Source organism: Cydia splendana, chromosome 17 (assembly GCF_910591565.1).
Source record: "Cydia splendana chromosome 17, ilCydSple1.2, whole genome shotgun sequence".
Lineage (NCBI taxonomy): Eukaryota > Metazoa > Arthropoda > Insecta > Lepidoptera > Tortricidae > Cydia > Cydia splendana.
Genome location: NC_085976.1, coordinates 13,562,625 through 13,706,803, shown reverse-complemented (window position 1 = coordinate 13,706,803; position 144,179 = coordinate 13,562,625). Strand labels below are relative to the sequence as shown.

Sequence of the window (144,179 nt, the reverse complement as noted above, 5' to 3'; positions counted from 1 at the left end):
GACCATACAGAAGTGTGACGTTTAAAAACAAGGCACTTTTAAATAGACTCGTTGATTGGAGTTCAGACACGTGATTAAAATATTCTACTAACTTTGTTATTAATGAGTGTTTAAATTGGATCATCAAAAGAACGTGTATAATATTATATAGCATGTGTGTGACCTTGTGAGTTGAGACACAAATATTGATTTTGCTTCCAAACTTTACTTAGTGTGTCACTTAACCAAATTAATGTGATTGAAATGTGTATCAACATTATTCAATATCGCAGATACTAATATGGGCCGGACACTATGATGAATAATGTCATTACTTTAATGACATTTTTAGTGATAGTGTAGGGATTGGCATGTAGGAATGACGGCATGTAATGAAGTTTATTTAAATATCTTCCTTCAATAAGGAGTTATGTCAATGTAATGACACTAGAAATGACATTACTACTGACAGTGCATTTATTAGAATGATGGAATCAGAAATGATAGAAAGAATGACGCAAGATAATGAAGTTATTGAACTATTTTGATATTTTTTGAAGTAATGACAAAATAATGACATTATACTGATAGTGAGTGGAGCGCATAAGAACCGAAGCACTATGTTACAATGGTGGATAAAAGAGAAGGCTGGCATAGCAGTGAAACACTCTTTTATCCTAAAACATATTTGTATCATTTTAATTTTATTTAGGATCTAATCCAAAAAGTTTATCTTTAAAATAAGACACCCAAAAAAAAACAATGATGGTTACGTGACACGTTACAGGGGCTTCAATAACCTATATTAAGATAAAAAATCATTACACAAAAAGATTTTTTTTTAACGCAAAACATTTATTTAACGCCGCATCATCGAACATAAAGAAAACGAAGATATTGGACGATAAAATAGGATCTCCACTCAGCACAATGCCGCCGCAATCCGTGACGCTGGTTTTCAGTGGGGACCTGACTTAAAACTATTTAAAGGCCAGCCAACGAATGCCCAAAAAAAGAGAGGATAATGCTTGGAACCCAATTTTTGACTTCGTAACTTTGTTTGGACTAGTAAGGAGGTGAACATATCAAAAGTCCCCGGCTGTAGTCCTTGTGTCCAACAATTTTGTTCCAAGCATTTCACTCTATACCATACCTTCTTGTTGCTTGGCCTAAAATATTAGATATTTAGTGGAGACACATTAGACGATGCCCAAAAGTTTTGATTTAGGTTACTGTTTCTATATCGTTCTACTGTGACGCTGCCAGTGGGTTGCCTATTCCTTAATTACGGGCATGAGCCCTAATATGGCTTGCGAAGCCGAACGTTGCCTTACACACGAGCGAGCCTTTAATGACCCAACCGCCGCAAGAGGGTAGTCAATGTTTTTAGAGTAAGTGTGGATAAAGCCTAATAGGCCACTGACGAGCCTTCCAAATGGATGCCGTTACAATGGATACATCCAAATGGACGCCATCCTAATATTAAACATTGTACATTTTTGACATTCACGGACCGATTTTGGATTGCAGCCACTCTATTAGGAACTGTTGGAAGGCTCGTTAGTGGCCACCTTTACTCTAAACAGAAGCGTCTGGAATTTAGATATTTTAACAAGTTTTATATTTAGTTATAGTTTTGACTAGTGACTAAGCAAAAACATAAAAATATTTTTATTTTCTCGGCCGTTTTGTCCAACTGCAGCGGTAGCACAGTCGCATTTTTATCGCTAACAAGTATGTAAGTGCGAAAGTGACGGACATAGTGACAGGTGATAAAAATGGAACCATGCTGCGCCCGCAGAAAGCATTTATGCTATGATAGGACTGTGTTGCTAGAGTTAGACCAAGAAAAGTCTGCAGCGATTTTGATAGCCCACGCGGTGCAAGTGTTATTTATACGTCATTATTTCATAGAAGTTTGACGTTTAAAATAACACTTGCACTGCGTGGGCTATCAAAATCTCTGCAGACTTTTCATAGTAAAACTCTATTTACGTTTGTTGTTGTTATGGAAGCCTGCCTGAAAATGGAATGCCTTTATGAAAAAAGTACATAAGCAATCATAATAGACAAAAAAGTTTTTTCTCAAACATGCAATGAAATATTGATGTTATGTTGGCTGCGAAGTATGACGTTTCAGGTGCGGCTAGGACAAAAGGTCGTTAATGGAATTTCATACACATCTTGCAGGCCTAGGCCGGCAAAGTCCTCTTTTTTAATTTTCATTTCACAGATATTTGTGACACAGCATCGTGGCATTCACCCATAAAAAAAAACCAGAGGCAGTATTTGCTTTATGGTTCGTAATGACACTCTGCCACTACGCCTATAAAAAAAAAACAAAAAACAATGTTTGCTATAATTTGCAGTTTTATTTGTATAAAATCAACATGAACTTAATAAATAATACATTCAATAATTTTATAATTTTAAATTATAAATTTAACTACACAAATAAAAACATTTAAAATATTTCATCTAAACGTTAGCGGTAAAAAGGTCTACTCAAACACGCGTAGTTATATTTTTTAAATTGTTATGGAGGTAAAGTTGAAAAATATTCATTCTGTTTTATTGGATTTATGGTGTGTTGTTGATTTTTTGACTTTAATATGAGTTCCGACGAAATAATGAAATTAATATTAATTGTAATCGTAGGTGTTGGAATTGGCAGCGTAAGCAGAATTGATTTTAATAACTTGCTGCCTCTGCCGCCAAGTCAAAGACGAAGTATGTATATGGTTGCTTATGGCAATTTTATTATTTGAGAAACTAAGAAAAATGGCTTACAGTTTATTAGAAACAGTTTTGTGGCATATTTTAAATGAATGTAACTACAAACTCGTCAACACTGAAAATTATACTTATTTACTCCATGCATAAAGCAACGATGTATGTGAAACATGATATCAACATGAAAGACTATGTAAACTTATGTGACGAAAACGACAGTCAGACGGATACAAGGCGAAAAAATCAAAGATACATGAAAATATACGGGTAGTAAAAATACACGACTCGTGTAAAACATACGCGTGATAATGATATAGGTACGTGTTGGTTATATTTTGGGTGTAGTTTACTTTTAGTTTTTTCTATAAATAAAACTTGGGTTTCGTGGATTTTTTATTTTATTTATTTCATTGCATGTTTGAGAAAAGCACTATACATACCTCGGCGGGAAATGGGGTTGCCCGCGCTCAGACCTATCCGGCCTCGCTTCGCTCGGCCGTCTATATGTCTTCGGCCGGCAACCCCTTTCGTCCCGGCCTCTGTAGTAATGTACTATTACTTGCTATAGAGATAGACATATTTATTGATGATCACTCACAAAAAAGGAGAACGCAAGAGGACGCTGTTATAGAAAAATAACCGCTTAAATTTCCTGTTACCGTTTATAATAAAATATAATATTTTATTGATAGTATTTTCTGGTTTCCTTATCCTACCCTTTTATTTTGTCTAGGGGGTTTATTTATTTAGTCGTATGACATTAATACAATTCATGATCGCTTTACAAATTTACAAATTAATATCTAGTTTCTTCACCCAATGGCCTGCGTTTTCGCTTAGCTTAAGTAAGTCCAGAGGATCGTTTTGTCTGGGGGGTGGAGTGGGGTAATATACTTCGCTGCGACCTACACGATCCCGAAGACACCTGTCCGATCGCTCTTAACCAATTGAGCTACCGAAGCTCATCAAACGCATGCGAATCTTTCCATTCCTTTCTTTGCTTTTTTCTTCTCTTTCTCTTTTCCTTCGGTTTTTTCCGTGTTACGAAAGATCGCAAGTTTGACTCTTGCCCGAAGCAGTTTTTTTTCCTTGTTATAAAAATATTATCGATAGTAGCCAATCCAATAATAATGTAGTAGGTGTTGATCCACTGCCCTTTACGGCACGGTCACGTCCTCGGACACCTCGCTGTTTACAGACCTGATTGCGCCGCCGGCTTGATCAACACCACTGTAATGGAATAGTCTTCTAAGATGTTCCATTCGCTTGCCGATAACACTCGATACGAGTACGATCAGGGGGCCTACTTGGCTAGTCACTTGGCAGTTTGTAGATAACATCGAACGAAACTTAAATCTAACCCGACACAATTTTACTATTCGATTGGCGATGTGGCGGATTTGCCCTAAGGCCAAGTAGGCCCGGGCCTAGGACGGCAAGATATTAGGTGCGGCAAATTGTGACAATAAATTCGCTGATGATAAAAATAAATAGCTCAAAATGTAGTCAATATGATAGGTGCTGAGAAAGGGGCGGCAAAGACTGCAAATCCGCCACTGATTATAAACTACACGCTGCAAGCTGAGAGAGGAAAACGAATGAAGTGATTCTATTGGTTCTTAACAAACACATCCCTCGCAACACAGCCTCGCACATCTCTGGTCAATACGCAGCTATAAAGCTAGCCCACAACGACCGTATTTCGAGGCCTGCGGAAGCAGGAAAGTGAGTATTATGTTACAAATATAAACAAGCTTTAATATTTTATTACACACCTATCTAAAACTAGACGGGCCCGCAGCTCCGCTCGCGTAAATGAAATAAAGAGTTTTTGTCTTATGTTTAGTTAAATACCGACATTATTATGTATCCCTGCCAGGGTTTATAACTGTGATAAGGATTTCTTATTTGTCAAGTAGGTAGCCGTTATTTGGATAACTTAATTCGAAAATTTCTTATAACGTACGTAGGTATTTATTTAAAACTTGTTTTAACATAAAATTATTACTTATTGTTGTAAGCCTAGTTGCAAAAACGTTCATTAGATTACTTATTTTCCGCTTTAAGCCACGAATATGGACGACCACCACCCATAAATCGCCTTTTCATACAAACGTAGGTAGTCCCCATTTCCCTTTCTGGATCTTAACATTACTACGGCTAAGGTGACGCAACGATCCAAAGGACTCACCTGGCCTCCGATACCAGATCACGTCATGTTTCTTGCGATCTTGCGACAGCTCTCGCCATCGGGCGTCTCCCATTTTGTTGTCCCAAGTACGCTCGTCTCCCATTCTATAACTTTGTATTTTTGGCTCATCTCGGCAGCCCTTTCCCTGGACGAATGACAATGTTTGCCGAGCCATGAAAATCAATCTGAATAATAATAACTCATAAAGAAATTTAAAACAATAAAATACAAATTATTAACACGATAATCATACGATAATATTAATTTGATTCATATGTCATACATGGCATAATTCACTCGTATGGGCTATGGACTAAGGTTGAGGTTGGCAGCACTTTTTATTTTACTTCGTGTAAAAAAACTCAGAAATACCTGTATACCAACATGACAAACATAATTTAGTTTACTTTAACTTACGGATTATTTGGTCTAATCTGTAGCACCGCCAAACGAAAGCAACCGAGAGTTCCCGAGAAATGGTCGAAGTCGTAAAATGAAGATTGTTATGAAAATTTCTTTTCCTTATTGTAAATTAAATACGCATCGAAAGCGATAGTTTTTATATTCTAGTTTTATTCTCATATGTAGATAATAGATTTAAACAGTTTTTTCTTATCATACGTGCGTTGTATTCGAGATACGTGTCAAAAACTTTTTTAGAAATTTGTAAGGCGCCATCTCTCTTCTTCGCTCGTTTTTTATTCCGTTCTGGTTTTTCAATTTTATATATATGATGATGATGATTCCTTATATTTCAGCCCTAACAACCGACCAAAATCTCTTACGTCTGGTAACCGTAGCAACCACCACATCTACTGTATTATATTTCAAATTATATCATCTTGTTTACGGCGGCGCGCCGTCTTAGAAAGTTCATCGAGAGATTTTTCTCGAGGTCCGTATTGAGTTACAAAAACAAAATTAAGTTTGCTAAGTCGGGAAATGCGGTGGGGAAGTTATGGCATCCTAATTCGATTTCTTTTTTGTGATAAACAATGGTGGGTGTATAAGATTATGTAGATAAAATCATTCACAAAGGTCTGCTTTTAGTCAGCCATGACAGTAGGTCGCTATTAGCTACGAAACTGGCGGTAACGGGTTCGCAACTTGTATTTGTGTCGTGAGCGTTTATATATATTTTTAGAGTATTCAGGTTTCTACTTATCTAAGCTTAAAATATCTGTGATAAATATATCATAGACAAAATTATCGCTTTATTAAATAAACATTTTAAGACTGTGCCTGTACCTAACATCAGTGTTTAATATTGTCCCCACAATTCAATCAATTTATCCTAAAGCTTTATGTTTGTAGGTATACCCAATTCTTATGTTGGCTTATTCAATAGTATCCAATGGGGTCCCTTTGTTTCCCATAAAGTTTTAAGTCATAATGTATTGTTTGTCATATTATCGTTAGTCATAAAACTGAAACCGTTAACTTTTCAGGATTTTCGTAAGGTTATTCTGTAGATAGATTAGGTTAGGTTAGGTTTGTTTTATGGCAATCCTGAAAAGTTACGAGTTTCTGAGAAAAACCTATTATGACTAACGAAAATTCGGACAAACAATACATTATGACTTAAAACTATTTTGGAGACAATAGAGATCCGTATCCAATCCATGGCTTGGATGCCAGCCCTTTAAGCCAAATCTCATAGAACAAAACTAGAGAAACGGGCAAACTATAATGACGCCATCTGTGTAATGCAAACCTTTGACAGTTACCAACCCCATTGGGGTACAGACGAATCGAATTGAAATATAAATTGATAATAGTTAGACACAGATTTCAACTTCACTCAACATTGTAACTTCATTGCTTACATATTAGAACAGCTACACAATATGAACTTAGTGCTTAATCGACGTACGTTATTGCGCTAAATGCAATGTTCCGGGCACTAAGTTGCTTAAACTTCTAACTATATACTGAAACAGAATATGAAACTTGCCATTACATTTCCATGAATACCTACACGTTCTGAGACTGCCGATTAGAGAAACTTCGTCTGCCTGGTTAGCTGTTAAGAGGATAGTTTATAGCCAATTTTCCATGTAAATTTAAAAGTTTAGTGTCAGGTCAGTCAAGACAATTGCAACTATGAGGCATATTTATGACCCATGCAACAAAAAACATACACACTGACACCGTCTCACCTTCACGGTACCACAAAGAAAGCGGGTGCCACTACCGAAGCTGCCGAGACCCACGAAAGGCGGAAATACGGCGGTCTCGACGCCAATCACAACTTTGTTCCTTTCGGTGTCGAGACCCTCGGTCTGTGGGGCCCAACAGGGGGGGTAAACAGGCTCTGAGCTCCCTCAGAGCCTGTTTACCGATTTGGCCAAACGGCTGGTTGAGGTCACTGGGGACAAAAGAGCTGGCAGCTTCCTCGCTCAATGAATAAGCGTTGCGATTCAGCGAGGAAATGCTGCCAGCATCCTTGGCACTATGCCCCACGGGCCCTCTTTAGATTGATATATATTTCTATATTTTTTTGTATTAGTTTTAGTTTTGTAGGTAGTTTTAATTTTAGGTTACTTTTTATTACTTAAATGTCACATTTTTAAATAAATGATTGGTTTAATTTAATGAAAAAACATACAAGAATACAAGCTAGAGCCACTTGTATTCATGGCACACTTTCACCGATCATAAAAGAGAGTTCACCCATGGTATAAGTGGCTCTAGCTCTTATTGTACTTATTGTATTTTAGAGTACTTGTATTTGCTTTGAAAGACTGAAAGGATATTGAAACGCTTTCAGTCTTTTTCTACGGATTAAATGGTTTAAACTTACAGCTGTTCTTTTTTACTGGAAGGTAGCTAATTTCAATTCAAATATCTCAACAAATTAGTATATCCACTATCGTCTTAAGGCTTGCAAATTGCACTGTAGGTTTCACTTTATTAGCTCACACGGGTTTATTTCCTGGCTAAGATTTTTGGCTAAGTTTACTCGTGAATTATAATTAGCAAGCAGTGTTAGTGCCACGCTCGCCAGTTTAATGGTGCGTTTAAGTTTTGGGTTTATTTCTAAGGTTTGAAATTAACATGGCATAAGGTGCTGTTTGGATTCAGACTACACCAGTAGGGCTAAGATGGTCGGTTCTTTGTTATGTGTCACCATGCCTGTCACGTTCTAACACATATGTAAGTGCGAAAGTGACGCATGGCATGACAGGTGATAAAAATGCAACCATGATAACGCTGCAGGCTATGATTATTTTATTTATAAGACGATCGTCAATTTCGTGTCAAAACCAGAAATGTTGAATTAGAATCTACGAGTAAATAGTACGTTTTATAAATATTAGGTAAAATGAAGTATCTGGTTTTCAGAGCAGACGGTAGGTAATAATTCTATTCTCCAGTGGAATTGACCTATCCGCACCCACCGTGCCGGGCTAACTACTAATGGCAGAATTAAACTAACGCTCGGTTAGTGCTAATTGCATTGTTTGCTGAAGCTCATTTGGCTTGATATGGACATGAGAGACAATTACAGCGCAAGTTACATATCGTTTCACTAAAGCAGGGGCCCGTTTCTCAAAAGCTCGTAACTTGTAATACAAGCGGATGTCACTTTTTGACTACTTTTGTTAGAAAGGGACTTACACTTTGTATTACAAGTTACAAGCTTTTGAGAAACGGGCCCAGGTGTAAGTAAATTAAACAAGTAGGTAGGTAAATACTACGGTGGTACGCGCTGAAATGCCTTAGCCTACAGGTAAACCTCCAAAGTTTTTTTTAAAGAATTTGGCGGCAGTGTAAGCTGAATGAGCAACATGTCACTGAATTATTAAACAGAATGACCCTTCTTAAGGCAACTTCAGTTCGTGTCTGTTCTAGTTAGGTATTCTAGTGGTAATAGGTAACGAAAAGTTTTCTTTCAGTACCTGTTTACCTTGAAGGATGAATCCTGGTTTATTTAAGTATGAGTGAGTGGATGTTTTTGTTACAGTTTAGTCATTTTCCTTAACACATTCACTGCCAGCAACCCGCCAGGTGGGTTCTCCATTTGTAGGCACTGTTCGATACATACGGGTTTTCCCGTGTTATTGGCTATACGCTCGTAGTGCGTAGCTCGCGCTGGCACTGATTGTGTTAGAGTCAAAACAGATTATTGACGACATTGACGTAACACTCTTTTGTGCACGTGTGCTGTTTATTTATTTGATTTTATGGCCAAACAATAGATTCGAACCGCTTAAAAATATTAGTACTAATAACTAGTGTCCGCTTACTTGTTCAAGTGCGGTCGGCGAGATTGGCAGAGAGCGACTGTGGAGCCCCAAACCTGCCCATGCAGACCACGCGCCTAGCCTACAAAGCAGGAGGTCCCAGGTTCAAATCCTAATAAGTACATTATTGATTATGGGCATTATTTGTGTTTTTATCATAAATATTTTTTTCTGAGTTATTGATGTTTAGGTACTATGTATGCATTTATATAATATCTATCAATCACAACACAAGCTTTATTGGGCTTACTACAACAGTCCTACAGGACTAGGTTGATTTGTGTAACATTGTTCCATAATATTTTTTATCAACTTTTATGCACTAATAACTGACGTACTGTTTCTTCGTTTCCATTGATTCTAGAATTGGCGATTAATGAATTTAAGCATTACCAGTAGTTGCGGCAAAGCGTCGTTGATAATGATCCCAAAGTCATTAGCGTTTAGTTCAAGGTTAATGAATTATCCGCTTCGCCGCTGGTTAGGTTTTGTGTGTTGAGTTTACTAAGCCAGGTAAGTAAAGACAGGTCTGCGCGAGAACCGTGGGATAGTCGGGACACCACTACCACGCGATACACCTCCATCGTTACCGGCCTTTATAACCTATACCGGTCTGTATCAGCCCAAAAAATTACCCAAGGTGCTAAGGCTTCAACCAGTAGAGTTTTTGAAAAACTTAACTCTTTTACCTAAACTTAACTCTGTAATCTTGAGGCCGAATTCATCGACGCGAAACCTGATTAAACAACTTTCGCTTAATAGAAAAAAAAAACAAATAATTAGTCTAAAACATACTTTTAAATATGAGTAATTACTCATTCTACAGAAGTAATTTTTGCAAGAAAATTACTTGTAGAATGAGTAATTTTATTTTAAATCGAATTCACCGAGTACTTTTTTTATCAAAACTAAATAAAAATAATGATTCCATAACAAATCCAAGTGTACACTTTGTGCAGTAAGCTGCGTTCGGAGGACCTGAACTCACGGCTCCTTTAAGGCTTAACAACGTATCCATTTCCACATCTCAATTCTGTATTAACCTAGTAACTTATTTTTAATTGTTTGTTGCGTGTCTTTTTCGCACATTTTTAAAGAAATCCGTGTCACTTACGTGGTCAACAAAAGCCACGACAATAAACCGTATAAAAAAAAACCCGCTGATAATTCAATAAAGGCTTGTTACATTTTCAGGGAAAAGTCACGGTTACATGGAATCTGCGGTCTTTGTGAGAGAATTCCCGTTAATTTTGCGGCTTTTCTAGGGCTGCCACATACTAAAGTACTCTTTAAGTCTCGCGCCCGCGAGATTCCTGTAAATTGTTTTGAATTCGTGGCGTTGCTGTGTAGAATAAAAGGGGTGGTAATGGCTTTTTAATACGTGTTGTCTGGGAGGCGGTCGGGGAGGGATTTATTCGTTGGATTGAGGGCAGATGACAGCCCTAAAGTGGGCATAAACGGAGGGAAAGCGGCAAATCTCCGGCGCACCGCAATTCGTCCGCTCCACGTAGACCATTTCGTGGGCTCACGAGCAATTGTGTCTGGTTTTTATGATTCAATGCTATTGTTCGTTAGAATTTTTCAAAACCCTGGTACGGAGCCAAATGTAGGTTTCAGCTGAATATAAAACGCATTAACACTGCTGCGATTTAAATGTTAATCACTGGGAGCGTTAATGTGGCAATGTTTTCTGCATTTACTAAAGCGACGATTAATATTGTTGTTGTGTCGCCAAAATTGTTCTAATTTGGTACGCAACGTTATACAACTGTTTATATTTAGGCAAAAACATTGAGGTAGGGCACAAAGAACTCTGAAATTACTGTTTGAAAACCTAACATTGTTCACACTTTGTGTTATAAATTAAGTATAACAATTCATTACTCTCATTGCAAAGACAATGCCTGCCTATGGTCAGCTAAGAGTTGCTGTTTGTATGTTTAGTAATTAGTTTTAGGTTTTGTGTAAGTATTGTTTAAAAATATTTATCTGTCAGATTACTGTACTAGAAAAACCACAAAGTAAAAATATAAATAGGTACGCACTATATTTTAATATACCTATATTCTTTATCTGTTCGCCAATTTTCTGAGAGCTTGTGGCGGAATATTAATTTAATAAACTGTTACTGATACCTATTTACTGTGGCATAACTGATGTGGATATTGAAGGAAAACGCAGATGCCTTTTACGTATTTTGGACGGATTGAAGATGGATAATTGTATTGATATTTAATTTTACCTACCTTAAAGAGAATATAAACATAGGTAGTGCAGACGACTGTGTAATTAATGACAAGCATGATTAAAAATACGACGATTATGAGGAGAACAGAACCCACCAATAACAAAAAAGTCTGGGAAATAGATAAGTACCTAACTGTGACATACTTATTACGTGTATTAGATGGCTAACTATTATGAGTAGATATTTCGACAATAATTCAAACAAAAATCGTCTATCTACATTTTGAGTTAAAATAAAGGCGTAAATAATCCGAAATGCAAAAATCGTGTAAATTTTCGAATGGAAACTGTCAAATTTTAAAATAACAGCAATGTCGTCGCATATTTATTACTCTTAATCTCGCTCGGAGATTTACGGGTATATTTACGTAAGCCTAAGGCACGCCATTCATCCATAAAGTTCAGGCAGATACATGAAGCTTACAAAAACGTTGGATGTTGTAAGAAAAACGAAAATACCAGGCTATGGATAAAAATGCAATGTTTAAAAATTGCAAAATGCTGACGAGAAGATCTCAGTATTTTTTCTGCACGTTTAATTTCCAATCGTTCTGACGGATAGTATCGATATTGATGCCACTTGAAACAAAATTAATGCCAATGTATGATGTTATTATCATATGAAACATATTACATAACATTGAGTAGGTAAAAGTGTAATGTTGTGTACCTGCTGGTGAGTAAGGTTGCCAGCAAGGCTCGGAAGCGGTTTTTCCTTCATACAAAAAATACCGGTATTATTACGTTCTTTGGTTTATTATTTAATTTTTAATAGGACAATCTAATAATACGAAGTTGTTACCTATACCTACATGATTCAGTCCTACGTAAAGAGCATAAAATAATTAAAAGTATTGGGTTATTTTGGGATTTAAAAATAACCGGTTCCGAGCCCTGGTTGCCACAGTTCAACAAGGGTGCGGGGTGTTAGGGTCGTCAACTTGCATCTAAAACCTCAGGGGCCCGTTTCTCAAAAGCTTGTAACTTGTACCTAATACAAGCGGATGTCACATTTGACAGCTTTTGTTAGAAAGGGACTTCCACTTGTATTACAATTAAGTGTAGTAAAATTTTGCAAGATTATACTTTATTGTATGGAATTGACGTATCACCGTACCCCTGCTTTTTGAAAAATAGGATATTAACATCACTAGGATAATTATTATCCAGTAACGCGCACCTCGTGATATTTAAATAAGGGATCAAATTGGCATGAATGTGTAAGTTCGAATCATCCTCCCGTGCAACCTCCAGTGATCTTATAAGCTTCTTGGACCGAAACATTGCTCAGTCGTAAAACGCGATGACGAGGCTGATAAATTTACTTTACGGAACGCTTCTTGTACGGATAGTGCGCACAATTTATTTGCATCGATTCGAGAACAAGGTTGGTGGAATAAAATCAGCGGGAATAGTCGCGAGAGGGTTCAAGAATAAATCAAATCATTGTTTCTAGTAGAGGAGAATTTAAATAAGAACTATTCCCGATTACCCGAATCGATGGAATGAATAATATTAATATATAAGTATAATTTGTGTGTTGTCATAACATAATGTATTTGTGTGCGAATGTCATATGTACTAATAATATTATAATTGCTAAATAGTTTTCGATAGTTAATATTATGTGATTGTATTAAAACTTCATCAAATCAGAAGCTTGTAAAATTTCAGAATCTACTCTATTAACTATTACGCGTATTAAATCATTACCTACGATAATACGCCAGTTTTCCATGAAAATATTATTAAACGTTTATTTCTGTATAACCTTGGAACCACTTAAAACAGCCGACCCGTGAAGAACCCTCTACTTGTTGATCGAGCGCTTTCGAGAAAAGTGCCTCTATCGTCTTCTATGAAAAAATAGGCCGGGCTAATGGGGATTCATATAATATATGCACATTTTTTTTTCTTGTGCAATATGAAAAAAGTAAATTTGTTGGATAATTAATGAGGTGAAAGCTAACAATTTCAACCAGACTGTAACTCTGTTTTGGCGCGACGTTTTACATACGTAACAAAATATATAAACTTAAGCTTGAATGAAATGTTAGTAGGTACTTACTAAAACATCACGCCAAAACAGAGCCACCACAGTCTAGTTGTTTTATAATTTTATAAAATATCTAGAGACATGTCTAATATTGACGCGTGAGATCCTTTCGTTCGATGCTGCTGTATTTATTTCTTGACGACTGCATTCTTATGTCAAAGTTATTATACCAAACAACCCTATTTTGAAACTATGTCAAGTAAATATTATTATGGTACCTAACAACCTTGGAAGGCTTGTAACCAACTAAACTATCAAATGATCCATTAGGATATTAGGTCGCGTAACTAAATTAGAGCGGTATAGTAGATTATTTAATAAACTGGCTAGTTACTTTGATAATATTATTACTTTATCGTAATTAGGAGAAACTTTGCTTTTAGCTTAACCCCGGGTTAGTGGGATGGGGCAAGTGGGCCTAGCGGTTTAACCGGTTAACCCCGGGTTAGTGGGCTGGCGCTTAGTAAGTGATCTAAGGTGGTGGTACTGGTGCTCGACGCGGTCCCAGTACATGGTCATCTTGAAACTTAAGTCATTGTCAATAGAGGTGACAGCAGGGTGTCATCTATTGGGAATTAGCATGTCAAGCACTAGTACCACCACCTTATGTATTCGTATTATGAAATAGAGGCTACTTTATTTAATGATGGCGTATTACGTTATTTTGTATAAAGCTAAAACGGCTCCACATTTCCAGTTATTTATAATTCAAAAGCGCGCAATGAGGAATGTCTTATAAAGAATACCTTACAAAAGCAAGTACAAAACGTACATTTAAGTAGAAAGAATGCGAATGAACGCAGTAAATTAGAAAGGGGAAAACTGTTCCCGTAGTCTTTCATTTTTCATACCCATTAGAACACGGTAAATGTTCTGGAAGGGATTTTTTCAGAAATTACATTATATTTGATCAGCCCATTTTCTTGGAGTTTTCCCGCATTTGTTAAAGGTAAACCTTTATTTCCTTGTTTATACAGGGAGCAAACGTTATGGCGGTTATAACTTAGACTGACGATTCTTTAGAATATCTCGGCTTCTATGAAATAATGGGATGAATGTGAAACGAAATTATGACGTATATAAATAACACTTGCACTGCGTGTGCTATCAAAATCGCTGCAGACTTGGACCATTAATGGAGTGTACAAATATACGAAATATCATTTGATATTTACCAGTCGCTTTTCGGTGAAGGAAAACATCGTGAGGAAACCGAACTAATCCCAACAAGACCTAGTTTCACCTCTGGGTTGGAAGGTCAGATGGCAGTCGCTTTCGTAAAATTAGTGCCTACGCCAATTCTCGGGATTAGTTGCCAAGCGGACCCCAAGCTTCCATGAGCCGTGAAAAAAAAGGCGGGATAACACGAGGAGGATGATGAGTCCGTCTTACTAACTTTGCAACGACTTTAGCAGCACAAAGTGAGGAGGTGTCATTATACTCATTATGAACGTCGAACTTTCGTAGAAATTTTACCTTGCCACACTTCGTCCTTCCAAATGCCATGAAGAATCAGCTTTTTACGACTCCAGTGCAAATGCTTCCCATATACGCATTACAAAATTTAAATAACAACAACGACACAACAACACCAACCAACCAAACCAACCAACCAACCAACAACCAACCAGCCAACCAACCAACCAACCAACCAACCGACCAACCAACAACCAGTTATTAACAGTTGTTAATAAGAACTGTTATAAACAAGATTACTGTTGTTATTTAAAATTTTTTATAGTTATAACTTATGTGTTTGTATGGGTATTTACAGTCTGCGGGAACTGTTAACTACATCACCTAATTCGGAGTTCCAAAACTACGAATCACATTAACTGGGTCAAAATTGCCTCCCAAGATTTGACCTAAATAAACACACAAGGTAACTACACAAACGAAGTTAAACAAGAGTTTGTAATTAAATATTAACCTGGAACCGAAGGTAACTTTAAAAAGAATTTCGTAGCGAATTCAGACGGTCGAAAAAGGATTTTTAAAGGTCGCTTAGGCGATTCGTCAGTGTGACAGACCCCCAATTTATTCTGATCGACGGGGAATATTTGACTTTCATAACTTGGACGCGATTTTGAGTTAATGTTTAAAATAAAGTAGGTATGATAATGGAACCTCGACAATACGAATCTATGGAATCATGTCTAAGGAATCATTTTGTTTTGTGGCATTTTTCACAAGTTTTCATCGTATTGATTATGATTTTATATTAGTTACATCCAGATATTGAGGTATAAATAATTACACTTTCTTAATAGAAATTATTTATTTATTTAATCTGTCTTGCACACACAGGAAATACACATTGTACATAAGGCGAACTTAATGCCATAAGGCATTCTCTACCAGTCTACATTTAGGCAAAGCAGATAAGTTGTAGGCGGTGCAAAAAAATGTGGTATACGTGATTCAATTAGGTACTTTTACGAACATAATAATATCATTAGAAATACACAAACATAGACATAAGTACATAGATAACTAGTAAATAATATTGATACAAATACATATACATTACATACTTACATTATTATGGTAATATACTCGTAGGTATCAGATGATTATTACAGTACCGGTTAATTATGTAGATAAATAAGTACTATTTTTAGTAGAGGTAAGAAAAGGGGGGAGAGTAAATAGTTATGAATAGATCATAAAATAATGTATACTATGTATATCGTTCGTTTATTCAAATAATGCCCACTTGCACCATCCTACTAACCCTGGGTTAAGCGGTTAAACCGTTAATCTAGTGTCAAATTGTACTGGTAACCATGGTAACTCCAGGTTTAACCCGTTAACCCCGGATCAGTGGAATGGTGCAAGTGGGCCTACGCACATCAATACAGAAATAAAAATACAACAATACAATAAAAACTTAACACTAGCTTAAGTCATAAAGTCCCCTCCCCCCCTCCCGAGTTGTCCCTGGCGTGGTGCAAACGTACCATGAAACCCATCACAGTAGCCGCGTTACCACGTTGAATGGCGATGGACAACCTTTGCACCAGGTGAAGAGTGAACACATAAATGAAAAGGATTTCGTTTTATCGAGGTTCCGTTAATATGAATGCCATCCATCATGCGATTTGAGCGGACTCCGACCCCTCGAGAGCTACTCTCGAATCTCGGGAGTAACAATGTTACGATTTTCCGATAGATTTCTATTTTAACCGAAATCGCTACAGTAGCAGTGATGTTCGCAGCTGATTGGATTTTGTAGATAAATGAGATAGTTTCGAAAATCCACTTGGCAACAATTTGGAAACATAATAAAAACACTAAAATTAAAACCTTATCAATAAAAATTTTTACCTAAATCGTAGTCGCTCGGTAGGGTGGCTCAGGCTGGCCGCATTACCCCGATGGATAGCAATACTGATCCGCTGGGCAAAATATTGGCCAGTCCTCTGGTCACCAAAAGACTCTATGAGGCGTTTGACAGCTTGTCAACATGGTTACCGTAAAGCCACCCAACCCAACTCACACACTACTCAGTCCAGTGATAGGTACTATTATAGCTTCCTAAGGCCCAGCCATATAAATGGAAAATATACTTGGTCAAGCAAGCAAACCTTGTCAGTAGCAAAAGGCGGCAAATTTGAAAAATAGCGGGTTAGAAACACTGTGTTCGAATAATTCCAAACTCGCGTGTCATCCGTGTTTTATCTGTGGAATGTGGATCGTGAATGACAGCCATCTTGTTTGTTTACATTTTGAATCGTTGCTATTTCAACAGAAATTTCTGCTAAATACCAATATATGAAATAAGATTGTGCATGAATTTAAGCAAAGTCAAGATGCCTACAATGTACAATCATGCTCGTTGATCGAAAATATTTGTAAAATTTGAGGTTATGATAATTACATGTTTTGGTTCGATGTACATTGCTGCTTTTCTTAGCGCAATACTGCTCTTTGAGTGTTGCCCTACTTCACATTGCTGTACATTGCTACTGACATACTTTTCTTGAGAGACTAAATATACCAATGTTATTTTTATTTTTACTTGTGTCAGATTTTTTTTTTCTTTTATTAAACATATTTTTCCATAGACAAAGATAGGTATGCATGTAAATGTCATACCTATACGAAGATATTCGAGTTAATTTTGAACCATACTTGGGAGCTTTTTTTAAGCTCAAACGCCTTTATATTATATACTTACATGGCAAACAATCGTACAATCAACTCGGTGATTAGACCCCAACGCAAGCTAAGAGCGCTTGTAAGAACTATCTTCTTCATCCAGACAGTCATAATTTGTGCTATAAATAGTGATGTCGTCGAATCATGGTCCATCAAAGTGGTTTTTGGGTGGGTTTGGTTAGATAAAAAAAAATGTTTTATCGTATTTATATTACTTAAATATTACATTTTTAAATATAATTCAATATTGTGCTAATTCTTCATAAAAAATACTACTTACAAATATTGTACGTGACAGTTAATCATATTACAAAAAAAATACTGTGGTAGAGACCATCATTCAACGCGCCAAAGCATAAACAATAAATTTAAGAGCAAGTATTATTAGAAATTAATCAATAGACGCGATTTATACAGCTAAATTACTCGTAAATGAAGGCCCTAAGGAGCTTCTCATTTTGTGGTAACTGGATCGTCAAACGTTACTAGCGCTTAAGAACTTAGTTACCGGAATAGTGTACCAATTTGCTTTGTCTTTGTATTCCTTTGTTTATAAATTGTATCAAATTATAATCATAACGGATTTGTTAATTAAAATAGGTTACCTAAAATTCAAGTTTAAAAAAGTCTACAATAAAATTCTTGCATGCTCAATATTTTCATTATCGAAATCCAGACAACATTTTTCACTGAATCGCTCCAAATATGGAGCGTTGCTAAACCCGCCCGGCAAAGTTTCAAATCCAAGTGGCTGCAAAGAGCGAACATTTTTTGGTATTTCATAAAAATTGCTCTCCACAATTGCCCGTTCAGATTCGCAAGTTCAAATGCGTCCTAAGTAGTTCATACTATCCCTATTCTCTAGGGAATAGAGTTCAAATTGTAACCATTTACTTATATGCAAGTTTAGTTCGAGTGAGCTCATGTTTACTCCGAGTTGGACAAGTGCAACGACTCCAAAACTATCGCACACACAAAAAGGGAGTATCTGACTATGACAGCAGCAAATCATATGGTGTTAAGGTTCTGTTTAGCGTGGCAGAACAGCGTACTGCAAGTCGCTAGTCGCACGAGCGGGTCCAAAGCCGGTTCAAACAATTCTGAGCTAAAAGCACTTTGTGATATTTGCATTTACACTACCTAAGACGCTGAAATGTCAGCGGTTATGAAATCAGTTTCTATTTTAGGTGTAAGTAAGTACATAGTTTTCGTTGCGACGTTGCTTTGAGATAATGGTGAACTGCTAAGTGTGGCTACCACCAGTTTGGCACTGACATAAACGCTAGCGTGTACGTAACTTACTTTCTATGCATCTCGCCCGTACTAACATATTCGTGCGAGCGAGATGTATAGAAAGTAAATTACGTAGACGTTAGCGTCAGTGACTTATGGTACGGGTATAGTCGTGTGAGGCACGAAATCTGTGAATTTTTCACAACTTTAGCCATAACGTTTACTTAGCCGTATAGCCAGTCAAACAACTTTGTCAGTAGAAAAGGCGCGAAATTCAAAATTCTATGGGACGATAATCCTTCGCGCGTACATTTTTTAAATTTGCCGCATCTTTCTGACGGAAATGGCTTGACAGACTATAATCACACTACAGTTACACACAAAGGAATTCCGTCAAATTATTCATCATTGCTCATTGTATTGTTCACTGACTGTAAGCTTACATAATTTAGGATACCTCAGGGAAATACTGAAGACAACAATGCCGCATGAATCCGCAATATGCATGCAAATTGCATGCATGCGTTGTAGCCGTACGTAACGTGATTGAGGTATACGGCATGTTTCCTAATTGACTACGGACTAAATTAGCGGATCACAATGCAACTGTTGTAAATCTTAGTAATGACTGACGAAACTCTCGTAAAGCATGACTCAGTGTAAGGCCTGAGTGGACGCTCGAAGCGGAGCGTTCGGCGGGGCGTGCAGCGTGGCGTCGGGCTCACAAGTGATTTGAGCAGCGTGCACGAAGGCCGCTCCTATTATATACGTTTGCATTTGTTTAACATGCACGCCGCTCTGTTGGTAGTACCGATTGGACCGATGTTCCAATGGTCGCAAGTACAAGTCTTCGGAGCTGGTGATTTTTTTCATTTTTCCTTTACTGTAAAAAAAATGTAGTGTCGCTCGCAGACACATTAGCTTGATAAACATTTGTGTAGAAAATTTGCATGTAAACAAAATGATTGGGTACCTAAGTATTTAATTGGTCAATCGCATTTAATTATCACTGTTTCCGGTTCGAGAAAACAGGGCTTAGGGTGGTGTTCCATCTGTACAATATATTGGTCCAATGTGTATTTGCCTCTCACATTTTGCTTAATGAGAGAGCGAGACGCAATGCACATTGGACCAATCATTGGACAGGTGGAATACCACCCTTACATAAACACGCCCAAAGCTCATCATTATTTTCAGTTGCCTTTTATTTGAAGTGTGATAGCTTTGTAACATTAAATAATTAATCATACTTCAACTCGTAATATACAGTATGTATCAGAACGAACGGCAAAGAAAGAGACCCATTAATGTTAAGGTCATACTGAGCAACTTTTACTATGGGACCAACCCCGAAATCGCGAAAAAAAATTGAGTCTCCCATAGAAAATTTCAACATCAGACCAGCAAAATGTATGAAAGATCCAATTTTTTTTCCGCGTTTTCGGGGTTGGTCCCATAGTAAAAGTTGCTCAGTATGACCTAATCATTAATGGGTCTCTTTCTTTGCCTTTCTTTCTGATACATACTGTATAAAGAACGTCCAAATGATGATTGCGGGAATGAGGAAACTGAGGAAAGTTGGAAATTTTCGGGAAACTCGTTAAGATCTAAATTGTGATGCTCGTTCAAGATGGATTCGGGGCGTTTAACGAATATTACTCACTTTAAATTGTTCGCAAAGTAAATAATAATAAAATTATTGTCTACACAATTTTTCTGGTTCGGGCATTTTTTGCTGGTGCTAAGTTAATTGCTTTTTTTATTAAGATTTCCATGCTTATAACTTTATGAGACATCTTTAAAGCCTACCTCGAAAAACTTCAGGGTACTCGCGTATTTATATGTTTCGGAAAAATCATAACAACGGCAGTTTAAAAATTTTTATGACACTTGCACATTTGATGTTGCTCATCTTTTTCTAATATAATGCCAAATATTTCCTGGCTTGAAAAAATTGTGTTTCTCTACCAAAGTTTGTAAATTTGCGTCTGAACAAAATTGAGACCATTGAAATAATGACCCTAAACCCAACCGGACTTATAAATATTTTCAAAGAGGTAAGTCGGCCCTAAAAAATGTTTATCGTGTTTAATCCTATTGTTTGAGTTCTCGGTAATCTTTACATATCCGCTGAGCTCGGACCATGGACGTAGATTACATAATATAAAGTAGATATAACACTTAAAGAAAAACTGTATCAAATGGAATTTTTAATACTCGAACGTACACTAACATCTAAGTAATGTCATTTAGTTATGGTGCATTTCAATCGTACTTGTTTGTACATGTATTGGCACCAGCGAGACGTATGGTAAATAATTGACATCATTCAGAATATTCAGATATCATTCTCATGTCAGTGTTCGTTCGAATTGGCCTGTGTTACATTAATTCATAATATTTGTGACGTTTTCAACTAAAATGTACCACATTGTCGGTTGTCGATATGGTTGATTTCAAATTGAAGCTTTATGGAAATAGCGTCTTACTGACAGCCGACAATAAGTACCCTTTTGGTTGAAAACAGCACATTTCACGTTTTTCGACAGTCTCATTCATGCTATACTGAGGGCCTACCACCAACACCGAGCTTCGCAAATTGCGGGCATCTTTCTCTTTTACTCTAATTTAAGGCGTAATTAGAGTGACAGAGAAAAATGTCTACAATTTCGGTGTTCGCAGCCCTCTGTAATTAAAGAATCTATGGCTCAGGACAGTCGCTATTTCTCGTTAAAAATGCTGCTTAAACAATTGGTTTTTCGAAACGCTATAAGCTCTAAGCTTGGGATTTCACACTTTTGCAGAAGCTTTTAGTATTTCAAAATCTGAAATTTAATTAAGTGTCAGAACTTTGCGTAATGATGTAAAGTTTTGCGTTGAAACTGTTTAAGTTTTTCAGATTATTCATTTTGTATTCTTGAATTTTAATGGAATATACAAAGAGTTTCTGAGGTTTTCCATCTTAAAATACGTAGAGTTAAGAATGACTCACGTTAGACCGGGCCGTGTCCGGGCCCTGCTTCCGGCGCTTACTTTTCTATGGTATGACAGGCGATCACGTGATTGCTTTCCATAGTAGCTCTGGGTCGGATACGGCACGGTCTAACGTAAGTCATGCTTAACTCTACGTATTTTAAGATAGAAAACCTCAGAAACTCTTTGTATATTCCATTAAAATTCAAGAATAGTCTGCAGCGATTTTGATTGCATACGCAAAGCAACTGTTATTTATACGTCATAAATTTCATAGAAGTTTGACGTTTAAAATAACACTGGCACTGCGTGTGCTGTCAAAATCGTTGCAGACTTTTCTTGGTCTAACTCTACTAACCTTCTAGATTAAAAAAAAATATGTACCTAATCTAATATTAACTGCGCTGTGGTGTATATTATTACAGTATTAACACATTCACTAGTCCGTAGCGGATAACATCCGAAAACCCTTATGTAGCAAAAATCACATATGAACAGAGAACCCGACACGGTAACATTACTTACCTAGTTACTCACTGATGGACAGTGTTGCTCCTTAGTCGCTCCACAAAAGTTAATGGATACATTTTCACATACATCAATGAGACTAGAAAGTGTACCCACTTACTATATAAATTTGCCAAATCTCTAAGGTACCGTCACATACCTATTTATAACTTGCCTACCAGTGCCTACTAGGCATACGTTCGACCCTAATCCAATCTGATAGTAATTGATGAAAGGGCTGTAGCCGAATCACTTGGGAATAGCCCTTTTGGTTACTATTCACTGATGAAATTAGAACATTGCCTTATGTTTTCAGTATTCAGGGCTGAAATGGATCAGAATAAAGACTTTATAACTTTATATTCTTGCCGAAAATAATTATAAAGGCATGTTTATGCCTTCTATGTAAGTAATTCTTAAAAGCAAGGTACCTATATGATTTAACCTTTTGGACGCCAATGACCGATATATCCGCACCGCAGGTTCAACGCCAAAGACCGATTAATCGGTCATAGACCACAGAGCAACATAGACCTACGTGCATTAAAGATCAATTTCAGTTTTGACACTACGGTGACGTGGCGTCCGCGTGACAGCTTTTGTGTTTGACACGGCGTCGAAAATATTAAATCTCAGCAAAATGTAACCACATCGTTAGAGTTAGACCAAGAAAAGACTGCAGCAATTTTGATAGGTAGCCCACGCAGTGCAAGTGTTATTTATACGTCATAATTTTATAGAAATTTGACGTTTAAAATAACACTTGCACTGCGTAGGCTATCAAATTCGCTGCAAACTTTTCTTGGTCTAACTCTAATTATCATAGTGTTCACGAAAGAGACTAGTTTTCCCATACAATTTAGACACAAGGAACATATATGATGATGATGATGAGGATGATATTCCGCTCCCATACAAGTTTGGCCCAACACTCGCTAAACATGGGTGGTATATTGTTAGGCTCCAAACATGAAATGAAAGTCCCGATAGTTATTAGAAATTCACGGGCACTTCACAGAACATTATAAAAGCGGAATTTCTCTACGATTTTGAGGTTAGGAATTCTGCCTAGTATCGGGCCATGTTAAATATAATTATGCCTTATTACAAGGAAATAAGGTGCCGTAAATAGTGTAAACATATCGATGATATTGGGCGTTTAAAGTCTGTCAAGGAACAAAAATCGAATGAGTTGGTATTAGGTTAATACATTTTTTAATAATATACTTAATACGACTTCCTTAACACATTCAACACCAAGAACCCGACTGTCGGGTACACTGTTCGTAGCGACTACGCGCTACATACGACGAAACCGTGGCTACGCGCTACGAGCGTAACCCGTAGCACTTAGTGGTATTGAATGTGTTAAATGAATAAGACATAGCATGCGAACCGGAATAGACTATAACAACTAGAGCTGTTTTATAGTAAAAATAGTTATAGCATCAAAAGTAAAACCAATCACATAAGTAAACATATTTACTTCAATTCCAGAGAGAGAAGAAATACAGTAACAATCACAGGATTGTTATAATGAATTCGATAAGTAACTCATTCCAATAAAGAATTTTTCAAAAACCAATGTTTGCCTAAAAGGCACTTAATAATGAACTTAATTTATTTCAAAGAAGTTAGAATTCCTATTTTGTAGGTTTATTATTATTATTATCGAGAGCCTATAATGTCCCACTGCTGGGCATAGGCCTCCCCCCACTTTTTCCAGTCTTCCCGATCCTGTGCAGTCTCTGGCCATTCCCTTAAAAATCTTATAGGTTTATCATATAGGTAATTTATAAAATAAAGTTAGATATATATTTTTCCCATTATTTTAATGAATTTTTAAGTTTTAACCTATTTTCGTGTTATTCATATTCATAGTATTCATACCCTGTTATCAAATAAGGTTTTATTAAAAAAGTTAATCAATTTTAAAGAAGTAAAAAACGACTTCATTGGGGAAAACCGGTGAAAGCTAATTGTAAATTGGTGCTCTTCTAGATTTCATAAAATACTATCAGATAAATATTTACTTAATAATTAATATGAAAACACAATCCATAGCGACTCTATTCGTTCCATATTCGTTCACTATTCACTTTTGACGTAAGTCATTTGGGTATGTTACAATTTAAGTAATTGGAATAAAAAGCTTTTACTGTATCGCAGTTCTTTTTGCAATTTTGATACTTAGTGCTTAAAACAGTATGTCGTTAGTGGTATGAATGTTTTTCTTTGAAGTGATCGTTATTAGCATCAACAGGAACATCGTAGAAGAGTATCTTGCTGCTATACTTTTTTGTTTGGCTCTGGACGTCCATTTATGAAATGTCATTGATTCTATGTAATGGCGTGGGATATGTTTATTTGGTTTAATTACTCTTTAACTTATTTTCTTTACTAAGAAGTGTCCGTTGGAATCTAATATATGTATGAGATTGTAAGAAATATGATTAAATTTATCGTATATATAGCATGATTATCGAATCGTAGGCCAAATTCGGCATTATCCTTTGAGTTTAGTAATTATTTTCCGTAAGCCAAAAAATATATGGTTTCTGTTGAAATACCTAAAGCAAGATTTTGTAGTGATTAGGACTAATCCGATCCCCACAGACATTCAGAGCTGAAATTTGCCGCGCTGGATTTACTGCCCGATTCGAACTTTAAGATACGTCAATTAATAGATCTAGAAACGATATGGATTAGATATGCCAGTGTCAAAAGTGACGTTTTTGTTTGAAGAAACGTCACATTTGACACTGGCATATCCATATCGTTTCTAGATCTATTAATTGAGGTATCTTAAAGTTCGAACCGAGCCGTGTCGTACTTAGTGTCGACAGCATTACCAACTTTGAAATGTTTTTCTTTGAGCCCACTTGCTCGTAATGTGGAACTTATTTTACCGCTTTTAGGCATGTAACCGTAATCTAGCTTTATTCACTATAATTAACAAACTTGTGCGGTAATATTATAATTATCGAACTAGTGCGGTAAATGTACTTTTACTAACTGTTTTAACAATTAAAATTCGATTAATACTTACATAAGATTTGTTTTTTTTCTCGCAAGTTTGTTGAAAACCGTCGTATCCACTCACATGATTGATATTTTTTAGTGACCTCTATTATTATGTGAAAATAAGGGTGACAGCTTGCAACTACAGTTGCATAAAGCATGTGAGTGGGTATGAAACTTGTGTGCTTTGGTCATTACATAAGTACATCGGCTTTTTTATTGCGCGCTCGCTTCCAGCTCGAGCCAGCGGGGAGACACTCCTGACTTCAGTCGTACTCGGCTCCGTTCGGCTCAGCATTGCTCCGAGCAATTATTAGGGTTGGCACCACTTGTCTTCCTTTTGCGTGCACGACCACAGATAAGATAATCACTTGAATTTTGACAACCCTAAATTGCCGAAAGGGATAGTGCCATATATTAGAAAGGGATAGCATTATTCGACCCTGAACCGCTGTCAAACTTCGGGTTTGTAGGAAGTGTCCTTTCTGTACGGTAGTACTATTATTTCTTCTGTGCTCGAGCGCACAATATCGCCTCGGGCCCACTCATTAACAGTCCGCCGGACAGTATCGGCCTGTCAGTTAGAACAAAATTTTAACAGTTCCGAACAACTGACAGGCCGATACCGTCAGCGGACTGTTAATCAGTGGGCCCCTTAACGTAGCACATTTGTATCATAATGTACTACTTAACAATTCCAGGCGCCCGATTTAGATATAACAACAACTTGTTATTGTTACGGTTTTGGCTTTTGATCTTAGCAGGATTTTATTGGACGTACATAAAATAACCGTTAGGTACCTACGCTTCATTCCAATTATGTTATACTTACAAACACCAAAACCCAAGTCTTAACACGTTCCAAGCTTCCGCGTTCCTAGAAGTCCGGTATCGGTTAACCCTTGCCGTAATTTCATTAGACCAGTTTCCTTACTTTGATCCCGTCGTTGGCACGCAGAACGCGTCACGCACATTACTTAACATTCAACACCTAACTACGCCCTTGGGACGTCAAGTCGTGAATTTACGTCAAACGTTACGTCCGAATTTACGGTGACGTTGCGCGTTGATTGAGGATTGTTGGGCAATAGAAGTTTATTGGAAAATAGGTGGTTGAATCTCATGTCACCAATATATGCCTGTCAAATATCAAAAGTGTGATTAACTTGATTTATTAACGTCTCGAATCTATATAATTATTAATTAATTAGAATTCAATACTTACTGTGCGATCCTGCTTTCCGGCATTCGAGAGGTTTAGTGTCATTGGAAGGATTTAATTAAGAAATATACCTAACGTAATTGCATAAATTATTTGCTTTTGTAGTAGTATAATGCAAGATATAATCACTCACCTATCAGGAGATAGGTACCTGAATACAGTTTTTTCGTATTTTCCCGTTCGCTCACTTTATATTTTAGTACTTTGGAGCAACCGAGGCGCTATGAAGCTCAAAAGTAGTCACGTTTTTTCATTTGTAGTCTAGATAGGTACCTCTTTCGCACTAATGAAATTTTCATACCTATACGTGGCTTCCATTTTAGACATCATTTCTTTCATGTCATTCTAGATCTGTGGTTTGAATACAGGTATGTGGTTTCTATACTCTGGCAAGCCTACTTGTCCGTAACGGATAACTTAAAGTGGTCATACTTGTATCATGAATTTGTTGGGGTAAGGTACCTGCGCCAAAGAAGGCCCGGTTCGCTTACCTTCTTTTAAAATTTTATACTTTTATAAGTGTGAATGCATTCAAATTTTGCATCCATGTTCGGTAGTACCATAGACAAAACTGCAAGTTCATATTTAACATAAGAAAATAAAAATACCGATTTGCCTTCTTTGACGCAGGTACCATATAGGCTGGCTGAGGCTATTTGACGCAGGTACCAAGACAAGGCGGTCTAACGTCTCCCTTGCTATTTAATGTTAGTTAACGCTCTGATCGGTGAGCTAAGCGGCGCCCATGTCGGCTGCTCTATTGACGGCGTGTTCATAAACAATATAAGCTACGCAGACGATATGGTGCTGCTGGCGCCATCGATCAGTGCCTTAAGGAAACTTTAATTGAATGATTTTTAAAGCGGGCAGAAATATTCCTGAGGAAATTCCTTCAGTCGGGCTAGATGGGAAAGAAATCACGAGCGTGTATCATTTTAAGTATCTCGGTCACATTGTCACCGATGACCTAAGAGATGACATGGATATGAAGAGAGAGCGGAGAGCTTTGGCGGTTCGTGGGAATATGCTGTGGCACGCAGGTTCGCTCGCTGTACAGACAAGGTTAAAATAACGCTTTTTAAAGCCTACAGTCAGACATTCTACACGAGCAGCCTGTGGGTTAGATACACCCAGCGTTCCGCAAATGCTCTCCGAGTGCAATATAATAATACCTTCAGAATGCTGTTGGGGCTGTCCCGGTTGTGCAGCGCCTCTATGATGTTTGCAGAGGCGCGCACCGACGGGTTCCATGCTATCTTGCGTGAGCGTTCAGCGTCCTTAATGCAACGAGCGAGAAGCAGTCCCAACGGCTTTCTGAAAGTATTATCCGATAGATACGACTGTCGAATATGGAGGCATCTGGTGGTTCTGACTGGGCGACCTGTATGTTCTGCAGTTCCTCTTTAGTGTAGGTAAATTAGTGATAATTTTAATACTAACACTAGTTATTAGGTACGTAGCTTAAGACAAACTAACAAATTCTATGGATTGTTAATATGATCTGAAATAAATGGTTATTTCATTTAATTTAATTAATTTAATAGGTATGACGAGTTAAATATTTTGACATAACTGATGAGTTCCAAAAGTGACGAAATACGAAAAGACTGTATTCAAGGAAAATGGTCCCCTAATCCGCAAGCCACACCGCAATGCGTCCGCGAGTGCCATTACTGTTGATGTGGCGTTATATTACGCAAACGACGTTAACAATGATTTGTGCTGTGGCGCGTGGTTTACGATTGCTAAGATTACAGGCCTGAATCACTACAGCCGATGACTTGTCTGTGTTGTCGCAATTTGTGTAATTACGCGATCGATTGTCTTACTTTTAGCCGAATGGCAAGAAAGGGGTTTCCAAAGTTTTGTAGCAAAGTCGATGGTATCTGTGGTTAAGTGGTATTTGTAGATCGATTACCTTCAATATGTAATTTGATAATGTACCACTTAATATACCTATAAATATAACAATTGGCACAAAAGTAATTGAAATTACAGGGCGCCTACGCCTAACCAAGTGCCAAATAGTGAAATGAACAGTATGATTACGTTACTTTTCACTGGTATCTGTCATCCCAATTTTCACTTTTCGATTGGCATTGGTCGATATTGGCTGCGGTCCCTGCGGGTATAAGTGACAATTGTTTACAGAAAACGCCAACAGAGCTGTAAATAATGCGTGGAAATCATAATAAATCATCTATCATAATGAATCATTATCCATTGTCACTTGTTGTATGGCGTTTGTTGATATTTTATTATCGTCGTCTTGGGCCTTTGGTCTAAATTATTAGCGGCAGTGTCCAGTCTGGCATTGGTACTCTACTACTGGTAACTGGCATTTATGTCTATGAAAACGTTATGAATAGGTATCAATATCTATACGGATACGGATCCGGTGTCTGACCTGACGTATTGTTCAACTGTGAAAGCGAGAGGCGATGCGAACAAGGCCAGGCGTGGCTCACTCCGCGATTTCGTCGCTTTGCTACAGGTAGCTAAAAGTACATCCGTTCGGCTCCAATTTTGGGGAAAGTTTGGCTTATGGAGCCGCACGTGGCGCTGTCGCCACCTAGCGGCCATATCTGTGCTGATAATAGTAACAGACGCGTTTTGTTAGAGAGTGAGTCTTCTGTACCTAGTACTATTATTTATTCTGTGACAAGGCAAGGAAGTTACTTCGTTAAGGGTGCGTTTCGACCTGAGATGTGCGAGGATGCGTTGCAAGGGATGTGTTTGTAGGTGCAATATAATTTCTTCATTTATCTCGCTCAGAGTCCAGTGATCCTATTGGTTCTTAAAAACACACTCGCACATCTCTGGTCGAAACGCACCTTATATTTCGTTTTTTTAGCATTAGAAAAAGACTACACGATCTTGACGTGTCTTTTAATTGAAAAAGGCTTTTTAAAATCAGTAATTATTACTTATGAAAGCAAACTGTAAATAATCGTATATGATTCATAATTGTTACATATTTGCCGTGACTTATTTAAAAAAAAAACGAAACTATAAGATTCCAAGAGAAACTAAGCTTTTTTGACGTGATAACGTCTTATAAATCGATGAATACCGGTAGCATGCACGAAAAAGTGTCACGTTGTGGACGGATCTCCATGGTAACATTGTGGACAGATCTCCATGGTAACGTTACGGCAATTTTTCATCAATGTTTTCTTATGACGTTATCACCCAAAATTATCGTCCGTAAACCGACTTTACAGACAACCATTTTTTTTTTGTTTATTTGAGTGGTAAATGCGACTCAGAGCTTAGGCTTCTCTAGATCCAAATCACTCTTTCCTAAAACCTCTCGCGTCGGTATTTAATTTTAATGCGACATTTTCCTAACAACGTCCTTGGCTCAAAATCCCTTGCGGCAAAACTCGTTATTAAAGTCGACATACATACGCATCCTGGTTGAAAATGATTATGTTGTAATTCTAATTATGTTCGTAGCTTCGCGTAATGCAATAAGGGTCCCGGACAAAAGCGCAATCACAAAGGACGAGTTAAATAATGACGAAAATTTTTGACATAATTTTAATTACTTAAAGGCTAATTTGTGACATTTGCGAGCGGGAAAATTGCCTTTTCAGGATTTTTTCAGGGATATACGTTAATTAGATGGCATCTATGTTTCAATCGGTAAAGTAGAAAAGTAGGACGTTTTACTGTAAATTAGTTTTCAAACGATTCATGATTTTAAAATATAACGATGATGGCCCAATGGAACCTGTGTGTTACTTGAATAAGCCAAGACAGAATTTGTTATTTTTTAAATTTGCTGTCGCTCTTTATTTTGCAAAAGCAACAAAGAAATAAAGAACCAAACGTTGACGGCGATCTAGGCCAAATTTTTTATCTGTAGGTTTTTTTTGTACTTAAATAGGGTAATTCGCCAGTAACTGGCCACCTGTTAGTAACTGGCCACCCTAAACTAAAAATGAATATAAGCAGAAGTCATTTTAGTATAAGGATTTATTGAAGGCTGGCCAGTTATCGAAACCTTATTCTAAAATGAATTCTGTTTATAGGTGAATATAATACATTTTTAGTTTAGGGTGGTCAGTTACTGGCAAATTACCCTAGTAAGTTTTATTTTGCATAACATATCTAGTAAATAGACATGAATATTTGTACAGTCACGAAGGTGACACGTAGGTGACTGTACAAATATTCCTAATTTTAGAATCATAAGTCCCATCTCTGAACCCAACTTAGTATTAGTAGTGCCATAAAAGAGTACCTACTACTTGCATATTTTTGCATAAGTGCGAGACAACATGGTTGCAAGTAAAGTGACTTAGATTTGATAGCATTTACCAACGCATCAGTATTGCAGAAGTATGAAGACAGAAAATATTCTCCATGAAGGACATAAACCTACATACAGAAAATTTTCTGCTTTCAATGCCATTTTATGGGAATTTATGGACACATGACGGCTGCCATGCGCCTTATAAAAATCTTTATGACACATAAAACTGTTTTATTTACAAAATATTTACAACGGCACTTAACCAATACATAAAGAATGTTATTACATTTAAGTAATAATATATAGATTAATGAACAATCATTCCCTTTGTAAACATTAATTACGTATTTGAAAAACAATTTCTTAACACTGATCTAGATTTATGTTGATAAACAACTTAAAAAAGTTATTTATTTTATTTACATTTACACTTAACTTACATTCTTTACAATGTGAGTTTTTAAGGAAAAAGCGTAGGGAAATTTCAGAATAATGTAGAATCATTTATTTTCCTTTGGCCATTGTTTGAATCAGTGTTCAGATACTTCGTGGATAATTAAATGAGTTTTATAAAATATTTTTCCTTTGAGCAAATACATTGTAAAATTTATGAATTAACCAATGGCGAAATATAATTTGACAATATGACGAGGAATCATTCGATCTGAAATAAATCCAACAGATTTTTTTTGTGAAATAATTCTACAAATATTTCTGGACTATTTCTATTGTACTTGTTTATTCAATTATACAATATTATCTTTATAGCACTGTAAAAAATGAAATAAGAGGAAATATTCCTGGGCAGCTTTTATTTATTTAATTCAAACAAATGAAAAGACCTGTGTGTAAGTTCAATGAAGCGAAATAATTTGATTTGATACAATAATGTGACTGATGAAAACGTTATTTTATTCATTCTTTTCACATCGAGAAATGAAAGCAATGACAGCGCACGTCGTAAAAAATAATGTCCATTGCGTGGTAATTGTCAGCTATACAATGTGATATACATTAGGTACACAATGCTTTTGAAATTAACGATTTGGAAGCATAGATAAAATATAGGTACAATTAAGTCATTATTCGATAAATGGGTAAACAAAAACATGGTATCTGTCAGCAAAACCATTTTGCTTTACAACTTGATGCTTCTGTGCAATCAAAATGAAATCTACCTTAGGTTCATCAGGCTTGAGACGATCTTGCGCATTGAGGATGACTCATGTTAGACCGGGCCGTTCCCGGGCCGGAGCTTCCGGAGCTTACTTTTCTATGACATGACAGGTGATCACGTGAAGCTCCTGCCTGGACACGGCCCGGTCTAACGTGAGTCATCCTTTAGGGAATAGGGACAAGTAATATTACCTAAGTATACAATTTTGTATCTTCGTAATTACGAAATCTAACCTACGAATTTAACCAGTTTTCCCTTATTAGATGTTAAAAAGGAGTTTCTATTTTACGGGAACTCAGCTGTACATAGTAACAATACTATAAGTAGTCTACTGAAACCTACTTGATACTTACAGTAATTCGTTTCTTTAATATCAGTTTCTCGTAATTACTAGGATTTTAAAAAGCAGAACGGTTCTAGATAGCTGGTCATCTTACAACGCATTTTCTAGGGAAATTGTATAGGAAAACTACTTTTAAGAATATAACAAATGTTTTTAGGTTATCATATAGTGTTGTGATGTTAAAGGTGTTGGTGTTAAATGCGAATAATAGGAGAAAGATGGGATAATGTGGGAGAAGCTCTGTGGCGTGACTTTGCATGGCCGCTGGTCGCTCGCCGCTCACCACGTGAACTACCACCGAAGCTGAATCTGTTGACAAAAATACTCGATTTAAAAAGAAATTATAAAACATATCTGTTCGAAGAAATATTGTTAGATGGATTTTTCTAGATTAACCGTCATAGTTTGTCAAAAGTAAGAAAGAAAATCGTAATTATAAACTCTCCGCTATTTTACAGTTACACTGAAGCTACAGTGTAGGCTCGGTACGACGCGTCAACGTAGGTAATGTTTAAGCGTTACCGGATTGACTATTTCTCGAATGCGTTCGATAACAATTTGAGTTTGACTAATAACAAATAAAATACTTGTAATATAGTTGTTTGCAAATACTGTAAAATATCTGGCCAACCAATGAGTCATGGTTGAGTAAAAACGTTTTATAAAGACCGAACACAGGTTGATTTTTAATATTTTCTTATTTGACTTTCTAATGTCAATCGACTATCGAGTGAAATGTATACCACGTGTATCTACATACCTCGTATTCGTAGGTAAGTATTTTTTAACAAACTTGAGGGGGTAATTCTCTATATTCATCAGAAACTCTTATTAAGATTCTAACCAGCCATATTACGTATAGGTTGTTTAAATACGATTACACAAAGTACCACCAATCTGCTTAGACATATTTCGTTCACAAAGTAGTGGTTTTTATTTTCTAACACCGTAAAACAGGGTGAGTAGGTTTCGCGGGGAGAGGTGGGTTATGAATGAGGAGGGAAGGTTTGAGAGGGGGGTGAGAAGGGATTTTAAGGCTACTGTTCAAAAATAATGTATTCCAATTTAAAATGGAGCTATAGTAATACGCATAATAAAAAAAAATCGATCCAACAATCTTCCAAAATCACCTTTGTATGAAAACCCTTCTCACCCCAAATACGAGGCACTACGAGGTGAGGTAGGTTTTCCTCTTTATCGTCAAAGTTATGAAATGGAAATACCCAAAATAAAATAAAAACTAAAATACAAACGTCCGGGCCACTTATTATATACACCATTCAGTTTTCATATGTAAAAATAAAATGTTATCAAGGTTTGAATTTCAGTTTTGACCCTACTCACCCCATTTTAAGTACGGTAGTGGTTTTTATTTTCTAATACCCAGGATAACCTTGATCACTAACACAAAAACCTTTATTATCGAGGATCTTTTGAGGTCACAGGGTCTCGTAAAGTAATACTAATGTTTCCAGTGATCAACAAAAGATAACTGTTCAGGGAAACCCGAACTTACGGCTCAAGTAATACAATAAAATCGGTCGTGTGGAAAACCATCGCGTTCGCGGTAAGTTTTGGTAGGTTCGGTAAAATAAAACGGTGCGCAGTAATATAACGATTTACTCTAAGAATAAATTAAATTACTTTCTATGAAAATATTTCGGTTCGGTTATTTATTTCGGTCGGTATTATACTCTGTATCTTTAGGTATTTAAATGAAAGTAAACAAACAATTTGTAAATTTTCGGGTAGTTATAACATTTATTGGTTAACCAACCAAATACAAAACCGCCTGGATTAGTCACTGAACGACCTGACTTCAACCTACATTATTTGATCATGTAATGTTTTCATCTACCCTCAACTGGCTTAAGGAGCCATTTGAGGGTAGAATTTGTTTACTTTTATTTAAATACCTAAAGATACCGACTATAGGTATGTGTATTTACGTGGTGATTTATTAAACAAATAGGTAGGTATATAAGGATCGCTACAAAATCTCGTGCCATTATAGGACGACTCACGGCACGATTTGGGAAATGAGTTAGAGATTCACTACCATTGCCCCGGCTGAATATTGGAGCGGCGTTAATAATAGCGTAAGCGCCAGCCGCCATAAGGTACCTTTTGCCGTGGAACGTCACATATCTTTACTATGATATGAAATCATATCTAGTAAATATCTAATTCATTTCCCGAATCGCGCCGTCACGCTAGATAAACCATCACGTGATCAATGATCACTCATCAATGTCATCATATAATAGAAACCGAAATGTCAGACGCCTCGGCCCGGGCTCGGACCAGGTCTAGCGTGAGCAATCCCTTAATATTTGATCTTAGACAATCAGTATTCAGATTTTGGTTCAATCAATGTCAACAAGAAGATATAAATTCACTAAATAAAATATTCCTTATTAAAAACATAATGCTTTAAATGGACTTACCTACTTGTACAAATGCTCCTAATAAGTTATGCTCTGTTGAATATTGGTACATTCAAGATTTTACGTATTCAAAGTAAAAAAAAAACTTGAAAGCAATTATTTGGAACTGAATCCAACTGGCTAATATATTTAACAGATTTTAATCTTATTTCATTATCAAATAACTAAGAATCAACCCTTGTACAATGCCTCAAGGGCCTATTTTAGATTTAAGCTAGATTTCGTTTAGTAGTACCACTGTATATATATTGTATGTAAATAAATGTTTTCAATTATAGTTACCAGAATCAACCCTAGTTGAGATTGTCCATTGTCCTGATGTGAACATGTTATTTGATTCTTTGTAAACTACCCTAACTATACGGTACAAAACACATTGAGAAACGGTCTTGATCGAAACTTCTTCTAACAAATCGAAAAAGTATGATGCGACATCTTTGCTTATAAAAAAATAGTCAATTCAAACATTTAAGGACCGGGAAGGGACTCGACGGGGCGCGTAAAAGACAAATGGTTTTCCCGCAATTATGGACAGAGATTAGTGAAGGGCTCAAAAGAAAAATATCTTGCAGCTGAAATAGCGACCTCTCTTTTATAAACAAATGAAGCACGGCCGGTGTTTCTCACGAAATATATAAAGACTAGCGACCCGCTCGGCTTCGCACGGGTAAACATAAACAAATTATACATTTGAACCTTCCTCAAGAATCACTCTATTGATAAGTGAAAACCGCATGAAAATCCGTTCAGTAGTTTATGAGTTTATCGCGAACATACAAACACACAAACAGATAGACGAGGCGGGAGATTTTGTTTTAGAAGATGTAGTGATGATGCAAAAACAGTGACAGTAATTACTCGAGAGAACAACACAACAACAACCAACAACGTTTTTTGAGGCCTAGGCAATAGCGGCGCAGGGAGAAATACCAAAAGCGGAAATCTTTGTAACACATTCACACTTCTATGAGATATTGCATAAGCCACGGCATTTGGCGTACTCTTTTAAATATTATATAAACACTTTGCACATAGACAATACTGATTTATAACTCAAATTTAACAAACAACGAACTTAAGGGGCCAACAGATCAGTTCGCCGGACGATATCAGCCTGTCAGTTGTTCGGAACTGTCACCTTTTGCGTTTAACTGACAGGCTGATGTCGTCCGGCGAGCTATTAATCAGTGGGGCCCCTTTAGAATCTGTCAGTCAGTCATGTGGACCGTTTTTTGTAGCCAAAAACTATAAGAGCTTCGTTTATATATTTTTTCCGTCGTTGGTTACAAACGTTAACGCTTGCGCTCCGCAACGTCCGCGTGTTCCCAGCCTTAATCCACTTTTAGGGAAAATTCACTGTCACCGTTTGGTAGAATTCATATTCTTTTGTACCTATTTTTATTAGGGCACCCACGCGCGGTGGATTTGCTATTGCTTTTATTGGATTAATCTCACTTGACCGACTTAAGCTTTTGTCGGAAACATTTTGGGATTATTTCTCTCTGATAATAAATACTAATATATACCGGCAGTTTCCTGTAAATAAGATTTTTTAACAAGTACATAATAGACGTTGTATTTTTCAGAAACAAGTTAAACTGATATTTTTTCATATTAAAAATGTATTTGGGAGTCTAGTTGGTGGAAAAAGTCTCTGCTTCTATAATTAGAGGATTTTTAATAATGAAAAATATCAGTATCAGTGTGGAAAATACCGTCTACAAGCTCTATTGGTCCTTTACCAATACCAACCACCATACCAATAGAGCTTGTAGACGGTATTTCCACATTAATAATTCTTCAATTCTACTCGTAACGTGTTATTATGAACAATACTTTAATTGTCTGTAATAAACGCAAAAGCCAATTGATATAGTTATACCTCCATGTGAAATATTCAATCAAAAAGTTAATACACCATTCCATTCCTCCACAAATATAACATTGAATTTCCGTAATCGTAGGGTCGCATTATGTCTTTACCATGTCGCCCGATAAGTTAAGTAATTAAGCAACTTTCTCTTTCCCTCTGTGAATAGGGGACCTTTCCCATTTATACTTTATTACCACTATTTGGCGTTTCAGATGTTTTTATAACCTCGTCCAAATTATATGACGCACGCCTACGGCAGAAATGAATCGTCTTTTCTGGGAGTAGGTACAGTCAAGTGTAAAAATATGGGTGTAGACAACTTACTCCAAAATATGTCCCATAGTTCTTAATTCGCTGACATAAGAGCTATAGGATGGGTACCTATTTTTGAGATGATTTGTGCACCCATATTTTTACTCTTGACTGTACAGGCGTCCATTCTTTATAAGGTAAACTAGGTACATACTTATATTTATGAGGTCGCGCTCTAGTGTAGGTATATTTACATAAATATTTTGGAATTTATTACATTGAAGCCTTAATTTTCTATTTCTACATATACAATATATTTGATTTGACTTTGATTTGAGACTAGCCGTAAACGAGAGCTGATCACGAACTATGAATGGACTTGTTATCAATCGTTTTTTTTTATTTTTTCCTTTCTAATAAATATTGACTAGACTTAGAATTAATATAATTTTGGGGTAACAGAGTTCTGCGTTTATTATTGTACTCTTGTTGAAATAACCTACAGTTGTAACTGTGCTATGGTAATAAATGCAAAGCTGAAAACCCAGAGGGGAGATTAACGCAAAAAGTTAACGCTTCGCATTCAAATTGTTACAGAAAAATGCTGACTCACAGTACCCGGAAATCTCGAAATCCGGGGCAAATTACGACCAAGTGCAGGCCGTATATTCCCATTTCCTCGACGAGCTTGGGTGAATCGAGCCCTCATGTCAACCAGCATAAACCAAAACAAAAGAAACTGTTTGTTCAGCAACTTAATAAGGGTGTTGGTTTGCAATACCAGAGAATATACCACTTTTCTGTTCGGCCTCTTCACGCCAAATTTTAGGAAAGTTTTGGTCCTAGTAGAAAATTACCGGCTGGGCACGCGCTACGCAGCCAACGTGCCAAAATTTTTATTTTTCAAATTCCAACTCACGTTTTTAGGGTTCCGTACCCAAAGGGTAAAACGGGACCCTATTACTAAGACTCCGCTGTCCGTCCGCCTGTCACCAGTCTGTATCTCACGAACCGTGATAGCTAGACAGTTGAAATTTTCACAGATGATGTATTTCTGTTGCCGCTATGACAACAAATACTAAAAAGTACGGAACCCTCGGTGGGCGAGTCCGACTCGCACTTGTCCGGTTTTTTCTATTTCATTTCATTAATACAATTTTAGTAGCTTCAGTAGACAAAATAACTATGCTGATACGAGTACAAAAATCAAGACTGAATTCAGTGTAGTATGCCTTAACAAACCTTCGAGCAACACGGAAGGGAGGCGGCATTCGCACTATTTCCCCTCTGCCTAGGTACAAGATCAACTGATCTAGGGCGGGTAATAAAACTAGTTGCGCTCGGATTTCTCACTAGACCGAGTCCAGACGCGCGCGTGAACGCAGCAGCAGAAAAAATGCCTAATTGCTCGGTTTTATGTCGTAAAAAGAGGTCGGGGACATCAAATTTACAAAAAGAAGGTGTTACAGTATTTCACATGTAATATTTTTTTACATATCATACGTTTAATCGAACGAGCGAGCGAAGCGAACGAAGTTTTTACATTCGACTTGGGACACGCGGCTGGCTAGGGGCACGTCCCGGCATTTCCATGTTTTTAAGCTGAACTATCAGATGATAGTTTGATACTCAAGAACTTAAGTAAATTTGTTCTAATTTAAATTAAATTGGGTAAACGTGTAGTCGAGGGCATTAAATTTTAGTCATTAAATTATGAGAAGGCTCGATCAAGGGGTTATTGAGCTAGAAGAGCTTAGAAGGCTAAAAAGCTATTTGTGAGGGGTCTTGCTATTCTGGTCATCTTTTTGCAAGAAAGTATGTTCGAGTTTGGTATCAAATGAAAGTGCTCGGCTTGCACTTTTATAATATCGTTTTTAAATTTACCATTTAGAAATAATTAGCAAGAAAAAAATAAACATAATATAGGTATTTGACATTTGACAGGAAATATTTCGGCTTACCACAGATACAGTATCAAATGAGGGCTCCACAGACCTTGTAATATGTATATCCACGCGATTTTTGATCCATTGCCGCCTATAGTGGGACATAAAATAGTAGAAATAAAATAAAATGGAACTGTAAAATTTCCATACTATAGTCGGTCAAACAAGTTTGTCAGTATAAAAAGGCGCGATATTCAAATTTTCTATGGGACGATAACCCTTCGTGCCTACATTTTTTAGCCGCTTTTTTCTACTGACGGAAATGGCTTGACAGACTATAAATTGTTGCCATGTGTAAGCATTTTACGTCAAAAATGTGACAGCTACGTAGAAAGTGGCGCCCTCATTTATTAACCGACTTCCAAATCTCAAAAGGAGGAGATTCGATTGTGATTTTTTTTTATATTTGTTACTCCATATCTCCGTCATTACTGGACCGATTTTGAAAATTATTTTTTTGATTGTATGCATACAGATTGGTCCCGTTTTTGTAAAAACCCAGTTCTGATGATGGGATCCATGAGGAATCGAGGGAACTCCTCAAATCTTAAAGGCATATATATAGTGATTTATGTGTTTTATCAACAAATCAAGGACATACATTCAAAAAAGTGACATTTGATGAAGTGGAACTGCTGATGATGATCAGAACGGAACTTTTCAACGACGCATAGATCACGTTTGGCGATTTGTCCTCTTCGTTATGTTTGTTAAGCAAGTTAAGTTTTTAAGCCACATTTTTCTCAAGCTCGAGGTCTGATGATGGTATCCATGAGGAATTGAGGGAACTCCTCAAATCTTAAAGGCATGCGTATAGAGATTTGTGTATTTTCATCAGAAAATCAAGAATTTACATTAAAAACTGTCGCATTTGATGAAGTGGAACTACTGATGATGATCAGAACAGAACTCTTCAATGACTACATGTTTGGCGATTTCGAATTTCGATTTTGACGGAGCTGGCCCTGGAGCCAGACCTGACCCGGATCCGGGCTCTTATCTGGACCTGAACCCGGACCTGGATCCGGACTTGGACCTGGACCAAGACCTAGACCTGGATCTCGACCTGGACCTGGTCCTGGACCCGGAACTGAACCCGGACCCGGACTCGGACCCGGACTCGGACCTTGACCCGGAAAACCACTGATACCTAAGCTATATAAACCACTATTATTACCTCCCATAAAATGTCGGTATAAAGTATAATGATGCCAAACTTACTAGCCCCTCCCGCTCAAACCCCCGTACACCGCACCGCACGCGCCGTTAAGTGGGTTAGGTTAGGTTTGAACTGCGATCCTCACAGAACCGAAAAAAAGTGGGTTAGGTTAGGTTAGAACTGCGAGCCTTACAGAAATGAAATGCTACTAGAAAAGTGGTTTTGGTTAGGTTCGAACTGCAATCCTCACAGAACCGAACTGCTATCAGAGAAGTGGGTTCGTGAGGCTAAAACTGCGACCCTTACAGAAACGAAATGCTACCTACTAAGAAAAGTGGGTGGTTTTACCTCCTTTTCTACATAGTGCACCATCTTAGATGTACAATAATCTTTCACCGGCCCCCATAGAAGTCGGTTTTTTTTTCTTGTAAATTATTTTCTACTATTTTATGTCGAACTATAGGAGTAAGTAGGTGCAACAAAGTCAATCGCTGTATATAATTTTTGGCAAACCGCGAGTTCTCAGTGCGGGGCGAACTACTAGTTACATTTAAACACAATTTTTATATTTTAGTCTCATGTAATTGTTGGATTTATTGATTTTGCTCGCCCAGTACAAATTGCGGATCGGTCGAGCGACAAATCCGACTTCTCATCTCTCAGAATACAATAAAATTCTTTGACGTAAATGTGTTAGTGTGCGTGTTGTGACTCGTCCGTATACAAAAAGAGATCGAGGTTTGCAAGATTTGTCATTTTCTATGTATTTGTGTCGTCATTACAGATTGGATTTTGTATGTAAATGTGTGAGAAGTGTGACTGTGTGCACCTTTCCCCCCGCAAAAAATGGCAGAAAGATTTGTACGGTAAGATATCGCTTGGGCCCCTCCCTTCCGATGTGTCGGAAGCCGGTGTTGCTCGAAGTAACAAACAGAATAACAATCGATGATTTAAGAACGTTCTTTTACTGGTAAACCTAAAACATTTGCATTTCTGGAGCTAAGCAATTGAAATAACACTCGAGAAAGTCGATGAAAATGTTTTATACTGGGTTAATTTTACGATTACGAGCGGAATTATTAAGTACCAAGATTCCGTTTTATCTTTATTAACTGCTATTACAACAGTCCAATTACGTTTGAAGTATTTAACAATTATTAATAATGATTTTTAATTACTAGGGAGGAACGGAAATGTTTTGCTTAGGCAATCGAATTTATGTTAAGATTAAACGATATTTTCATTTGAGCAAAAGGTTGTGTTGTGAGGTCTCTGAACTCCCGAATATTATCTAAAGAGGGCATGCTGGATTTAAATTTCAACTCCAACGAAACTTACGAGTTTTAAAATATTTGAAAGGTTAAGGTATTATAAAACTGAAAGGCTTTTACAGAATAGCTAAAAGCAAAATGGCTGGATTTAAATTAATTTTAATTTAAAAACGTTTAAGCAATGGGCATTCAAAACCCTATAAAAATGAATTAATTTTAGTAAGTACTAGTTCTGAAAGTTAATTTTACAGTTTTCGAGCAAGATATTGGTGTGTTAGGGATATATGCTGCATATTGCAGCAAGGAGGTGACACAAACTGCTCGGGAACGTGGCCATTTGGAAACAGTATTTTTTTATACAAGGGGGTAAAGTTGTTGTTTAACACCTTGTGCTGATATTGATAACCGAACAAGCAAAAGCTTCCAAATTTCAAAATTTTAACAGAAGCGTAGTGGTTCGAAAAGTGGAATGTTGCAAGGGTTTCAAGACACAATATTCTAACAGATGGCGTTAAGATTTCCTACATCACGCTTACGGAGTTCTGAAATTCAGTTGCAATTACATACGTGGTGAAGGTCACTACAAAATGTCGCTAGGTAGATATGAAAGTACTAACCAGAGCTGCTAGGAGCGCAAGTGTAGTTGCAACCTGCTGGTGCTCATTCGTTATTCCGTCTGTGTTACACACTGATGCCTTTAGTGAAAGTCTCTAGAAAGGCCGCTAGGTAGACATGAAAGTACTAACCAGAGCTGCTCGGAGCGCAGTGTAGTTCCCGGAGTCTCTAGGCGCGGCGCGCGCGATTAGCAGCCTGCTGGTGCGCTTTAGTTGTTCCGTCTACACACTGATGCTCTTGGTGAAAGTTGCCAGAAAAATCCCTAGGTAGGCATGAAAGTACTAACCAGAGCTGCTTGGAGCGCAAGTGTATATAGTTCCCGGAGTCTATAGGCGCGGCGCGCGCGATTAGCAGCCTGCTGGTGCGCATTAGTTGTTCAGTCTATTACACACTGATGCCTTTTAATGAAAGTCTCTAGAAAGGTCGCTAGGTAGGCATGAAAGTACTAACCAGAGCTGCTCGGAGCGCAAGTGTAGTTTCCGGAGTCTCTAGGCGCGGCACGCGCGATCAGCAGCCTGCTGGTGCGCTTTAGTTGTTCCGTCTACACACTGATGCCCTAGGTGAAAGTTGCTAGAAAGGTCGCTAGGTAGGCATGAAAGTACTAACCAGAGCTGCTAGGAGCGCAGGTGTAGTTCCCGGAGTCTCTAGGCGCGGCGCGCGCTATCAGCAGCCTGCTGGTGTGCTTTAGTTGTCCGTGTTCCGTCTACACACTGATGCCCTTGGTGAAAGTTGCTAGAAAGGTCGCTAGGTAGGCATGAAAGTACTAACCAGAGCTGCTCGGAGCGCAAGTGTAGTTCCCGGAGTCTCTAGGCGCGGCGCGCGCGATCAGCAGCCTGCTAGTGCGCGTTCGTTGTTCCGTCTACACACTGATGCCCTAGGTGAAAGTTGCTAGAAAGGTCGCTACGTAGGCATGAAAGTACTAACCAGAGCTGCTCGGAGCGCAAGTGTAGTTCCTGGAGTCTCTAGGCGCGGCGCGCGCGATCAGCAGCCTGCTAGTGCGCGTTCGTTGTTCCGTCTACACACTGATGCCCTTGGCGAAAGTTGCTAGGAAGGTCGCTAGGTAGGCATGTAAGTACTAACCAGAGCTGCTAGGAGCGCAAGTGTAGTTCCCGGAGTCTCTAGGCGCGGCGCGCGCGATCAGTAGCCTGCTGGTGCGCGTTCGTTGTTCAGTCTCGACGCTGATACCGCCGCGCTGCGCGTAGTTCACAACATGTGAGCCGCGGTACCAGTAGATGAAGCTAGAAGAAAAGCAGTAAATAAGTAGGCAGTAGTTTAAGATGGCTCTTTAAAGTTTATTGAAACACAGCAAGAGATATGACTCGGTATGTGGATTGATATGTTACAATGCGCTCCAAAACCACCACCAAAAGTACAAAATTTTCGACATGTACGTCAGCAATGCAGTCGATAACAATGTCATGTCGGCGTCGCAACACTGCGGCAGTAATTCTGGTGCAGTCGGAAAGCGAAACTGAAAATTTGCCTTTCGCACATAGGTGCACTTATAAAACCCAAAAACAAACAAAAGAATAGGTCATTGAATAATTTTACGGTATGGACTCATTTGTTTTTAGTCACTCGCGCGGCATGTTTCACATGTTTCATGTGTAATAAGATGTCGCGCGAGTGACTAAAAACAAGTGAGTCCAAACCGTAAAATTATTCAATGTTAGTATGTCTCACAACAGTTTAAATTCGAAGAATAAGGTCCTTCACCAAATTTATTACCCCATCATCCTCAGTTATTACTTAATTAAAACAAAAGATTCAACCAAGTTTAAGCTTATTTTATTACTTATAACTTCAACAAAGTCTAATTTCAATTAGTAGTAGACTCTACGCATCTAATTACATTTGCGAAGCTATTTTGAGACATGTCAGATGAATGAGGAGTCATAATTAATCTATATTAAATAATAACTTAATTTGTACAGATGGTACTTAATTACTTTTGACATGAAAGCCAGAGGTACAGTTTGCGAAGTTATTTAGGTAGTGTTTGTAGGTAGTTTCGGACGTTATGAAGGATCGTTATAACTTTCAACATCGGCAGTGCTATATATTGCTATACTACTACGAATTACTAATACAATTAAATATTGTTAAAGGTGGTAAAGGCCCGCTTTATCCCTTGTGAACTTTGAAATACCTACACATTATATAAAAATAAATTAAAATGTACTATCCTAAAAGTTTAGTTATTTCCATAGACCTAATACAAATACTAAAGAAAGTCTCTCGATTGAAGGTATAATTATATATTTGATATATCTGATTAATTTTTAAATATGCAGAAATGACATTTCTTGATTCTGTCTGAAAGTCGTTGTGGACTAATTAATGTCAGACATTACAGACTTTAGCAACAGTCAAAGAACTGCATCGGAACTGTAAGAATCTTTTCCTCATTTGATATAGTTGATATTGATTTAACGTCACTCGGCTTCGCTCGCTATTTGACTATATTGCGAGCCGAAAAATATTAATATTGAAATTTCTGTTAATAAATGCTTCAAGTCTAACAAGCCGTTGATAATCGTTTGTCTCTATTGGTCATTTTGACATTTGTTTTTGTTAGAAAGAAACAAAACTTAACAAAGGTTTGTTGTTCCCCAAACGTATAATAGCCGTATCAGCCATTTGAAAACACATTAAACATTTACCGTATTTTCGCGCAATTAATTCGAAATTCAAACTGGTTTTCCAGTAGCAGTTACCGTTCTTACGGTTGGAGGAGCGGAACTGTCAATGTTTTAATAAAATTTGGCCTAATTACCAGAAAAATTGCACCACTATCTGAAAACTTGATATCAATAATATGAACACATATATACTGTCTTTATCTCTCTACCATTTCTTACTTCCGTATCATGAGTTAAGTCCAATACTGCTGACTAAAAGCAAACGTCATGGAAACGTGAGAATTCCGTACATTTTCCCCCTTTTTCTTTGGGGGGCGTTAATGGAGCGAACTACCTCATCTTTCCCAATTACGGGCGGACTTGGCTCGGCAAAAAGCCATACTCCAATCGACGAGGAGAAACACAGGTGCAAGAAAAAAAAACAAATAGGTAGTTACTAACAGGCAAATTTGTGCATAACTACACTGATATCAGAATTATATCTAACTGCTGTCATTCGGCCCGATTGGAACTTTAAGATACGTCAATTAATAGATCTAGAAACGTTATTGATTAGATATGTCATGTAAAACGTGAAGTTTCTTCAAAGAACAACGTCACTTTTGACACTGACACTTCTAACCCATATCGTTTTTAGATCTATTAATGACGTATCTTAAAGTTCGAATCAGGCAGATTGAGTTATCCTGCAGTTCGCTCGTTCCTGTCCGTACATGTATTGACGCGGGCGAGAAGCACGTTAATGAAATAACATGATTCAAATATCTTTCTAATGTCAGCGTACGTTCGGAATGGCCTGGTAGACGTATGAAATGAATAAATAATTTAGCAAATATTTAAGCTTTTGTATTAATATAATTTATCTGATCATTTACATAATTTGGCATTATGATTTGAAGTTATGGACGTTGCAACTCCACGGAATACATGCGTTATATATTTTCGTTTTTTGAAAAACCCATAAGTCCAGTTAGTCGTTGATTGGACTACAGCACCATTACCTGGGCCCGGGACTTGGCTCGCGGTGCACGTCAAGTTAATACTGAGCCGGCACGTACGAGCAGCCCCCAGAGTATCCCCTTCGACACTGCATGGTCCCGGTGACTGATATCTAGTAGATTATATTAGAACACATTACCCGTATCGGAGTTTCATCTACGAGACTATAGTGATAGCGGTACATCCTGAAATTCGGGAATCAGCTGCAAATGGTGTTAAAGGTATGAAAATCGGCACGATTAATCTTTAGGCGATTTGAATCAATTTGACCCGTAGCACCAAAAAAGAAAAACAAACGGAAAGGAGTTATGACGTCTCCTTTTTTTGTATGGAAAAATAAAAAAAATTGTTAAGAAACCTATCTTGTGTGGTATTAAATGAAAGGGTATTTTGAGCCGGTTCTAAAAATATATCACATTATTATATTTCCGTCACTTGCATTCAATTAAAATAAAAATAATTTTCAAAACATACCAAGTTTGGGCTCCTCCAGATACGAAACCGTTGAATTATTTTTTGCAAAATATACCGCAAGTAATACCCAATATCCTCATATCTAACCCCAAAAAATTAATTTCGAAAATTTTTAGTTTTAGTATTTTTTTTAAATTTTTTGTTATTACAAATTGTGATCTATCAATCTATCAATGAAACGGCCTCGTAGCCTAGTCGATAGTGACCCTGCCTATGAAGCAGGAGGTCCCAGGTTCGAATCCTGGTAAGGGCATTTATTTGTGTGTTCATCATCATCATCACACAAATAAATGCCCTTACCAGGGCTTGTATACATGTGTATATGGGCGTTTATTCAAATGGCCTAAAGATTAATCGTGCCGATTTTCATACCTTTAACACCATTTGCAGCTGATTTTGGTCAACCGCTACTACTACTAGAATCTATGAGAGATAGGTAGGTAGACGTTCTCAGAAAAGAAACTTTTTAAAACAAAAATATTGTTTATAAATCTTTTTAAACGTAAAAAATGTTGTTAAATTAAAAAATGATTTCCTAAAAGTATTGCCATATGTACCTATTAATAGTGATAAATAATATATTGAGGACAAGGACACCTTTTTAGATCATCAACATCAGTGTTCATGTTTCTGGTTTTAAGATTATAAAATGTATTATGTATATTTTAGTATATAGGTAAGGTATTTATTTTGTAATAATAGATCGTGTTGCCTGATTTAAATTTTAAATAAATAAATAAAGACACTCCGTATTTTTTATTATAATTTCGACTCAGACGATGTCTTGTGTCTGTCTGTGTGTAATGTCTGCCCGATTAGAACTTTAATATACGTCAATTAATAGATCTAGAAACGATATGGATTAGATGTATCAGTGTCAAAAGTGACGTTTTTGTTTGAAGAAATGTCACATTTGACACTGACATATCTAATCCATATCGTTTCTAGATCTATTAATTGACGTATCTTAAACTTCGAATCGGGCCGTGTGTGTAAAAATAACCGAAAAAAGATATTAATGTACCTGGGGGGATCCGGCGCATGCCTCGCGATGCACGTGAGGTTGATATCGGATCCGGCCCGCACGAACAGCTCGGGCCCCGAGAGGATCTCCGCCTTCGACACTGCAACAATATACACCAATTTAAAAGCCCGAGACAATTAATATCACCTTGTAATGGATGTTCGCTTTACACTAAGGCCTGAGTAGACGCTCGGAGCGGCGTGTTCGGCGGGGCGTGCAGCGTGGCGTCGGGCTCACAAGTGATTTGAGCAGCGTGCACTAAGGCCGCTCCCATACGTTTGCATTTGTTTAACATGCTCGCCGCACGCCCCGCCCCGCTGCACGCTCAACTCGAGCGTCTACTCAGGCCTTACACTAAACACTTCCGATATCAGCCAGACATTTGTTCTAAGTATAACCTCCTGAGACCCAGAAGTAATTGTTTTGTTTTTGATATCGGAACCCTTAGCTACACAACAAAAGTTCAAAATGGATTTTGAAATATGTACAAAAAATTGTACCCGGACTTAGTAGGATAAGATGCGAAGAGTAAGTAATAGTTACGTTCTTTACTTAGTAATAAACACTCGCTTTTTTAAGAACAAAATTACCTATTTCTTATTGTTTTTCCTCACTGCCTCATTTGGATTAATCACCTTGTTTAAGCTGGGCCATTAAGCTCACCTGGAACTAATGGTTTTCGTGTCGTTTTACACTGCATCGCACTTTTTTACAATTTCGCTAATGATAGCTCAAGGATATAGTCTGTAGATTCGATCGTTACAGGCCCCGAACTGCTAATCCTTTGTCTATTGTTAAGTTAAACCGCACGTGCTACTTAATAGTTTACCTGCAAAAAAGGGTCTTAATTATTCTAATTGGCACTGAGCGCGGGCTAGTCCAACGCTCAAAAAAACAGTGTAGGTGCGCTCTCCGATAACGCGCCTTCGTTACGCATCTCGATGACACATTTTAGATTGGTTCGACTCGCCAGCACTGAACTCAGTAACCGTAGAGAATTAGGTACACGACCCCTTTTTTTACAGGTAGAGGCATGTGCGGTTTTACTTAAAAATAGACAAAGGATTAGCGGCTCGCCCCGAGCCTACACCTACAGACTATAATAACAACAACTCTACAGACTATAATATACTCTATCGTTAATATCGTTAGTGTGGTGTGTCGACAGAGTAACATTCCTAGTGCGTAAAACGTTCAAGCTGATAAATAAGAACACGTGCGGGTAGTTCGAAAAACGCGCGGCTAGAAGATGTTAATGTCAACTTTAGCCAGTCTTCTCCGAGACCACGGAGACAACGCCGTCCTCGAAACGTCGGAGGAAAATCTTAAAACTTAAATACGCGATTAAGGCCCAGCTGCACCAACCACATTTAACAGACTGATTAACATCAAGCAGCAGTGAAGTATGAAATTTCCTAGACAAATAAATTTAGCGAACGCTTTAACGGTGACGGTTTGGTGCAACCGACTCTAAGTCCCGTTGTACAATTTATGTACTCTTATCCCACCGACATCGACAGCGGTAAGCCATTTTTGTTTTATTTGTTTTATTTGTTTTATTTGTTTTATTTGTTTTATTTGTTTTATTTGTTTTATTTGTTTTATTTGTTTTATTTGTTTTATTTGTTTTATTTGTTTTATTTGTTTTATTTGTTTTATTTGTTTTATTTGTTTTATTTGTTTTATTTGTTTTATTTGTTTTATTTGTTTTATTTGTTTTATTTGTTTTATTTGTTTTATTTGTTTTATTTGTTTTATTTGTTTTATTTGTTTTATTTGTTTTATTTGTTTTATTTGTTTTATTTGTTTTATTTGTTTTATTTGTTTTATTTGTTTTATTTGTTTTATTTGTTTTATTTGTTTTATTTGTTTTATTTGTTTTATTTGTTTTATTTGTTTTATTTGTTTTATTTGTTTTATTTGTTTTATTTGTTTTATTTGTTTTATTTGTTTTATTTGTTTTATTTGTTTTATTTGTTTTATTTGTTTTATTTGTTTTATTTGTTTTATTTGTTTTATTTGTTTTATTTGTTTTATTTGTTTTATTTGTTTTATTTGTTTTATTTGTTTTATTTGTTTTATTTGTTTTATTTGTTTTATTTGTTTTATTTGTTTTATTTGTTTTATTTGTTTTATTTGTTTTATTTGTTTTATTTATTTTATTTATTTTATTTATTTAGTGACATAATTAAGCCATTTCAACATGTTTTAAATTAAATTAATTCATTTATAACGTAAGCGTTCAAGTACGAGTATATTACCCGCTTTTGGGAATATTACCGGGAAGAATGGTAATTTACTGGTAATATTCCCAAATGGTAAAATACCGGTAATGGTATTTTACTCTCGGCACATCACTAACCTTAGAGGATTTAACCAAACGGAGTAGCCATTAACAGGCGTTCCCCTCTGTCGAAAATAGGCGGCCATTGGTCATACACAATGTATGGACTGACGTTTATCTGACATGGCTATTTTTACGTTACGTATACATTTGACGTGCCCCTCCCCCGCAAAAATCAGCAGACTGTTTTGTACAGAAAATTACAGACAAGGCGCCTCCGTTTGGTTATATCCTCTAAGGTTAAAACAGTGGTATTTTATTTGTTATCACTACGGAGAACACAATTGCGCGTCACGGCTGTAAAAGTAAAATAATGATATAAAGGAATAAAAACCGAACAAGTGCAAGTAGGACTCGCCCACTGAGGGTTCTGTAATTTAATTTTCAGATTTGCCCTGTAGGTACTTGTAGTATAAAACGATATTACTTGCAAAATTTCATAGTTCTAGGCTAATAAATTATGAGGCCGCCCTTTTTTAATTTAATTTAGAAGTTTGACTTTTTCACAGCTTCAAGAGACTGTAGACCTGAGTATATGGTTTTAATTTCAACGCTTTCCCAAGATAAAGGGTCTATAAAGAAGGAAGTAAATAAGAACGGAATGAAGTAAAAAGGTAAGAAAGAATGAAAGAGCTTACCAACAACGGTGAGCCTGAAGGACAGGCTGATCTTAGGCTCCGTGGAGACCTGGCACTCGTAGCCACCAGAGTCACGTGGCTGCGCCGGCGCCACTCGCAGCGTCCACTCGTCCGTGCCGTCAGTGTGGAGCGCAGCGAACCGCGCGTCGCTGCTGTACGTGTGGACGCCCACGGTGAGGATGTGGAGGTCGCGTTTGCGGATCCAGGATACCTGATGGCAAAGAAACATCATTTTAGCTTGTTTAGTACAGGCTGACATGGTCCCTTTATTCAGCTACCACCAATACGGTCGCAAATACTGGCCCCGCATTGGTCTATACAGTCACGAGAGACGAACTATTAACTACGTACCTACATACGTTGCTCGAATCATCTGTAAAAGGCCTCAGGATAATAAGTAACAACAGGGTATAGACGGCCTAATTTGCGCGATCAGCCTTTGCCGCTTGGCTAGATCTGCTCTCTATTAAATTCGGCGGGACGGCACTCAATAAAATTCACGCCCCCTGTAACCACCGGCATTGCGAAAACACTCTAGAATCTAGAAGCTTGCCAAAGAGAGGGAGTATTTTTGTAAAGTCGTAAGATAAACAAGTCCTTGTAAGGGCAGGGGAGTTGTTACTGTTTATATAAGTAATACCTCCCACAATATTCAATACTCACATCCGCTTTGTATTGTATTTACGCCTTTTTCAAACTGTATTAATTAAAGAGGGACGCGTAGTCTATCTCGCGGGCGAGATATGCTGTCGCGCCACTCCTTTCGTACACTGGCTCCAATTTCACCACGGTGACAGGTGCGACAATTATAAAACATCACTGTTGCTGACGTCACAGGCATCCATGGGCTACGGTTACCGCTTACCATCGGGTGGGCCGTATTCCTGTTTGCCACCATCATTGTTTTATTTAAAAAAACTTTATTATATCGGAAAAAAAACAGATATTTCTCTTGCTAAGTTTATGACAATTGTCACAAGAAACACTACAATTGTCACGAAATTCCGACATATAACTCATTACCTGTCAAGAATTACCTACAATTCTTCTAAATCTTGACAATTGTCAGAAACTTCGCAAAAGAAATATCTGTTTTTTTCCGATATAATAAAGTTTTTTTAAATAATACAATGATGGTGGCAAACAGGAATACGGCCCGCCCGATGGTAAGTGGTAACCGTAGCCCATGGATGCCTGTGACGTCAGCAACAGTGATTTTACAATTGTCGCACCTGTCACCGTGGTGAAATTGGGGCCTGGTGTTTAAACTGCAGAAGCGGCTCAAATACTGTCTGGTACTTGAAATGCCGTATTTAGAGAATGTGGTGTTTAAATGTCTCTGTGAAATTGATAACTTAGATACCTACTTAAATTAAAGCAGACAATGCAATATTTATAATGAACTTTTGAACAGCTTGAAAATTGCAACCCCTATTAACATTACATCTAAAGTAACTTAACATTATAAAATAACAACGTTTTATAAAGTAAAAGCTCTGTCAGATTAATTTGAAAGATTGAAATGTACTCGACAAAATGATACTTTGTGCAGCGTGAATGGAATAATTATTACCTACTTCGCACAGCTTTCTTGATCATAATAAATGGTTTTTAAAATAAAATTTCTAATTTATGGTACAATGGAAATATTATTCTGACACGTTTCAATCAATCAAACTGATGTAAGACAAGTAAATATTTATTATAAAATGTATTTAGTGATCAAGGCTACATGCATAAAACTTTGTTTTTATGTTTGTTCAATAAACACGTTTAAGCCACACGAAATTAAACTAATTAATCCAAATTAATTTTCCCAATTTGAAAGTTTCTGGGGTACAATGGACAATAGATAACAAGTTTATTAGAAACATTTGAATTTCACAGAAAGTGTAATCGATTGACATCTTTCAAAAAAACTATGCAAGTAGCTAATTTCAATAACTGGGTGATAACGCTCAGGCAGTTAGAAGCACACTTTACGGACTTCTGGCCGAGGGGTGTGATATTTCGGCGGTTCCGTGGGAATTTGCCGAATCCTACACCAGAGCAAGTGACGCCGCAACAGAAAACTGCGTCACGAAAATGATTTTTTAGTATTTAAGTTTTTTATTATTGTATATATATGTTAGTTTGTAAGGTATGTATCTATGGGCCTTAGTAGCCTGAAAATAAATGCTTTGTTTGATTGATTGATTGATTTACTAAATTGGTCTATTATAATATACATGTTCATAGTTAGGTAAACTATCCAAAATACGATAATAATAGTCAGATAAATTAATAGAAACGGAAATTATACTAATTGCTGGCCAAGAGCAATTATGGAGTTTGAATATTATATACTCGTAATAGTATTCGACATATGTAACGACATAAATAATTCCATAAAATGTTTCATTTTAATAATTACTGGATGTTTTGTCCCTCATTAAAACTTCCATTAGCCTTCAAAGCCAAAAAAAGAGTGTGTGTATAAAAAAGTCCTGTTATAAAACTCTGTCACGCACGGCCCAAAGGAATATTTTAAAAGCCGACTCGACTTTCATTGTTATTACATGAAAAAAGAGCAAAGTAGCCGTTGATAAGCTTACGTGCGTAATAGAGGCCCGACAATCCAACTTGGTACCTTATGTAACTGGGAAATTTGAAATTCACGGTAATGTTGAAAATATCGCAGAAATAATTTCAGGCGACCCCTCTCAACCCCCAAACTTTCCCCTAAAATAATAAGTAAGCGGTTTTGACTTAAATATTCATAATGTTAGTGGTGGTAATTGCTATAACTGTTCCAAATTTTAGCTATCTACGTCAAACGGTCTCTGAGAAAAACACGCTGATTTGCAAGACCGAAGTGATTCCATAAGACATAATATATTATTAGTGTACCGCGAACAAAGTTTTGTGCGGTACACTAAAAAGGCCAGCCTTATGGGCACCCTTTCGCAGGGGACGGATCTGGGGGACCAAAGATAGGTGAGTCAGTTTTATTTATTTATTTTATGAGTTTTAATCTATTTAGTGTATACTTAATTTTAATTATAGTTTAATTTATAGTATTAATACTTATAGTAGGTATTGTTATTGAATAAGAATTAATATTATTAAAAAAAGTAGGTAGTAATCAATTTTAAGAGCGCAGAAGAGAAGTGGGCAGACGCTTGCGGAAGAGTTGTCATGGCCCTCTCTCCGGGTCATTGGTTGTCAACCGAGGTTGTCCATCGCGTTGAGATATACTTCAGTTACACAGTTGAATCGGTATCACTTTTAGTAGGTACCTATGGGTATCATGCAGCATCAGTGTAAGTATTAGTTTTTACTGGTTTTCTTTTAAACCTCTACCTGTCTTCTCACTCCCTTAGAAACATTTCGGGATTATATAGCCTATAGGTACTTTAATTCTGGTTATCTACTATATTGCTAAATTCCATCGAAATCCGTTCGATGTTGAATTGAGATGATATTCGGAGCGCGATTGCAGCAGCGGAAGAAGACACTTTTAATTTACTTGATTATATTGTATATAGGTACATACACGGTGGCCAAAAAATAAGTGTATTCCCGTTGCCAGGAAGGTTTTGGGATTATACTGAGCAACTTTTACTATGGGACCAACCCCGAAATCGCGAATAAAAAATTTACCCTCCCATAGAAAATGGACCAGCCAAAATATAATATTATGATACAGCCAAACTTTTTTTTCGCGAATTCGAGGTTGGTCCCATAGTAAAAGTTGCTCCGTATAATCCCAAAACCTCCCTGGCAACGGGAATGCACTTATTTTTTGGCCACCCTATATAGTCCTCCTCATCGTTTTCGATGACGGCGACCCTAAATAAACATTATGAACAACTTGATGTCATAGCCACATTGCTATTGCGATTAGAACGTTCAATCCGTCACTCATTTAGTCACTTTGAAACAGTAATAGTCTGCTGAAGTCGTCATTCGTAATACCGTATTCATCTTAAGAAACCCCCAGTCATACTTTTATATTCGCAATACTAGCAGGGTTACCAGAAAATTACGAATTTCCTGTAGTCCCTTCAGTCGAATTTAAACTGCCGCGAGACAAACTATTAAGCTAATTTTACGGTTTAACTTAGTCACTCGCAAACATGTCACCCGAGTGCCTAAAAACACGTGAGTTAAACCGTCCCTTCTGTAGTCCCTTCAGTATTACAATATTTCCCCGTAGCAACATCACTATCAGTACAGTCCCATCAGTCCCTAACCACGACTTACACTTTCAAATCCGGATCTAGCGATAGTAACACGTGTAAGCTCTTTTGTTTTCTACTGTCTGACCTTGGGCTATTTCTGAACTGCGTTGACTGAACTGAGATTAGATTAGGTCCCAATTGAATGGGCTTGCTGGCTGACTTATTGAACTAAGGACAGAAAACAATTGAACAAAAGTGTCCAAACTCATATAAAGATATGTATCTTTAGTTACAGAACTCGGTTAATAATTGAAACTTTGACATACACACGTTTGAGCTATGGCTAAGTATGAGTTAGCAAATCGAACTTACGTGAAAGCTTCTTTGACAGCGTAGGTATACATTTAGAAATTCAAATAAGGAACGATGCAGGTTCGACCAGTGCATATGCATATAGCGACTATCGAGCCTACTCGCTATCACACTCAGCACGGATATGATGGTCGTTCTTGTCTACGTGACAGTGTGATAAAACGGTATCCGTCAGTTTCTCTCCCGCGGTGTTAAAAAGTGACAGTTATTTTATCACGTGGATAAACGTGGATAAAGCCATCCATAATACGCCGGCTGGATACTGTTGCTACTGTCAAGTACTAAAATAGCCAGGGCAGGTTATTACCCTTCATTATTCTTTTGAGTCGAATAGGCCAATAATAACGATGCCTGAGTGCGGTCTCAGAGTTAATATTTGTATAGGATTGGGATTATATTTTTGGGGCTGAAAAAAAGCTGACCTTGACTGACCGTCTACAGACATACTGAAATACCTAGGTACCAGTCAACTGTAGAAATATGGGTGTAGACAACTTACTCAAAAATTTTTTTTTTTTTTTTTTTTTATTGGAAAAAGGTAAACATTTGACCACAATCTCACCTGATGGTAAGTGCCGATGCAGTCTAGGATGGAACATGCTTACCTAAAAGATGTCTATTCACTCTCGATTTAAAGAGAAGAAGAGAAAATATGTCCCATAGTTCTTAATTCACTGACATAAGAGTTATGGTACATATTTTTGAGATGATTTGTACACCCATATTTTTACAGTTGACGTAAAAATGACGTGCTATTTTTAAAGGGGTAAATTAAATTGCAAAGCTCCGGCTTGTTCAAGAAAGCTATAGGAAGTTAGCACAGAAAAGAAAATGAAATGAAATAGTAAAAATGTGGTGTCAAAAATGCTTGCTGGGGGAACCTATTTTGGAAGTTAAAAGGTGAACAAAATTTATATTAAAGAACTCTATTAAACCTAAAATCTTGCCAGTGGAAGGTTTGTGGCTAAGTCTAAACCTGTGACTTCTGCGTAGTTGAACATGGTGTTAGCTGTTCTCGTAGTCGTTATCATTTTGTTCAGTGCCTTGTTTTATTCCTAGTCATAGTAATTACGGTATAAATCCGCACGAATTAATGAATTTCCTTTCAATTGCCATATTTAGTTTAACATTCATAAAAATCTGTGCCAGTCCAAAAAAACATGCACCCGAGTTTGACAGATGAATATGGCGTTATATAGGGGATGATGGGTACGGTTGCAACAATTTTACTTCGATCGCTTATATTATTGTACAGCTCTAAGAATTTAAGAAAACTTTTAACACTGAAGACCCATCTGCAGGCGTAATTACCGCGTGGAGGGCACAGAATTGCCGATAATCATGTTGTTGGCTAGAAACCGCGCCTCTTTCCCATTGAAACAATCACTCTCTTGTAGATAGTTTCTGAAATATTCTAACTGTTTCAACTTTACCCCGTTACAACCGTACCCATCGTCCCCTACTTCATATTTTTTTTATGATAAGATTGATAAGTAAATGTATTTAATAAACGGAGCCATAACAGCATCATTAAATGAGATTTTACACTTCTAGAACCTAAAATCAACGAATCTTTACTATCACAAACACCAAGATATATAAAATTTGTTCTCATAAAATTAACGCCCATGTAATCTTGTTTTAACGTTCCAAGTTTGTTTTATTGTCGGGACTTGTTTTGTTGTAATAACTGTCTCAATAATTAACAATCCTTCTCTAATGAAAATAATTACTGGGAAACCGAGCTTTGCTCAAAAATGCGCGTTATAAAACATATAAAAACTCAATAATGCGCGTTTTCTCAGAGATAGCTAGATCGATTTATCACCCCCGAAAAACCCCATACCTGTAGTAAATTTCATCGAAATCGTTAGAGCCGTTTCCAAGATCCCCGAAATATATATATAAATAAACAAGAATTGCTTGTTTAAAGGTATTACATAAATATAAAAGGTTGTAAGCATGTTTGTATTAAGTACAGTAAAAATAGCTGACTAGATTTTGGGTGAAATTATAACATGATACATTCAGAAAGCTTATGTACCCCGAATTAATATGTAAAATACTTTTACCCTAAGAATAATCCCTTAATATGTTGATATTGTGGGACTAAAAGGATGCAAGAGGGAGCTAAGGAGGAAAAACAGGTTTAAAATTTATACGGAGAAGCAAATACTAAAACGAATTGAAAGTACAAACAAAAAGTTAATATTTTGATTTTGTTCTAATTGAAACAACGCGGAAACTGCAACTAAATACCAAACAGTGAAACAATACACTCTTTTTGTTTGGGCAGTCGTGTAAAAGGACAATTAGTACAGCCTATTGTAATTTGTCTATTATAAACTAATGGTTAGAGTTAAAAACAGCGATTAGACTTTTGTGTGCGTGTATTTAATGAGATTACTGCGTTATGGTATCGATCTAACACTTTTCATGGGTTAAAATTACTTTTATTTCCATGTTTCTCCTCGTAAATATATCGATATCACAAAATATTTTACCAAGCGTCTGTCAGATTACTCTTTCAAATTGAGAATAATATAATTATGTCTGTCAATTCACGCTCATTTAAGTCGGATTACAATTGTAAGGAATCCTCTAATGATATTTATTCTCACCATAAGCGTCGACGGAACGCACAGGTACAACTCCAATGAGATTGATATGATTTGCCTCATGAGATATTCAATTCACATCCCGTTTCAAATTAAAGAAACGTTCCCGTGTTTGCTTTCTGAATTTCATTTATTTATCTTGTTAAGCGTTACTGTGTGAGGAACGGGGAAATTCCGCCTTTTGAATTTATCATTTCAGAATTTGCTTTAACTGTTTTCTTAAGATTCCTTGCTTTAAAGTTATAAAACATACAATTTTGAAAAGTAGATAGGGTATTACCGTGAAAAACTTACGTGGTGTTTATCTTTGGACTTTTATACCCAGTACATTAGAAAACTTGACTTTAAAAATGTTGAATTTAATTTTATTGTATAAGTGACCGTTGTACCCGATGAAATAGGGCGTTTCGTGAACCAAAGAAGAAGTGAAGCTACCAAGTTTTTTCATGTAATTATTTACGGGGGAGGGGGGTTCCCAACTTTATCTCGATACCTACATCAAAGTTCAGCTCAGAGAAAGCCTTTGGCCTCTTTATGTCTTGTGGAATTGCAACTAATATACTTACCTACTCATATAAAACTAAAGGACATAACCATTTTATAAATTTTTCACGCAGTCGTATTTGCACGACGGTGCACTTTATTTAGTGATTTTTGTCAGACGGTTTTATGCCAATGTCTTGTTAGTGTAGATTCTGCTATCTATCACTGAAATGTTACACGACGGGATAAAGTTGATAACTTGAGATATAAAAACTTGAAGAAATTTGAACTTTAAATGGAGTTACATAAGGTACAAATTTCTTCAGTTTTATGTCTCGAGGTGTCAACTTCTTCCCGCCGTGTACGATGAAAGGTAAAAGAAAGCCATGGTCCTGTTCATCGTAATGTACATACTATGTCTGTAAAATGAAATTATATTGCAGTACTTTATGCATCTTAGATTTATTCCAATAAATTTTCTATAAATCACCTCAAAAACAACATTTTCAATCTACCAACTGATGTCTTCAGCCTCAAATGGAACGACACCATCATTAACCAGAAAGCAGCGTCAGGCAATATTTAAGTTATAAAATAAAACAAAATCGCCGCGACCAGAGCTGGCTTTGTTCCAAAATGTACGAGCCTCGACCCAATTCTCTTTGCTTTATTCCCAGCACAGAGGCCATCTAATAGATGGGGCAAAAGAGATTTGTGGATACTGCTCTTCTTTTGTAACAGGACTTCTTTTGCCTGTAAAGAATGCTAGTCTTGTAATACCTACTAGAAACCGATTCTGTAAAAGAAAAGTGTTCATAAATGATACTTGTGTGATAGATATAATAGAATAGATAATAGTGTAATTAATGACGAAGGAAATAATATAACGTGAATATCAGTATTCAAATTCATAAGCTAAGGGTGACTAGGTGGGCTAATTTAAGCCGTCCATATATATGAACTGTGCGTAAACAAATTTACAAATATCCATGCGTTCAAAGTTTATTTAAACGTGAGCACAAAAACATCAAAAATGACAATAAAAATTTTATAGCACGCAAAAGAGGTTGATTAACAAAAAAAATAGCGCTTATGTGATGACCGTAAGTTTTTTATATTTTATCTATAAAATTCCAGTGAGACATGAACCTATAAAAATATTTTAATCGGGTTTACTCGTTACTCACGTATTATACCTGATAACACGTATACTCGACTCAATACTGCGTGAGTTCTTCTTCTTCATTTGCCATGCCCTAACGGACGTCGGCGACCACCTTTGCCATCTCTCTCCTGCTCTTAGCCATCCTTGCCAGCGTGGCTGCGTTATCCATGTTCGTCCATTTTTTTATGTTGTCAAGCCAGGTGACCCTCCTTCTTCCCCTTCTTCTCTTGCCATCAATTTTTCCTTCCAATATTAGTTGTAGTATATTATATTTGTCATTTCTGTATATGTGTCCAAAATATGATATTTTCCTTCTTTTTACTGTGATCAAAACCTCTAACTTTTTGTTCATTCTTTTAAGTACTTCCACATTTGTAACTCTATCGGTCCAGGAGATTTTTAACATACGCCTATATAGCCACATTTCAAATGCTTCTATTTTCTTTTCCATAGCTTTATTAAGAGTCCACGTTTCGCAGCCATAGAAAAGTACTGATAGTACATAGCACTTCACAAGTCTCCAACGAAGTATTATACCTGATAACACGTATACTCGACTCAATACTGCGCGAGTAACCCGTTTAAAATATTTTTTATAAATCTTTAACATGCTTAAAACGCCGTGTCTTTGGGAGGTAATCTATGCTTTATCCCTGAGCTCGGTACTCGGCTCACGCGACATTTCCTTCAGTACTTAGACTCGTTCGGAAAATCAAATGCTATATACGGAGCTTAGCGGCATTGCCAATAAACGGCATAGAGGATCGTTTGACCGTTTGACTGACTTTCAGCTGAATTAGCAACTCACACGACGGATTTATTAGCCAATTTTTAGCTTCCATTTCGGTATAAAAAGCTTTAAAGCTGAACGGTGAAGCCAATTCTGATTTCATAATTTGTCATGGTTTTGATCTTTTTCTAAATAGTTAAAGATAATCTTACAAACGTTAATCTTACTTTCATGATGACAGATGGGCCAAATTAGCCACTAGCTGGCATCCCCAGTGTAGTCGTGGCAAGGCAGACCGAGAAAGAGATGGCGGGACGACTTGGATGCGTTCAAGCGGGATTGGCGGGATCTTGCTCAGCAAGCACAGAGAGGATTGGAAAAGGGAGAGGGGAGGCCTTTGCCCAGCAGTAGGCTAACCAAATCAAAATCTTAAATAAATTAACTAGATACATAGAAAACACCCATAACTCAGGAACAAAATAATAGGCTAGCACGCCGTTTTGATATGACCTTGATTCAATATCGACTGTCATAATATCAAGCATCTCACGTGTTCTGAAAAGTGCGAGCGAGACGCCTTATAAAACGACATCTGAATACATTTCGTGATTACCAACCAGCACTAGTTACGCTGATTGGTGCAACGACGTACTTTGGTAAGGTCGTATCAAAATAAGATGAACACCATATCAAAGTAGTAGAACAGAATCAGCCTCCACCTTTTCGACTGCTGCAGTTCAAACTATTAGCTCTAAAATTTACTACCTGTAAAACTTAATAGTTTTATTAAATATTCATGCTCAAGCGAGAATTTGAATTACCAATTTAATCCTTATAAAACCTGGTTGTTATTTTTAAAGCATTTTATTAGGCTGATTAAAGTTACATACTTTATAGCTGCTGAGCGCAACAGACGAGACAACCCACAAGCCGTGAGTAGCGTTGAAAATTTCAGGAAAAAAACCCGTTTCTTTCCAAACGGCTCGTTTTTCGATTTTTACGGAAAAAAACCATGAGATTTACCGCTTCAATTTTTCCGAAAAAAACGATTTAAACAGGTTTCAATCGGTTATTTTTCTTAATACTGGTGACATTTGACATGGGATCGGTGCCAGTGTCAGTTCAGTTTAGTTGTCACAGTTGTGTCATTACGCTTATCAGTTGGTTGGTTTTTTTCTTTAAAAATCCGAAAAAAACGGAATAAAACGAAAATTTCATAAATTCCCGAAAAATCATTTGATTTTTTCCGACTCTTTCAACGCTACCCGTGAGCTGTGGCGCAGGATTACTAGGAGGGCTGACCCCAAATAAACTGGGACAAAAGCCAGGAGAAAGAAGAAGAAGATTAAAGTTACATACCTTCTTTGCTACTGTAAATAAACTTAACGTGAAAAATAATTTACTAACTTTACAGCCTTTATCGCATAGTTGATAAAAAAATGTGAATAACATAGCTGTATACTGATTTACCCTTTCACGATTATTAAACATTATCATTATCGCGCGGCTAGAAGATGTTGATGTCAACTTGAGCCAGTCTTCTCCGAGACCACGGGGACAACGCCGTCCTCGAAACGTCGGAGGTTAATCTTAAAACTTAAATACGCGATTAAGTCCCGTTGTGCAGTTTGATAACATAGCTATATTTAAAAAAAACAATGTAGTATTTTCAGCTAAATGCTTTCCATTGTTTTGACCTAATTTTCATACACTACATTTAAATATCGAGCTCATGAGATGTATTGCCATTCGCTACAAATGCTACAATGTATGCGTTCGTCGTATGTTTAACGTTGCGTGATACCAACAAATAGACTTCCAATGCGTATTTTCTAAACTGTGTTCTAAGAAACGCGGTTATGTATTCTCTTCCGTATAAAATAAGGTCACTTTTTCACTACTATAACTTGAGATACGAGGTTGATAAGTTAAGCACGGTTGTGCTGCGTATACCCATTTTTACGGTACGTCTGGAAGTTATGTGTTGTACTTGTAGCTCAGCCAACTTTTATACCTACAAATTGTTTTTGGAGCAGCGAAGCTTTTAAAATACTATTACCACTCCCCTACTGCAAATACCTTCAGAAATCGTGAAGTAACGATTCACAAACTGTGGAAGTAAATTTTTACCCGATTAGGGGGAGATGTGCGTATAGATAACTGAATGTCAGTGGGCGGGCAGGCAGGTTCGTGTGTTCCACCGTGTCATAAAAATCATTAGTTGATTTTGATAAATGAAATAATAAAGAAATCCATAAATAAACTCGTAATTTGGTTATGATGGTCCTATACTGGCTGTCATAAAATGTTAAATAACACTGTGTGACAGGGACAACATAATAAAAACTATCAATCCTATCATGTTGATGTGACTGTCTCACGATGTATTATCACGTATTCACGTAAACAAGTCGTGAGTCATACCTACTAACATTTTATTATAAAGTAGTTTTAGATATTTCAGATTCATTGCTTGTTGGCAAATAAATAATTTCTACATTATACGGTTTAACTAAAATACTTGAGTTAAACCGTATAATTATTTAAGTATAATATAACAACAATATAAAAGCAATCAATAAACATTAGCCATTTATTCTTTTGTAACATAAATAAATCGTTTTACTTATCGGATTATCAGACTCGTATTACGATTTGTTATGACAGCAAGCAATAAAAATATGTTTCCCGGTGAAGGAGGCCGTTGGTGACATTTTATTACTTTTCTTTCGTTTCCATTAATACTTTTATGCCTCACTGGCTCTTAATTGTGTATTTATTAGTATTATGATGATATTAAAGACGTTGCTTTAGTGTTGGTTAAGACTTGAGTTCTTTGACTTTTCCGTTCTAAAACTCGACTCGACTTTTCAGACTCTTAAAATTAAGTTGAAATTCAAGTTATTTTCAGCTTGTTAGAGACCCTAGTCTGTTGTAGAGGCCTGAGTCCTTTTTAGGAAACTTACATTTTTTATAAAAAAAAAACTAAATGTCTTCACGTAAAATTGGTTAGGTACAGTCAGCAGCAGAAGTTGCTATGCGGGCGAGGTGTTCAAAATTACCTTGACACGCTCTTATTCCCTTAACAATAAGGTCGCGTCAAGTTCATTTTGAACACCTGGCCCGCTTAGAAACTTCTGCTGCTGACTGTACCTACACTATACCATTTACTAATAATTATTATTAATAGGGTATTATACTGTATTTAAAATAAATTATTTTACACCATGCATGAAATAAAGCACCAGATAATTATTAGGAAAACACAGATAGGAGTTATTTATAAACACAGGTTCTATTTAATAAATCGGATAGAAATATAAAAAGTAGGTGAGTTGACCGTGACGTCACGATGTAATGTTTCATATAAATTCCATATTAGCAAATCGTTTTGAAAGTTCTAAAAAAGTAACTGATTTGACTAGTAGGAAAATACCCTTTGTTCATGAACATACAAAAATCACAATGTGTATGCCACGATTTCTCATCCCCATCAATAAAACTAGAATTTAAAAAATCATAAATAAATTTGATCAATATCGTTTGCTGTCGTCTAGTAAACAAATCGAACACATTGATTTATAGAAACTTCAATCGTGATTGATTTTAAAACATCGTCAACGCGGATATCCAAAGGATTAAGAGCTATATTTTCCAAATCCCCAAATAAATGAAACTCAACGCATTTGTAATAATAAAGTCATACCTAGAGATGCCCCGAATAGTGGTTTTGGCCGAATACCGAATATTCGGCCCCTCTCTCGGTATGTACTAATGTATATTTTATTTCACAATTATTATGAAGATTGTTCGCCAACAAAGCACAACGTTTGCTACGATTTAATTTTTGTTGCTCGGAACTAGTGAATGTAGTCGAGTCAATAAAATTGAATCCATAAAAATGATATTGTTAGTAACCAATAAATGCTCAATAAATCAGTCTTCGTATTTAAAAACTTTCCAAGAAAACATTTTAAACATTAAATTTAGTGGTTTGCGGTTATTTTTATTGTGTAATTTATCTTTTTAGGTAGGTAAGAGATATTCGGTATTCGGCCGAATAGTAGGTAACATTCGGCCGAATACCGAATATTCGGCAAACTGGCCGAATACCGAATACCTAGTTGCCTAATATTCGTGGAATCTCTAGTCATACCAGTGTTTTAGCATGAAAGCCTAAAGCCCCACGAAGCCCGAGCAAACTCGGTTGAATACACACGATACGTGCAAATACGAACAGATTATCTCAAAATTAACTCCGCATTTACATAGTAAGCCCTTAAACTCTTCGGAATCAGGATCGGTAAGCGTCGAAAATGTTTACGTTCTTTTAATGAACTTTGCGTTTGGTATTATACTGTCTTCGGGTTGTAATTATATCGGAAGAGGTTATTTTTGCTTGCCGGTACCAGGAGGTTATTGTTTTTGTAGATATAACGCCTGTAAGGACAAGCACAGATTTAGATTCTAATATATATTTTCTGTGGATGAAATTAAAAGACGAATTCCTATTACAAGATCTGCCATGGAGAAGTTGAAGAGGATATGGCAGGACAGAAATATCACCAAAGCCACCAAAGTCCAATTAGTGCGGTCTCTCGTATTCCCTATATTACTGTATGGTGCTGAGACAATGGACAGTGAAGGAGCGAGAGAGAGAAAGAATCGACGCACTCGAAATGTGGTGTTGGAGACGAATGCTGCGAGTATCTTGGACACAACACCGTACAAACGTCTCCATACTTGAAGAACTTAAGGTGAAAGAGAGGCTCTCAGCTACGGTCAGAGCGCGTATCCTCAGATACTTCGGACATGTGACGCGACGTGGAGAGCAGGCCATGGAGAGACTTGTTGTCCAGGGACGGGTCAATGGCTGTAGGTCAAGAGGACGTTCCCCAATGCGTTGGACGGATCAGATAAAAGCCCTTACCAACACCCCACTTAACACATGTGCCAGAGAAGCATCTGCCAGGGAGAACTGGCGTAGAATCGTTCGTCGTTCAACGTGACCACGACTGCTCTGTCAAGAGTAATTCGACGGAGAAGAGATATATTTTCTATATACAAAGATAAAGAACATTGTTGAGATAAATATCGAAAATTTTAGAACAGCCTTTAACTGCGTCCTGAGATCATGACATATAAGTCCCAAACAGAAGGCTCCATTATAATTAACTTTCAAGAACAAAAGGGTAGAATACCTCTAGGTATATATTATGATATTTAAACCGGTATCTGACTCTCACTTTGACATGCAAATTCTTATTACTGCATACAAAACACGAGGGCTTAAAGTTGTCCAAGCGAACACACTTGGTACCTACGGCCAAGTTGTGCTGGCCGGCGCGGCGTTTTATATAGCTGTTGCCTACGTAGCTACGATGTCCGCACGTCATAAAGTACAGATTAAAAAATAAGCAGAATTGACATGATTTTAATTTTTGTTATACGGTTTTACCGAAGACCGACCGAGAGCCTTTTCTTCGAATTTACGTTGGTTTGCTGAAGAAAGTTTAACTAAGGTTTAGGTGTACGTACGTCCTAGTGCCCAACATGCTACATGCTACTCGTAATGCTCAAATGTTTACACCTTCCTTGTATTTTTTCTCCTATTGGGATCGAAAAAGCTCGTGATTCTGTGTAGAAAAAAAAAAAAACACATAGAAAAATAAAGTGTAGCGTACAGTCACAAATACACGGCCAGGCCGAGTTTCACTGGCATATATAGCTGGTCAAGCAAATCTTGTCAGTAAAAAAAGGCGCGAAATTCAAATTTTCTATGTGACGATATCCCTTCGCGCCTACATTTTTCAAATTTGCCGCCTTTTTCTACTGACAAGATCTGCTTGACCAGCTATAATTGCAGGTTTAAAACGATCCGAACCCGCATATACACTCCTATACCATGTCACAAAGATGTACAGTGGACATCCTACTGTCACATCTACTGCTAATGACTAAAGGCGCAAATTTTTATGTCAAATTTAATATAAATTTATATATGCAATGACCATTTTTGACATTTCCTGCAGCAATGTAGTCGGCTGCATTACTGCAGAAGTGTACACTATTTGTTATATACCTATAATAAAGTTTTTAAATATAAAAAAAACGTAAATTGTTTGTAAAATAATTACGACCCCGAAAAAAAAAACGTCCAAAATCACATACTAAAAATCATCAACTTCTGGATTTCATCAAGTTTTCCGACATTTCGTCTTTAAACGAATGTAATTTTTATAAATTAAAATACAAAACACAAATGCATTTATTTCATTACTACTTCGTTATAAATACTTCGTCACTTTAAGTGAAAAATCGTATAAAACGGATTAGTTTTACAATTAAAATAATATTTATAGGAACAAACAGATTTTATCTAATTATGTATAATATGCATTTTAAGGGTTAAAGATAACATGTACTGGGACGAAAACTCGGACGTCGACTAAGCTGTTCCTTTGACATAGAAAGTTCTATTCCTACAAGATATGCGGGCTTAAACTAGTCGAAGCGAACACATTTGGTCCAGCGGTTTGCGACGACCGCTGTTGCATATAATTGAAGGCTTGAACCACTTTAAGTCCGCTAGCTACTCAGATTTCACGTCATATAAAGTTATTTATACGGTGGACACAGTAAAATTGTGTAGAAAGTAGTCGTATTCCGCATAGGTATATTTAATACATATAACCAATCTGATTGTTGCCATATTATAAAACAGACAATCGCTAAGTGCGAAAAGTCAGTAATTTACTGGATTCTATTACTCGATTAAAAATAGATCAATGATACCTACGCGATATTATTATTTTTAATTTAGTAATTATAATTTCACCCTTAAAATCAAAGGTCCCCGTGCAATGATATTAATTACAAGGCTCATCTACTGCGTAGCCCCATCCACATGAACTTTGGCAACTGTAAACTGCCTGCCGAAATGAAATCAGCAGAGCGTGTGAAAACTGTGAAACAAGTGGCACTCTCTGTAACTTTACGACACTTTGTATCACGCTGCACTTAATTCCATACACATTTCATGAATTAATAGTCCGAGCGATGAATAATTTAAATTCATGGACGCGATTACGAAATATACGATTCTACATGTCATCTCTAAACACATGTTACAATAAAGGTGACAGCAGGTGTGAGATGTCCACAATTGGAAATTAGCATGTCGAGCACTGAGACGTTTACCTTGTAAGTCATGATTGTGACAAACTATAGTTCTTACGGCGCCCACGGTAAACGGATATCACTTTGAACTAGTCAAGTTGTCATATGCAAGTTCTGCCTTTGATAAATCAGGGAGTTCAGGCTCCGTAGACAACATGTCAGTCGCTAACGCTCCGTAGCGTACGAAACGCAACTGTCACTGTCATATTAATAAGGAAAAGTGATAGAGAGACACAAAAAAATTCAATGGCGAAGCGCCAGTGATTGTCACATTGGTTACGCCGGCTGTATCGATAGCGAAAAATTCGATTCGACTAGTCAATGGATTTCAATTCATCCTTAGCTTTATTTCAATAAACAACCTTGACAGAGGTAATTTAGTAACGTTTACCACATAATCAAGAACTATTACTACGACAGTAAATTGTTATAATTGCACCTGTTTATAAAAATATTTATAATGAATAAGAACTTTTAAATACTAAATTAGACCATATGTAAAGATCCTGACTTGTAAAACAACAAATTTTACCAATAAATAAATAAATCAATTAATCAAGCATCGTCATTTTGTTTATCTCGGAAGACAATATTTAACTCCCAATAGTAGGTACCACAATTGAAATGAAGCCAGTTTTCTACTGAACTATAACTATCTTAACTTTTTTAATTTACTAAATACCTACATAGATTACCACTCTTCAAGAATAACTCAGATTTCACGTCATATAAAGTTATTTATACGGTGGACACAGTAAAATTGTGTAGAAAGTAGTCGTATTCCGCATAGGTATATTTAATACATATAACCAAACTGATTGTTGCCATATTGTAAAACAGACAATCGCTAAGTGCGAAAAGTCAGGAATTTACTGGATTCTATTACTCGATTAAAAATAGATCAATGATACCTACGCGATATTATTATTTTTAATTTAGTAATTATATTTTCACCCTTAAAATCAAAGGTCCCTGTGCAACGATATTAATTTCAAGGCTCATCTACTACGTAGCCCCATCCACATGAACTTTGGCAACTGTAAACTGCCTGCCGAAATGAAATCAGCAGAGCGTGTGAAAACTGTGAAACAAGTGGCACTCTCAGTAACTTTACGACACTTTGTATCACGCTGCACTTAATTCCATACACATTTCATGAATTAATAGTCCGAGCGATGAATAATTTAAATTCATGGACGCGATTACGAAATATACGATTCTACATGTCATCTCTAAACACATGTTACAATAAAGGTGACAGCAGGTGTGAGATGTCCACAATTGGATATTATTAGCATGTCGAGCACTGAGACGTTTACCTTGTAAGTCATGATTGTGACAAACTATAGTTCTTACGGCGCCCACGGTAAACGGATATCACTTTGAACTAGTCAAGTTGTCATATGCATGTTCTGCCTTGATAAATCAGGAATTTCAGGCTCTGTAGACAACATGTCAGTCGCTATAACGCTCCGTAGCGTACGAAACGCAACTGTCGCTGTCACATTAATAAGGAAAAGTGATAGAAAGACACAAAACAATTCAATGGCGAAGCGCAAGCGATTGTCACCTTGGCTAGGCCGGCTGTATTGATAGCCAAAAATTCGATTCGACTAATCAATGGACTTCAATTCATCCTTAGCTTTATGTCAATAATAACCTTGATAGAAGTAATTTAGTAAGGTTGTCCTCATAATCAAAAACTATAGCTGGTAAATACAAATAAAAAACCGGACAAGTGCGAGTCGGACTCGCCCACCGAGGGTTCCGTACTTTTTAGTATTTGTTGTTATAGCGGCAACAGAAATACATCATCTGTGAAAATTTCAACTGCCTAGCTATCACGGTTCATGAGATACAGCCTGGTGACAGACGGACGGACGGACGGACGGACAGCGGAGTCTTAGTAATAGGGTCCCGTTTTTACCCTTTGGGTACGGAACCCTAATAATAGGGTCCCGTTTTTACCCTTTGGGTACGGAACCCTAAAAACTATTCTATTCTATTCTAAATGGTTATAATAATAGAATGATGGCCCTTGTTTATAAAAATATTTATTTTGAATAAGAACTTTTAAATACTAAATTAGACCATCGTCATTTTGTTTAGGTATCTCGGAAGACAATATTTAACTCTCGACAATACCACAATTGAAATGAAGTCAGCTGAACTATTAACTATCTTATATTCGTAACTTTACTGAATACATACATTACCACTCTTTTCAAGAATATACGACAGTAATTGAATATCACACTAAAATTTTAAACTTTTACAATACATGAATTTATGGATATGATTTGTTTCTCGTTTTCAACAATGTAGGAAAATCTACGTTCGTCTCACAGGCTATATTGGCGACCGGGCATTTTATGGCGTGAATCATTTTAAAGCCAATAAAAATATTATAACGCAGATTGTGACTGCTGGTGCCAATATTTGAATCTGGGTCGCGTATTTTATTTTAACAGAAAACGTAGAAATACAACAATAGGCTGCATCCAAATATTTTGTCATACCAATTTTACATTGAATTGTTTTGTAGTTGATATAGAAATATTTATCATCTAAAAATTGGCCAAGTGCGAGTCCGACTCGCGCACGAAGGGTTCCGTACCATTCTCTATAAAAACGGTCACCCATCCAAGTACTTAAGTCCCAGAGCCCCACTTAAGTCTTTATTTTATTCTGTTTTTAGTATTTGTTGTTATAGCGGCAACGGAAATACATCATCTGTGAAAATTTCAGCTGTCTAGCTATCACAGATCACGCGATACAGACTGGTGACAGACGGACGGACGGACGGACGGACGGACAGCGGAGTCTTAGTAATAGGGTCCCGTTTTACCCTTTGGGTACGGAACCCTAAAAACGAATTGACCTCTGTTCAGTCGCCATCAGATATGTCGGAGCGGCCGAGGCGCTCACAAATATCTGAACACACCTATATTGTCAAGGCGTTAGAGTGCGTGTTCAGATATTTTGAGCGCCTCGACCGCCCCGATATATCTTATAACTGAGTCAGGCTTCGTAAGACACTGCTAGCCGAAAAAATACAGCATTTGGTAATGGTGCTTTTACACTTTGGCACCCTTCCATACAAAATAAATGCGGTCAATGCGGCCAGATACGTTTGCGGGAAATTCTATATACGAGCGTATTTTACTTATTTCATTCAACCGTAGGTAATGAAACACACTTGTTACACATTGTGTATATGTATTATTGTTTGAAGAAAAGCGTTATTATACTTTCGTATGTAATTTCGTATTAAGAAAAATTCTGACCCGAATTGTTGTCAATCAATGGTAGAAAATAGAAACCAAACTTCCAAGTCTTAACCAGGCATGGCTTACTCCATATCTTACCCTATTACTAACTTATGTAAGTACCTATCTTACTCACTGGGTTTAAGGTAAGTAAGCCTTCTGTTACTTCAGTATTACTTGTTCTGTGACTTAGCAAGGTTCGTTAACAAGTTCGTTGTTCGGAACCAAAGGTAGCTATTGATTAATCCAGAGAAACGTGCCCGAGAGTCCTGTCACTTTGAAGATTTATAGTAAGCTCCCCTTGCGAACATCAATTTAAATTGGATAAAGAATAGATATACCTATAGTTTGTAAATGCTGTGGACGTTATAGCTAAGGCCTTGTTTTAAAGCATAGAACATAAAACGGTGGGTATTGAACTCTGCCGCAAAACTCAAAAGAATTTTTTATAGGTGACGTTGGCAACTGAAGCTGCATTACTGATGCAGCCTTGACTGCCGTAACGTTTTTGTCAACATTTATTCTGAAGCCGCAGGCGATGACTATGAAGAACGTTAAATATCACCAGATTTTTTTTATTTTCGAATTAATTTGATAATTCCTCTTAATACTACACTAAACTAAACCGACAATTCCCACACCGGCATCATACTTATAGTTGCATTTTCTGACGGAGGTCAGACCAATGAATACATAGTATATATAGTAAACTGTCAAGTTTCGTTGCTCTATTTACCTTGTATCAATTTCAAAGGCTAGCTAGAAAGCTAGCCAGACAGAAGTCTATAGATGGATAAAGCTAATAAAAAGAGCAAGAAATATATCGGGCAAAAACTAGTACAGGTAGGTATATCTTCACACTTTGTTACCTACATGCAGTTTGCGTTTAAAAGTATCTGCCACTTTTTTATTGTTTTACATAGAATATATTTGAATAATTTTAAGGTTTAGACACTTGTTTTTAGTCACTCACGCGACATGTTGATGTCGTTGTTGTTGTTGAGTGACTAAAAACAAGTGAGTCTAAATCGTAAAATTATCCAATGTTAGTATGTCTCGCAACAGTTTAAATTCGATTAGAATATATTTGTCTGTAAAACGAGATAAGTATCGATTCTGACTGTAAATAAATAAAGAACCAAAAACTTCTGTAACTTCTCTGTAAATCCCATTCAACTGACTCAAGCCATATATAAATCGACCGGTATAATAAGAACGACCGACAAAAAGTGTGTGAAAAACTCGGTCCTTCATCACAAGCAACGATACCGTATTTCATAATAATGAATAGCTTTTGTTATCTTAACACTTCGTATAAAGTTTCTTCATACGGGATTATTCGGACACTTTCTTGAGCAAAAATAAGAGTGATTGACTAATTATGGTTCGTAGAAGTTTTTGTTAAGTAATGTATTGATATTCTTAGTTTCTTTCTTGCTATATGAAGAAGATTAAGAGGATGTTGTGTTTTTGTTATTTGAAACACAATGAAGAAATTATACTTTGCTAGAATATTTAAATAAATAAAAAAGTAACCTCTACATTGCATACTCTCATTTCTGGCTCAATGGGTTTTGAATGAATTTGGCACACATAAGTACTCGTATACTATAAACTTCACCTAAAAGAGACATAATACTTTTTGTTCCGTAATTCATACCCTAAACGAGTTCAATAGGGGTTGTAATTTAGTACGAATGTATTAAGGAGGAATGGCTGGGGAGCTATTAAACCTCATATCCTTCTCGGGACCTACAACTCTGTAGGTATCTGCATACCAAGTTTCATCTCAATAGGTTTAGAACTTTAAGCGTGAACAGTGAGAAACTTAATATATATTACATTTAAACTAGATTCAGTACGGTACTCTCAATCGTACAACGTACAGAATCTGATCTGAACGTACATCTATTCTGATGTAGTGCATAATTGTTATCCATCGTATTTTCTCGGAAACGTTCGTATTTGTCATGCTGTACCTCAGTACTTTTTGTACCGAGACTGACTGAAATAGCAAGAAACGTTCGTACATTTCCATGAAAATACGAAGGAAAATAATTATGCACTACATATTTACTTTCACATTTCACGATCATTATAACTATTTTACATTTGTACCCAAACAATTTACATATCGGAATTACGAATACAGTAATCCTAACCACAACTGTGTTAAACCCGTGCAAAGTATTTTATTCTTTTGGTGTATGATAACTACGATTAAGTTCTTACGCAGTAAACCGCATTAAATAAAATTACAACTATTTAAAATCATACTTATATAGCTTCAGTTTAAGTCGACTAGCATCCTCAATGATGTCGTTAAATTTTTCTACAAGTAAGTACAGTAATAGTACATTTCATTAAGTGCCTACTGACAATGCCATCACGTACCTATCAGAAAATAAAGGTAGGTACTTTCTCTTGTGAAGCGATAATGTATTCGTGAGAAATAAAATACTCTTTCACCTATACTTTGAAGCGAGAAGTTTGTTTGACCCCACTAAAACCTCATTACCTGCTGCTTTGCAGTAAATATTGAAGATCGTCAAAAAGTTAAAATTTTGAAATATTTCTAGAACGGAGAAACACCAAATACTGTTAAAGAAAAGTTTAGTAAGATCAATGTTGTGAAGACCTTCTATAAGAAACGCCCGTCTACAAGCTCTTTCGTCGTTTTTAACTCTTGTGTTTATATGTTCCACTTAAAAGGAGTGAAACTGTTCCTTTTTGAGTGAGTTTTATTGCTCGTTTACAGTTACGAGAGTTATTGCGTCATGATGAACTGCCCTGCAAAAAACTTCATATCTTATCCACATGGACCTTAATCTTAATTCTTACCGCTCTGTCGCCTAAACTTTTGACGCGGCAGTGCAGATAGGCAGCCTGGCCGACAGCCGCAGTGTAGTCGCGCTTTGTCGCATTGTCGAAGTGCGGCTCCACGCCTTCTGTCGCGTTGTAGTTTGTCGTCGTGTTGAATAGGTCCAGGTCGCTGACGCCGCCGCCGCCGGACGATATGCCTGACAACAATAGTTTATTTGTTTTACAAGGGGGCAAAGTCGTTGTTGTTGCACAAGGGTTAAACAAATTTTGCCACCGAGTGGAACACCAAATTTTTCACCACACTAACGCGAGTAAAATACTAACTGTACAACATCAAACAAAATCAAGCCAATTCAAATGAGTAATTTGCGTTATTTTATCATTTATAATAATATTTGTAGGGTTGAAAATGCATAACGAATTGACTTCAATTGGCTGGGTGAATGGTAATGGGAAAATCCACTTTCATAATTTACATCGCACGGTTTCTGAATACCTTCATTATTATTAAAAACCTATCCCCTCATTATTGTATTAATATTTCCATATTAAACATTATGTATTCAGAAGCAATATTCTATTATTTCACGTCCCTCTTTATTATGGCTCCTTGCTTAATGTTAAAAGTAAATTGAAAACACCAAAGGATTTATATTAAAAAGTAACTTGAGAAACAGAGTAAAAAATATTAATCCCATTAAAACTGGCTGTACTGTGCCTAAAATACTAACTCGTTGCCTTTGTACAATCACATGCAATAATATATTCACACATTCGTTTCTTTTTCTGCAAGCGATTGTCCGGTAAAAACCGGAAAGGGGATCACAGTTCAACACTACTAAAAAGGTAAGGTGGGTTAAGACTAACATACGTTTATTTTGCTCGGGGCAAGACAAACAGTATGCGGATTCCATACAACTGATAGTCTTATCCCGGTGATAGCCTTACCCCACCTTAACTTACCTCAAAAGCTGCTCCAAAGTTTTAAATAAGTACTAGTAAGTATTTCATATCTAGAGTGAATCTCTAATTCATTTCCCGAATCGAGCCGAACGAAGGCCGCAAAAATATCTGACACCATTTTATTTGTAGAGCCATAAGGGCGACGTCACATATTTTTGCGGCTTTCGAACAGTAACATATTATTGCAGGTGACTGTACATATTATCTTTCACGTATTAGCAAGTAAATGTTTTTGTTTTAATGAAGAGTCATTGTAACCCCTTAGAAATAATTCGGCGCCCCGTAATCACTGATTTTGCGGAATACCGAACCGAAACAGCAAATCGTTACACGCACGAGGCCTTGGAAGATTTTTCCCGCACTTATTCATACACGTTCACGTTTAAGTACCACACACACGGACCGATAAGCTGCAAACAAAGGCTTCCGGTTGATACCCTCCCCCCTTTAACACCCCTTCGATACCATAGATTGAGTAAAGCTAGACCTGACACTGATCTAAACTTTCTCGATTTTCACACTTAATATCTTACTTAAATGGTAAACCAGGGGGCCTAGCTAGATGATTATATATGTTTATATGTATGTATTATTTATATTACTTGTATTTGTTTATTTGTATGAGTTGTGTAAAAGTACCTAATTTGTTTGTAATTACAACATGATGTTGCGCCGCCTACAAATTCTCTGCTTTGCCCGAAGGTTGACTGGTAGAGAATGCCTTGTAGCATTAAGTTCGCCTTTTGTACATGACAATCGTTGACAGAAAATGCCAATCGAAACTTAAATAATGTATGGAAATAGTCATGACTTTTTCTAGCATCAAGCTGTCGTCCCAATACAGTTTTCTATACGTTTGGCGTTTGTCTAGGCCCACAGACCTCTTGAGTGTTGTGTGCTGACCGAGTGCCATCCCTAGCGAGCAAAACGTTCAAGTGGATAAACAAGATCAAGTTCCGCATAGTTCGATAAAAATGCGCAGCTAGAAGAATTTGATATCAGCCCTAGCAAGTCTTTGCCAACAAACTGTCCTGCAGTTTGGCAGAAGAAGAAACTGTACAAATAGGGTTTATTTCGCCGAATTAAATGATTTATTTATTTATTCATTTAGTCCAACTAACACAGTGGCATTTTCAAAACTTCGGAGGTACTAACTCTAGCTTACCCGTCATGAATTTAACATTATGTCATCAGTCATCATCACCACAGTTTTTAGTTATCTTTTCAATATATTCCTTTGTAATAACTTAAATTGTCTAAAGGAATCTGTCCGATCTATTAATAATAACAACTCACATCTCTGTACCGTATCATATTTACTTCTGTGGCATACCTATACTCCTATACAAGTATACCTCGTTACCTCTTGACACAGTACGACACCTCACAAAGTGTACACTCAGATCAAAGACGAGAGTAGCCCATTGTTCATATCTCACAGTTATGTGCCTTTCAATTCTTTGATATATTTGTGAGACTTCTCACATTGTCAATTTTTATACAACAGCGAATACCTTATTCGTGGAAATTTCGAAAGATAAAATCTTGATGGTGACTGAATTGCTTCACGATTTTGACAATTAAGTTACAGAAATGAATTTGAAAGTAATTATTTTTTAAGTACAGTACTATAAATGACTGTACACGACGTTCAGCCATCTGGTTAAACATTGCGCTCAATGACTTGGCTTCTATTGATCGTTCGATCGTTCTTCTACAGCCATTTAGTTAAACGCCGGCGTTTAATGAACGGCCTAGGCGTCCAATAAGCTGGCTAATTTAAGCAATTGGCTGCGACATACACACAAAAAGATCGGCAACACATTTATGAGATCTCTGACATCAAATATGCTACGATACCTACGCGCTTACCAAAGTGTCGATGCCGTTGTTGCCGAAGGTTGGTTTTAGAAAGAAAATTTAAAAAAGACCACCTATAAGTAACATATTTTTCTTATATTTTTTTCTTGTACAGAATTTTTACTACTATCGATTGGCGATGAGGCTTGAATTGAGGATTTTTTAATCTTTCTCGTTAAACCCATTTATGATTAATAAACCATCTACATTAATTAATAATTTCAAACTGAAAAAACCTTTTTCCTGTATAAAAAAGCTAATTATTAATTCCACGTGTAATGCCAAAGATAAAATGGTGCAAAAATGACGCCTAAAAAGTTGTTCCCACAAGAAGTAATTTAAAAATGTTTCGCACATTTTCAGCTAAAATATACTTACTTATTTTAGGTATGTCAGATTTTTATTTAGCTTCACATAATTAATGTCGAATTTAATAAATCATTACTTGAATTTTTTTGTGGGATTTTGGGGGAAGAAAATATAGGAGATACTAGGAAACTATAAACCTTTGACTGTTTTAATTAAACAATTTGGGTATAATCGAAATTTCGATTAAGTTTGAGTTGTCCCTGGAAGATTGAATAAAGACAAACTTTTCTTGTTTATTTCCTTTTTTACCCCGTCGAAAAGAGCTTTTGTTATACGTTCATTCAATTTGTACGTGTATCTGAGTGTCAGTCGGTCTGTTACATCGTATTTCCTCAACGGATGAACCGATTGGAGTTCAATTTTTAATAGAAAATGTTTTCTGTCGGAAGTACTTTTCAATAGGTTTCAAACCACTAGTTAGCGCCGTATTATTGGGGGTTTTAAAAGTTAGAAGTATTTTACTTTATATCTCACGTAAAAAACACTGTTTAATACTGACCTCGCCTAAAAAAGTAGATACACTAGTTTTAAGCACTCTAAGTTTTTAGAAACAAGACTAAGTCGAGATGGTAAAAAGGCGTGTTACAAAGACAATAAATTGTATGCTGCAACAGATTTCTCTTCTGATATTGGCATATTGGCACTCAGTGAAACACAAACTGTTTTTGTTTTCTTTAGATTCCTTTGTTATTTAGTTTCCAATAAATTTTGGTACAATTCTTAGTCTTAGTCTTTACTTTACGAAAATACGAGTGCATATAAAGACAGTATTTATGCACTCGTATTTTCCATTTATGTCTTAATTTTAGCGAAAAACTGAATCCATTATTGTAGGTACTGTAATATTAGATAACATAGGATCCCTAGCATTTCAGAAGAAAAAGTTAATTAGGTACCACTAGTTTTAAGGCTAGAAAAAATCTAATCTTTAAAAAAACGGGGTATACCAATTGCTCCAACGCTTTAAACGCATTCGTATCTACTTATGTTGTACTTCCAAGGCGATATGATCGCTAGAGTCATGAATTAATAATGTTCAGTAAGGTTTTTGTAGACTTCCACATCTTTATCAAAAAATGTTGCCCGTCATTCTCTCCTCATAGCTCTTTAATAATATGTACTAGAGGCGTACGTGCCCTTACGTCATGATTGATGTCATAATAATCTAAACAATTTTGAACATCGTTCTATGGAGTAAATATGTACACAAATATAGCTAAATAAATTGTCTTGGCAAAGAAGTTACGCTGATCCGATTAGGATTATCATAGATGCTTAGAGAAACATAAAAGCTATTCAAAGTACAATAAGATTAATTTAGTAAGAATCTAGAGAAGACCAATACTTGAAAAAAAAATGTTGAGATAAAGAAATCTTAGGTAGGTATTATAATCTTTATAAAATCGGCATGCAAAAGGTATGCCAGGCTAGCCATATAAAATAACATATTTCGATTCGTTTTCTGAAGACCGGAAAAATATAAGGTAAAAATATGTAAATTTACATCTTTCCATAAACTACTTACTTTTAAACCGCTATAGAAAACTTCGTATAAAAGCCTTCAAGCTACGGCACGGCTTAGGAAGGGTTAGGTGTAGAGTTCACTTGCAAGTTACGTTTCATTTTTATTACATTTGAAAAATATTCACATAGCTAAGCTCTTTTTTTAAATAATCCACCAAAACGATATATTTCCGGATCCTTTCAAACTTTTTCAACCCTGACCAACTTAAATGAATAAAGTTCAGTTCAATAAAGGAGATTTAGGCACCCAGTCATCGTCTTAAAATTTCCAACGTGAGAAAAGGTTACTGTTATTGGCAGCCGTCAGAATGATGGACGAGGTCTTCGTTCTTTGAACGGCCATTGCGTAATCCCTAACCTTGTATTATCTTCGCATACCTAGCAAAGGCAAGTGAAACGCTTAATCAAGCCAGTCTAACCAAGACCTCCGGATCTATAACAACTCTGCGTTATTAGAAAGCAGTTGTACGCTGGTCTCCTTGGGCGGTGGGATTGCCAGTGTGTTGTTGGCGATTAGAATGATTTTTCTCAACAAACCTATCGGGGCTGGAAAAAAGCTTTCAACGGACGACAAATTGCCTTCTGTCAGGCGGCCGGCAACGTGTCGATTACTACACTCTGTTACCGTTTAATTGTAGGAAGCACGCGTGTTGAAAAAAGTAGCTTTTCTATGTCAAAGGTTGCGTGGTTTGTAATAGATGGTTCTTTTAAGGGCGTAGCGATTCTATGATTACTACAGCGTTCAGTGTTGGAACAATAGAAGTAGATTTATTATAAAAGCTAAATTAAGAATTAAACTTTGTGACTTTGAGGTACTTTTAAAGCGCCATTGTAGAGGATCTTTCTTAATAAAAACCACTAATCATACATAGGAAGCAGTAGGTGCTTACTTAATTCCTAAAAATAAAGAAACAGATTGTAACTGAATAATATACCTACAAACTTATTCCGACGAAGAACAATCGAAAACAAAACATCAGTTTGTAGCAGATTTCAATAACGAACGAAAAAGCAAAGACGTAGCTTTTCAAAAAGTCTGGACACTTCTTTTTGTTCTTAAACGAAAGACGTAAGGGACAATGATACTTCGTGACGATAAGGTTAAATTCCTTTTACGACTCTTATTGTAATGAAATGTCATTGCCGAGGTCTATGTCTATTGTCTATTATTAATTTACATGCTAGCGGCAATGCAGAAAGCAATCGCAGGGACGACTGCAGTAAAATTACTATTGTGACTTGCGACCTTACTGCTGAGGTAATAATAATAACCCACCGTCAATTTCCTTTATAAAATGAGTGACATATTGAACACGACAGTAATGCGGTAGATAGTCTCTAATTTTATCAAGGTGACAGTCAAAAGTGTCCATCCGATGGCCACCTTTAATACATATGTTAATGTCAATGTCCTTATTAAATTGAGATTTTCCTATTTAAACCAATCGCATGTAAAGTAAATGTCAATGTTTTTGATAAATAACATTTCCCGCATTAACATTTTTGGTAAATAACATTTTTGATAAATAACATTTGACGACATTTCCCATCCCTTCAAAACAGAAAGAGGCGTCAGGCAAGGCTGCATACTCTCCCCTCAGCTTTTTAATCTGGTCGGAGAACATATAATGCGCCGTGTACTGGACGGCTGGAAGAGAGGTGTAAGGGTTGGCGGTCAATTAATAAGCAACCTTCGGTTTGCCGATGACACCACCATTATTGGCACCAATGAAGCCGAACTCTCGGAGTTATTGCGCAGGATCGAGGATGTCAGCGCAGAATATGGACTTCTCATCAATAGGAGCAAGACCAAACTTATGTTTGTGGACCGAGCGGACCAGATGCAGAGGACTTACGAACTGCGTGACCTGGATACGGTGCAGGAATTTGTGTACCTGGGGTCACTAGTTTGTAATAACGGGGACTGCGATAAGGAAGTGATAAGGCGTGGGCAAATGGCCAAATCAGCTGTCAACCGGCTGGGGAAAATATGGAAAAACAGAAAAATCAAGCGCAACACAAAAATACGCCTCATGCGCACACTCGTTTTCTCCATATTTCTCTATGCAGCGGAAACGTGGACCCTAAAAGCTCGCACAAGGGCGAGAATAGACGCGTTCAAAATGTGGTGCTGGCGCAAAATGTTGGGCATCTCATGGACAGCGCATCGCACCAACGTGTCTATTCTGAACGAGCTCAACATAAAAACCCGTCTATCTACTATCTGTCTCAGGAGAATCCTCGGCTTCTTTGGGCACTTGGCTCGACGGGAACCCGACAGTCTAGAGAAGTTGATGATCGGTGGCCAGGTTGAGGGCAGAAGAGGCAGAGGCAGAATACCCACACGCTGGTTTGATGCCATTGAGGCAGTCACACGCGTCAAGTTCCAGGGCTCTATGCGGAAGGCAGAAGATCGGCCAGGTTGGAGAGCAATCCAAGAAAACGCAACTTATGGCGGTCACGACCCTCAGTCATGAGGTTACGACGAAGAAGAAGAGATTTCCCGCATTGCTGGCAGCTGCTAGAGCAGAAACACGCGGCGCGACAATGTAGTAAAAATTGGAATTAAACTTTTAAGATTTTCTCATGTAGTTATGTTTTCTCATCTCTGGCCGTGCCTGTTACATAATTCATGTCAACTCCGAGACATAATGCTTTAACGTCAAAGGCAGATAATTTATCGTAAGTGTATTTTGTCTCAAGGAAAATAATAATTTCTTTGCCACCGCCACTGATTTAAGGGTGAACACGAATCCGTAGTCAAAATTGTAAAAAACGGCAGCCATCTTGTATTTTCACATTTTTCATTCAATCGCGTCGAAAATGAAATTAATGTCTATGAATATACCCTACACAGTATTTGTCGAAACGCGGACTACGGGGCGAACTACTAGTACCATTGATTCAAAATTGACTGCCAAATCTCAAGGGTCGGCAACGCTTAAGTGGCTCGTCCTTCGATGTTGCTTATAATAACCATGGGCGACGGTGACCACTTCCCACAGCACGCAAATAAATCTTGTATGGTAGACCGCTAGAGGTTAAAAATACTCTAAAACTTTAGTGCACAAAACGATACAAATCTACCAGGGAATTTCTATTCAGAATAACGCCCAAACTTTGTATTGCAGGTGACATTTTTATGAATACGCGGAACATAGGAAGCGACAAAAAAATAATCCACCAACCACGGTCTTTATTGGCGTCCGTTTTCTTTTTTCGTGTTTACACCTGGCTACAAACCAGCCAATCCCTTTGAAGCCGAAAGCCGATTTTGGACGGTCCATCGGCTTACAACATGAAATTGATTTTCTTTCTGAAACTGGTGACAACAAGGTTCACAATTGCTTTTTAAAATGTTAAAGGCCGCTGTGAATGTTTCGGGCACGTAAAAGCCATTTTCGAGCTAGAATTTCAAACCACGTACTTCAATATTCTGGTAACAAGCTGTGTGCGTTTGGTAAACATTCAATTACCTGTTTCGCGGGTGTAATTGGGATATTGTTCGCTCGTAAAATTAGACAATTTTTATTTATTAGGGTTCTATAGTCGAATTTAAAGTGTGGTGAGACATACTAACATTAAACTAATTTTATGGTTTAAACTTACGTGTTATTAGTCACTCACGCGACATGTTTCGGAGAGCTAAGGTCTCCTTTCTCAAGCACTAACAACTAACAGTCGCGTCAAAAAAAATATCTTCAACTTTCTCCTAATTACAACACGATAACGAATATGCCCTTAAACGGATCCCCACTAATTTTTTTTTACAACCTGTATAAATTAGTTACGCCGACAAAGTCGTAAAATAAAAAGTACCTAGATATTTTTTACGGTAGCTCCCCTACACGCTATTGGAGATTAAAAAAAATCGCTTCAAACTTATAGTATACCTAGGGTGTCGTTGAATGGGTCTTATAAAACAAATGGGTGTTCAAAAACCATTTTTTCACATCTCATGCTCAAAAAGTGCACCTTTATGTCGTGCGTAGACGACATAAAATCGCATTTTATGCTCTAGAGCATAAAGTAAAATCATCTATTTCGACCCTTATTGACTTAGCAATAAAGTCCAAATCAGAATTTGGACTTTATTGCTAAGTCAATAAAGGGGGGGTTTGTATGGCAGACTATACAAACTGCCAGCCCTGCCGGCGCGCCCCCGACCGGCGCTCTCCCGATCGGCGTGCCCCACGCCTCCTACCGGCCCAAGAACAATTTTCTTTAGTCTTGAATAAATACGTTAAAATAACCTAAACTATTTGATTTTTTGTATATTTTCCTCGCAATCGAAGTGAAAAGCAGAGTGTACAACAAGGGCATAAATGTCCATTTTTACCCTCGTCTACTATTTTGGTCTTCGCTTCGCTCAGACCAAAAAATTGCCTCGGGTAAAAATAGGTCACTTTATGCCCTTGTTGTACAGTCTACTATTTGATAAGCATAATATTTTATTTATATGACCGGTCAAGCCGTTTTTAAATTATTTTGAGCAATAAGTCTATTTTGACAAACGGGTAACTACGGAACTCTACACTGAGCATGGCCCGACATTCTCCTGGTCGGTTTTAATTCTAATCCTGAGTTCCTGACCTTCGATTAAAAAACTTTTTAAATGTTGTATGTATAATGAGAGAGTTCACGACCATAATGTTAACTGAACTTAAATAGTTATTTGTACAACAAGAGATCAAAGTTTGATATTTCTGCGAGTTCTTATTTTGAGTCCCGTGCAAGCGAAAGATTCTATAATAGATTCACGAGCGTAGCGAGTGAATCTAATTTAGAATCTTGAGCGTAGTAAGGGACTCAAAAGCGCACGAGATGTAAATAACTTTGATCTCGTGTAGTACACAAAATTTTTCACACCTTAGCAGTGAGAACATACCTATTAAACAACTTGAAAAATGTAATCCTTCTTCGTTTCTTAATACCTATGCACTCATGTTTACTTAAGATATACAAACATACATACATACATCACTGGCTCAGTGACCCAAAGAGGATCTTGGCCTCTGACACAAGAGAGCGCCACTCTGCCCTATTCCGCGCCACTTCACGCCAGTTGGGTATTCCGAGGGCGGACAGGTCTTTTTGGGCTTCGTCACTCCAGCGGTATCTGGGACGCCCCGACGGACGTTTTCCGCCCGGGTGCCCCACATACGCTCTTCTCACAGCACGATCCTCCCCCATCCTCTCCAGGTGACCGAGCCAGCGGAGTCGTGTGGCTTTGATCTCGCCAATTATATTGGGCATCGCAACAAGCTCCTCTAGCTCCCTATTCTTCCTTCGCCTCCAAGTCCCATCTTCCTCTCTGATAGGCCCCAGAATCTTCCGCCAGATTTTCCTCTCCGCCACTAAGAGCTTGCTCTCTTCTTTCTGAGTCAGCGTCCAAGCTTCACACCCATACATCAAAATTGGTCTAATTACAGTCTTGTAGACTCGAATCTTGGTCGGTCTACTGATCAGCTTGGACACTAAGACTCGATGGAGCGCTGCCGAGCATCTTAGGGCGTTTTGGATTCGGATATCTATCTCTTCCTCCCTTCGGTAGAAACAATTAAGATAAGATAAGATTAAGATATACAAACAATTAAGTTTAATTACCGCAATCTAACACAAAAACAAAACGTAATAATAAATTTCAGTAAAATAATGGAAATAAAGAAACATCAACTGACACTTCAACCAACAACTTTTTTTTGTAAAAAAAGAACTTTGTAAGATACGGTCCGAATTGCGGATACGTACTATGTATTTGTCAACTTTAGTAGAAATTCTTAAAAGTAAAATAATTAATTTTGCGTGATAATCTGTGTATTTTTTGAGTTCATTATTTTAATTGTACAATAAAATATCTAAAATATAGTATTTTTATCAAATCTTAAACTTTATTTTAATTAAATAATTATTTAGAATTCATACTCGTACGGAGCTCGTACGTGGTTTGGAACGATGTTTTCTGAAGTTTTTCGGGAGTCTATTATAAACAGTCAATATACCGTTGAATGTCGTTTGAACTTTTTTTCGTCTGTTTCTTTTTGCTAACAGTGTGAAAGGGACAGAGATAATAGAACCCAAGTATTTCGAACTTGTATTAGACCCCGCATGTTGAAATGACATTTGACTATAAAGGTCACTTGAATGTCATTTTGTCTCACTCAGTGAGCAAAATCGCATTTTGCTCACTATTTTTAAGAAGCAAAGTACCCTTGTTCGAGCTGCTGAGGTGAAAAATAAATAAATGAATCTAATCTCCAAAACGAACAGATTTTAATGAAAAGAGTAAAAAAGGGATGAAATTTGTATTTGCTATAGATGGACATGGACCTAAGGTCTTAAATATTTTAATTTAATTTAAAATTATTATGTTATGTATATGTATGTAAAAACCTACTTTAAAGTTTTTTGACTAACCAAGTCAAGTTTGAAAACTAGACCTAACCGGACTAAATTTACACAGTACACGTTCAGGTGTACTCTTAAGACTACGAAAGCTTGCTTAACTTGGCCGTCAGCCAAGACTTAGTGAAGACTGACAGTACATTGCCAAGTCTTGGCAGATGAATTTATTTTTCACAACGGGTACAAGTTAAGTAAGAAAACACGAAAAGCTGTGGGAATGTCGCACACTTACGTAGTCTGACCTGAATTGGATAGATTATTTGTAGTTACGCTAAACTAAATTAAACTAAAGTAGGGTAAGACCACCAGTGAATGAACACTTAAGGAATTATCCAAGTTTGAAAAATCATTTCTCAGCATTCATTAATAATTTCAATAATTATCTGCAATTTAATGAATCCTCATTTAATAAATAAGAAAATAATTTCTGCGATTTTTTATTACTTTCATAGTTTTTGAGTTATAGCAGAATTTATCAAAAAGTACCCAAAAACCTAATGAATGAACATACAAACTAGTGAATGAACACCGCAAAATCCAGTGAATGAACATCAATTAGATATTTTTAATCAGCTTTAAAAAAACATTTTTAACACTATAAACTGCTCTATTTTAGTAGGTATAGCGAAAGCGTTCATATATTTTTATCCCCTCCATATTGATTTCAAATAGATTAGAATGTAATAAAATGATGGTTATTCACCAGAACCTATTACATATTATTAAGAAAAAGAGAATCAATCTTTAAAACAAGAAACAATCAGCATATTCTGATGAAAAAAGTTAGGATTAGCAAATAATGCTTAAAATAATAAACTTGTCATTGCATTGTTCGTGGTTACATTGTTCAAACATAGAATTAGTAGAAATCTTATAAATGAACACCCCAAATGTTGTATTGTTCATACATATGCATGAAAAATCCAGTAAATGGACTATAGAAATTTTGTTTGTTCCAATACTGGCTGAAAGAATCAGAATCATTTTCTATGCAGGATCACAAAAAACAAGCTCAATGCCAATTCGTTTACACATAAATTTAGAAAAAAAATTAAATCTAGACGACACCAGTAAATGAACACACCGTTCATTTACTGGTTTCAGAACATTTGATAAGCCAGTATTGGAACTATAAAAAATAAAGACTTAATCACATAATACGTCGACAAAGTGTACATTTATAGAAGGTTTAACTCTTAATCTAACCAAATAACCAAACTTTGTACAGGTAAACATTAAATAAGCACTTCATATGTTGCTCCAAACGTACACTGTTCTTATCTGGGATATAATTTTTGCATACAAAACTTCAAAACCAGAAATACGTAAACTTCAAACGCCAGTCACGTTAAAACTGGTCGAAAATACATTTAGCAGGGGTTGAAATTGCATAGGAAATAGAGTTGTTAATAAGAAAAAAAATACGACTAGTGGTAGAAATTGCTATATTTCTTATTTTAGACAAAAAACGTGATTTTGTTCATTCACTGGGGGGTGTTCATTCACTGGAGGGTTTACCCTAGGTAATAAGCAACACGTAGTCGTTCGTAAATATGTACAATGATAGATAAATAGATATTACGTATTTGTTTGCCACAATACACACAGAAACTACAAATAAGAAAATGACAAAAAAAAACAGAAAATACAAAATCAAACGAGACACACAGAGACACACACCACAGGTTTTTACTAAATAGAAAAAAAATCAAAATTTAAAGGGCTATAATTATGTATTGTATTTAAAACGATACAACGTGCTAATATTAGGTAATTTCGTACTTTTCGCACTACTGGCGGTGGCAAAGAAATTATTATTTTCCTTGAGACAAAATACAAAATAAACTCACCTTTGACGTTAAAGCAATCTGTCTCAAAGTTAATATGAATTATGAAACAGGCACGACGAGAGATGAGAAAACATAAAGTAACTACCTCTCTCTCTTCCGAGCTATATATCCCACATGGTGATGGGGTCATCTTTCCGTGTTATTTGCTTCCACTTCGCCCTATCCTCGACGTCGTTTTCGGACACTTTGCACTGAATCATATCTTTTAGCACTACGTCCTTCCATCTTGTTTTCGGTTTACCTTCTTGTTTTCGGTTTACCTTACTACATAACTACCTACATGAGAAAATCTTAAAATCTTAAAAGTTTAATTCCAACATTGCCGCGCCGCGTGTTTCTGGTCCAGCCGGGCTAGCACATGATTGGCGCGACAGTATCTCCCGGAGAGATAGACTACCCGTCCCTCTTTTGTTAACATAGTTAGAAAAAGACGGGTAGTCTATCTCGCGGCGAGATACTGTCGCGCCAATCATGTGCTTGGCCTACAGCAGCTGCCAGTGCCAGCAATGCGGAAAATGTCAGTTCGAATTGTGTCGCTTAACTTCAAACTCGGGTAAATCCATTCGACCCTCTACGGACCCTCTACGGTTCGTCCACGACATTGCGCGACTTGCAACGGCGGCGACAACCATAGGTTGGAGCAAGACACAACGATCGGACCTTTCGTTCCCACCTATGGTTGCCGCCGCCGCCAGTCGCGCAATGTCGTCGCCGAGCCGTTAGGAAATATCTACCCTATTACCTTTTCTTAATACCAAAATCGCATAATCTGACAGATGGATTTACCCGCGTTTGAAGTTAAGAGACTTAATAGGGATGATGACACATGTTGAATTTTATAACAAAATCTAGTAAAATAGATAGAAAATGAGCAATTTATCACAATATTATGGATATTAAATAAATATAACTACCTAAGTCAAGTTTGAAAACATAACTACCTCTATGGTAATGGAAATCATACAAAAATACAGCACCTGAAAGTTTCAAAATTTAAGTTTTTTTTTTAACTTCCAAAAACGAAATAAGTAAGGATACCATTTGATTCCTCACATTTTATCCAAAAAAAGATTGTCTTATAGCAACTATAGGTATACATAAACGCAATATTTCACCGACAAAAACGCAATTTAAGAAAACAAGAGTTTTGTTCATATTTCAAGATGAACTCTCAGTGACCTAGACGTCACGTTCATATATCGTTTTGTTAGGGGCGTTTCGCGAGTGAAGTACGACTGTCGGACTTTGACTATCATTTCTGACTTTTGTATTACTTTAAAGCAATGGGCCCCATATAGACATTTGATCCTAAAAACAAACCTGATTGATTGATACCATAAATGGAAATTTGTCATTTAGCCTATTGGCGTCCTACTATAATCGTAATGACGTTTTCAATTAACTAAGTACCTACTAAATTAGTTGAGTCAGCACCTACTACGTATAACAGACTATAGCACTCCAACGCTCCATTTCATGACTACGTAATAAGTCAATACGGCCTCTATCGAACTTCGTACTCACAGGCCAATTCGAACGTGCATCTCACATCGAACCGAATTTGGATCATATTGGAATCATATCAGCAGTTATCGCGCGTTAATTTCGCTCTGACTTGTCCGTACCTACCTACATGTATTAGTGCGAGCGGCACGCCCGCGCGATTGACAGCTAATTGATATGATCCGACATGATTTAGTACGGATATGATGGTCGTTCTTGTCTACTGACTCGGTTAAATTGTGTTCTAATGTATGGGGAAGACAAACTAATTATAGCCAGCCTTTTATGAATGTAGTATGATACCTTAGGGTATGGTGCTTTACGCACACTAGCGTCCCTTCCCCTCCCCCTGACGCAACCACACCTTTTTGCATGAAATATGTCCCGGTTCACAGTTTTTTACATTTTTTGAGGAAAGTATACATTTTAGGAAAAAAGTGTCAATGAAAGAAATAATCCTTAATAAATTCTTAATAAAAAAGGTCATATTTATTTTTTTATATGATGCACCATATTCATGTATTTGCTTGTCAAAATTCGAAATAACATAGTTTTTACTTACGATTCGAAACTCATTTATTATACACGGTGTAACACGAGGAAACCGAATAATTTTAACAGCGTATTCCTGATCATATTTACATAAAAGGCTGGCTATAATTAGTTTTTCAAAAAACACAATTTGACCGAATCAGCGTGACAGCGTGATGAAACGGTATCCGTCACTTTCAATCGCCTTCTGTTAAAAAGTGACGGATATTTTGTCACGTGGGTAAAGCCATGCATAATAGGCCTGCAGATATCGGTTTGATGACAGGTCCACGTTCGAATTGCCTTTACGTCTGTTCCACCTCACTACGAATTGATTTGAGTGCGTTTCTCAATACGTTAATCACTTTACGCTAATTTAGATTACGAAATCTACTTCCATGCTTAGTGAAATTAGGTGATATTGTCGGTATTTCGGGTGTAAGTAATATTTGATTTTGTGAAATCAATATCGAAGGAAAATAGCATGTATCGATAAATAATAATAACAAATTAAAACTAACAAAAATAAATTAAACTAAGAACTAAAAAAACTAAACTAAAACTAAGTACCTACCTAAAAAGTAAAAGCCTACAAATAGAAAACTCACCCCAGCGCCCTGTTTATCAAAAGCTTGTAACTTGTAATACAAGTGGAAGTTTCTTTCTAACAAAAGCTGTCAAAAAGGGACTTCCACTTGTATTACAAGTTACAAGCTTTTGATAAACAGGGCACAGGTCTGTGCCGTCCGGGGCGTCCGGTAGGGTGCCCAGAAAGCTGGTGGCGTTTGCCGCGCTGTACGCTTATATTTATAATTTTAATTCAATCTATATGCCTCACAGTTAGCAAAGATACTAATGAAAAAAAGTAGAAACCAGTCGTCAGTCTTCGTGATCAGTAACGCTGGCATCGTCAAGTGGACACAAACTGTACCTATGTATAAGGGATGACTCACGTTAGACCGGGCCGTGTCCAGGCCCAGACTTGACAGATGATCACGTGATGCTTTCCATAGAAAACGATGTGCCGGAAGCTCCGGCCCGGACACGGCCCGGTCTAACGTGAATCATCCTTAAGCCTTTTAAACTGAAATTCATGGGTTCTTATCTGACATTTTTTGATGTGTGGGCTGACTTACTGCAAAAATACGGAAAATAGTTAAACCCAACTTTCAAAGCTTAGGTATTAAAAACAATCAGATATAAAGTGTAAAAACAGAGCTTTAATAAAAAATCGCCAAAACGTGGCTCTCAAACATTAAGTCCCGCCCAACGCTTACCTAACTGCGTATCCTTTGAAATAGGGATTAACAAATTTAGGGTCTTTTTAGGGCAGAAAAGGATAAACTTTTTTGTGAGAAGCTATATAGTAGGTACCCTAATTTAGACTGCTATTAGCTCTTTGTGTTTACACCGCCCAGATCTCGTGATTTTTATGAGTTCCAAATATTTATATTCTACGAATTTTGCGCAAGAGTACCTAGCTATTTTGTTTAGGTACGTCTGTTACAAATCTGCCTGACTTAAAGATGACTCACGCTAGACCCGACATGTCATTTTCTATGACGGCTGATCGGTGATCAGGTGGTGCTAATGCCATAGAAAACTAGGCACCGAAAACTCCGGCCCGACTCCTGCCCGGTCTAGCGCAAAACATCCTTTAAGCGTAAATTTTGAGACATAGGTTAGGTACATAAAACGACCAAGTCTATGAGTTCAAAATGTAATACTCGAAAAGAATGAACTTACCCGACAATCAAGCAAGCTCGCGCAGGAGTTAAGTACATTGAAAAACCTCTGTAGAACCCCGTCGCCTTCGAACAAAGTTGTTCGCAAGACCCGATCTTCAGTGGCGAGCCCTATGAACACAATCGATACCAGCCCATCTGCAAGTCACCCCTTTAAAATTATAAAAATGGAACGAATGATAACAACACTGGAAAATGAATTATCTCATTCAAAACAGGAAATAATAGACCTAAACCTAGTTATCAAGAGCCTTGAAGAAAAACTGCGGCTTACTTCACCACCAGTAGAATTGAGTATAGTACAAAATAGGCACTGTCAACGTGTTACTGAATTGACAAAATGTAAAAACCAACTTAACAAATTATGTTTAATATCTAGCAGTAAAAGATCTCACTTACTGCGTAATATGAAATCGAATAGTTTCTACTCACAGTTCGAGTGGTGTCATTTTATTACACCTAATGTAGGAATAAATGTACTACTAAGGGACATCGAAGCAAAGCTCAGCCAGTTTACCCAACAAGACTTTTGTATAATCATGATCGGTGAGACCGATTTTTATACAACGCAGGACTTCCGTGAATTAGTTAACACAATAAATAAAAAGTTAACACGCATTACCCATACAAACATTATAATGGCTCTACCACCGTATATCTGCGGTGCACCGTTATACAACTCTAGGATTGATTCATTTAAGCATGCACTTGTGCAAGATATTGAAAAATATAATTACGGTTTGGTCTACAATTCTAATCAGAACCTATCAATAGACAAATTTTCTTCATTGAGTGGGAAAATTATCAACTCTGGAGTCCGAACTGTGCTTCGCGGCCTTGCCGATCTAATTTCCAATCTACAAAGACCCGAAGACTCTTACTCCGCTATGGCTACGAGTACAGATGCTGAAAACGACCACGACCACGACTTAAGTAACTATGAAAACGCCACCTTAAATACTCAGAACGATTACAATGGCGTTTTTTTTCGCACAGATACATCTACGTGCTACATCAAAACATAGCAGGGTTACTGAACAAAGCCGATGCCTTAGCCGTCTACCTGGAAGACCTAGCAACGAATGGGAAGTCCATCGATGTAATATGCATCACTGAGCATTTCATGTTGGATGGCCTTGAAGATTCGCTAACTATTCCCAATTTCAAACTCGCTGCCTGTTTTTCAAGGGATAGTCGAAGAGGAGGAGCGTGTATATTGGTTAAATCGAATTTAGAGTACATAGAACTAAGTAATGTCAAAAGTTTTTCTGTGAAATGTGCCATTGAGTGCTGTGCCGTTGAACTAGTATGTCACGGTATAATTATTATTTGTTTATATAGAACACCCAACTCTAATATTAATTTGTTTTTTGATAAAATTGAGGCTTTACTTTCTAGTGTATGTGATAACACTAGAAAACGAATTATTTTGTGCGGTGATTTCAATATTAATATCCTAAATAGAAACAATAAGACCCTTCAATTTGAATACCTACTCCTTAATCACGACTTACACCTAGAAATTAAAGAATCAACCCGAAAGTGTACTAATACCTGCCTTGACAACTTTGCTCATAATATAAAAGGATGTAAGGGCGAAGTCGTAGAACTGGGTCTGTCTGATCCAATAACTTTTTAGAAATGTTTCAACTATTCTATTCTTTGTGTTTCCCATATAAAACTATTAAAGTAAAAGTAATCAAGAAACCTAAATGGATTTCCAAAGGAATCAAATTATGTAGTAAAAAAAGAAGGACACTGCTCTGGAAATACAGAACCCAACCAAGCATACTAAATAAAAATAATTTTAAAATATACAGTGCTAAATTTAAAAAAATCATCAATCTTACCCAACGTTCTCAGAATACTCATTATATAAAAAATGCTACTAACAAGTCCAAAGCGACGTGGCAAGTCATTAAAAATACTAATGAAAATATGCCTAAAGAACCGATTTCAAAAATTGTTCGGGATGATATAACTATAACTAATCCATCAGACATGGCGAATGCATTTAATAATTTTTTCATTGACGAAATTAAAGGTAACGATATGGCAATGGCTGAACCGCTCAATATTACGACGAACGTCCCGGGGTCTTTATATATGAGGCCGACTGTTCCTTGTGACATCGTGTCTATCATAAAAAATCTTAAGAACAAGCACAGTGTCGGACATGATGATATCTGTACTAAAGCTATTAAACAGGTATCCCATATCATAGCATTCCCATATAGTCATATAATGAACTTATCCATTTCAAGTGGTATTTATCCTGTTCAACTTAAACCTGTGATTGTTAAACCTCTGTTTAAGAAGGGAGACAAATACAATATATCTAATTACAGACCAATTGCCTTAGCCTCGGTATTTTCAAAGATATTTGAGAAAGTTATATATGAAGCTTTATATAACTATCTGGAAAAGTATAATCTGCTAGCTACTGAACAAAAGGGTTTTCGTAAAAAGAAAACTATTAATATGGCAATATACGATTTGGTATACCCTGTAATCTCGAAAATAGACAAACGACAACATATATGCGCCATTTTTATGGATTTAAGTAAAGCGTTTGACTATGTGAACCATTCGACACTTCTAAAAAAGCTAGACGCATATGGTATCCGCGGAAATGTTTGGGATCTTTTACAATCATATTTAAGTAACAGAGAGCAGACTACGGAACTGACTCAAATATGTTTGAAAACGAAAGAGGAAAGGTCATACAAATCGGATGTGCGTATGTTGAGGTATGGTGTGCCTCAAGGTAGCGTATTAGGGCCACTGTTATTTCTACTCTACATCAACGATCTCCCTAAACATGTCAAGCACCCTATGGTCTTATTTGCAGACGACAGTACAGTTATAATTGAATGTAAAAATATTAATAATTTGAAATGGAAATTAATGATACTATAAATGATATAATACGATGGCTTACTGTTAATAATCTGACAATAAATATTAATAAAACTAAAATAATGCACTTTCGACAAAACACACCCATGTTGCCTATAAATTGTAATTAACAAGGACTTACTATTGAACCGGTTGAAGAAACTAAATTTTTGGGACTAACTATTGATAGCAAGTTGTCTTGGAAACCACATACGGAGGAAATTTGTACAAAGCTAAGTAAATATGCATACGCTCTCTACAGATTATCGAAGATAGTAAACATTGAAGCAGTAATTGCCGCATATCATGGTTACGTTGGGTCAACCCTCCGCTATGGTCTTATATATTGGGGGAATTCAACCAACAGGGAGATCGTATTTAAAGCACAAAAACGATGTATAAGATCAATGTGTGGTCTGCATCAATTAGACAGCTGTGTTCCGTATTTTAAAAAACTTAATCTGTTGACTCTACCGTGCCTCTTCATATTTGAAACTGCTGTTTTTGTAAAAACAAATCTGCATTTATTTAAACAAGTGTCACAGATATTTAACAGAGATACCTACCGTGCTGACAACCTTTGTACAGTATTTTCTCGTACTGCATTAATGCGGAAAAGTGTGTTTTGTCTGGCGAGCAAGATCTTTAACAAAATTCCTATAGCTCTAAGAATGAAACCATTGCACTTGTTTAAAAATGACTTGAATAATTTATTAATTTCTAAGTGCTATTATTCGTTGCCAGAGTTTCTTGGTGACACTTTAAATTAGCTTGTAAGTAATTGGTGAATAGAAGTATTGTATATATGCATGACTTATTGACATAAAAATATGAATAGATTTTAATAAATAATTATGAATTTGTAATACGCGCAATTATGATTAAGTTATTGTATAATTGATTAATTTCTTTAGTTAAGTATATTTGCTTGTAATAATGTAATGTAAAATAATGTAATGTAATTTAATTGGTATGTGTATACCTAATTTCTAATTTGTATGCCTGTCGGCGAAACATAGCGTTCTCAAATACTTTTTGTACCTATCCAACACTGTTACCTATGTTTACAAATAAATAATTTGTCTTGTCTTGTCTTGTCTTGTCATGTTTAATAAAAGTGCAGTTTTTCACAATTAAATAAATATTAAAATACTCTTTAATAAGTAGGTGCTTGGTATGCCCAAATACTGAATGCTAGAACTTACGCCTAAAAATATGTTTATAAATAAGATCGTTGACTAATAATCTGTTAAAAGAACAATAATATATTTTTTTATATAAATATTTGAGTATAGTACCTATCTCAAATACCTGCAAGTCCTATTAAAAACTAAAGCACGTTCGAACCATTTCATGCTTCATTTATAAAAGATAACTAAGATGTTGGAACAAAACTCCCGCTCCGAGCAAGTCTAGAGACCAATTTGTATCATTACAAGCGTATCAAAGGAGGTACAAACCCATTGGAACAAACTCATGCTATTAACTACAACGCCGGCAAAATTATCGGTTGCTATATTACTGGCCGGTAAAAATAACTGGACTGTTATTTCGCCTACAGTTTGTCCTAATGGAGTACCACGTTGGCGGCAAACAAGCATACGGCCCGCCGATTCAACTCTAGGGGCGCAACATGCGCCGACCGACTCTTTTTAAGACCTGTAGGTAAAGTACACTCTTTTTTTGTAATCCCTCGAGAATATCTCGACAGGGAGCAATAGTTTGAGCGTTCGCGGGATATAGGTATTTAAAAAATAGTAATAAATAAATAAAGAATTGTTAGCTCCTTTATTATACGCTTTAAGTGAATGGGTATTCATTGAAGATCCAATTATATCATTACAAGCGTATAAAGGAGTAAAACCATTGAAACAAACTGGTGCTATTAACGTCCCACGCCAGCAAAATGAAAGGTTTTGACTGGCAGCTTACAATTACTGGACTGTTATTTCTGCTACAGTTAGTGCTGATGGAATGAAACATGCTATACCTAGAGGTCGTAGCTTGTCGATGTATTAAATTAGAGCTAGTGTTTTATTCGCTGGATTGAAAATAATAAAACGCACTGGCCGAATAAAAATCTCTGGGTCGAATAAAAACAGGCTGATATCGTCCGTCGAACTGGTAATCTGTGGGCCGCTTAATAATTTATTTTATAAATTACATCTAAAACCAAGTTGGTTTAACATACAAAATGAATAATAATCTCATTTTGTAAGTTGGTTAAAGTGTGATATACTCGTGTATGTCAGCCTTAAGTGCATGTTGTCACTCTAATCTGTGGTCTGTCTCGCTCTTCTCCAATATCCACCAACCAACCACCAACTTACAAAATGAGATTATTATTCATTTTGTAAGTTAAACCAACTTAGTTTTAGATCTAATTTATTAAATAAATTATTAAGCAGCCGCAGATTACCAGTTCGCCGGACGATATCAGCCTGTCAGTTGTTCGGTACTGTCACCTTTTGCGTTTAACTGGCAGGCTGATATCGTCCGGCGAACTGATAATATGTGGGCCCTTTATACACAACTAGGCCAGAATATAAGAAAGCATCAGATCATGTTTGTCGTCACACAAATCCTGTGATCTGAGACTTTTTTTTTTACTGCCCTAGGTGAATATATGTAATATTCCAGTTCAATTATTATTCCATCTCAGTTAGATATCAGTAGAATAGCAGATTAGTCGTTTGTTAATTGTCTGTCTAATCTAAATGACGTCCAGTAATGGATAGTCAGTCTACTCAAACCTTGTTAACTGCACACGTGAGCACTTGAACTAAGTGCGCTTTCAAAGCACAGATCGTTCACCCACTAGACAAAGTATATCAAGACGTCCTAGCTAATAAAATTAAAAAAAAGAGCAATTACTACGTTTGCAATCACATTAGCCCGATCTAAATAGCCGGTTTTGTATCCCAATGCTGGGCAAAGGCCCCCCCCTTTCTTCCGCCACTCATCACGGCTTGGTGTATGCACAGTCGCTGCAAAAAAGAGCTCTAAATTTAAATCTTACTAATCTAAAAACTAAAACTAAAAATACTAAGATAAAAACCTATGGTCAGTAATCACATATCCTTTTCGGAAAGCCGCGACTAAATTGGTCGGTTCATGTGTACATGACGAAATGATATAAGGGTTGTTTTGACATTTTGGCTACGGAATCTCACTCTGAACGAAATAGGTACCTACAATACGCCCTTGTTTATAATGCCTCCGTTCCGTCGTAGTTAAATCATTTGATTACCATTTACTTAAGTCTTCGAACTTATGTGTGCAAAAGAAATCTATAGAAATTTAGTTTTAATACATTGATGCTGATTGGCGAAGCTTGCGAAGTGATTATTTTTGAATATAATAGCGCGTATACCTTTAAGTCCAGTGAGTACGAGTCATAGGTATGCCTACTTCATAATGCAGAATCTGTGGAGACGAAATCTATTTGCCAAGGCTTTGCTCGAGATCGGATGGACCAATTAAACCCTGGCAATGTAGCGGTAAATGTTAATTAAGTCTCCGTTTGATGTAGGTAAGTGAAATTGATAAGGAAAGTTTGACAGTTCTGAATAATCTATTTATAAGTTAGCGGTCAGGTATTAGAAGAACAAAATTATTCAACAGCCTGCGTGCTTAAATTATAAAAACCGTAGAAGCTGAGCCTACGACATTGTCCACATATAACTCGTTAAAATTTACATCCCCTTTTTAGAGTTCCATACCCAAAGGGTAAAAACGGGACCCTATTACTAAGACTCCGCTGTCCGTCTGTACGTCTGTCTGTCTGGCCGTCCATCCGTCTGTGTGTCACCAGGCTGTAACTTATGAACCGTGAGATGAGACAACAGTTGCAATTTTCACAGATGATGTATTTTTGTTGCCGCTATAACAACAAACACTAAAAACAAATTAAAATAAATATTTAAATGGGGCTCCCATACAATAAACGTGATTTTTTTGCCGTTTTTTGCGTAATGGTACGGAACGGAACCCTTCGTGCGCAAGTCTATACGCACTTGGCCGGTTTTTAAATTTGTTTTACAAGGGAATAAAGTTGTTGTTTAATTTAACCCCTCGTGTTATTAATACCTCGAGCAAGCAAACGATTCCAAAATTGAACCACGTGCGCAAAAAAATAAAAATCAATTTCTACATTATCAAATATTTATCCCAACATGAGGAAACATCTCAAAAGTTGCATCAAATTACTTTGACACAATTGTGGATAAAATAAACTTTGTCATTCGTTTTTGAAGAATAAAGAGAGCCTTTAAGACCTGGATTGGTAAAAAATTATATTATTTTATTTGCGGAGCTCTGCAACATTTGAAAGCATGGGTTTTATATATCAAGAACTTACATTTAACGTTATTTGTCCAAAGAAATGTTAAAGGGCTTGAATTTTATTAATATGGCAGGAACATTTAAGTACTTACATATTTGTTAAACAGCTTTCATGTCTTCTTATGTCTATAAATAACTTTATTATTATGTAAAGTACCAAATTAATTACGCATTTACCGATACAATATGAGCTGCTCGTTTTTATAAAAGAAAGTCTATCAAAGAAAATTTTAATTGGTCCGCTTCTTGAGTCCCAATTTAAGGTATGAATAATACAGCTGACTTGAGCTTCAATTAACTAAAACGAAAAGGGGTATTACACAAAATGAAAATGTTAAAGTAACAATTTGAGATTGCTTCCTCTTTCTACCGTCGCGTGTATTTGGCTAGTCATCATTTATTTTGTGTTATAGAAAGCACTTAATTTTCGTTCGCAAAGTGACGGAAGCGGTATTATGGCGCAATTTCGGAAATTAAAAGCAGAGCAATAGGTATTCAAACATGAAATAACCCACTTTTATACCTGCAACAGCCGTGTTTCGCCAAAACAAATTGCAATTTTGCTAAACCTCTCATATAAGTACGAGGATCGAAATTTTTCGTTACCGTTTCGTTTCGTTCGTACGTATAGTTCGTAGGTTTCTAATAGAGCCCGAGCTAATCCTATTGTCTATTGTTAAGTAAAACCGCTCGTGCCACGTGCTACAACCACCTGCATAAAAAGTACAGTACTTCGGTTACTGAGTGCCGGCGAGTCGAACACTACAAAACCAGTCTAAAATGTGTCATCGAGATGCGTAACAAAGGCGCGTTATCAGAGAGCGCACCTACACTGGTTTTTTGAGCGTTGGACTAGCCCGCGCTCAGGTGCCAAATATAATAATTAAGACCCTTTTTTGCAGGTAAGTAGCACGTGCGATTTTACTTAACAATAGACAATAGGATTAGCCGCAGGCTCTATTACAAAGCTACGAACTATACGTGAAACTGTCACTAAGGTCTATTCAGATCTCAGAGAATTTAACAACCGGAGTCGCTTTATCTATAGATTTCTGTACAAAACAGTCTGCCAAATTTTGCGGGGGAGGGGCACGTCAAATGTATAATTGTACGTAACGTAGTGAGTATGATCATTGGTCGAGGTTTTCGACAGAGGGGTAAGCTCTTAAAGGCGACTCCGGTTTTTAAATTCTCTAAGATTCAGATATGTAATAAGTTAATTTCTTGTTGGAGAAATTTCACTTTTAACAGCTGATATTTGCATTTAAAATTCATAACAAGAAATTACTACCTGAATATACCTCAATGTCAAATTTTCACCTTGGTGTAGGTATGTGATTCTAATTATTAATTTTTGTCATTCAAATCTAAATGCCAACCTTGCTGTAACAGAACGGTGGCCGTACGATTAAAAAAAAATACAGATACTTTTATGCGCAAATCTGAATCTGTACTTAAGTCATGTAACAAAACTCGTGTAGAAACTAGGAAACCATTAAGAAAACTGAGTACCTATTATGCCCCACTTAAGGATGACTCACGTTAAACCGGGCCGTGTCCAGGCCAGAGCTTCTGGCGCTTACTTTTCTATGACATGACAAGCGATCACGTGATGCTTTCCATAGAAAACGATGCGCCGGAAGCTCCAGCCCGGACACGACCCGGTCTAACGTGAGTCATCCTTTATTCTTTATTTTACCTACCTACCTACATTAAGTAGATAATTAATATTTATTTCAGTACCTTAATTAATATAATTAATACGTGGTCAAATTGGCCCATTATTTATCTAATCTGAAAAAGGTATCGTTTCTATAACAGAGTGTTTTCTCTCGAGGTATCACAATATCGCCATCTGTCTAATAAATATTAATTAGCCACTCATTTCGCTAAGGTGCTTAATGGCGGTTTTGTGTAGGCCATAAATATTGTGTTAGATACACAGATCTCACTTCTAGATGAAGCACAAATACGACTGTGCATTTTCAAGAAAATTTAGTCTTGAAGCGTAACTGCTCATATCCGTTCCTTTATTGTTTACTAATGTACACCCAGCTGCATGTCCACGATATGAATGGATTCCATGTATAATATGACCATTATTAGTTCCCACATATGGATTGACATGTCAGATAGTAGTGGCTTTCATGAATAGCTGGGCGCTAACTCTTGGTACGAGATTGCCAAAAGTGGGTTCTGTCAAAATACAATCGGGGAAGCGCTATGATGAGGAGGAGGAATGCAGATTCTATTCGAGGAAGTCTGTGCATAGATATTATTGCCGGCCGGCGTGCTTGTGTGTGATAAAGCGAAGCAATAATTGCTCGACCGGCCGGAAGTGTTCACGGTCTGTATTCCAAACGCTTAGCAAAACGCCTAATTTGTAGATAAGATAAAGTTATTAATTTGCATAATATATGTCTCAGCTTTTCAATACCAGCACTGCATGTTGTTGTTGATGTCCTATGGCACCACAGAGGTGAAAAGGGCCTTCACAAGCTCGCGCCACGTCTTCCTATCTTCAGCGACCCTTCTCGCCTCGCTCCAGCTCAACCCGACCGCTCGTAGCTCATTTGTGACGGACCGCATAGAAACTGCCGCACTGCATAGAAATTTAGAAACTAGATGGATGGATGATCTCGTACACGTCGTGGCTGCAGTGTACAGATCGCTCCCTGTGGCGGTCTACGGGGGATGCCTATGTCCAGCAGTGAACGTCCGTGGCTGATAGGTAGGTAGGTATAGAAATTTCGGTTTTACCACTGCACTACTCACTATCGGCACAGCGTTCATCCTCACGCCTTACGTGGTCAAGACAAGAGTGGTCTAGCGATATGACCTCGGATCTCAGTTTGCTTTGCGGGTATGAAACCGTCTCGCACTTCGCGGTTTCTGCGATTTCTCCCGCGGACAATCCGCCTCTCTCGTTTAGGTACGAGTAGGTACTCTGCGAAGGTTTTACCGAGGAAGCATGGGACATGGGACTATGGGTGTCGCCTAGAGAACGACATTTCTAACTAAATGTATGCCCCTCCCTCGCCCCTTGGCCATCGGCCATATAACTCCCCCACCCCCAGTGTTCTCTCTCAAGGTATCACAATATCGCCTTCTGTCTAATAAATATACGAGTATTAGCCACTCTTTTCGCTAAGGTGGTGCCTAACGGTGGTTTTGTGTAGGCCATAAACATAGTGTTAAGGCAGTATGTTTTTTTGCCACTAGAGTGAGATAAGAAGCAAAACTTATTGCTGCGTACAAGATCATACGACTCAAGGTCGTATTAAAATGAAAACCATGTGAAATTGTTATAACTAAATCGATCTTCTGGTAAAGTTATTACAGTTTTTTAACTGTCGCTTTTGACACTAAAAGATCCTATAATGTCCTTTGCCTGACGCTGCGCGCTGCAAGCACCAGAGTTAAATGAATTTTATTTTCGTGGCCGAGGCATTATTACTTTGAAATTTATTCCACAAAGTTGCACTGAAATTCGCAGTAAGTTTTTGACTATGCGAGTTCATTTAAAGGTTAGTTTCTAATTACAATCGCATAACTAGGTATCTATATCACTTTAAACAACATTAATTAGCAATAAAAATATACTCACGCGACGCAATTTCCAAACTGGAAGTTCTGTAGTGTTGAATTTAGATATAAATAAATATACGTTGTAAGTACCTACATGCCAAGGTCTTCTAATTTCAAACAACAAGCGTAAAGGACGCACTTATGCCGCAGAAGGAGATGGATGTTTGTATCCTGTGTTGCCCATTAAGACGAAAATGGAGGACCCGCGCGAAATCGCCTTTTCTTTGTAGGAAAAGGTAGTCCTCATTTTCCATCTCGATATTATCATTATTGAAAATATTTTGACACGATTTATGTATACCAACCACGGCTATGCCCCTACGTTTGAATTTTTTCGAATGTCTTATTATTTATAAAATATAGGAGCTTTTAAAAATTTATATGAAATCTGGTTTTCACTCCTAATTTTTACAATAATTAAAAAGTCAAGCGTAGGGGCATAGCCATGATTAATATATATACATCAAATTATGTAAGAATATTTTCCATAATGTCAATATCCAGAGAGGATCCGGACAGAATCCAATATCCATTTGTTATTTTATACGTCAAACATCTATGAAATTATGACGTATAAATAAAATAACACGTGCACTGCGTGTGCTATCAAAATCGTTGCAGACTTAACCTCTGTCTCTCGTCTAACTCTAGTAACAATTATACCTTTTGTATTGGCCCCCTCGTGAGCCTAAGTAAGTCGGTAAGGGTTGAGAATGACTGCCTAGGGGTACTGATAATCGATAACCCGTGTATGTTACATGAGCTTCGATGATACATCCTGCATCTGTCACTCCACTTTCAACCTATGTCATTAAATTAGTTTAAGTAAACATTTTGTGTTTTGGAAAGAAATAAATATTGGAGAGTTAGAACGCTAGGAACGAGAACACGACTAGAGTTAGATTAGCGATTTTGATAGCCCACGCAGTGCAAGTGTCATTTTTAACGTCAATCTTCTATGAAACTATGACGTATAAATAACACTTACACTGCGTGGGCTATCAAAATCGCTGCGGACTTTTCTTGGTCTAAGGGTAACATTCCATTTCTAACCGTAGCTGCATTACTGTCAATTTTACTATGGAAATTGACAATGACAGCGACGCGTTCAGCACCAGTAGTGCAGCTGCGGTTAGAAATGGAATGTTACCATTTTCTTGGTCTCAAAAAATAAATATCTGTTCTTCGTGCTGAAAGCATTAACTTTCGGCACGCTAGTGCTAAACAAAGTTCATTTCTTCGGCCAGTAAATAAGAAAGCTTCATTAGATCACGTGAGATTGTCACATTCTTCAGGTACTTTATCCAAACAGGCCAATTAGAACGTACAGTGAAAATACTAACATCAGAATGATTAATCAAGTTATTTAATTCATTGATATATCTCAGGACTGGCCTTACGGATAATAAAAATGGGGCATGAATGGGGCCAGTACAGCGGTGTGACATCGCTACAACGCAATTTGTTGATGAGTTCGCTTCACGCACGCGATTGGTTGATGAGTTCGCTTCACGCGCGCGATTGGTTGATGAGTTCGCTTCACGCACGCGATTGGTTGATGAGTTCGCTTCACGCGCGCGATTGGTCGCAACTAGTTGTAGTTAGAATTCGTGAGTGACACCGCTGAACTAGTACCATATTTACTGCCCAGTGCCAGTCCATAGATATAATAGTCAATTATTTAATTATCGTGATATTCGCTCGTACTTGTCCGTACAAGTACTCCTATTAGCGCGGGCGAGACGCAGTTTATCTATACAACATGATTCAAACATCATTCTGATGTCAGTGTATATTTGAATTGACTTATACAGCTAGAGACACTGTATATCGTCAAGGCCATTATATAGATCCGGCAACCTCACATGTAACTAAATAACCCACATCTATTACAGTCGAAGTCAGCATGCATTATTCATCGCCTTAAAGGGGAACGATGTTGTGGTCTCGATTCGGAAATTACATTATAATTCAGGAAACTACGTATGTGTACGAGTATAAAGTGTTCATATTAGATGCGCATCCGCGTGCCGTCTGGCGTGTGAGCAAGACCGATGCCCCGCATATAGCGATGTCCCGCTCGAGGATCCGCGATGATAAACGTGTAAGAAACTGTATCCTTATACAGCCTCCTTAGGATTTTGAATGAAGCGTAATCACTAATCAGCTATTATTAAGTTGTTTACAGACTACATTAACTACATATAGGTAGGTATTAGCCAACTACAGTTCACCCCTTAAACTCAATTTTGTAGGGTTCCATACCTGAAAAGGAAAAAGCGGAACCATTACAGGATCACTCGTGTGTTAGTCTGTTTATGTTTGTCTATCATAGGCAATTTGCTCTGAAATTGAGATAAAATGTGGAAGGTAGGACACAGTAAGTCTGTGCGTCAAGATAAATGAGTTACAAGTATAGAGTGAGTGAGAGTGGAGAGTGAGTGGGAGTGGGTGAGAGTGGTGGTGTAATTGCCAATTATCGACAAGGTGAATTTTTCAAGATCACATCCGTTTTTTTAATCTTCTACGGCTCTGTAGCCTTGGTTCCAGTTTCCAATATATTCTCGATACGTTCACACGTTCAATAATAATTATATTCAAGAGTAGACTACCGCACATATTGCAGATTGAACTAAGTTTAAACTGCAGGTATATGAAAACTTAGACGTCGGCTTCAAGCAATTTAAACGCAATTTGGCTAGAACTAGAACTAGAATCAGGATAAGCGTTCAAGTTTGTGGTAGGTAATATTCTGTTTGTTACTATCAAGCAAAAATATTTCACATGTAATGACATACAACCTGCGTTTATCTGAGAAGAAAAAAAATATTATTACAAAATGGCTGATAGAACCTATAGATATCTGAAGATTAACCGAAATGTACAAGATTACAATGTTTTACTTCGTGGATTCGACGGTGGTCCCCTGATGAAAGAATCTATTACTATAAACGCACATTTGTACTCGCAGAGAAAGTCTTGTGGCCTTAAAAGTACTCTGTATAGGCCACTCCCAGTATTTATGAGAATTTCTCTGCGACGTGCATGACTGCGGTGTCGCCCTGTGGGTGTGGGACATATTACTAATTTGACATTTGCCAGCTGCCAAATATGTAGTATGAAGATATTGCAGATGTCGTCCCAAGAATTCATATTTTTACCACGTCGCGCGTCGTGTGTTGGCATTGCTTGTACTTCCCCCACCACCAACTTCGCACATAGCCAATAGGCTGATGATAAGGTTCTCTCTTAACTTAAGTACCGTTTATTTTGACCATTCAGTAAATTGCTACCGGGAATCATCAGGAAAACATTAAGCGGCACCAACTTGGGGTATAACTTATTCAAGACGGGGCCTCATTGGTTGATTCGCTCGGAGGCTCGACCAAGCCACATTATAATTCAATAGGCAATCGATATCAATGCTCCATTACTATCAAATCGCAATGAAAATTATTGATCGGCGTTTATTGAGGCTTGTCATGAGGCACAAATCGATGTAATGTTAACGACTACATGAACTACGTAAGACATACTGAATGTAGTAGGTATGCTACATACATTAAAGAATGCAGCCATGTCCCATTGATATTTCACTTAATTGTACAAAGCGGGATTTACATTACGAAACTAGTGTCATGCATGTTGAGATCAGTTTCACAAAAGTAGTTTCGATATATGCGACAGTAATTTCGTGAAATAATTAGTGTCGTGAAATTCACAGTATCGCAGTGACCATGGCCCCATCAGCATCGAAGCTACACGTCCGCACAGCGCAGGCAATTTCGCGACATTAGTTTTTCATGTCGCATTTACACTACGAAATTAGTTGCATGACACTAATTTCACCAAAAAATCCCGCAGGGCACGAAATTGATTTACTGTCATGAAATTAATGCATGCATTACGAAAATATTAAATTACACGTGAAACAGTTGGAAAAACTAATGTCACGAAATCAATTTCACGCCACCAATTTAGTAATGTAAGTTCCGCTTAAAAGTATGATCTAATCAATGAAAAGAATGCGTTTTCGTCGCCGTATGGCAGGGAGGGACAACATGTTTCGTGACCTGTACTTGTCAAACATCGGTTTTGACAGTGAGAATTATATACGTAGTACTTAAAGTCTGAACTAACTCTTTACCAACTTTCACGTGACAATGCCACAATAGACGCCATTTTTTAATACGCTTGTCGACCTGTATGTAACTAACTATGTAATGGAATTTAAGGTAACTAACTTAACCATCTTCCAAGGATCGTAGCGTCATGAAAATTGGCAGCTGTATGTAGTTCTGATGATAATACAATAATATGGTACTGTCAAACTCATCTGATGATGGAGCCGCAAGATATGAACTGTAACTTCATGATGGAACATCGTATCATAGCTGTGTTTGGATTTGTTAGAAAAGTCTTGTAATGAACTTTGACCACGATTAGGTTTCAAGGTCTGATCATGAAGCCGGAAGATAGGCACTGGCATTCCATGATGGAATATCGTATCATAGTCGTGTTTGCACTTGTGAGAAAGGTCACGTAATGGACTTTGAACACGATCAGGTTTCAAGCGTGTTTTTCTAGTGTTTTTTTAAACTATTAATTATTTCATAGAAATTTGGCATTCATGGTGGGCCACTTTGTCATTTCAAACTCGGTGCAGTGTGAGCTTGGTCCGACTCTAGACCTTAGGTATTCTGTAGTATTAGTAGGTTAGTAGGCTATGTGGTAAACAAATATACAATCCCCAATGCGCTAAGCAATAATTCATGTTTATGTGTCAACATAAATCTACAGAAAATGCTAGCGCGTTTTATACAAATGAACTCAATTGGTTGTAACGATACATTTGGAGCCATTGGAGCGTACACACGTCCCTAAGCGTTAGTTATTAAGCACAATCAAAAGGAGAAATATTACAATAGTGTATTTTCCTACTAGTCAAATCAGTTACTCTTTTAGAACTGTCAAAACGATTTGCTAATATGGAATTTATATGAAACATTACATCGTGACGTCACGGTCAACTCACCTACTTTTGACATTGGAAATGTCTTTTCGTTCGCTCCAGTATACGGTCCGATTTCACGAAAAAGTGCGATCCCCTTATATCTCGGAAAGTTGTGAAGATATGATATTAAAAATAGGCTCAAAAGACGCATAATCACGAGAGCTGTAAGGTGCAAGAATAATTATTCGAGAAAGTCAAAAACAAAAAAAGTTATGGTCGAAATAGTGAAAATAAAATTCAATTTTTTCCAAATTTTTGATTTTGGTGCTCGATAATTTGGAAACGAAGAATGATATCAAAAATTTGAGAAAAACGGCTATGGACAATTTAGTCAGCTACAATTTGAGCCTAAAACAAAGACGATCGGGTTAAGGGTTTGCCCTGTAGCTTAACCTTAAAATAGTCAAAAAGTCAGAACGACATTTTTCACAGGACATTTATGACTTCATGTTTCGCAGAGTTCGTTATCGGTGTTTGTTGTAAATTATCGGGATTATGACGGCAGAATAACACTTGCACTGCGTGGGCTTTTAAAATCGCTGCAGATTTTTCTTGGTCTAACTCTATCTATCCTGTTTGAGACGGGCGTAGATAACGCATTATTCGACAATCTATGCATTCTTGTGGTGGTGGAAATAGAGATAGAGCTAGAGATAGAGGGAGAGGGAGAGGGAGAGGGAGAGGGAGAGGGAGAGGGAGAGGGAGAGGGAGAGGGAGAGGGAGAGGGAGAGGGAGAGGGAGAGGGAGAGGGAGAGGGAGAGGGAGAGGGAGAGGGAGAGGGAGAGGGAGAGGGAGAGGGAGAGGGAGAGGGAGAGGGAGAGGGAGAGGGAGAGGGAGAGGGAGAGGGAGAGGGAGAGGGAGAGGGAGAGGGAGAGGGAGAGGGAGAGGGAGAGGGAGAGGGAGAGGGAGAGGGAGAGGGAGAGGGAGAGGGAGAGGGAGAGGGAGAGGGAGAGGGAGAGGGAGAGGGAGAGGGAGAGGGAGAGGGAGAGGGAGAGGGAGAGGGAGAGGGAGAGGGAGAGGGAGAGGGAGAGGGAGAGGGAGAGGGAGAGGGAGAGGGAGAGGGAGAGGGAGAGGGAGAGGGAGAGGGAGAGGGAGAGGGAGAGGGAGAGGGAGAGGGAGAGGGAGAGGGAGAGGGAGAGGGAGAGGGAGAGGGAGAGGGAGAGGGAGAGGGAGAGGGAGAGGGAGAGGGAGAGGGAGAGGGAGAGGGAGAGGGAGAGGGAGAGGGAGAGGGAGAGGGAGAGGGAGAGGGAGAGGGAGAGGGAGAGGGAGAGGGAGAGGGAGAGGGAGAGGGAGAGGGAGAGGGAGAGGGAGAGGGAGAGGGAGAGGGAGAGGGACAAAATAAAAAAATATACAGAGAAACATACAGGTTTGTTGCAACATAGGCACACGCTGTTTTGGTCATCCGACTCGTTTTGATGAGCACTTAGGACAGTAGTACCCAAGATAGAGCTGATGCTGAACCCTGGTTGTACCTAGCGGAACTCAGGTTTGGTGCAACATAGGCACACGCTGTTTTGGACACCCGATTCGTCATGATGAGCACATGGTAGAGCATTACCCAAGATAGCTGATGCTGAACCCTGGTAGTACCTATTGGAACTCAGGTTTGGTGCAACAAATTAGCAAACGCTGTTATGGTCATCTCTCGTCGCGTCAAACTGCTGTCAAGAAAATTTCATATCTTGCAGCAAATGGGCCGCTGCCGATCACCACTTCTCGAGTTGACTACGGATTTGCCGTGTAATAATTTTCTTGTACTTTGAACATTAATATATCCTGCTTATTAATCGAAAAATGAAATATGTACCTATACTTATGCGCCACGGCGACAATTATTCAAACTTGGATACGCGTGTGGAAATTTTGCAATTTGTTTGTTCAAGGGAACTGAGATGGTCAACTGTAACATGAGAGAACTAAACCTAACAACAACCGTATGGAAACAATTATATATGCCAAACACTTGGCTAATCATGACAGCAAAATCAGTGAAAGCATCAATAATTTGCGATGGAGAAAGGGAAGAAATTATGATCCAGAATACAGCTGTCATCCACATTGCAGAAAACTGTATTATCAAAACAAGAAGAAACATTTTAGCAGCCAGGATGTTTAAACAACAGATTGCATCAGCGCATCGCGCTGATCTACGCAGATCAATCTAGGGCATAAGCCAGCAGAAACATATTGTCTTAGTTGCACTTTACACGGATAGAATACAAATAAGATTTACATATGTGTGCTATAAGTAAAATTGTGTATATAAAGAAATACAAATTGTAAATAAATCAGATACCAATTGTCCGTTGGTGTTTCACTACCTCCATACCCAAAAAACCTCTGCTTGCTCAGGGCGACACTCTGAGAGTAGAGGCTCCCATCCACCACCTTTTTACAGGAACCCTTGCTGTGGCATAAGACTCCTTCAGCCTTAATCGGTCGCTTGAGCCTGGGCGATCGGCAGCAAGTATCCATCCAAACCACCTTGATCCCCCCCCGTAGGGAATCCGTCTGTTACCGATAGGTCTCCCGGTACAGACATCCTTGTCATAGAATAAGTTAGGGCTAGGGAAGTAGGGACTTAGGCCAATAGGATCCCTTGCTATCGCCTCCCACCTTATTTTATGCAGTCTGTGCAGGCACATGCAACGCCTGAGTACCATTTGATTCCATATCGTTTCAGTCCATTTAGTAATACAGGTACTCGGCCTTAATGTGTGGCTGTACACATGCGTTATGTCCAGGATACTTGTGTTAGTCTAAGAATAAAATAATTATCATTCAACGTTGTAGTTTTATTTTGTAACTTTTTCCTTATCCAGACTTTCTTGTCGCTCAGCGACAATATTTTTTCGAATTCCGTAGATTCATTTCCAATGTGCTCGATAGTCGTGTGAGGCACGAAATCTGTGAATTTTTATATTTCTATGCATTTTTTTAAATAGAACTTGTGTTTAAAAATAACTCCTATCTTTGTTTTTCTAATAATTATATTGTGCTTTATTTCATGCATGGTGTAAAATAATTTATTTTAAATATGTTCAGTATAATACCCTATTAATGTAACATCTCCGGATGATTCGTTACAAGCGGTGTAAACCTACTTGTGTACTTTTTACTTATTTTTAATTCTAATTAAAATCCACCTAATAGTAGATTGTATAACAAGGGCATAAAGGGACCCATTTTTACCCGAGGCAATTTTTTGGTCTGAGCGAAGCGAAGACCAAAATAGTAGACGAGGGTAAAAATGGACATTTATGCCCTTGTCGTACACTCTGCTTTTCACTTCGATTGCGAGGAAAATAAATTATATTTTTCACGGCAATTTACACCACGAAATTGTCGTAAAGCGAAAGAACATAATACCTACATAACCAATTCCCGCCAACTAACTTTTTAATTTTTTTTTTAAATTTTCAACATGTGATCAGAGTTTCAGACGCTTGGTTTTCTGCCAAGTCAAACATTTCGGAGCATTTTTGAACGATAATCGACTCCTATTTTATGTGATTTACTAAATATAATGACAGAAAATACGGATTTCTAATAAATTGTAGCAAAAATAAAATAATATAATAAGTTTTGTCATCTACACAATTTTATTGCTCAGTAAAATTGTGCAATATGTTTTAACTGTTTGGCTGTTGAGATCAATTACCTTAGTCTTAGAAGAAAATTTTACTTTTATGCTCTAGAGCATAAAATGCGATTTTATGTCGTCTACGCACGACATAAAGGTGCACTTTTTGAGCATGAGAAGTGAAAAACAAATTTTGTGTGTATAAATATATACGTCTAAAATTCCACGCAATTTACTTTTATATCTTATACAAGTTCAAAATTATTTTCTAATATTTTTGTCTAGTAGTTTAGGCAGCAATGACATCTTATTCGTCTTTTTTAAATGTCCTACAAAGCTATAAATCACAATCATAAAAATAAAATATTTATTTTGAAGATTGCTTTGCTTATAGTATTGCAGAAAAAAATTAAAAGGCGGTTGTAATAAATACTTGGTATTTAACTTAGAGCCACTCGCACCATTCACAAACCCGGGGTTTACCGGTTAAACATTGAATTACCATGGTTACCAGTACAGTTTGACACGGTTTAACCGGTTTAGTGGAATGGTACAAGTGGCGCTTTGTATTAACAAAATTAGTTAATACCAAGATTTAATACGTACTTTTAAAATCCGAAATCCTTACACAGACTGACAGTCCTATTCGGATTTCGAGATAATCACAAGATCTTGAGACGATTTAGAGATCAACTAGATCTACATTAGATATCGACTAGATGTGACTTGGATATCTAAGTCATAACTTGTCGAAATCGTTCAAGAGGACCTCCAGAATCGCGGAAACGTCACATTTGACATATCTATCTTACAAATATCTTTAAATTATCCGTATCGTAACTTGTTGAAGTCTAGTAGAAATCCAATTCATTTTCCGAATCGAGCCGTGAGCAACATCCAAATCAAGATCCACTCATATGAAAAGCGAAATTATGAAATCTAATTCTCTAATGTCATTTCATTTCATTTTCGAAAGTGCTTCCTTAGTGTCTATGTTCTGTATTTTCGGTAAAAGATTTTTTCCGTTGTTAATTTAATTATCTAGCTGGATGAGCCCCGCATTTGTCGTGCCTAGTGAAGTGAAATTGTCAATATTATTCCCGGGAATATTTCTACTGGAAATAATGCCTTGTTTTTTATTTGATTTTACAAGTACACGTTTCTGAAATTACATATATTTCATTTTCTTGGAATATTGTCTTTCTAATTTCATGTGAATGTGGTACTCGGTAATATAGGCATCGTCGCCAGCTCGCTCTTTGAGCCCGCATGAAAATTTGTCAAAGCGCAAATCCAATCGGTCTTGGCTTGTGTTAACGCATTTTCTATGGCAGTGACATGCCGCAATGAATCACCTGACGCCCAGAACTCCAGGTTACTGCCCACTAGATGTAGCATTTTTGACAAACCTTATTTATCACGTATAGGTGCTTTCATACTTTACAGATATTTATTTTGTTCCTGAGTCATGGATGTTTTCTATGTATTTAAGTATGTGTATATTATATTTTTTATCGTTGTCTGAGTACCCACAACACAAACGTTCTTGAGCTTACCGTGGGACTTGGTCAATTTGTGTAAGAATGTCCTTATAATATTTATTTTATTTATTTATACTTTTCTCTGAGCATGTACTTAGTACATTTAAGTACATTTGACACCTGAATTTTAATAACGGGATTAATTTAAACTGATTCAAAAAAATTACACTATTATATCATATCCATAACACATCCAGATTTAGGATACGCCGCCTGATCTATGTTTTAGAATGTAAACTTATTGTAAAAGTTTACCAATTACCAATTTTTATCCCATTATTACACACATGTGACTGCTGCTCGTATCCTGTTTTCAAGAATAATTTATCATGGACTGTATTGTAGTAAGGTTGTCTGGACGAGATTGCTTATGGTAGCAAGATTACCTTTGCTTCCAATATAAATTTATTTCTGAATTTTTCATTTGTGATGAAAGAAAGTATATTTCCTTCCTTAGTTTACTTACTGTAAAATGAATAGTACTTCATGACATGTGTGACTATGAGGTAGCATTTACATGCCTATGCTTTATAATGCGGAATCTGTGATGAGTTATCTACGCCAGCGCTGATTCCACAGAATCGTGAAATCATGGAATAGGATTATACTGGCTTTGATGGGGCATAAAGGAACCTTGTGGAGCTGAAACTGTCTGTCTGTCACATCACAGCCCTCCTGTAAAGGAAGAAATGCTCTGGATTAACTCGCTAGTGAAATTCTGTGATATTGTGTATTGCACTTCACTGTCTTGAATAAATTAAGATTGCACGCCGGTTTGAGACGGGTATTTCCATGAGAAGTTAATGTAAAACACTTCCATTTTTTCAGTGAAATGGGTAAAAATTGCTTAGAATATGGAGAACTTGTAAATACTATGTTTTTACCAACCCTATGGAACCCGTACTCCGTAAATAAATTTCCTTCATAGTTCGCCCGCGTTGGGCGCCACTTTTAAACGAATTTTCTACTAAGTACTTGGTGTTCTTGTACCTTATTGAAATAATCACTATCGTTTAAACCGATAAATTTATATAACAAAATTCACATATACATATGTTATGGTAACCGGGTAGTGCAAAATAATTACAAGGACCTAAAAAATTAAGCTCCTAAAACAATTGCCGCTAAAGAAGATACGAAAATACTGGTTTACACTTGGCGCGGTCCAAAAGTAATACCTACAGATAATTTGTGAGAAACAATAGCATGTTTTAATTAAGGGCATTAAACTGCTTACGCAAATTTTAAATGTATATTTGATGAGATTTTATTATGATACCTTTATAACACTTTGAAGTCTTAAGAGCATTTGCCATTAAATATGTATAAAGTTATTTCGACTGATATTCATAAAAGGTGCTTTTAGACAACGTATTGTGAGTCGCATTTACGAAAAAACAAACGAAGGTATAAAATTAATTTACCAAGAAAAGTATCTGTCCCTCGTTGGGCGCCACTTTTTAACAAAGTTTTCTAGTAAGAGGCACCAAGGCTATTATCATTACTATTGTTACTTTTTACCCTAAATTGACAACCTATTTCACGGTAGTACAGACTCTAAGCGCCTTTAGTAACGAAAATGTTAAAGAACTTACGAAGTCACTCACCGTAAAAATGTATTTTGTAAACACTGAACTCGTATTCGCAAAGTATGACGATGCTCAAAGTTGAAAATTAGCAAAGAATATTACATTACGATGTACAAGGTTTAAAATTCTTACGCAATATACAATAAAAAGTATTTTTTAGATTTTGTATTAACCCTTAAACAGGCCTGACGCATTTTTTACTTTTGATTACTGATTCGGGTAGGTAATAGCTTAAAATGAAAAGTAATTTCTTGATATTTTTTTTATTACCCCTAATTCAATAAAAAAAACCCGGTGGTTTTTATATGACCACTGCTCATGACCAATGGTGCTACGTGGTCCTTATATGGCCACTGCCTTGTTAGACATACAGAGTAGTTTTAAGGGCAAGTCATGTGCACATCACATTTACACTTGCGTCACAAAATGCACTAACTGCCAGCACTTTCTTGGCTCGCATGGATGTCGTGGCTCGTAAGATTGACCGTTGAATAAATATTTAATTCAAAAACCAAAGGAAAATATATTACTTTTGTACTATTAGGGTTCATTCATAGTAATGAATCTTACCCTTAAATGTCATGTAAACTCCCTGCAGGGCAGAGGCCACTTATAAACCACTCGAACGTGCCCCAGACGGGCAGAGGGTTCATACGAACCACATACTTTTAGATCGGTTATTTTATCAGAAAAAAATAACTAAGGTAAGTTATGACTTACTACACATACATTATCTAATAATCTACCATAAAAATACAAAACAAAATACTTACAGTACTTTTTTACGGCGTAGCGAACTTATACAGCGGGAGAAACGTACAAAAACTGCCATTTGTTGTCGATTTGAACTTGACAACTAAATTTTCAAAGAAATTTGTTTTGACACCTGTCATTTTTTTACATTCCGATATAACCCACTTAATAGACTTTACGGCAATGACATTTTGTGGTCGTTGTATTTACTCAGCTCGCCAAAAAAAAATGTTTTGCTATGTGGTACTTATAGATACACAACCTGTTTAAGGGTTAAACGTGATTTCTTCCTGGCAAGCATTTAGACGTATTACAGACAAGTCACTTCACTTAATATAAGAGTAATCTTTCAGCTAATCTTACGTAATAAGTTATAGGTTCGGTTTTATAATAGGTATCTCAATAATTATTTACCAGGATAATGAAAACAACATTAGAAACCTATTTGCCCCACGTTGGGTGCCACTTTATGTCAATTTTTAGGGTTCCGTACCCAAAGGGTAAAACGGGACCCTATTACTAAGACTTCGCTGTCCGTCCGTCCGTCCGTCCGACCGTCCGTCCGTCCGTCCGTCCGTCTGTCACCAGGCTGTATCTCACGAACCGTGATAGCTACACAGTTGAAATTTTCACAGATGATGTATTTCTGTTGCCGCTATAACAACAAATACTAAAAACAGAATAAAATAAAGATTTAAATGGGGCTCCCATACAAAAAACGTGATTTTTGACCAAAGTTAAGCAACGTCGGGCGTGGTCAGTACTTGGATGGGTGACCGTTTTTTTTTGCATTTTTTTTTCCGTTTTTTTTTTTGCATTATGGTACGGAACCCTTGGTGCGCGAGTCCGACTCGCACTTGCCCGGTTTTTTTACTACAGTGTGTTAAGCCTGCTTACTCACCATAAAATGACTACAATACTTGAAGTAATAGTACAAAGCTTAATTCCTTACGGTATTGTTATTTCTAAGTTAAGATAATAAGACTAATTGTAGAAATATATGAGCAGACAATCTCAAAGTAACAAATTCTTATCGTATAATAAAACTTCGTGAATGTTTTACGACTCGGCTGCAGCGCGAAAGTTGAAATATTTTACTGACAATTTACATAGTTTTTATGACTGGTGAACTTTAAACATAAGTTGGTCTCAGCTCTTTTGAATGGCGGGATGCATCAATTTTATTGATGATATGAATAAATTAGTTTTCTTGTTATTCAGATAGTTGTTTGATACCTACAAAGTTCTGAACAAAACATACACCCTACATGGGAGTGATGATCAACAAGCGGGTTGGGTACTGACTATTTAGTTGAAAATAGCAGTGATGACGTCATCACCGTTTATTTGTAAACAGTATTCGCATTTATTGTCTACTATTTGTTCCTGATTCATGGGTATTTTCTATGTGTTTAAGCATTTATATTTTATAAATATCGTTATCTAAGTACCCACAACACAAGCTTTATTGAGTTTACTGTATGACTTTGTCAAATTGTGTAAAACTGTCCTATAATATTTATTTATTTACTAATAACAAAGTAAGCTGTAACTGTATCAGCAGTGCCGAAAAGTTCAAATAAATACGATGACAAATTGCCGTACCTGAAGTTATTTACTGTATTTCTGCTCCAATTCGCAGACGTGCCATAAACTATGTGAGCTCAGTCTTAATGACACGGATTAAATTTATGAGACTCCGATACATTCCTAATGACTTGCCACGGGAATTTTCCTGTATAGTATTAGTAATAAGACTTCACATGGGTCAAACACACAACACATTACTGGTAACTTTGTTCCTTTTAACTGTTGCGTTAAATTAAGTAACCATGAGGGTTTCTTGTTGACTTCCCATCCACTTGCTTTATATTTTTCATGGAACTAAGCAATAAGGTTGATAGCTTAATAAGAGCTACCAAAACACCATGTGTTTTGATATTTATTTGATAGATAGATTGGTTTGATCAAATATAAACACGTTAAATAATATAAAAAAATACATACTTTGATATTCCAAAAACATTGAGAATTATCACTAATGTGTGAAACCGAGCATAATGCTGCTAATCAATAGAAAGACGTATACCCTCCTGAGTCCCCCTTGCCATTATTGCAGTTTTGAATATGGAACCTTATTGTATTCCATTTTAATTCAAAATGCGATTTGGATTAAATCCTTTATAAAGGCCTCAGGGACTCAGGAGGCTATACGATATAAAAGGGAATGCAAAACAAATCTATATGTACATACTCACTTTGATTTTCCAAAAACGTTCAGTGCTATCCTCGTATGTGTTAAACCGAGTGCAATGCTACTAACAGTGCTAACAGCTCAATTAGTACGGGAAGTAGTGTCATAAGGTGCAAATTTTGGTATCGGATGAATTCACTTAGCACAGAAAATTGATTTAAAAGCTATTCGCTTTTTACTCCACCCTTGAGGATTCTTAATTTAAATATTTGCACCGCATAACGCAAAATAAAAACAAACAAGTATTTAACAATATATTTTGCTTAAAAACACGGCATAGGTACTATTTTAATCTATTAGGGCTGATTTAGGGCTCATATAGACGATGCGAGAACTCGCATGCGAGTTTCATTACATTGCGGGTTTTGATCGGTCGGTTGAATTGGAGGTAACCAACAGTCCGCAATGTAACTTAAATCGCATACGAGTTCGCGCGCCGTCAAAAGGCTGATTTAGGGCTGATTTAGACGGCGAGCGAACTCGCATGGGATTTTTGTTACATTGCGGACTATTGGTTACTTCCAATTCAGCCGACCAATCTAATACCGCAATGTAATGAAACTCACATGCGAGTTCTCGCACCGTCTAAATAAGCCTTTATATTCTTCTCATCTCATTTGCGTCAGCGCAGCATGTCTTTTTCTTCTATACTTCTTTGACGCCTCTCTGATTTGAGCGATAGTAGCTGAATCAAAACTGGCAGCGATCACTAGTACCTATATTGGAAAATGATCGGGTTGAGTTTCCCTATTTGTCATTTAATATAGCCCCCAAATTTTCGATGTATGCTAATTTGGTACCTATTAATGAAATCCCTTCGTATTCATGTGCTTGTTAACGACGTGTCACAATGAGGCCGATTTCACCTGCCCAGCAAAACGGACTTCAGAATTACGGTCCCAATAAATGAGGTAATTGCACTATTGCTTGAACAAAGTGGGGTAATGTGTGTAACAAAGTGGGGTAATGTGTAGAACAAAGTAGGATAATGTGTGGAACAAAAGGTGGCTCCGATCCGGTGGTTTCGATTTCGTTTCATTCAGCCGTGAACACATTTTATTACGGTCGGGGATGAAATAAATTAGCCTACCTCTTCGTGTTTCCCGATTTAAAACAGTAAGGCATTCGATTAACACAAATTAAAGGTGTAGGTAACGGGTAACTAAAGTGCCAAATATGTCCAGATACCGAAAAAGAATGTGTTGTGTGTGACTCTAGTTAATAATGTAAAACATGGAAGATATACCGATTACTTCAAATTATCCCGCAGTCGAAATTGTCCCGCTACACATTAGGTATTTCATTTCGGCACCGAAGTACCGACGGTTGTTGAAGTGTATTTTCCGGACGATCCAAAATAGGAATGTGCAAGTGGCAGAATATTCTCGAAATTTCCGAAAATTTCTGGAAAATTTTCGACTTATTCAATGTTCTTAACTGTCGACTTCTGTTTTATTTAAAATTTACATACAATTCGTCTATTTCAAGTGTTATAGAAATTGAAACTAACTGTAAGGTATAGGAATAAACGTGCAGAAAAAAAATCCGAGAACATATCATTGGAACTTTGCAATTTTTTAAATTCTCTTCGGCACATTGCTAGTATAAAAACACCCACGCTATAAGCCGTTGGAGACTTAATCAAATTAAGATAGTAATTTACAAGCTTTTATTTACTTTCACCTGTCCCGTTGTCTGTCTGTTTGTAATCAAATCTTGCAAGTTAAATTTGATCCACTTCCCGGTTTCCGATCGAGCTGAAATTTTGCATGCATGTATAAATCGGATGACAATGCAATATTATGGTACCATCGAGCTGATCTGATGATGAAGACAGGAGGTGGCCATAGGAACTCTGTGATAAAACAACGCAACCTATTTGTGTTAGGGGTTTTTAGAATTGTCTCGATGAGTATTAGTTGTCTGTTGTAAGAAAAGTACAGTCAGCGATAAAAGCTTGTACCAAAAATGATTTTTTTGCCAAAAACTTATTTAATTATAACGGTCTTCAGCTTTGTAGAATTAATGTAACAAAGGTTTGCTGTATTTCCTTTGATGGATCGTAAAATTTAATATAACTGCCATACAAAATCATTAATCAAACAATTGAGTATCGAACTGTTAATTAATTGAGAAAATTTAATACGGAAGTGTAAAATCTCAACTCAAACAATATTAAAGTTCGAAATGGGGTTAGATGATTTAACAATATTTAGGATAAAAAGCGGTGGTGGAGTGGATATGACGCCCGACTTTCAATCCGGAGGTCGCGGGTTCAAATCCTGGCTCGTACCAATGAGTTTTTTGGAACTTATGTACGAAATATCATTTGATATTTACCGCTAGAGCTTTTCGGTGAGGGAAAAAACGTGAGGAAACCTGCATACATCTGCGAAGAAATTCAAAGGTGTATGTGAAGTCCCCAATCCGCATTGGGCTAGCGTGGGGACTTTAGCCCAAGCCCTCTCACGCATGAGAGGAGGCCTGTGCCCAGCAGTGGGACGTATATAGGCTGAGTTATATATAGGATTTAATTATATAATAAAACAAATTTATTTATAAATTATATTAAAGGAAAAGGGGGTGAGGCCAGAAAGTTCTCTACTTCATATTCTAACTATCATTCATTAAGCTAATTTGACGGTTTAACTCACGTGTTTTTAGTCACTCGTGCGACATAATTAAAGTTAAGTTAAGAGCCCATTACGTGCACACTAGCGACACTGCTAAATAATCGTGATTATTTAAATTTAATAAAAGATATTTAAAAAAGGAGGCCGCTACGTACTGTATCTTGTATTTAATTTAATACAAGATACAGTACGTAGCGGCCTCCTTTTTTAAAATATCTTTCGTTAAATTTAAATAATCACGATTATTCAGCAGTGGCGCTAGTGTGCACATTGATGAGCTCTTAATGTTAGTATGTCTCACGACACTTTAAATTCGATTCTATCTATCGTTGACTCGCTCTAGCAAATTAGATAGCACCGACGAAGGACGCTCAGTTAAACGTGCAAAGGGCAGATAGTGTTGTCCTTCGTTTGACTGGTGTCTAGCAAAAATTGAAAAATTAAAAGGTGTTCATCTAAAGTCCGACAAGAAATTGTAAAAAAATATCGAGGGCGCCACTTTCTATGTAACTGTCACATTTTTTACATAAAATGCTTAAACATGGCAACAATTTAGTACCTATTAAAATTCACCATTCATAAACATGGTGATCATAAGGCTTCATAGTTGACTACGGAATACTACAAAGACACATAAAATATGTTTAGTCTTTTTCTAATAACTAAATTAGAAAAAACTTACCTAAATATCCAAATAAGCACAGCAGCGCAGCAACCCTCATCATGATTGCTCTTAAATTTTCACATTATCAACCCGAATCACTTCCGATGTCTCCGACACTGCAAATAATGAATAATATTATCTTCTGTCCAACAAAAACAACAATTACGCACAAATAACACGGAACAGACTAAATAAATATCGAGAAAGGAAACAAGAACTTGTAACAATACGTAAACATATTTGAGTAGTAAATAAAAGTAGTAATAATATTTAGTTGAAGAGGAAACTATGAAAGATTTGATGGCAGCTCCTTAATTCATCGTTAGTAAAAGTTCTACCAACTTTTGTTATCACTCACTCGAAAAGAAATAAGAAAGTTATACTAGACTAGAACCAACTGGGGTAATATTGTATTTTTTATTATGAGTAAAACTGTTATAGGTTTATTAAGAATTCGCAATACGTATCGTTAATATCATTAATCGCTAAACTACCCTTATTTTGAACGTTTGATAACTTTAATAAAGGCAAAATCGGTAAGTAATCTATAAGGCACCTAATTAAATTAAACTATGGACTCCTGCTCGAAACATGTTTGTAAGTACTTATCAATTCGAATTCGAATATAATATGTATATTGGTATTTTAAGGTGTAAATTTAAAAATGTCTGATATTTTGTGCATGAATTTCTTATTGTTATTTATTATTGGCATAATTTTCAATAAAATAAATTATTTATATGACACTAAAACACTATCAATATAAAACTAACTAGAGTGAAATAACTTTGTAAGTATTGACTTGCACAGGTATATTTTAGATAAAAGACCGAATACACTTCAGTTACACGCTCCTCTCAATCCGATTGGGTACACTATAAATCAATCCAGTTGAGACCTCACCCCTTTCCATGACTCGATCGAACGGGGAAAAGCGAATCTTACTGGAAATCAGAGCGGAGAGTTATAATAGAGTTCTACACTCAGGAGGAAATTCTCACATCGGTGATTCTACATGAAATTCGTCAATATTGACACCCCTATTTTCACGATGAAAGTGAGATAAATCTATCCACTGGCGTTTTTCTCGAACAACGAACAATATTGATCATTTCAACGACAAAGCAGCTATTACTTTTAGTTTCAGCCGTCAAAAGCAAATCGATTTTTTTTTCCTGGGATTGAAAATAAAAGAAATATATTATACGCACTTCTGTTTGAACATGATATGGGTTATATCATAAACTTGAGCAAGAAAATAACTCATAATCAAGTTGCAAATGGGCCACATTAAAGTGTAAGCAATAATGTGTAAGTTGAATAGTGAAAGCTTATTATACTGTAATTGTACACTTATAAATTATAAACAACATGAAGTATTTGTAACTAAAGCTACACATAAACCTGCAGCATTTCGTGCTGAGTCTTGTCATGACACATGTCATGTCACAACTCAGAAGCCGTGTCTAGAGCATATTCCAAACCTCCTAGGCAACTTAGGGGGCGGGGCGGTCTGTATCTGTGGGGCAAAAGGGGGTGTTCTATCGATGAAGGAAAGGGGGCATAAAAATGCATTTTTGCAAAAGAGATCGGAAACTTCTAGTGATACTTAAAAAAGTCAAAATGTAAAACAGCCTCGCTGCCCGATTCGAATCGGACCGTCGTTTTGAAATTATCTATTTTATTAAATTTCACGACAAGAATGTTTTGAAATTGACTTGAATCAATCCAGCTAAAGTGTCATTCTATGGAACTTGCTAACTATGTAAATAAACCGCCAAATTGTCTCTAAATGATGAATTTACTAGTGAATTTTGTTTACATAGTTAGCAAGTTCCATAGAATGATACTTTACAAATATATTTGCGAGCAGAATCTTTAGTTGTCTTCGCCGTACTCCAAAAATCAGGAAAAATCTGTAACTGCTCACAGCTTTGTCCTAAGAAAGCTGTCAGTTTCGCTTAAATTAGTTGTATATAAAAAAAGACTACCTCTTAAGGATGACTCACTTTAGACCGGGCCGTATCTGGGCCGGAGCTTCCGGGTCTTACTTTTCTATGACATGACAGGTAATCACGTGATGCTTTCCATAGACAAACGATGCGCCGGAAGCTCCGGCCCAGACAAGGCCCGGTCTAACGTGAGTCATCCTTTACCCTCTATTCTTGTTGAGTTCCGTGTGAATAGGAACAAGATCTCTAAGTAATAAAATATAAGAAGTAGTGGGTCTCGTTTACATAACGACTATTCAAGAATTAATGTATCTCCATCATTCGTAGGTACCAATAAAAGAGGACAATTAAAACAGAAATGAACACAAACTTCTGCAAGCAGAATTAAAATAGTTATTTGTTTTACAAGGGGGCAAAGTTATTGTTTAACCGCTCGTGCTAATATTGATACCCGAGCAAGCAAAAGATTCCAAAATTGAACCACGAGCGTAGCGAGTGGTTCGATAAATGGAATCTTGAGCGTTGCGAGGGTTTCAAAGCACGAGGGTTAAACAAAATTTGCACCCGAGTGATATACGAAATTTTTCACCACACCAACCCGAAGCAAATATTAAATGTAAAATATCAAACAAAATCAAATTGAAATGAATGTTACTAAATATTTATCATCCAAAATCATCATTTAAAAGTCAATTCTACCAAACATAAGAAAACAACTCAAAATTTGCATTTGATTACTTTGCCTCACATGTGAATGCAACTTTGCTATCAGTTTTGGTGTGGTGAAAACTAACATACTTATGTCTTTGATATCTCATTTTAAGGAGCTCTATTGAGTTCATTGGCTTACGATACCTAGGTAATGAAGCAAATATGAGCCGATACTCGAATGTGAAAATATTCACGCGCCTCCAAAACTCTTTGATCAAAAGTCTTTGAGAGACTGCTACATACGCGTTTGTGCAATCATCGCTTGTGAGATTCTGTATCCTGAGCTCTCCTGAGCCGCTTTGAGACCGTAGATTACCTATCAACTAGATAGAGCTTAATTAAAAGATAACTTTAAGAGATAAGATTACTTTATAAGGTCCATCCAATCTAATTTAAATAATAGCTATTCAGTGTGCGCAATAGTCAAGTGGCAGCCGTACATAAACATTCCTTATTTGAAAATTGACAGACGTTAAATATTGTACATAAGCTGAAAAAGACATAGGCATAAGTACCCACTTTATGAATGGAAGTCATTATGCAATTTTGTAATTCGCTGTACCTTTGGTCCACCAATGTTTACGGTACAAACCTGATCTATAAAACAAACAGCTATATGTATACGGACAATTTGTATCTGTTTATGCTGCGAGGCTCTCATATAAAAGTGCATTGCAACAGCAAAAGTTGATTATTAGTAGGTATTCATCGGTATAAGTAAAGTGTCATTCTATGGAACTTGCTAACTATGTAAACAAACCGCCATATTGAAATTGTCAAAGAAAGATGAATTTACTAGTGACTTTTGTTTACATAGTTAGCAAGTTCCATAGAATGACACTTTATTAGTGTGACTTGTACCTAGTAATATTTTTTACAAGTAAAATGTCTAAAGTCACGAGGCTTAGACCAATGAAACGTACAAATAAATTGTAACCTGGGTTGAATTAATCCTCCTCGGAGAGAAACGGGGATAGATTAATGGACAGTTCCATAGATACGGGAGCTAAGATAACAATCGTTGATAGACAACGCCAATTGAAACTTAAATAATGTATGGAAGTACTTAAGTCACGTGACTTTTCATATCATTTATCGATGTACGATTGTGATGTTAGACTAGGTCCAATCACTGTTAGTTGCTCGTCTTTCACAATGCGGAGTCAGTTTGAGGTAATCTATGCTTCAGCCTGTCGAGCGCTGGAACATCTCTTTTGCACAGGAAAATATTGAAAGTTCTTGGTGAATTCAGAGTTTGAAGTGTTTGAACGCAAACATTCAATTTAAGGCGGCATACGGTTGCGGCGCGAAGTCTGTTGATAAAGGGCTGGCAACAATATCGCAATCAATATAATATTTTACGGACAATAAAGTTGCCACACATACAACATACATACCTACATACATTACATACATACGAATATCAGTAATGTGCTGCATATTTCCGATTTCTCGTTTATTTATTGTGACCATAAATCGGAATTAACGTAGAATTTTAAGAAATATATTCAAAAATCGACCCCGAGTTAACTAAACATAAATGAATTCAAACCAAAGTTCAAGCTCGAAACCAATCTTTGGCACGTTTTATTTCTTATCACTCAAATACCAATTTATGAAATCAAATTTTAATACTATTAGAAGTATTAGAACAAATTTAATTATTTTCAGTAAATATTTTAATTTGTTTTTATTTCTAGTAGAAACACTACTATATAAATTATAAACTGAAAATAAATGTCATATACTAAGAAAAAGTGACCAAGGCCACCAGTGCCCCAGGCTGGAATCGAACCAGCGTCCTCTGCTATCGCTGCAGGTGCCTGTGCCATCCGGCCAGCGGCGGGATTTTAATATTTGGTAAACCTAGGCACGTCCAATAACATTAAGAATTACTATCAATAATCATTATTACTAATTCCCAATTCAAAAGTGTTCTTTCACGATGAATAATCCATTAAATTACCATCTGGGCGTAGTCAATCTAAAGCCATAAATTTAAAACGACTCAAGTTGACTAAAGCCCTGTTTAATTAAAAGTGAAATTAAACCTTAATACAAACTCTGAGCCTCATTTCAAGGCTTGTTAAATCGCTATAGAGTTTATTCGCTACTTTAGATATCGGAGCTGCGAACGTTTTTGTAAAAATAGTCGATAGCCGAGAGTAAAAATTTCACGCTTTGGATGCCGATTCTGTTTAAAAAAGAATAAAAATCGTTTTAATACTTTAATTTGGTCCTCAATGCGTGTAATGCTTGTTTGCGCAATCCCAGCAGGTGTGCATAAATTTTTGCCCTTTTTTCATTTATTTGTTTGTAGCTCGAAGTCTGTACGTCCGACGGAATATGTCTTTCCATTCAACGTTAATAATAATAATAAAGTTTTTGTATTTTACTTTTATATTCATATTATAAAGAACCTAACTTATGAAGAAAAATAAATACAGAAAAATAATAAAATAAAAAAAGTTTGGTTTACATTTGTATGTGTTTATATATACATTCAACATTAAAGAGGGTTCAATTTTGCGTCAGATGAGCACCAAAAACTTCAAATTCAGTTCAGTTGTACAGCCGAAACAAAAGTTAGACGGCAAATTATACGCATTCAGGACCAAAACAGGTGTTAAAACGATTTCCAGCTTCCTGGAAATTAATTCTTTAAAACGCTTTTTATGGGTTTAATGTGATTGGCCAATATGGTCTTTTCTCATTTTGATATGAACTAGAGTCGTATCATCAGGCATAGGTGTCATGTCGTAAATAAGTGCAAGCGATTATGATACGCCTTATGAGACGAACGATTCTGGGACAACCAAAATGACAATCGTTTTTGACAAACGACAAACGAATAGAAAAATGCTACGAAAAGTCATGTGACCATTTCCATATAATATTTAAGTTTCGATTGTGGTTAAAAATCAACAATTGTAAACTTGGTTAGGCCCCCTGATTACATTTCGCCAGAACTAATAAGTGCTCACGGTCAAGATCGTGTCAAAACAATATGAAAATAATTTCAAATTGTTAAAACAGAAATGTTCCCTTGGAAAAAAGCGCCTCGGCAACGGATTGTGCTGGATTCTGAGCTAAGCTTCTCTAAGCATCGTTGGTACTGGCGTATTTCGCTGCGACAGAATCCTATTATTGATTTACAAAAAACGGGGAAATGCGCGGTAGGCCGATAATGGTACAATGAATTGAAGGTTTTATTGATAAACGTTTTGGGAGTATATGAGGAGTTTTTATTTGTACCTACTACAAAGTAGGCCCGTAACTTTCGTTTTAAGTATATACCTAGCGGCGCGCCTTATAGACGCCACAAGGGACCAGAGGGCTGGCCAGTATTTTGCTCAACGCATTAAAATTGCCATTCAACGTGGCAATGCGGCCAGCCTTCTGGGCACACTGCCCATCGGCAGTGACTTCGAGGACGCTTTTTATTTATAGGCCATTTATTATTTATACATAGATAGTTTGTATTATTATTTTTAAGCTTATTTAATGTTTTATGTTTATGTTAATTGTGTGGAGTACCAAGGTTATACTGATATGAACCTTACCCTGGCCTGGCAGCTTGTGTAAAAGGTGACGTTCAGAAGCCACTTGCATTACTATAATAGCGGTGTCAGAATATTGTTGCCCGCCGCTGTATCTGTCTATTTCCTTGATAAAATCCGCCGCCGCATTACTGCCGCTATTATGGCGTTGATTCTGTCACTCATTTTATCAAGTAATTTGACAGATACAGTGGCGGAAATAACGACACCGCAACAGTAATAAAGAGGAAAGGGAACGGCCGCTTCTCCATACAAATCTAGTCCCCATTTTCCTCTCTGGATATTAAGATTAATGCAAAATATTTTTGCATAACTTGATGTAAATTAACCATAGCTATGCCTCTACGTTTGACATTTTTAGATTTTTTTATTATTGTAAAAATTAGGGGCGAAAAACAGATTGCATACAAATTTTTAAATGTGGAACTTATATATTATAAAAAAAAAATTAATAAAATCAAACGTAGGGGCATAGCTGTGGTTGGTATGCAACAAATTGTGACAAAATATTTCCAATATGGATCGGATATGTGTCAAACGAGACGTTTTTGTTTGAAGAAACGTCACTTGTGACACTGACATATCCAATCCAATGTCGTATCTTTAGCAAATTTTTGTCGTATCTTAAACTTCGAATCAAACCGTATGAAGTATTAAATGTATTACTTTAGGCACTTATAAACTGCATATCAGTAGACTGAAATAGGTTAAAAATAGACAGAATATCTTTAGCACACATCAGCTTCCAAGCAAGTTTAGTCTACACCGTGGCGCGGACATATGTAGCCTCGGGCAAAGTTCAGCCAGTATCTAGGCTAGGTCAGCATAGTGTTACTTTATAAAGAGCCTTCGATCTGCAGTGTTAGCAGAAACTATTATCTTGGATTGAACCGTGATTCGAAGCTGAATTACCTCTCATTTGTAGTGAACGTCGGAAACTTCTTTTGTCTTCATTTTCTTTCATTAAAGTTGCAAAATGAGTGAGTTTATGAGGTTGAGCAGTAAACTTACTTTTTATGAGCTAGTTACCGATATTATGAGCTTGTTTCTTAGCTCATAATATTGGTAACTAGCTCAAAGTCTCAGTAGGTAAGTGTTTTGTAACGATTTTATTATCAGTGAATTATTATTTCAAGACTGATTATCGATTTGTCAGACAAAAGTATATGCTTGAATTAAAATTCAATTCTAAAAGTTTCTCGTTTGAAATTTTAACTAATGGAAAGGGATTACAAATTTTAGACAACAAATACTTGTATTTTAAATGGAGCTAGTGAATAATCTTACTACTGACAAATTATTCTGATCTCTAAAAAATATTGTACCAAAAAGCATACTAAAAATGTACAGGTATGCATATAGGTATGTGTTCTATAATTTATCTTGCTCGTTGGGTACAATTTATGGCACCCAGATCCATCAATTTCAATTTCCTACCTCATGCGGTAAAATGAGTTAATTTGCGTCATAAAAAACCAAAAGCTTTTCTATTTATACATACCAAAACAAAACACATTAAATAATAAGAGTTAGAACACGAAACGCCAGTTATATTTCATATTCTACACGATTTATTATACTAAAATGATTAATTTTGAACGTTCTGGTTTAGGTCGTATAAAAACGATAAGTTGTGAATACAATTTTATTATGTAAGCAATAAAATTAGTAGTTGGGGTGTACCATCGCCCACAATGTTAACTGTACATCGGTGGACCTTATGCCTTTTGTAATAAAGTCCACCGATGTACAGTTAGGAGTGTTGCTGTGTGTACTCAGTAAGTAATGCTAAGTTACTAACATTCCCCTTGAACGAGTAACAGAAAAAAAGGATCTAGGGCTAACACTCGACACTAAGCTAAACATGCACTCACACATTATAAATATCTGCAAAAGTGCCTACAAAATTTTAGGGTTCATTATTAGGACGACTTCTGAATTTCGTGATCCTAAAATCGCAATAATTCTTTATAATGCCTATGTTCGCAGCAAGCTTGAGTAGAGTTCTATCGCATGGGACCCTCGGGAAGCAAAATATACCATCATGGTCGAGCGCGTCCAACGTAATTCGCTAGACATCTTTACAAAAGGTATTACGGATACTACTCGTACTTATTTCCGTCATCCTTTGTATTGAGAATGGTAGGGTTAGAGTCTCTCGAGCTAAGGCGTAAGCAAACGCTTGCCTTACACTATTGTCTGCTTCTAAGAAATCATATTGACAACCGATCCGTTCTGGAGCGTATGCGTATTTTTACCCCAGACAACTACATAGCTGCAGTAGGGCGTAGCGCACGTAGAGCCAGAAACCTTTTCGCATATCCAAATGTTCGCACCTATCACGGTTCAAACGCACCCACGTACCGAGCAATAGAATTACTAAATAACTTCATAGCTACAGTCCAAAACGCAGACATATTCGCAGACAAGTGGCCGTCCCTACAACGTAGTATCAGGATTTTTTAAACTCTACCTATGTTACTTAATATCAGTTTTTTTTTAAATCTCTATGTAACTTAGTAATACATAATAATTAATTATATATGTTTAATTCTAGAGATAGTTCGAAAAGTGTATAATGTGTGTAATACAAGTGTACTAATTTTATGATACTGACTACATAATATGTATTAACAGTATAAGTGTATTGGCTGTAGCTGTAAAGTTATACTTAGTGTTTGCCTGAATAAAGAATAAAGAATAAGTTATAACATGTGTATTAGATTAGATTAGTACAGAAAAATATTACAAAGTTATCTATATTATTCACAACCTCAACGGTATTTTGGCTTCGAGTCTAATTGCCGTATTGCCTTTTATCAAAACCAATAGCCCGCCTAAATCGGATATTCAACTCAATAACATTCTACCAATAGGAAATCCGGATTGAAATAGCAAAACTTCAGAGCCTCGAATAACCATAATTTTAATGGTGTCAATGCGGCGAATATTGATACTGGGATTGCTAAACTTGGAGGATTTACACAAGTTGGATTGTTAACAGATAGTATATATAATGGCTCACTTGACTGCTGAAATAGTGAGTAGGTATTGAATGTTGTAACCATGAAAAAATTCACTTATCGCATATATTACATAGAAAGCATCCTCTCAGCAATAAATATTTGTGATAAACACATATAAATGCGCTCACCAGGCTTCGAACTCGGGACCTCCTACTTCGTAGGTAGGGTCGCTATACCGACCAGTTTATTTTACCTCACTTTGCTGATTACCCGATTTTCGTCGTAATTAAACAAGCGGTTTACATTTACAAGGTTACACCTGACATTATTATTTATACCACACCTTTACGGAAATGTTTTAGGAAGGTAATAAATATACGTTTCTCGCAAAACACAAAGTACTGAATTATTTACCTACAAACCTACCACCTACACGGTTCACCACATGCTGATATTAGGTATGGCAGATTCTAATTTCACAATTTGATACGGTTTCTCATCTTGGATCTATATCTGAATCCCTAAAGTCTTTTCTCCTATCTTTGCATTCCCTAATATTGTTTGTCATAATGATCAGTTGTCCTAACACTCGTATACCCTAATTTTGGTTTCCCTATTATAGAATGGCCGATTTGTTTGTCCTAATACGTTTTTCCCTAATGGCACTTTCCATATTAAGTATTTATCCTAATGTTATCCTAAGTGACTTTAGGACAAATGTTGTTAGGGATTCAGAAGGACACCCCTCATCTTGTTTTCATACGAACTTGACGGTGACTGGTGTTCACGAAATGCAATCAGGAATTGTCTCATAATGCATCGTTCGCACTTATTGATGCCCATGACATAACACAACTTAAAGTAGTATCAAAATCGGATAAAATAACATCAATTTGTCAAAACAGGATCGGCCTCAAGTCCGTAAAACCCACGTCATATAATTATTTACAATTTGTTCCTAAGTAAATATTGTTGGTAGGTTTCATATGTCCTTCTATACCTATCTAATATGTGTGTGGGTTTTGTTTGGCAACGTTTGTGTCGACAAATCATGAGTGGCATTTAAATAAAATACGATGTTGATTTGATAAATATTATAGGAATTTATTCTGGTTTATTTATTCTGGTACTTATAGAATAAGGGAATAAATGGGTTTTCGAATAAAATGTCGTGTGGCAGAGTAAGGGTGTTACCACTACAATCGATCTGTTCCAAGTCGACGTCGATCGATGCCATTGCTCGATCGGTGTGGTAACATAAATATAAAATAAAAATAAGTTTCTTATGGCTTGATCGTTGATCTAAATACCCATTAAAAATAATTATGGTGTATTTCGGTAACAACGAATGTCGAAAACCGTCTGATCGTTTCGGCAAGGGTCTGTATTAAGATGGAATTTTGGGTAATTTTCATCCGATTTTCGGAATTATTCGGCATACTAAATTTACCCGAATACACTCTAGATACAATTTTAATATAATATTTTTTTTAATGTAGCTTTATAACTACCTTGTTAATGTCAGATGTTAATGTTATTTATTTAAGTCTATTGTTAGTAAATGTTTAGCACAATAAAATTGTTAGCTGTAAAATATCAAGTATTTATACAACGCATTTATTAAAATGTTAATAACATTCATTCCCAAAATTAATGCAAAACATCCGCCTACTGAGACTTGTATTTATAATTCAGACGTTCAGAAACCGTTCTATTTTCAAAGTAAAGACTGATCTGTACATCTTTAGAGCATCAAAACAATTTGAATGAACGAGTTTTAGACAGTCATTGTTTTTACTTGTTCATTTGAGCAAAAGGGAATATTTGATTATGAACAAAATTACAAATTTAGCTTTTATCCGGTAAATTATTTATTGGTTTTTAATTGAAGTTCAACGATTTGTGATAATACTTTATAATATAATTATTATACACAAAATAAATATACCTCCCAATGTAGGACTGATACTTAGGTAGATACAGATGACGCAAAGCCTTTAAAAGTAAGAACCTTGAAATTTGAAACATATTGGATCTACAGAGAATTAATGTACCTACATAATTATATTCTCTAAATATTGTAGAGTATTACCAATATGAAAGCATCAGATCATCCAGCTCCTGAGCGATTAAATATTTAACGACTTTTACGAGGACAAATAAATTCGAAGTAGTACATAATACATTAGATACGTTTATTACGTGCCTAAATGTACATTTGTCATTATTATTTAATTGGGTCAATCACATGAACTCACATGAGTAGAAAATAATAAAATTAGATTGATATATTATTCGTGAATGCTTTGTTTTGTGTTATAAAATATTCAAAACCATGCAATGATCCGAAAAAGCTTAACTAATAATATCGACGCTGGAAAGGAGAAATTGGATAAGCGACATTTTCAGAGATATTGAGTTATATACATCGTTGGAATCGCCCGATTTTTCTGCATCGAATGGACTAGGTTTCGTACCAATCTGACGACTTTAGTGTCGCTTATCCAGTCGGTGATTTGGAGAATCACTGGTACATTTAAGTTACTAAACGACTTGGATTTCAACAAATTTTTCAAAAAGTGGAGATTAGATGAAAAGTTATTCTATGTAATGAACCTTAGAGTTTTTTACTTATTTGCCAGTTCAGCTTAACCTTAACTTGGATAATTTTGCCTTATGACAACTTACGTTTCACTGTCGGTTAACTATTTTTACTTGGCCGAATAATAGGTTTTAATGTCATATAGATATATTTACTTGACTGTCAAATGTAAACTGTTGGCGTTTATGATCATTTACCTAATTTTAGATATAAAACTTTTGTCGTTTATTCCATTTTACATAAATTTTGTTGGAAGTTACCTAGTAAATTTTTAACTTACTTTCTTTTTGTTATTATTTTTCATACTCAAAAAATGCCAAGTTAGGGAAATAAGTAGATAAAATAACATTACATATATTTTAATCTAAACTATACACGAGATTATATTTTTTCCTATTTTAGTTTCAAATACAAATTTCCCATTCTTACTGGTACCTTGTAATTAAGTTGGCACTTGTTATCCTATATAAGACTCGTTACATGACTTATTATTTGAAATAAAGCTATACAAATTCCTTAAAGGGTATTTTTTATCATGCGTAGGTATGACAACCATTTCCTTATGGTCGATAACTATAAAACTCATAGAATGTAGATGTATCATAGGTTGAATGTGTCGCTTAAGCAGCTTATCGAGTTTGAAATTGCTCCTTAAAAAGTGATTAGATAATTTATCTTGATTTGTTTCATGTCAAATTTTACGTATATACTTTTTTGCTTGACTATAAAATAAGCATATTTTGCAATAAGATCGTTTTTACTCGATCAATTCTGATGACAAATTTAGCTTGGACTTTTTTACCTGACTTATTTCTTGTGAAACATGTTGGTAAGATAAATTTACCAAAATTTATTTTTACGATCATTTTGCTAAGCGACACTAAATTCTTTAATAACTCATTTGAAGATAAAATAATAATAGGATAATGTAGAATACATCACTATAACCATATAAAGTCTCTCATGTAAGAAATTCGTCATCATAATGAATTTTAATGATTTTTTTTTATAGAAAGGGTTGCAGTTTTTTGGCTCCCCCGTAAAGTTAGCTGCGTGTCGCTTATCCAATTTCTCCTTTCCAGCGTCGATATGCAGATGTTGTCGTATTGGTGCAAAAAGTCAACATGATTGTACAAAACCTAATATAATGAAAGTATTCTCTAAATTATACAAAATCTACCTCCGAACACCAACCTTAAAATATTTACTAACACTACCAAAACACACTACCGAAAGTTTTGAAATATTACATAAAACCTGAAAGCGACCGCGCCATCCAACACTTTCTTGATGAAGGTATCATCGCAAGAATTTGGCATAGACTGATGATTCTACCCCACTAGCGTTATTGAACGAAAAGGTTCGGGATCCATTCCATTGGGAAAACTAACCTGAAACATTTCGGGTAACGTCGGCAACAGAGGATAGATAAGTTTATTATTTTAAAGGCAAATTGGTTTATGGGTTAATACGTACTTCGAATAGGTATGTCAAACAGTTTCGTGACTTAAATATTGATAGGGAACTTGTAAACGGTTGAAGTTAGGACCTTAATTTAAAAATAATTTGAGGGGGGTTATTCGGGGTTTGGAAGTTTTCTGTTCTAGTACTGGCCCATCAAATTAGCAAGCTAGAAATCATTTTAATACCTTCATTAGGTCCTAAATTCGTATAATCCGAGTTTGCTCCATCCCAGGAGGTGTGGATAAATTTTGGGGGCCTTGGGAGATACATTTTACCTTGGATTGACAAAACCACTCGATGTAGAAGGAACCCACCGTCAAAATCAATGTCACTACCAGCAAGGTTGTTGTGGATCAGCCACTGGAAAACAAATCGGATTTTGACACGATTTTGCAAAAAAATATCAAAGTGGCGGCCATTTTTTACAATCTTTGACTAACTATATGTATTGAAGGTAAGTATTTACAAAAAAATATGTGAGGAAGTTTAGAAACCATAACAGAAGATATTTGACTGATTTAAAATGTTGCTTGTATCTATTATTTATTAGTTTACTTTACATAAGCGCCTTAATGAATTCTCCTTCAATTAGGCAGCGAAATTGTTAAAGTTATTCAAGTTTGGGCCCAGCCTGTTTAACTTGAGCTCATGTACAATCAGCATGAATAGTACGGTCGAAAGTATTAATTTATGACCCATTTCGTACCTTGTCACAGTGACAATCAATGTAAAAGTCGCTAGAGACCTCATACTATTGTCAATGTGATAAGGTACAAAATGGGTCATAAATTAAAACTTTCAACTATTGAATGAAACAACGCGTCAAAAGTATGGCAGATACTACCCTGGAATACTTCTCCAAATGTATATCTTTACAGTTCGCTTTCAAAAGTATCTGTCACAGTTGAATTGTTCTAAAGATAGAAATAATACAAGAAAGGTATTGCGAATGAATGTGGAGGGACACGGGAAAGGAAAACCGAGGGAAAGGTGGATGGGCTGTATGAGAGATGATACGAAACGAACGCAAGTGAATAATGAGATGACGGTATGGAATGGATGCGAGAGAGAGGTATGGAAGAAAAAGACATGCGCCGAACCCAGCTGAATGGGATAAGGGCAAGCGAATGATGATGTTCTAGATAATCTAGATATAGATACATAATAGGTAACCGGCCAAGTGCGAGTTGGATTCGGGAACTAAGGGTTCCGTACCATTACGCAGTCCCACTGAAATATTTATTTTATTTTGTTTTTAATATCTATTTGTTGTTATAGCGGCAACAGAAATATGTACATCATCTGTGACAATTTCAACTATACAGACGGACGGACGGACGGACAGACGGACAGCGGAGTCTTAGTAATAGGGTCCCGTTTTTACCCGGGTACGGAACCCTAATAAATATTGATTTTGTTATAAGTGAACAGTAGATACTTTTGACGTGTAGTCTGGTACGTTATTTTCTAGCTGACTGTACCAAGTTCATGACTGTCTGTCAAGTAATTACCCAAGTATTTAGTTTGCCAGTCAATCTTAGTTGGTCTGGATAAATGTACAACTGAGATTTCAAAGTACAAAGGTTAGTTTGAACTTACACTCATTGTTACAAATACGAGTACAACTCTACGAAAGTTTATCTACAGTAAAGTTAGTAAGTGATACCAACCGAAGGGAGGAAGAGATAGATATTCGAATTCAAAACGCCCTAAGATGCTCGGCAGCTCTACATCTAGTCTTAGTGTCCAAGCTGATCAGTAGACCGACCAAGATTCGAGTCTACAAGACTGTAATTAGACCAATTTTGATGTATGGGTGTGAAGCTTGGACGCTGACTCAGAAAGAACAGAGCAAGCTCTTAGTGGCGGAGAGGAAAATCTGGCGGAAGATTCTGGGGCCTATCAGAGAGGAAGATGGAACTTGGAGGCGAAGAAAAAATAGGGAGCTAGAGGAGCTGGTTGCGATGCCCAATATAATTGGCGAGATCAAAGCCACACGACTCCGCTGGCTTGGTCACCTGGAGAGGATGGGGGAGGATCGTGCTGTGAGAAAAGCGTATGTGGGGCACCCGGGCGGAAAACGTCCGTCCGGGCGGCCCAGATACCGCTGGAGTGACGAAGCCGAAAAAGACCTGTCCGCCCTCGGAATACCCACCTGGCGCGAAGTGGCGCAGAATAGGGCAGAGTGGCGTTCTCTTGTGTCAGAGGCCAAGATCCTCTTTGGGTCACTGAGCCATGTATGTATGTAAAGTTAGTAAGTGCTTCTATTATAGGAACTTAATTACGTCACTTCGATGTTTGATAATATGAATAAATGAAATCTGTTTTAGTAATACACCGTTCAAATTCATGTGTCCGTCCTTGACAGATACCTTTGCTAATATTTAAATAAATAAAACTTATTTTATTGTAATTTTTTTATAAATTAGAATAAGGATAAAAAAGAATGTATGATATGTATATGAGGAGCTGTAGTTATTACGTAGCGTTAGCGTAATTTTAAGTTTAAAAGACTACCTTAAAAGCTTAAAAAACATTTTTTTTTTTTATTTACTCCTTATCGCGCTACCAACTAAATGTATACGAAAAAGAGCAAAACTATGCCTATATTTATTTTAAAAGTGTCAAACAGTTTGCATTTTTTCGCGTGGACACTATTTCTGTGACAATCCGTACATACAAATCACGAACCAATCACTGAAGGCTTAGCCCAGAAAGTCGAAAAAGCTTCGGTTGAATTCAGCAATAGTACATTTCGATGCTAGTGCGGAAGGTATGTCATTACTTCACGAGTACCGAGATATCTTGCCACGAGCCGCAGGCGAGTGGGAAGACTCGGGACGAGTGAAGAATGACATTTCCGCACGTGTATCGAACGACGTTTTTTAATACAGTTGCGAAAAAATAAGTAAAACATTGTTAATCGTACACTAAACAAAAGTGGTAACAGTGACAGCTCGCTTAGACGTCGTCTTTAAGTATATTATATCTATGGGCGTTTGGCAGCTATTCCGTTCCATTCAGACACCTTATTAAGAACGGAATTTTCAATATTCAATATTAAAAAATAAACGTGTTATAATGATGAAGAGGTAAGTATTAAAATATGAAATATGTATATTTTTCATATTCTTACATTAACAGTAGGTTTTTATGCTGATTACGACGTTTAAAGGAAACTAATATTAACACTCATCAATAAGTAGTCGTGAATTGGAACAAGTATAAATTTAAAAAAATTGGAAAAGTAAAAAGCACTAGTTCGACATAACCAACTTTCCGCACGCTAAACAGCTACGTAAAGTAGCACTTTGTGAGCAACTGTATTACAAAAAATATTCAATATTTTCATAGATATAACTAAGGTAAACGTACTAGTGCTCGACGCGGTCCCAGTACATGTCATCTTGAATCTTAAGTCATTGTCAATAGAGGTGACAGCAAGGTGTCATCTATTGGGCATTAGCATGTCGAGGTAGGTACACGAAAAATTACAATCCATTTTCCGTTGTAGGTTTCGTCAAAATACAGCGTAAAATATTCATTAAACGGAAGCCATCCGACATGCAAATTGACTTTGGTAAGTATTTTTGTTTTAATTTAGAACACGGGAGTATTTTTTAGGGTTCCATGTTACAGTCTTGTTTTGTTTTATGTTACATCTACCTGCAGCTATAATATCGTCGGTATACTTCTAAAACATGATAACTACCTGAAACATAGTTTCGAGAAAACGCGAGTTGAAAGTTTGATCCTCAAATAAGGGAATTTAGAAACGCGTTTAAACAAATTTACTTGCACACTTAAAATTTTTGGATATTAAAATTGTCTATAAATTGATAAAAGTGATATTTTTAAACCGAAAAATATAAAATATTGGCCGACAAAAACATGGCATGTGTTAGTTATCATGTTTTACCTGTATAAAAAATGGACTGATTTTTGTGTAATTGTTTATAATCATATAAAAAATAATAACATACTTATAATAAAAAAAATTACAGTGATAAAAAATACTAGTTCACACGGCATTATAAGCAAATTTTTAAAACTAACGTAGAAATAAAAAGTAATAAATTACATGCAACGTGTTAATAATTTACAGGTAAACAGTTATAAGTGATTCTAATATTATTATTTTTTTATTTTTCCCTCCTTTATTGAAGAAACATATGACAATACACTCCTTATTAACTAAATTACTTCAAAAAATTATGATACTGACTTTGTTAGCGTTTACCGAGCATATTTAAATCTGGTTTAAGTGAATTTAATATTATCTAGTTGTATAATAGATCGCGTATTGAAAGAAATGTCTACAGGTAAATAGTAATGAATTATGTTATAATATTTTACCAGTTGCTATAACTAGGTTCTTAATTATAGGTACATTCAGGCAAAACATGTTAACGTTACTTTATATATTTTGCGTGACCAGTTTTACGAGATATGTTGTTTTAAATACGCTTATTATTTTTTACGTGTACACTATATTTAATTTCCTGTCTGTTAGTACTTTTTTACACTATAACTTTGTAAATAATTAACATAAATAAAAAAATGTCACATATATATTTAAAACAATAAAATGTGAAGAAGATAGTAAAAAAACTCATTTTTTACCATTTTGTCAGTTATCATGTTTTGGAAGTATACCGAATTTTAGGCAATTTTAGGGCTAGCTAATTTAGTCTAGGCCTAGTTAGTAACAATATCAATGTCTACAAAATTGGTTAACTTTTGTTAGGGCTAGATAGCAAGTGGTGTGGTTTCCGAGGCACTCCTCGGCTGCAGAGAAAAGTGACCAGCAAAGAAATTTGTTTGCAGGAAGGTCAACTCTCCCTGCAGCTGACTGTACTTTAAAAGCTTTTTGTTTATGACTAGATTGATATAGGTACCAATAAAAATATCCACCAAAATTATCAGAAACTTAAAAACCTCCAACTTAAATGTGCTTCATAAAATTGTTAATTATTTGAATAGTATGGTTGTAGTTAAGTTCTGGTCTCGGTCAAGGCAGTGGATATTGGATAAACACAATGTGTATAACTCTTTTCAGATGATAAATACCCTTGGAGCCGCCATTAACAGGCGTTCCCCTCTGTCGAAAATAGGCGGCCAATGGTCAACCACATGTCAACCATATGTATGGACTGACGTTTATCTGACATTACGTACCTATACATTTGATGTGCCCCTCCCCCGCAAAAAACGGCAGACTATTTTGTACCGAAAATTTTAGACATGGCGTCTCCGTTGGTTATATCCTCTAAGTAAATACCTAATAATAAATATCTGGAAAACATATAAAACTCAAAAATGCGCGTTTCCCCAGAGATAAAGCCTAGCTAGATCGAATTTTCGGCCCCGAAAACCCCCATATACCAAATTTCATCGAAATCGTTAGAGCCGTTTCTGAGATCTCCGAAATATCTATATAAATAAATAAATATACCAGAATTGCTCGTTTAAAGGTATTAGATAGATAGATTAGATATATATTAAGATTCGCACTTAATATTGTTTTATAAAGAAATAAATATAATTATCAATACATCACCGAACTTCCTAACCAAATCCTGTAACTAAATTGAAATTTTACACGTTTACTCAATTAATAGTAATAGATTTAGGTACTTTTGAATTCTTATGAGAATATGTCATATTTTCGTAGGAGCGGCCATCAAAATTTGTTTAGTAAACAAAAAATATCAAAAACCTAAACATAACTAAAGTTTTCTACTAAACGAAACTAACCTTATATTTTCTTCTAAACTTCCTACGTTAACCGAATAACTTTATATTTCATACCACAAAAGTTCACAACACTTCAAAACACTGTCAAAAACTGACCGTTCAATGTGCACGCACGTGTTCTTAATTTAAATTTTTAAACGCCGCGCTCGAACGGTCGAGTTTCGAAGGCAGAGCACATAGAGGCCCGTTCGGTAACCGCGAGGCGACTGACTGGGTCCCTGCGAGCCGAAGTACCCAGTGCGCATGACACGACCTTTTATTTTATATTTTGACATACACCCTGCCTGTGACATTCCGCGGTAAAACCTACTCGTAAATTATTCAATTTTATTTACTTATCTGCACCCCTGGGCTTGTGACAGGGGTAATGTGATTCTTCATCTTTATTATATATAATTATTATTTGCAGCAAGAAATAACTAAGATACGACAATGCTTTTTGTTTAATGGAATAACTTTGTGCAATAATTATTTGTCTTAGATACGGTCCTAGGAAATAAAAGTTAGTTAGAGTTAGACCAAGAACAGTCTGCAGCGATTTTCAAAGCATACGCAGTGCAAGTTATTTAATACGTCATAATTTCATAGAAGTGCGTTTGAAATAACACTTGCCTTCGTATGTTATCAAAAACGCTGCAGATGTTTCATGGTCTAACTCTAACAGTATTAATTATAAATATACAACATAATATAATTATATAATTTGGAGTAGTAAACTGTTGTGACTCACCATAGAACGTTTTCAAAGTAAGTGTCATAATAATTTTACTTTTTAAATCAATGAAATGCCAATGACGTAGTAAACGTGAAGAGCTTTTACAATAGGTCAGGAATCAAGCTGTAGTACCTAGCGCACTTTCATCGAAATGTAAAAGGTATTTATAAAAAAATACCTACATGAATAAAAAATGCTTGACATGTGTGAGAAAATTTTAGGCGATAAGCTGATAGAAAATCACCCGGCCGGAATAGAATTGGGTCGGTTTTGGCAACATGCCCGCCCCCGGCTTATGCCTTCCATAGGTACTGGACTTGTTTAAAAAGTGGAACCTAACTACCCAATACCACTGGGCTTTATCTGAAACTGCGATGACTGAAAAACTTATGCGGGTAAGAATTACTCGTAGGTAGTTCAGTTTGGTTTTATATTAAAAGATACAACGCCATTGAGGTCAGAAGCAAAACTCATTTATTTCCAAACTACCTTCAGCTGTCATTACAATTCAATCCTGCAAGTACCCATCTAAATACATAACATACCTTTCCACCATAATCAACAAGTCTAAATCAACACATTATTCATTACAAAATAGTTATACAATCAATAATCATTGGGAATTCCTATGATGTCGGGCCATAACTCTGGTGGTGGAATCTCAATAGGAGGATCTTCTTCAGCTGAAGACTGAGACCCAAATTCAAGCTGTTGTTGGTCACAAGTAGGAGCTTCCATCGGCTGTCTCAGTGCTCGAGCTATAATTTGATCAGCGTGGCGACGATGCAGCTCTCCATCTTCCGTTCTTACCACATAAGTGCTGGGTCCCTCTATTGTCTCAACCTCGCCCTTTGCCCACTTAGTTCCTGGCGTGTACATTCGCACGAGCACCGGTTGATGCAGACGGAAGGCGCGGGCGCTCGGCCTCTGCGCTGCCTGTTCCAGCTGTTGTTCGGCACGGCTCGGCGTGCTCTCTGGGTGTAAACTTGATATGGCTGTTCTGTACTTGCGTCCGTTAAGCATTTCCGCCGGTGTTTTATTAGTAGAGCTGTTAGGGACGGTGCGCAAAGCGTATAAAGCTTTTGCCAGTTTTTCACTCCAAGCCATGTTTGTAGCTGCCATTTTCTTCAATTTGTTTTTAAATGTTTGCACAGCCCTTTCTATCTGCCCATTCGAAGCTGGGTGGTAGGGCGGAGTGAATATGTGTCTGATATGGTTCCTCCTTAAAAACAAATTGAAGTCCTCAGACGTAAATGTCCTGCCGTTATCCGACACCAAGAGATCCGGCAAGCCTTGTGAGGCGAAAATGCGTCTCAAAATAGTAATTATGGAATCTGCGCTCATAGATGGAACAATTTCTGCCTCTATCCACTTGCTGTAAGAATCGATTAATAGCAAGAAGGTTTTTCCCTGGAATGGACCAGCAAAATCGATGTGGACTCGACTCCAAGGTTTGTCAGGCATGACCCATATTTGCGGATCTTTAGGTGGGTTGTTCCTCACAGACTGGCAATCCTCGCACTCAGCCACGACCTTTTCGATTTCCTTGTCCATGCCGGCCCACCAAAGGTACCCTCTAGCGTATGCTTTTGTCTGTACAATCCCAGCATGTGGAGCATGTAGCAATTTAAGTACCTTTTGGTGAAGCGAAGTAGGTATGATGACTCTGTTACACCACAATAAACAATCTTTATTGTGTGAAAGAGCATCTCTGCGGATCCAATATGGTTGCATTTCAGGATCTGTATTGGAGCGCGGCCACCCATGGAGTACGTTAAACAACACCTTCTGTAGCATCTGATCTTTCTTGGTTTCTTCAGCAATAGCTTTTACATCCAGGTTCCATCCCAGTGGTTGCTCTTCTAGCAAAAGTACCTCGCCCAGACAGTCTATATTTGCGTTCACCGAAGACGTCTCCGGTTCTGTCCACCTGCTTAAAGCGTCCGCATTTCCAATCAATTTGCCTGGTCGATATTTGATAGAATAACTGTATCCGTTAAGTTTTAGCGACCACCGTAACATTCTAGGCGATATTTGGTCAGGAATTGGTTTCTCCGGGTTGAACAGACCAACTAAGGGTTTATGGTCGGTGATGATGCAAAATTTCCGTCCGGCCAGAAATTGATGATACTTAGTTAGCCCGAACATTATCGCGAGCGCTTCTTTGTCGATCTGCCCGTAGCGTCTCTCGTGTGGTTGTAGTGTCCGCGACGCCATCATCACCGGCCGTTCGGATCCATCTTCCATAATGTGAACCAACACGGCTCCCAAACCATAATCTGACGAGTCACAGATCAGTAACAAATCTTTATTTAGGTCATATCCGACCAACGTACAATCCGACGACAAAAGATTCTTAGCTTTATAAAACGCAGCTTGTTCCTTATCACCCCAAGTACACGGTGATTTCGCTTCCAGCAACCGGTACAATGGTTCAAGTAATGTAGCTTTGTCGGGTAAGAATTTCTCGTAGTACGTGTATAGTCCTAAAAATGCTCTTAATGTCTCTTTGTTTGTGGGCGCTGGTTTACCCTGAATCTCTTCTACTTTCTCCGGAGTCGGATGGAGCCCTTCGGCGTCCAGCATATGGCCCAAAAAGGTAATACCCCGTGAAGCAAAGACGCATTTATTAACGTTTAGTCGAAAACCCAGATCTTGAAGTTTTTTCAGTACTGCATTCAACCTCTGGTTATGCTCTTCCATATTTCTCCTTGTGATGGCTACATCGTCCAGGAGACACGCGACTCCTTCCATATCTGCCAGGGTGGTAGACATGAGCCTTTGGAAGATGCCAGGCGCAGCGCTCACCCCGTAAGCCAAACGATTCACCTTCATTAGTCCGATGGGTGTATTTAGTGTTAGCAGCGTCGCGGTATCATCGTCAACCTTGAGCTGAGTGTACGCCTGCTTCAAGTCCAGTTTGCTAAATATACTTTCCCCGCTAAGCTTCACGAATGCCTCTGTCGATGTAGGGAGCGGGTATGTATCAACATCTATTGATGCGTTAACCGTAGAATGATAGTCTCCACAGATACGCAAAGATCCGTTATCTTTCTTAACAATTCTTAAGGGAGTAGCCCACTTTGAATATTTGACTGGTGTTAATACGCCATCCTTAATCATTTGACGCAGCTCATCGTCCACTTGTTGTTTTAGTGGGAATGGTACAGGGCGCGCTTTCATGAATCGTGGCGCGGTCCCGGGTCGCACGTGCAGTGACACTGGTGGTCCCGTGTACTCTCCTAAACCCTCCATAAACAAATCTGGATATTTATTCTTCCATTCAGCTACTTCCTCTTCTGACCAGCCCACGCCCTCCACTTGCAGCCCCAACTTCTTAAACCAGTTCCTACCGAGCAAGCTCGATCCGCGGCCGGCGACCACCAACAGTTCACACTGGGCTTCTTTGTCGCCTAAAACCACTCGTACGTGTACCGACCCTAAGATTCTTAAAGGGGCACGGCTCCACGTAACTAGTTTCACATTTGTGGTATTTAATGGGGGTGGGTTGAATCACAACTTTTTAAATGTCTCCTCAGATATTATAGACCTTGAAGCTCCGGAATCTATTTCCATTAATAATTTGGCACCATTAATATGCACATTTGCTGTAATCGGTTCACAGTAATCTTCAGCGCAGACATAGATCCCATTCATCATGTCTTCCTGGTCCGAGTTGGAGTCACATGAACACTTGTCTTCGGTCACATGGACCTTACCTTGTTTCTTATTGCAGGCCGAAGCAATATGTCCATGTCGCTTGCAATAATAACACTGAGCCTTACTGAAAGGGCACCGCTCATTCGGTTTATGTACCCGGGCACAATGTTTGCAATTCACTGATTGTATTTTATCAATTTCCATCTGGTCACTTTCGTTATGTGGAGTTTGCTTAGATGTACTAGCACGCGCTTCAGGATACAAGTCTGGGAACGTCGCCTGGTAGTTAAGACAATACTGAACGGCCCCCGTATACGTGAGGTCCTTGGTCTACAACAATTCGCGGCGCAGGCGCTCGTCACGCACCCCAAGTACTAGTCTATCTCTCAACTGTCGCTTAAGATCGGCAAAGTTACATTTAGCACCGAGCAAACTTATCGCGCCGATAAACTCTTGCACGCTCTCTTGTTGTAGTTGTACGCGTTTATGAAACTTCCCCGCTTGTAAAATTTCATTTACTTCCGGCTCAAAAAACTGGTCCAAAACACGGATAATGTCCTCAAATGCAACATTAGTTGGCCTCAGCGGGACCAGAAGTGATGCAATGAGTGAATAAGTGTCTTTGCCACACTGGGACAGAAACAACGAGCACGCCCGAGTCGGGTCCAGCGCCACGCCCGCCACGTCCAATGCACATAGTAATTGGTCCTTATAATCACGGTGTACCCTTGTTTTGCCGACAAACTTTTCATCGAATATTATTTCATCGACAACGATTCATCGAAACGTTAGTACTAGTAATATTGTTTGGCGTTATTTTGTTTCATATACTATTTATTTCAATGTTTCTTACTGCGTAGAAATACTATTCAACGAATATTACTTGATCGCTAATTCGTTTCAAATTATTTTAATTGGCACAACTACTAAACATTGCAATTCATTTGTTCGACGTAATACTTTAATACATTTTTTATATGTCGTACTACATATTTATACATTTTTCTGATGTAAGAATTTTAGATTTAGGTTAGGTTAGAACTGCGACCCCACACAGAAACGAACGGCTATCAAAGTCGGTTTAGGTTAGAACTGCGACCCCACACAGAAACGAACGGCTTTCAAAGTAGGTTTAGGTTAGGTTAGAACTGCGACCCCACACAGAAACGAACGGCTTTTAAAGTAGGTTTAGGTTAGGTTAGAATTGCGACATCACACAGAAACGAACGGCTTTCAAAGTAGGTTTAGGTTAAGTTAGAACTGCGACCCCACACAAAAAACGAACGGCTTTTAAAGTAGGTTTAGGTTAGGTTAGAATTGCGACCTCACACAGAAACGAACGGCTTTCAAAGTAGGTTTAGGTTAGGTTAGAACTGCGACCCCACACAGAAACAATGGGCTTTCAAAGTAGGTTTAGGTTAGGTTAGAACTGCGATCAAACACAGAAATGAACGGCTTAGTAAGTAAAATTATTGTTACCAACCTATTTATAATTTGCCCAAAATGAAAATGGCAGCCTTGTAAAATTATATCTTCAAAATTAGAGCACATAGCTATAATCGCGCAGAGTGAGCCGACTGACGTGACTGCGTTTAGTTTCGATAACGAAATGTTACAAATTGAAATAATTTTACGCGTAATAAATTTTATTAAATACAATCCAAAATGAAATAAGAAAACCCGTAAAGAAATACCACGATATAAACTATATACAAAATAACTCAAGTACCAATTAAAAGTCCCCGATTTAAATTTACTAGTATCGATTCTTCGACGCAATAACTTGTCGATGAAATGAAAATACTGGAAACGTTGTCTTCGAAATAACATTCGATGAAATGTCAGTCGGCAATTCAAGGGTAAACCTATAATCACACCACTTGTCCGTTTTTGGGTTAAATTGTCCAAGAAGCACCACATTAGAAAGATTACTGTTCATTTTGCGCACAAATTACATTAATTTACCGTAGTCGCCAATAAAAGATACAACGCCATTGAGGTCAGAAGCAAAACTCATTTATTTCCAAACTACCTTCAGCTGTCATTACAATTCAATCCTGCAAGTACCCATCTAAATACATAACATATATAAAGACTGGTTTGATTTAATATCAAGAGAAGACATTTTTTTAACTGAATGAAAAATTGAGAAATGCGAGAGCACAATTAGACCTTTCAGGACCTATTTTGATATTTTTAGTCGACGCGATCAATGTTTCAATTATTCTTTTAACTATAAAATTGTGATTTTGCTAACGGATGTTTTAAGGGGCCCAATGATTACCAGTCTGCAAACTTAAACGCAAAAAGTGACAGTTCTGAACAACTGACAGGCTGATATCGT

At 36.9% G+C, this 144,179-nt stretch overlaps 1 protein-coding gene across 1 annotated transcript; it reads right to left on the bottom strand.

Annotated features, from left to right (window-relative positions):
• Positions 1 to 42,940: 42,940 nt before the first annotated feature.
• On the bottom strand, positions 42,941 to 137,789 carry LOC134798853 (lachesin-like). Its single transcript, XM_063771245.1, has 6 exons — positions 137,461 to 137,789; positions 118,467 to 118,564; positions 72,856 to 73,034; positions 50,036 to 50,246; positions 47,054 to 47,153; positions 42,941 to 43,152 (listed from the first exon to the last, which is right to left on the bottom strand). The coding sequence occupies exons 2-6, from the start codon at positions 118,507 to 118,509 to the stop codon at positions 42,990 to 42,992; spliced, it is 696 nt and encodes a 231-aa protein (XP_063627315.1). The 5' UTR covers positions 118,510 to 118,564; positions 137,461 to 137,789; the 3' UTR covers positions 42,941 to 42,989.
• Positions 137,790 to 144,179: the final 6,390 nt, after the last annotated feature.

Coding starts and splice junctions, on each gene's coding strand:
- LOC134798853 (XM_063771245.1), bottom strand. CDS start 118,509: ATGATGAGGGTTGCTGCGCTGCTGTGCTTATTTGGATATTTAG. Junction 73,035..118,466: donor GTGCTTATTTGGATATTTAG/GTAAGTTTTTTC, acceptor TATTGTTGTCAG/GCATATCGTCCGGCGGCGGC. Junction 47,154..50,035: donor CTTCAGGCTCACCGTTGTTG/GTAAGCTCTTTC, acceptor ATATTGTTGCAG/TGTCGAAGGCGGAGATCCTC.